General features: G+C 41.9%; 12 protein-coding genes across 18 annotated transcripts; 4 read left to right on the forward strand and 8 right to left on the reverse strand.

The window, feature by feature from the left end:
• Positions 1-2,135: 2,135 nt before the first annotated feature.
• On the reverse strand, positions 2,136-3,076 carry LOC308404496 (phospholipase A2-like; the record flags this gene model as incomplete). Its single annotated transcript, XM_080894568.1, has 4 exons — positions 2,136-2,260; positions 2,490-2,617; positions 2,720-2,876; positions 3,037-3,076. 4 exons carry the CDS (start codon positions 3,074-3,076, stop codon positions 2,136-2,138), a joined length of 450 nt encoding a protein of 149 aa, XP_080750694.1.
• Positions 3,077-8,672: 5,596 nt separating this feature from the next.
• pla2g1b (phospholipase A2, group IB (pancreas)) lies at positions 8,673-10,150 on the forward strand (the record flags this gene model as incomplete). Its single annotated transcript, XM_080894823.1, has 4 exons — positions 8,673-8,721; positions 8,873-9,014; positions 9,785-9,918; positions 10,032-10,150. The coding sequence occupies 4 exons, from the start codon at positions 8,673-8,675 to the stop codon at positions 10,148-10,150; spliced, it is 444 nt and encodes a 147-aa protein (XP_080750949.1).
• Positions 10,151-10,167: 17 nt separating this feature from the next.
• On the reverse strand, positions 10,168-11,740 carry LOC308404673 (C-type lectin domain family 10 member A-like). 2 transcript variants are annotated; one of them, XM_080894824.1, is made up of 7 exons: positions 11,623-11,740; positions 11,461-11,544; positions 11,260-11,346; positions 11,107-11,157; positions 10,883-11,022; positions 10,676-10,791; positions 10,168-10,554 (listed from the first exon to the last, which is right to left on the reverse strand). In XM_080894824.1, exons 1-7 carry the CDS (start codon positions 11,690-11,692, stop codon positions 10,401-10,403), a joined length of 702 nt encoding a protein of 233 aa, XP_080750950.1. In that variant the 5' UTR covers positions 11,693-11,740; the 3' UTR covers positions 10,168-10,400. The 2 variants fall into 2 exon arrangements, with proteins under 2 accessions (XP_080750950.1, XP_080750951.1); XM_080894825.1 differs by lacking the exon at positions 11,461-11,544 and having other exon boundaries at positions 11,623-11,719.
• A 1,487-nt stretch (positions 11,741-13,227) lies between these two features.
• cox6a1 (cytochrome c oxidase subunit 6A1) lies at positions 13,228-14,808 on the forward strand. The gene is made up of 3 exons (XM_080895148.1): positions 13,228-13,386; positions 14,274-14,416; positions 14,513-14,808. Exons 1-3 carry the CDS (start codon positions 13,242-13,244, stop codon positions 14,597-14,599), a joined length of 375 nt encoding a protein of 124 aa, XP_080751274.1. The 5' UTR covers positions 13,228-13,241; the 3' UTR covers positions 14,600-14,808.
• Positions 14,809-15,838: 1,030 nt separating this feature from the next.
• On the forward strand, positions 15,839-17,876 carry LOC308404932 (uncharacterized protein). The gene is made up of 7 exons (XM_080895240.1): positions 15,839-16,178; positions 16,323-16,497; positions 16,599-16,669; positions 16,944-17,117; positions 17,191-17,288; positions 17,370-17,441; positions 17,529-17,876. Exons 1-7 carry the CDS (start codon positions 16,163-16,165, stop codon positions 17,670-17,672), a joined length of 750 nt encoding a protein of 249 aa, XP_080751366.1. The 5' UTR covers positions 15,839-16,162; the 3' UTR covers positions 17,673-17,876.
• Positions 17,877-20,006: 2,130 nt separating this feature from the next.
• Positions 20,007-30,299, forward strand: hps4 (HPS4 biogenesis of lysosomal organelles complex 3 subunit 2). 3 transcript variants are annotated; one of them, XM_080895237.1, is made up of 14 exons: positions 20,026-20,921; positions 21,185-21,275; positions 21,438-21,581; positions 21,680-21,787; positions 22,237-22,353; positions 22,643-22,737; positions 22,842-22,914; positions 24,553-24,677; positions 24,783-25,446; positions 25,565-25,691; positions 26,017-26,128; positions 26,415-28,222; positions 29,082-29,226; positions 29,363-30,299. In XM_080895237.1, exons 1-12 carry the CDS (start codon positions 20,890-20,892, stop codon positions 26,584-26,586), a joined length of 1,860 nt encoding a protein of 619 aa, XP_080751363.1. In that variant the 5' UTR covers positions 20,026-20,889; the 3' UTR covers positions 26,587-28,222; positions 29,082-29,226; positions 29,363-30,299. The 3 variants fall into 3 exon arrangements, with proteins under 3 accessions (XP_080751365.1, XP_080751363.1, XP_080751364.1); XM_080895238.1 differs by lacking the exon at positions 20,026-20,921 and adding an exon at positions 20,927-21,014; XM_080895239.1 differs by lacking the exons at positions 29,082-29,226; positions 29,363-30,299 and adding an exon at positions 25,815-25,841 and having other exon boundaries at positions 20,007-20,921; positions 26,415-26,431.
• A 5,671-nt stretch (positions 30,300-35,970) lies between these two features.
• On the reverse strand, positions 35,971-43,227 carry mlec (malectin). 2 transcript variants are annotated; one of them, XM_080894229.1, is made up of 6 exons: positions 43,115-43,227; positions 41,726-41,946; positions 41,060-41,238; positions 40,574-40,750; positions 37,785-37,842; positions 35,971-37,665 (listed from the first exon to the last, which is right to left on the reverse strand). In XM_080894229.1, the coding sequence occupies exons 2-6, from the start codon at positions 41,925-41,927 to the stop codon at positions 37,421-37,423; spliced, it is 861 nt and encodes a 286-aa protein (XP_080750355.1). In that variant the 5' UTR covers positions 41,928-41,946; positions 43,115-43,227; the 3' UTR covers positions 35,971-37,420. The 2 variants fall into 2 exon arrangements, with proteins under 2 accessions (XP_080750355.1, XP_080750354.1); XM_080894228.1 differs by lacking the exon at positions 43,115-43,227 and adding an exon at positions 42,333-42,559.
• Positions 43,228-45,201: 1,974 nt separating this feature from the next.
• Positions 45,202-55,907, reverse strand: cabp1a (calcium binding protein 1a; the record flags this gene model as incomplete). Of its 2 annotated transcripts, XM_080893870.1 has the most annotated exons (8): positions 45,202-46,262; positions 46,358-46,430; positions 46,532-46,606; positions 46,685-46,794; positions 46,893-47,036; positions 48,408-48,438; positions 51,621-51,806; positions 52,779-52,919. In XM_080893870.1, 8 exons carry the CDS (start codon positions 52,917-52,919, stop codon positions 46,237-46,239), a joined length of 786 nt encoding a protein of 261 aa, XP_080749996.1. In that variant the 3' UTR covers positions 45,202-46,236. The 2 variants fall into 2 exon arrangements, with proteins under 2 accessions (XP_080749996.1, XP_080749995.1); XM_080893869.1 differs by lacking the exons at positions 51,621-51,806; positions 52,779-52,919 and adding an exon at positions 54,993-55,907.
• A 2,751-nt stretch (positions 55,908-58,658) lies between these two features.
• asphd2 (aspartate beta-hydroxylase domain containing 2) lies at positions 58,659-69,298 on the reverse strand. 2 transcript variants are annotated; one of them, XM_080894214.1, is made up of 4 exons: positions 64,285-69,298; positions 62,003-63,219; positions 61,434-61,547; positions 58,659-61,266 (listed from the first exon to the last, which is right to left on the reverse strand). In XM_080894214.1, the coding sequence occupies exons 2-4, from the start codon at positions 62,865-62,867 to the stop codon at positions 61,136-61,138; spliced, it is 1,110 nt and encodes a 369-aa protein (XP_080750340.1). In that variant the 5' UTR covers positions 62,868-63,219; positions 64,285-69,298; the 3' UTR covers positions 58,659-61,135. The 2 variants fall into 2 exon arrangements, with proteins under 2 accessions (XP_080750340.1, XP_080750339.1); XM_080894213.1 differs by having other exon boundaries at positions 64,281-69,298.
• Positions 69,299-91,453: 22,155 nt separating this feature from the next.
• Positions 91,454-98,072, reverse strand: LOC308404722 (kelch-like protein 10). The gene is made up of 5 exons (XM_080894884.1): positions 97,174-98,072; positions 95,758-96,244; positions 94,157-94,750; positions 92,097-92,246; positions 91,454-91,862 (listed from the first exon to the last, which is right to left on the reverse strand). The coding sequence occupies exons 1-5, from the start codon at positions 97,305-97,307 to the stop codon at positions 91,563-91,565; spliced, it is 1,665 nt and encodes a 554-aa protein (XP_080751010.1). The 5' UTR covers positions 97,308-98,072; the 3' UTR covers positions 91,454-91,562.
• Positions 98,073-121,593: 23,521 nt separating this feature from the next.
• On the reverse strand, positions 121,594-122,790 carry LOC308404164 (fatty acid synthase-like). Its single transcript, XM_080894068.1, has 3 exons — positions 122,602-122,790; positions 121,910-122,161; positions 121,594-121,782 (listed from the first exon to the last, which is right to left on the reverse strand). Exons 1-3 carry the CDS (start codon positions 122,773-122,775, stop codon positions 121,645-121,647), a joined length of 564 nt encoding a protein of 187 aa, XP_080750194.1. The 5' UTR covers positions 122,776-122,790; the 3' UTR covers positions 121,594-121,644.
• Positions 122,791-129,093: 6,303 nt separating this feature from the next.
• Positions 129,094-137,731, reverse strand: LOC308404238 (ribosomal biogenesis protein LAS1L-like). Its single transcript, XM_080894184.1, has one exon. The coding sequence runs from the start codon at positions 135,127-135,129 to the stop codon at positions 133,492-133,494; it is 1,638 nt and encodes a 545-aa protein (XP_080750310.1). The 5' UTR covers positions 135,130-137,731; the 3' UTR covers positions 129,094-133,491.
• Positions 137,732-141,581: the final 3,850 nt, after the last annotated feature.

Below are 141,581 nucleotides of genomic sequence, written 5' to 3' on the forward strand. Positions count from 1 at the left end.
CAAAGTCATGTTAATTAATGAGACACACAATGTGTAAGGATCAAAGAAGCTTCATTTCAAAGAACTCCTGTTGCTTTAAAAATACATTTTTGATATGCTGTCATGTTATGAACTATAGTTTTCTGGGGGTTTTTACCAGCTGACATTTAAAATTGCAGATTCCAGTCCTATTTTGTCACAATCAGCTGCGTAGCATGAGGATAGTTTTATTGTGGTGCCAAATGCAGAACACAGCAGACAGAAGTAAAAAATATGGCAAGCCTTTAATGCTGAATAGTTCAAAGATAAACATGATCCAAAAAACAGTGGAGCCAGGAAATGCAAATAACAAGGAAACAGTAGGAACAATAATACAGGAAACCCAGGGAATGCATCCAGGAAACAATGGGAAACACAGAGAAACCAAGACAAGGAAACGTCTTGATGCATCATCCAGGAAAGTAAATCTCCAAAAGTTGATTCTGTTCATCAGGACGTAGTGTTTTGTGGGAGAAACGTTTCGTCACTCATCCAAGTGAGACAAGGAAACACACAAGTGGAGGCTACGTCCACACTAACACATTAGTTTTCTCGTTTTCTCTCCGTTTTGGCCTCCACACTGAGGCGGCGTTTTCGCTGGTGGAAAACGCATACATTTGAAAACATTCAAATGCAGTGTGGACAGCGAAAATGCAGACTTTCTAAAAAGATGACGCATGTTAGTCATATGATGCAGTCATGTAACCAATTAAACTAAGATAGCAGAGGGCATTCTACAGCAGTTGTTTTGTTTGCTCTCAATTTTACAGCCCTATTAAAGATTAATATCAGTTTGTACATGCTCCAGATAGCTTTTCTTTAAATTCTTTAACTCTCACTCGCTTTTGCAACTTTGTACTTTTACGCAGCAACAACTCCACCTCATTGTTAGTCCATTTAAAAAAAAAACCCGGTGCTTTTTCTCAACATTTTGCTGTAACGTTTCAAAGAGCCGCAAAGTAAATAAACGGCAGACAGAAATGAGGCAGGTCGAATCTTCTTGCGTTTCACGCATGCGCAGTGCTGGAACGTAAGCATTTTCGGACTCTGTGAAAACGACTGAAAAAGACAGTGTGGACGCGTTTTCAGATGAAAACGCTGTTTTGAAATCTATCTGGGCTAGTGTGGACGTAGCCTAAGTCAATACAAAGCACAAGTGACGAAAACTAGGAAGTAACTAAACAGAGAAGACAGACTCTAACACACAAACCTGACACAGAAGGGGATAAAAGGAAGGCTAAGAAAACATAAAAGAGACCATAAAGAAACCAAAAAACAAAGACTTGTGATGCACATGATACACATCAGGAATAAACAATACTGGTCAAACTAAGAACCAAAGGGTATGTTCAATAATAAGAATAAAAAAAAGTCCAAAACAGAAAACCCAGGACCATCACACCTCACTGCATTTCTTTTTCCTGTTAGCTGTTGGTTTAGTTTGCTGTGACTCTTTTGGCCACTGTGCTGGCGAGAAAAAGCGCAGTCCCATCAGTCCTGCTGTTCCCGCATAACTTACTGATACTAAGACTTGAGACAGGGTGATTAAAATGATAGTCCAGCAGCTCTCTGTATTACTGCCCTCTGTCAAGGCAAAGACTTTAGATGACACCATTAATTTAGGTTCATTTGTTTCAAGTACACGAGTGCACACATTCATCCTGAGCTCAAGCTAGATGACCATCAAGAACCAGCTGTGCAGTTTTATGTTTTAGATGATGGCTGTCTTTATTAATGGCATTTGTACATTAATAAACAACAATTGGAGGTTGTATGAATGAATCAAAACCAATCAACTTTCCACAGTTTCCACAGTTTCCACAGTGACCACTTTTCTATACAAGGCTCCACAGATCTGAGCTCATTTTTGAAATAAAAGCCAATTGTATGTTGTACGGTTGCTTTGCTGAAACCAGACCCTGATGTCAGTCTAAAGACAGCAGAATAAATTTTGTAATGGGATCAAAAGTTGAAAATATTTCAGTTAAACTTGTGGATCAGTGTTCAAACTGACACCTTAAAAGAATGAGTCAGCTGTGTTATAAGTGCTTATGAATGGGAAATAGTGAGTATTGAAAAGTGACAAATCAATCTTTCTGCTGTGGTGGGTGATGTGATCAGTTGGCACAGTAAACTGAGTGATCCAGGTTCTTGTTTTCTGGGTTGTATGTATTCTGGGCAAAGCAGTGAGCCGCAGCACGATCACACTCGCACACAGCAGCTTGACACGTATCGTTGGCCGCTGCAGAGAAAGAGCTGTGTCAGCACATGAATACACAACTTCACAGTAATAGCTAAACATCTAACACATTTAAACATTACAAATGTGGCGTGGTCCCATACATACATGGACAGTTGGAAATTTGTGATTTAAATACATTTTTTAAAACCCAGAACATTAGAATTTAACTATTTCTTTTGCCCAAAATGTGTGTGTGTGTGTAAGCCTGTTTAGTAAGACTTGTTGTTACCTGAGCAGGTCACTCTTTGATTATTGCAGGTAAAATCGAAATCAATAATGTAAGGAAGGTCTTCAGCATCCCCGCATCCAGGAATCTTTCTGCTATTTGCATAGCATTTATCGTGAATTTGGCAGCACCTGCAAATGGATCGGGAGGAGAGAGCATGTTTGAGACAATGTCAAGTTCCCTTCTATTTCAAAAACTGAAAACAAGTCTGATGTGTAGTGTCTGATTCCTACGCATCCACTCCATCTCGGGGGGTCCCCTTCCCTCTGAAGCCACAATAGCAGCCGTAATTGTTGTATCTTAGAGGGTTAACACCGGGCTGGGCGCACTGGATCATCGACCCAAAATGCCACATTGCCTTAGGCAGCACTGCACCACTGACCGCACAAGCTGTTAGGACGTACTCAAAAAATCGATTAGGAGAATTTATCTATTTATATATATATAAAATCTCTTGTAAAGGAAAAACAACAACAACAACTTTTAAAGCGATACAGTCATTGTGTAAAACACGACTGATAATAACGTACATAAGCTTTTTCATGCTTACCCGTGAGAAGCAGCAGCAGAGGAGGAGTAATCAAATTCATGGTTGCAGTCACATGAACCTGAAATTTGGTACAGCCTGCTTTTATAAGTACAGGTGAGAGGGGGTGGAGACATCTGTCAAAGACTAACATCAAATCTGATGCTCTGTTAGGCCAGCACACTTTGTTTTTCTTGTATTTCATTGGTAGAACATAACAGCATTTACTCGGTTTCTGTACTGTGTAAATTTAAGGTAATAAACCTCACTTTAGTATTTTTATGACATGCTTCTTAAACTTTGTTTAGAAAAATCAATATCAAAGTTTCAGTTTATAAATTATGCTTTTATATATGAACCACCAAATGGTACAGTTCAATCACATGTGGAAAGCACAAAATAATGGAAAGGAATATTCAAAGACCTAATTCTGAAGCAACAGGTGAGAGGTGAACGATCAAAGGAGTTTATTTCATCCACTAGTTGTTTTTCAGCAGCAGTGAGTGGTGGGATGCATAAGTAGTCAAACCATGCACTACAGTGAACTTGAACTAATTTATGGGCAGTGGGCACAAAGGCTTGTTATAGTAGGACAAAATGCGATTGGACAGTTAAGATCATTCCCTCAGCAGACTGGTGAACTTGATGTGAACCTGATGAGTAAGAGCAGACCCCAGAATCAGATTTCAGGTTCAATTAGAAGATCGGGGGATTAAATGCTATGAAAAATAACTTGATGTTTGTTAAATTAAAAATGAAAATCTAAATGTTCTTCCAAATGTTCAGCATGAGTATATACAAAAAAGCCATGACATTTTGGGACTCTTACAGCACATCGTCCACCTTTTCTGCCAGAAAATAAAATCCATGCCACGAGACCAGCAAAACCCTTTAAAAACCAGTTGGAGTTGGTACTAACTGCCCCTTTCAGACGCACTCTGACACGTACAGATATGCTCCGTTCACTCTCAGAACAGCTCTGCCAAACACAGTTTAAACACCTGTCAGAATAAACCAAATCAAAGTGCAGTGCCATTGAAAAAAGAGGAACTGGCAAAAAATCCTGACAACCAAAAGAAAACTGTGTATAATGGCTTCACTAGTAAAGCACAGATTCAAGTTCCTTCTATAAGGAAAACATTCAGAAAACGTTTATAAGAGCAAAATTATGGAGAATACCAATGGATCATAAAAGGTCTACAAAAAGCCTCTAATTAATTAGAGAATTTATAAAATACAGAAGGTTACATCAAAGATATCTGGATCACGTGTGCAGCTGAACGCACCGAGAAGAAAAGAAGGTGGCACTTTGAGCATTAGTAAGATCTATTAGTAAGGTATTAGCAAATACTTAATTCATCATTTATACATCATTACTGCTTCTTAGTATGGCATTTCTAAGTACAGGTATGTTTATCCATCTGTTACGTTTAGGCCGTTCACGTTTACAGCTGTCACTGCAACCGCATCACTGCTAGCAATAATCATAGTCATAATAATATATGTGCAGTAATAAACTGCTAAGCAGGACTAATGCTATATAAATGATGGATTAAGCATTTGTTAAAACCTTACTTATATCTTTCTGATGCTTAGTAGTGTGACATAAGTGGCATTGCTAAAAAAAACAAAACGTCAGTGACCCTTTAACATACAATTGCAGTTTGTACACAAATGAAAATAGCTGAAGTTATAACACTGTACAGAAATAGAGATCGACACCAAGTCACAAGTGATACAGTTACAGGCCTGTTTCTCTGCTTTTACAACTCTTCAAAATACTGGACGAAGTTGTCATTAACAGATGAGAACAAATAAATTGATAAACACAAAACAGCTCCGGTTCTTGATCACAACAAAAACAAAAACGTTTGTGAACCTGGTTTTGGAAGGATAGATATATCATTATATCTATATTTATCAGATAAATAAAAAAAATTTCTTTCTCTCTTTTGTGGGGCGAGTGTAGACAAGTATTGGGGGGATGTGGGGTTAATGGTGATCAGGGTAAACTGGTTTTGAGCATGTGGGAGGGATTAATAAGTGTGTAGGTATTCCTTCCTACTCTATTTTGGACTTGGCAATTGAGTTGGTATTTCATGTCACGTTTATATTTTATGTGTGTATGTTGATTTGTTTGATTTACATGTCTGGAGTAAAAGGTTATCATCATCATCATCATCATCATCATCATCATCATCATCATCATCATCATCGTCATCGTCATCGTCATCGTCATCGTCATCAAGGAGGCAGTCACCATGTACAAATATGTCACCATCTGAAGGTCAGTGAATGACTCACAGCTCAGACATTCATTTGATATACTGTGAAGACTGTATATAATTAAAATATTAATTTAATTATATATGCATTACATAGAAATCTTAAGGTTATAGCACAAAAAATATAATGTGAGATGAGACCTTGGTGACCTCATATCTGGCTTCAGAGACGTATATACGGTTATTTATGGGGTTAAGCTTTCATCACCATCACCTGCCTTTATATTTTATGCACATTTTTATATAATGAAAGTTTGTTACAATATTTTTTACTTTTAACTGAAAATTTTTCTTCTACTTGCCTCTATTATATGGTTGGTCTTTTCTCCCTGGTCACTCTGTGTTTCCATGGATTTGAATTGTTGGAAGTTGAATTAAAAATAACTCGTCAGCCTCACAGCTGTGTAAATAGCCAGCACTTACCACAGTTCCCACAACTTTCCACGGCACATTTCTGACGTGGGGTGTTTTATATGTGTATCTCATAGTGTTGTCACAAAAGGAAGCAGAACATGATGATGAATGTGCTGGACCTTTACAGCACACTGAGTAGTTAAAAAAATAAAGTTACAGACAAAATTACAGTTAGAGCTTTAAAAACTGAGAGAGATCAGTATCAGTGCCAGTATCAGAGTCACATAGAAACCTCTCCTCTAGGACTGCTGACAAATCACAAAGAGGACATCTATGACAAAAACAAATGCTCTCACGTGGATCTCTGCGGGTCACATGAGTTTATTTTAATTAGACTCGATTTTTTTCCCTCTACTGTGCAGTTTACATTTGTCAAGCTGATATTTACTTAGGTATTGCCAAAAGCATTTGCTCGTTTGCTTTCACACGTATGTGCACTTGAGTGACATCCCACAGGGTTTAATATGATGTTGGCCCACCCTTTGCAGCTATAACAACTACAACTCTTCTGTGAAGGTTTCCACAAGGTTTAGGAGTGTGTTTAAAGGTCAGCAAATATGTCTGGAGTTTTGATCTCCTCCATACCTGCTTCATGCCCTGGAGGACGGGGCTGTGGCCCCCCCACACCCTCTAGCAGATCATTACATGAAGGAACCTTTTAAAAAAACAAGCGCGTCCATGCTCACAGGTGTACACACGGGTGATCACACCCACAAACTACACCCTTTTTGGCTCCTACCTCAAAGCACACTGTGTTCTGTTGATCTTATGTGCTGCACAATAATGTTTAATATTTAGTATTTACTGTCATATTCCCATATATCATTGTGATGCTGTTTATTCTATTACTCTTGTTCTCTTCTGCTTGTTTTCTTTTTTCTTTCTCAACAGGTGATCCAGGTGATTGATATATGCATTTTTTTATTTCTTTTTCTCTTTTTTTTTCTCTGCTCATTCTGTTGGTTTTTGTTTTTTGCCCTTCTCCCCCGTCCCTCTTCTCAGCTGTTTCTCTTTCCCTCTTTCTTTCTCCCCTTCTTTCCCCCAGTCAAGTCTGTCCCGTATTAAGCAAGTGAAAATAAAATAAACAATAAAAGGTGAATCAAATGGACCATTACGGCAAGGCTGGGATGGTCAATTTGGTAAAGTAAATCCGTTGGGCATCTTTCTTTGCCTTTAGACAACAATTCTGATGACAAAAGAGCCAAACGGGACAGGCCAAAAAAAAAAAAAAAAAAAAAAAAAAAAGGTCAGCAAATATTTGTGGAAACCTGACATAAGTAACATGCCAGAACCTCAATGCGCATTAAGATAATCCCCCAAAGCTTCTCTTAATCTGCTTGAATTATTTTCTATAAATTCATTCTTCTTGCACTGTGCTACTGCTGCACAGTAACTATTGTAAGTGACCACAGGGAGGCAGTATAACAGCCTCCCTGTGCTGAGGGAGCTGGAGACCCAGCCCTAACCCTAACTTTTTTGAAATTCCCCAAATGTCCAAGAAATAACATCCCTCTACTCTTTAAAGACCTCTGCATTTTTTAATCAACATCTTTGACATCTTGGAAATCTTGAAAACATTCTGGAGACATTACATGCTAAAATGTGACTGCTCTGTAGTGTAGCTCTTATTTGATTCAGTGAGCAATGACTGGTACTCCAGGCCTGGAGGCTTTAGCACACCTGCTGGTGACTGTGACAGGCAACACTGCTGAGCCTATTTAGGCTGTCTGTGTCCGTGCTGTGACCGTAACTGCTGTAAACAGCCTTGCTTCACAAAGACCCAAAGAGTGGATCAAAGAAGACACAAAAATGATCTCTGGGAGACTCACAAAAAGCAGCAGTCTTAAAAGCATCATTAATAAAGAGAACCACCAGCAGAGCCATGACAGTTAAGTTACACCAGGATACAACTGTTCAATAGGACCGTTGCTGTTAGGCTTTGCTCTGTTGCACCAGTAAAACAACTGTATTCACTCATAGAAACTTTGAGATATGTGGCCTTCTGTGTTTTCATGTTATGCTCTCTTATTTTGAACAAAACTGCTGCATGTATACTAAAGCTACATATACTTGAGTGTTTCTCTGAGCAGAAGCAATAAAAAGACAACAAGCATTTCCATTTCCTGTCTCCAACATGACTCCTAAAAAGACAGCATTTATCTTCTCATGGACTCCACTAGTAACCTATTATGTGCTCCATAACTCAGCACAAGTCGTCCAGTTGTGGAAATGATTCCTCGTGAATGTTCAGGAAAAAAATCATCTCTGTCATTCTTAGCCTAATTTCCAGGCAATGTATGATACTAGAAGTGATGTGGTAACAGTGACTGCTGTACACGGTGTAACAGCAACAGACGGATAATTATCACACACTAAGGAGGAGGAATGGTGAATTAAGCACTTACCAATACTGCACCAATACCTTACTAATATCCTACTAATGCTTAACAGCCTGACATTGTTATAAAGTTACCCAATTACCCTATTTGGGCTTCTTTTTTTAAAATTTTCCTGAATAACGTGGTCTATAATGTATTTCTACATTTTCTGCTTACTCTGTGCTCCCTTGGGTTTGGATTACCTGGAGTCAAATTAAAACTTGAACATGCACCTGTGTAAATAGCTAACATTTGGCACAGCTCTCATGACCTTCGGTTGCACCTTGCTTGTGTTTGGTGTGCATATAAGATCAAAGGAAATTAAACTTTACACAACAGAAAAAAAAATCAACCAAATATAAAAAGCATTAATGTGTTTGTGCTTGCTCTTATATGCATGTGATTGTGTATGCACCTGTTGCTTATTTACAATACATGTGGATCCATATACGTTGTATAAGGTATTAAATAAGGGACTGGATGAGTCCCAGCAGCTGGTCAAAGCAGGACCACCTCTCAGTTGGACGGTCAATATAAAGCAACAGCTTTACCCCAAAGACCATTGAGACACTTCTCCAGTAAAATGCATCTGAGTCATTCTCTGCTCATTGTGCTCTTCGGCCTCCCAGCTCGTAAGTTTAAAAGTATTTGTCATGACAGCTCTCTTTCAGTGAAACTGATATCAGAAAATCTCCCAAGAGGCTTGAGTTTTGATTTTGCCTGATGCAATGCCAGACAGTTCTGGGATGTGAACCTGCTACATGTCTCTGTTGGGTCTCGTAGTGCTGGGTTATCGAGCTCTGTGGCAGTTCAGGTCCATGATCCTGTGCACGGTACCCAATAGCTGGCCAGCGCTGGACTACGCTGATTACGGCTGCTACTGCGGGCTGGGAGGCTCTGGCACACCTGTTGATGAGCTTGACAGGTAAGATTGCTGGAGTCGTACTGCTCATGCTGTCTGCCACGTTCTGTCCCCCAGTGAGATATCCACCTCTGAGTCTCCCACAGTCACTGTGAGTTATACGGTGTATCGCACAAAGTATTTAAACAAACTTAGCAGGAATAGCAAATAGTTTATGTAATCCAAGTGGATGTATCAAAAAAAATGTCATTAAACCCAAGAGTGTTTTTCTGCAGTGTTAATATCACATGTGAGGAGATTTCCCACAAACTGCACAACTGCATGATTATTACTTAGCTGAACACAGGCTGGAAATCTTTATTCACTCTAATCTTGGTCATGGCAGACACGAGTTAAACTTGTCTTTTCTCAGCCACACAAACAGTAGAAACCACATGAGGACCACAAAACTACTTAATTCATTATTTGAACATTAACAGTCCCATGAGCCTTTGTGCTCACAGTAACTGTTTCCTCAGAAAAGCCATTCAGTTGTATGTGTAAATTAAATCTATTGCATTAATGGAATTTAGCTAGAATTTACAGTGTTCAGTGAAAAGCGTTTCTTGTGCAACTTTGCTTTATTATCTCTTTTTGTTTTATTAATTAAAAGCTCATTAGATAAAATTGATTAGTGAACTCAAGGCGTTAAAAATGTCTCCATGGACTGAGCCGCACTGTTACAGACATATTTTTTAATGTTTGCTTTTTGCTTGTTATAGACACAGATAGATATAGATAAAGAAAATTAGTAAATTTAAAAGGGTTGCTTTAATGGTCTGTGTTTGTTGTAGGTGCTGTCAGGTCCACGACCAGTGCTACAGTGATGCCATGCAGCACGATGACTGCTGGGCCATCCTGGACAACCCCTACACTGAAATATACAGCTATAACTGTGACAAGGCCAGCAAAACTATCACCTGCCTGGGTGAGTGTTAACAACAACAGCAGTGTACTATCGATCAACCTTGTCTACAGCTAGATTTTCTCTTACTGTGTACAGCAAACACTCAACCGTCTTCTCTGCCTTTCCCCTTGTAGATGACAACGATCCGTGTGAGAAATTTATCTGCGAGTGTGACAGGAATGCAGCCATGTGCTTCAGTGAGGCTGGTTACAGTGAGGAAAATGCTGACATCCCGAGTGACCGCTGCCAGTGAGCTGAAGAGGGCATCATCATTTGAAAAAATAAAACATCAGTAAATGAATAGAAGTGCTATTGTTTCCATAGCTATTTATTTATTGTCCAAGAAAAGACTTAAAGACATACATGCACGTTTCATCTATTTCTGTGACACATCAGCACCAGTAACATCTTTTCCATCATTCTGGACTCCTGCCTGCCATGCAGGGTCTGCCTTGCTGGCGAGGAAGGGGCGGGGTTGTCATCTCAGGGCGTTCCCCTGTTCCTCATGCCCTTTTCTCACAGATGTAGCGGTACGTGATGTTACAGTCGGCATCATTCCACAACCTGCGTTCACGTCTTTCAGGCGGATGAAGCTGCCCGCAGTCCTCTCCATTCTCTCTGTATTCCCAGTCGTCTGGCTGACCTTCATCCCAGAAACTGAACACAATCAGAAGAGGGAGGAGAAATAATGATGCCACACACAGTGATGACTTCCTTCTGCCTCGATTTGTTCCTCCCACTCATCTGTCTTTACTTTTTTTTGTTACATTTCTCTTACGTTGGGGTTGACCTGTAGTCAGTTCCGTCCACCCAGCTCCACTGTCCCTCGTGATGTCGTTCCACGAGTCCGATCCAATAGATATACTTGATTGGAACAATTCTGGAAATGTAGTCCTAGAAGTGATTAAAAAAAACCCTTTGTTTAAGACTATGTGTGCTTCTTAACTGGCATGTTCACAGCAAGCTGATGTGATAAGGAGCTCACCAATTCCTCCGCAGTGTTCAGAACCAGCAGGTGTCCTCCGTGTGCTTTGCACTGCTCCTCTGCTTTGCTCCAGGTTATACTGGTGATGGATACCAGGTAACAGCTACTCTGGTAAGACACCCAGCCTTCGCTGCATGTCCCTATTATGATAACGATTAGCATATGTTGACTGTAAAAAGAAATAAAATCTGATATAAATGATTTAAAAGCATGCGGTTTAATACCTCTAACTGGGGTGAGCTCCTCTAAGGCGTCACTGTGAACTGTCATCTCGCCTTAAATGTGGAAAACCACAAAACGACAGCGCAAGATTGTGAAGAGGACTAAAAGGTTTATGTGTGCACATATTCAAACCAGATATCATTTTGTTTTTTAACCTGAACTGAGAGCTGATGTTGTTCCTCCATGGTTCGTTTTCCCAAGATACTGTTTGAGATCTGTGATTTCCCTGCTTAACTGTGAAACTTTAAGATAAAGGAATGATAGAAAGAAAAAGGTTAGATTCCTTTACAGTTATATAATAATATATGAATGAACCAGCTTTACTTGACTGTGGTCACTGTGGACTATAGTCGTACATTTGATCCCAGTTACCAGCAGCAGAATCAACAACAGCAGCACCAGCAGGCCATAGAGCACAAAAATCACAATCCTCTTCATACCTACAAACAGTAACCAACCAAATCACTGGAAACTACTGGAAACTACTTGATTAAAATGAAGTGACGTGAAAATGTTACCTGTCTTTGTGGTGTTTTCATGGACAGAGCTTCTATCCAAAGATCCAACCTGGTGATACTGAAGCTCCATTGCTGAAAGAAATCAGCTGATGCAAATGTGTGCATAAGTACTTAAAGCGCAGTTACCAGGATTCAGTCTAGAGACATGATCAGACTACAAGAGGTTAACCAAATGGTTCTTGTTTGTTTTTAGGCCTCATATTATGTTAACTATTAATGGTTCAATAAATAGACGCTGGTCTTTTAATAGTCTAAAAGCAAACACTTTCAAAGGTGTACAGCTAAAATTTGAGTTATTGTAAATTTAAATTATGTAAATACTTGTTGTATTTATTGATATTTAGATGATTACATTTATAACCCCCTGTGTCATGCACTAGTCTAAGCCTGCAAAGCCATATCAAGAGCAAACAATCCCAACCAATAAAACTTATCACTCACCTTGATCAGCCAGAGTATCTGCGTATCTGGACTCTGACCATGCAACCCCACAAAATCCTCCCCTGTTTAAAGAGAAACACATTCCAGGCACAGGAGACGTTCATAATGTGTTATAGTTATTTAAGGTTCATGAATCATTCTCTTGGGGTGAAGTTGAGAGAATTTAGGGGCTGTAACAAAAAAAAATGAAAGTCAAAAAAAAAAAAAACTAGCTACAGTGGTGTTGGGGATCTAATCAAATTTGAGTGAATTATAAACACAGAAAAGTACAATCAGATTTTGATCCACCATGCAATACCATGTGGAAAGGATCCCAAACATTACTGGAGCAGCGTGACAGACTACTTAAAGAAATTAGAAGAAAGCTTGCTTAAGACAGTTCAGGCTGTGCTGAAGAATAGAGGTGACTTTCAGGATCATTAGAAATATTTTTTTCCCTCCATATAAACTGTATTGCATGCTACATAAATTGCTGCACATAGACTGCTGGGGGACTCCCATGATGCATTGAGTTTTTCCTTTCCTTTCACCTTTCTCACTCACTATGTATTAATAGACCTTTCTGCATTGAATCACACTTGTTATTAATCTCTGTCTCTCTTCCACAGCATGTCTTTTATCCTGTCTTCCTTCTCTCACCCCAACTGGTCGCAGCAGATGGCCGCCCCTCCCTGAGCCTGGTTCTGCCCGAGGTTTCTTCCTGTTAAAAGGGAGTTTTTCCTTCTCACTGTCGCCAAAGTGCTTGCTCATAGGGGGTCATTTGATTGTTGAATTTTTCTCTGTATGTATTATTGTAGCGCCTTGAGGCGACTGTTGTTGTGATTTGGCGCTATATAAATAAAATTGAATTGAATTGAATTGAATTTTGCATTCAATATACAATATACAGAAACTGAGGGGAGGCTGAACTAAATTATATATAACAATATTTTACAAAGTTACAAAATATGAGAAATACCTTTAATAAATACAAATAGCCCAATTATAAATATTCAGGATATTATAGGGATTAAATATATACGAATGATACATATAGAAAACCTCACATCACATGAAATCAGAGAAAACAGATCACGGTTACAGCTGTGTTGTATTAATGTGAAATGCAGGCTGCAGTTCTCCATCTCGCCGCTTGGTGACACAGCAGAGCTCACAGTTGTCTGGCCTTTACGTCACGCATGTGTACAAACCTCTTCCGGTCTATTCGTCAGCCAGAAAGGAAAATGGCGGCCTTTGGACGTTTCTCTCAAGTGTTGCTGAGGTCTTCTTTGACCCAAACCCGGCGTCAGCTCTCTGCCACTGCCGGACACGGCGAGCAGTCAGGTAATTATAACGCTCTATTTTACACAAGTGGTTGCATTTAATTTGTTTTGGCTTTAAGACGACCTGTTATGTTAGATCCAGTGACCTTGCTGAGCTAGCTAGCGTTAGCATTAGCAGTAGCAATGCATCCTTGAGAGGAGAGCACGTAGTCGCTGCCCCCCGAAACTTGTGATTTTCTTGCATTTGTTGTTGTCTGTGTCTCACAGCAGCGCAGTCTGTTAGTTAATATGATTTAAAAGTGGAGCAGTGTGACGGAACAGCATGTCTTACGAGCTAAAGTGCAACAAAAGATGAAAGGATAGTCACAAAGACACCTGATAATCGTTATGACCGACAGCTTGTAAAGGAAGTATTTATTTCAACACGAGAAAGGCAGACCAGTGTTAAGATAAAGAGAGGATAGGCATGCGTTTTGAGCAGGAAGGAAAAGGACAGCTTTGAACTGAATTGACTTGAGTTGAATAATTGTGGAGATGCAAGGAAGTTGAACTGTTCTTGTATAAATGCACAGTTAATTTTGCATTTCGCATTGACAGTCTTTTAAAAGAGAGACTTTAAACCGTGTCTAACTATTCACTAAGTGAGGTCATATCTTACAGAATCTTATCAGAAATCTTACAGCTGAAAGTAACAACATGCATCCAGTGGGGCCTTTTTATATGGTGTATTTTTGGACCAGATTTGAATGTAACTGTCTTTTAGTGAGTTAAACTGGTTGTATTTCTTGGATTTAGTTCTGGTCAAGGGCATGCTCTGTCGACTGTCTCAGGGGCGTTCATATGATCTAACAGTGTCAGATGTCAGCACATTGTTATCATTTTACTTCTCTTTCGCTCTTCTTTCTATTGTTACTTGTTAGTTAAATAATTCTGATTTCTTATCCCCAGGGAAGACCTGGAAGATCCTCACCTTCGTGGTTGCCCTTCCAGGTGTTGGAGTTTGCATGTTGAACACATTCTTGAAGGAGCAGCACCACAGCCATGAGCAACCAGAGTTTGTCCCCTACACCCATCTCCGCATTCGCAGCAAGGTCTGACTTCATGAGACTTGTAATTTTAAGTGCTGCCTTTAAAAAAACATTATTTTTGACTTAATTATGTTTTTCTTATGCTTCCTCTCCCATTAGCGTTTCCCCTGGGGTGATGGCAACAAAAGTCTCTTCCACAACCCACATGTGAATCCTCTTCCTGATGGCTATGAGGGACATGAGTAAAAAACAAACCTCCAGATGTCACAGATGGGATCAGTCCTTGTTAAGCAGTTGTTATTGGACCACACTCCTATTCACAGTTTACTCTTTTCTCTTTAATCGTTTTACCTCTGTGCTCTTAACACAGGGCACCTGAACCAATAGCTCCTTTGTTCTGGACCATTATACAAAATGTCTGACTTAACATAAATAAAGTAACTTCTATTACCTCACTTCATGTTTCTTGTATGTATCCATGCAGTTTGACCCATTTTATTTCCAGTTAGAAAATAAGTAGAATTACCCAGTTGGGCTGTTGTTTGTTTACCCTGTACATGTCCTTGGCAGTTCCAATGCCCTGCTTTGGGTTTGCTCTGGCACTGGAATACTGCACCTTGTCCTTTGGCCTGTAGGTGCTGTTACAGACTCTGAGGAGGAGCCGCACGTCACTCATCCTGGCTGGGGAAAAGCTGGCGGTATTTTGTGACAATAATGTTGCCAGTGCAAAAAGTGAAATAGAACAGCCCAGTCTCAGTATGTTCCTCTACATTCTTGCTCTCAAACAGTGACCAGTCGGTATCCATGAAACAGTCCTGTCACAGAGACGGCCTGTTCTGGCCAGATTTTAACCTTTTTTGTGAGAGGTTTGGATCCAATTTCTAATTACTAACAGCAGTTTTATTGAAAAAGCATACTCACAAAGCACAGGAGTTACAGTTTGTAAATAATTATCATTCTTCAATATAAAGCTACTCTCATCGGCTGCCTTAGTCACGACAGGTAGCAGAGCATGTTGATTTCATGGTCACGGTCACGTGAATCACTACACTATGCAGCCATCATTGTTTAATATCGTTTGGTTTTTCTTTTAGATCATACACAAAATCTTAATAGACCCTGTTCATAGCAGACACTGAGAAGTCCTAATAGAGGAGCTGGCAGTAACGAGTGTTCTTTCCCCAGTAAAAGCTTTGATGTCTTGCTGAGGGAGTGCCTGCAACTCCAGCGCTGAAGCAGCTCTTGTGTATTGTTCACACCTGTCTTCCTCTGTTACACATAAAAGAAAAAACCCTTTTCTTTGTCTCACTCAGTAAAATCTGGGTCAGGCTTGTGCCCGTTCAGTCTGTGGCTACCCCCCCAAACCCGACATGACTCCTACGTTTTCCACAGGTCACCAGTGTCTATAAACCAGCTCCGTAAGCTTGTCCCGACCCAACAACCATTAACGTTATCAGTGATGATGTGATGATTCGCGCACGTGACTCGCTCTTTGTTACAGACTCCACCTCTTTCACGTGAACGCGCTTTAAGCCGAATTAGAAAATCCAGGGTTAACAAAGCTCGCTGATAGACAGCTCAATGACACCGTTTACCTTTGCCCGCTTCTGGTTTTTTCGAGGCTAACTGATGATGGGACTCGTGCCGTAACTAACCGTGGCATCGATCAAGCTCGGCTTTACTCCGTCTCGCGACCGCGGGTTACGATTTGATTACTAAATCTAGCATTGAAACATCTCGGATAACTGCGCGTCCCCGCTCCTCCACAAAGGGAAGATCAGTCGCACGCAGAAACCCGGATCGAAATCCATGAACGCAGACGGAGGTGAGGAGACTTTGTGCAAGATCACACAAACTGTAACAAAACCCCCAAAAAACAATCAAAACCAACAACAATCATCACGTGGTTTTTGACTCTCATTCGTGCACATTTATAGTACATTTATATTTCTGTGTTATTTTAAAACAGATTTTCAGATAATGAGGAAACAGGAGAGGGCGCATTTTTTCAGCTCCAAAGAGCAGGAGCTCATTCTGAAGTTGTATGAAGAGGAGAGAGAGATACTAACAGCTAAATCCAACACCACCAGTGCCTCTAAACTCAGAGAGGAAGCCTGGCAGAGAATTGCTGATAAAATAAATGCGTAAGGACATTTATTCACTCGTGTGAGTGTGATTGACCTATATTCAAATTATTGAATATAGACCCTACTGACACATCATCTTTATTTTTCCTGCTTCACAGGGTCTCAGACAGTGGCTACAAAAGGACATGGCAGCAAGTAAAAGTCAAACACAAGAACATTGTGCAAACAGGTGCAAGCACTTTGTCTTAGTTTTGATCTCAGCGAGTCAGCAGTTGCTTCGTAAAAGAGGTTTTTCTTTGTGGTTTTCTGCAAATCATTAAGTCTAAATGAATGAGTTTATGATCTTTGAGCTTATGAACTCTCCGCATCATTAAAATGCTTTATGCACATACATGCACTAGCATGACGGAGCTGTATAACATTCAGTGTTTCTCTTCCTGCACTGGCTCAGAGTCGGTAAAGTCCAGGTGTGTTACGTACCTGTCAAATCTGTCCCTGTGCAGCAAAAAGGAAAAGGGTTGCAATGATGAGAAACGAGGGCGGCTCGGCGACCCCGTCTCTGAACTCGGGTGAGGACGACGTGCTGCATCACAAAGACAATGGGCTGAGGGTGGAGGTTCTCCCTGGAGGCGCCTGTATTGACCCAGCAGCTGTGTCTGACAGCTCTTTCATGAGCGGTAGGTGAAATTCACGAGCATCCCTGCAAAAGTTTCCACATTGGCTTATTTAAATGTTTCTTCGCTGCTGCAGTGTCGGGCCACCCTGTCCTGCTGCTGCCCATAACAAAGACTGAACCAGAGAGCCTCAGCAGCGACGAGACGGACATTAGTGACACTCAGTTTGAAGGGGTGAGTACTGCTGCGCGTGCATCTCCTGGAGCTTTTGCCTGTGAGTACTTGGCGTGAAGACTGGATTGCTCTTTTTAACAGGACGTTCACGGCAGCAGCTTGCAGGAGGGTGCTAACGCGGCCGGGGCTACAGCTGGTGGCAGAAGCGGAGAGGTGAGGTCCATTTGTCACAGCTGTCCTGTGCTAATGAGAAGAAACGAATGCAACAAGAGCGCATGTTTTGTGTAATCTGATTCACAGAAGCAGACAGAAAACCTCAGGTCTCTCTACTGCTCCTACCTCAAGAAGGAGATTGAGAACCGGGACCAAGAGATGGCTTACAGAGCACTTAAAATGAGGAAGCTGGAGAAAGAAATCTTATTACTTGACAAGCAGCTGATGTGATTGCAAGGAAAAAACAAAAGTACTTCTATCCTTTTATGTGGAAAAACAAGAATTTGTTGAAATGACATGTTGCCTTTTACCCCGGCACGCTCACAGAGGTGTGTTTAGGTTGTAGTTGGCTGCAGCTGTAGGCAGCATAATCTCTTACATGCTGGTCAGGGTTGTAATGATACATGTCACTACCCTTTTTTTTTTGCAATATTGCATCACACAACTTATGCAACGGTGCTGATGCTGCCGTACACCGATTCTCAGACCACGAGAGTGTTTAAAGCGCACTGATGGAAGGCAGCATGGCTGCTTGAGGGTTCACAGTAGCATGTAAGTGGAGCCTGTGAGAGCACCATGTTCACTGTACTCTACCACAGCAGGTTTAAATGAACGAATGCAACAACAGATGGCTTTAATGTCAGAAGAGACTTTTAGGGCCTTTTATATGTATTTGTGACAACTGGTCCAAATCTTATGCTTAAAATTTTAAATTGAAATTCTCAAGCTCCTTGGAAAACATCCTGAGGTCCAGGAAAGATGTGACAGAGAGTTCTTGCTGATCCACTTTTATTAACCTTTCTCTGAAGTCACATTAATGGATGCCGTTGCTAAGCAGATGCAGCTAATGCAGTCGGTGTTCCACCAGAACCCTCGTTCTGTTTTGATGATTTTATTCCGGCCAGTTGTGGTTATTTATAGAGATACTTCATTAAACCACACAGTGTCTCACACAAGGAGACATCTTCATGACATGACAGATTTGTAACAGTTCATCATTTTCTTGCGGTTGCCTAAACGAAGCTCAGCGCGGGAGATTATGTGATGACTTGCGTCATTTCTCAGTCATGTTGGTTTTTTAATACAGGACGCTCCAGCCTATCCTCTGCTAAAGGATAGGAAGCATCTGAGCATCTTTAGCGTCCAAGGAATTTCACCAGCTCTTATCATGGCTGCCATGCAGATACATCTGAGTCACTTTGCTCAGTTGGAAACCTTCTACAGCAAAGCTGACTCTTTGTTTTTAATCACCAGCACGCAGAAAATTGGTGCTAACTGTTCTGTCACTGCTGGAGGCCTCCTAATAAACAGGCCGCTGGGTCACGTGATTTTCAAACGCATAAACTTCGCAGTTTATAAGAATCGTTGTCTGCTCGTTGTCTATGAACAGCTCTAACTCTCTGACATTTATCTCCAAAGAGTGATGTAAAAATCATGAGGTTCAGAGTAGAAAAAAGTCAACTGTTAATCATTATGTTGATTAAATATTAATTTTGGTAAAAGTGTGTCTGCTTAGTGTAACTATTACTACTTCATATCATCGCTGTTGAGTCCGTTGTGTGCCGGAGAATGGGTTGTGAAGACTTTTCAAATTCAAATTCAAATTTTATTTGTCACGTACACAGTCATACACAGTACGGTATGTAGTGAAATGCTTGATATGTAGTGAAATGCTTATACAGAGACAGGTGTGTCCTTGGACTCCCACAGTGCACTGCGCGCCTGTTTGTGGGTCCAGAGTTCGCCGTTAGGCGTGGACATTGCCCAGCAGCTGCACGTCCTCAGGAGGCTTGGACACTAAATCAAAATGTCTGGGCTGGACTGAGAGTGAAAACAGCGCTTCCTCGCCAAAAATATTAAACTCGGGTCCCTCCTTTTGAACAGCTGCATGCTTAAACGTCTCACTCTGTCACCTGATAAGCAGCTGAGTCCAGTGTCATCGCGCTTTCCGCAGCCATGGGCTGGCTAGCGGTGCGCGTTCACGGCCCACGAATGGTAGCCATCATTAATCAAGAGCAGAGAAACGGATGTGCGATGGCTCTGCGGAGGAAAATGTGAAGTCAAAGCGGCTGTAAGATGTAGAGCGTTTCAAAATTTTCCGATCCAGTCCCAGTGGAAACACGCGTGATGCTGAGAGGGGCTCGTTACAAATGCGTTCTTATTGCGCAGTTTTAAATCCACGCTCGACCTTTAACACCGTGCGCGAGAGTGGAGCTGCTGGAGGTCACCTTTCCTGCCAAAAGCCTCTGGCACTGCCTTTCCCAGGATGAAGAGCATCTCACGTTTCCAGGCTTATGATCGGTTGTTGTCGAAGTCTTATGGAGCAATACACAGAAACGGTCCATGTAATGTGCCACCGGTTTAATTTAAAAATAAAATACAATAAAAACAGAACATTAGTTTTGTGTGGATGTGATTTCTTCGTCTTTTTTAAAAGTTCTACCTAAAGCATCCGTTTCCACATAAATCAAAGAGTAATTTAAACAGTTGTAAATGACTTCTTGGGCTATAATCTGTCAAAAACACCTCAAACATAACTCTCATGAATGATATCAAGTCATTCCGAGGCAGAAAGAACGGCCCTGTCACAAAGTAGAAGCTGCAATCAAGTTTTGGTAAAGGGACTATTTACTGAGACTAAAAAAATGTCTCTTTAAAGAGAGATCTGGCCAACATGGAAACAAATATCACATTTCTATAAAGATGTTTTAAGTGTCAAAAAAGAACTGGACAGACTGTAAATATGGAGTAGGAGCAACCAGGCTTGCAATGCTGATCATTACTTGATTTTAGCCCTTCATAAATCCTGTTCATTTCCAATAAAAATGGCTTAAAATAGACACATTTGACTGTGCAGGATTCATACATTCAAAGATGTTTAAGAAGCACGTTGTCTGAAAACGCCATGATGGTTTTACAAAACAAACAAACAAAATAAGAAGAAAGTGACACTTTTCACAACAATTTCACGTAAAAGCACCGACACTGGGATCATAATCAATGTGACACTAAGAGGCAATCCGCCAACCAGCAGTGAGTAATCCTCACACACTCTCGTCTTCACCTTTCTAGTAATGTGCAGCGTAATGGCGCACTAGTTTGTCCCTGTGAGCTCGCCGTCCTTTCACATGATTTCCACTGCGTGTGACTGCCCTGCATTCCTCAAGTGGCGATATTTTCTCTGTGTGGAAGTAATTAAAACTTACGGCGAGCGAAACGTAAACATGGCGTGAAAACACGCTCCGTGGCCGTGTTTTGAGTGATCTGCGGCAAACAGCGGACCGTCTGCGGCGTGACAGGCGATTACTAAGATCAGAATTCGCGGATAAAACATCAGTTCCACTTTTTGTGTTTTAGTAGTTGTGTGTGTGTGTCAGAGTGCATCTGCAGCCTGCTCGGGCGGATGGATACAAGATACTGAGGGGCTCCTGGGGGCTTCGCGTCGGTCATGGCTGAGCTTCTGCAGCCAGATTCAAGAATGTAAGATCCGCTGAGAGCCACCTTTACTACAGACACCAGCTACAGCATGCAGGATGGACCATAAACATACACGGCTTTGCTACTTAGCTGATAGTGAGCTACTACATTATTATAGCAAACCAAACACATATCTTTATGCACAAAGTTAATTAGATGCTTGCTTCCAGCACAGTATTACTACTGCGTGGTTGAAATGTGTCTTTTCTTGCTTCTTTATTTCTTAAATGACACATTTAGCCACTCGTGTGTGTTTACTTCTGCAGGTGTAACTATTTCTTCCTATATGATGGATCCAAGGTCAGAGGAGAGGCTGATCCTACAAGAGACGGAATCTGCTACTTCTACCCTGAAGAGGTCTGGCTGACACAAAGTGCTGCAAGCTGCACGTCTAGTGTGTGTGTGTGTGTTAGGGAGTGTGTCGAAGATGATAACAATCTCCCAGCACTTGTATTTGTGTGCGTATGTTCTTAGCTTGATTTCAGAGAAGTCTGTGAAAGCATCACATGTCTCTGTCAGACCCCACTAGACAAACAGGAGCTGCTGTGTGGGCAGCTCGCCGGCGTGGGCCGCTGCGTCTCCGAGCTCTCCTCCTCTCCAGCGCGCACGCTCAGGCTGCGGCGCAGCAAGTTCGCCATCCGCATGAAAGACGACTTCTTCTGGGTGAGTGGGGCTCTACTGGTGGTCCAGCAGCAACCTCTTGTGATATTTCAGGCTTCCCTAATGGTTATTCTGGGGATGTGTTTTCTTTTCTCCCCCAGGCGCTGGGCTGCTCGGTGGATGTCCCTACTGTCAGCGTGTCTGAGTTCCTGGACCAGCTGATAGACCTCTTCTGTTTCTACAACGGCCCTGTCCGCCAGAGCTATCAGGTGCAGCTGCACAAATACTTCTGCTTTGTTCTACGTAGGTTTAAGAAACATTTACATCAGCCGTCACAAAAAGATCAAGATGTCTGACAGCACAACCAGTGACAAGTTAAAGGGGCAAAAAAACCTTTATGTGTGTGGCTTTCAGCAACACTGTGGGGCTTTTTATTGAAATGGTTTTGGGTGGACTTAGTGTGAAGGGTCAGTGCAAACTTCATGTCTGGTCTCTTCTCTGAGGAGCCTCCCTGTGCTTCATCCGTAGCACTGACTATGACAACAAGGTGAATCACACGCTGTGGCAGGCGAGCAATCTCGGCCCATGTGAGACATTTCGGGCCGTGCCGTTAAACAGTGGTCTGCCACCTTTATCTTTGAATTTCCTTTAATTTGCCACCTGTCTGAATAAAATCCCCAAATGCTCATTGTCATCGAGTTTGACCTTTGCTTGGCAGCTCAACAGTCAGGAAACCCTGGCAGCCCAGTGGGCGAGGTACCTCTCTCACCTGCAGTCAGGATCCTCAGAGCTTAGTCACATCTTCAGCTGCTTGAAGACCATCGACTCGACTAACGTAAGTACTAAAGGTCACACGTGGGGTTCTGCTTTTAGCCTGCCGCCACTCAGAAGGCAGAATATATAACAACATCTTGTGGTGTTGAGTAAGACCTCAGCATGGCTCGACAAACCATCAGCGGTTCATTTCTGCTTATTTAGTGTGCCTGCAGGATACATGTAAACAATACAGTGGGCACACGCTGGAGATTTGCTCAGTAGATGATAATATAAAAGCAAAATCATTTTTTTTATTGTTTATTTCTGCATGAGCTGCAGGTAACATTTCATCGGATTCATTTCCTCAGGTTGACCCTCTTCTCCTGCTCAAAGCGGCCCTCATTCTTCAGGCCTGTCAGCGCTGCCCTCTAGTGTTAGCTGGATGTATTCTGTTCAGAGGAAGGTGAGCTCGCGTTTGAAGAGAACGGCCACGACTTCTTCTTTTAAATGTCAGCTTCTGAAATCAGAAATTTTTTTTAATGTATTTTTTTGTGATCTGCTTCAAAGAGTTGTCAGCACACAGATGTCTCCAGGGCTCACAATGAAGGTCATGATTCACGAGAGTGAAACATACACCAAGGTAGGACTTCAACATCTGTCCAGAGGTTTCCTCAACTTTTTTTTTCTTTTTTCTTCAGATCAGCAGTAGTAAAATCGTAGATATAATGAAAAGTTAACGTAAGTAAAGCAGCCTGAAAAGACGAGACGCACCAGCCCCCTCCCCCATTCACACGCATACACATAATTAGGGGATGGAAGCTCAAGGGTACTTCGCAGGTCCCTCCGCTGTGAGGACACCATGCTTGATTGATGCACTGTGCAGTTAGTGTTTTGTGACAAATTTCTTTATTTGAGCAAGCTGCAAAAGCCATACTTTAGAAGTCAGAGAATAACTTATTCTTCATCCAGGGTCACTCTCTTTGATGTGATAGGTCTATAAACGCATAATATTTCCACGTCTCCACTGACTCTATATATTTGTTTCTCTAAGACGCAGGCAATCTTTAATAATGTCTAAAATGTAACAAAAAATACAGCATAACTTTGGCCTGCTGTTAAAGTGCAGAACGTCACTCGTGGACGGGCTATAAACAATCAAGAAATTGTTTAAGTTTGAAACAGCAGCTTGTATGCATTGTAAAAATGAATGAATATTAAGTGTTGGCATATTTTCAGCCTGATGAAAACTTGGTGTATCTCAACATGGTGTGCAGTGTGTCCTATTAATCTATAACAGATTAATAGAATCTGAAAGCAATGTACTTAAGAAATAGGGGAGAAAAATCCAATAATAATGAAGGGAAACGGGGAGAAAGGTTTTATGGAGTGATGAATCCAAATCTCCAAATGTAAAAGTTTTGTTTCAAAGACACTCCGAGTGTCTGTGACCATCTATAAAACACAGCGGAGGCTCTGTCATGGTTTGGAACTGCATTCCCACCAGTCGTTTTTGAGATCTTGTCAAAATTAATGGAGTTATGAACCCAGTAGAGTTCCATCATTTTCATCCACTGTGCCAAAAAGTGTTTTATTGGAAGCAGCTTCATTTTTCAGCATGATGATGATCCCAAACACACAGCCAGTGCCCTAAACCTGGGTAAAAAAGACACAGTGGAACACCATCAGTCATGGACTGACCACTCCAGAGACTGGACATCAACATTATTGAAGCAGTGTTTTGACAGACAGACAGAACAGAAGGCAAAAAGAAGAGCTTGTCCGTGAAGAAGCCTGGTGAGCTATTCCTGAAGACTATTTAAAGAAAAGTATAAGAAAGCTCGTCTAAGACAGTTCAGGCTGTGTTGAAGAATAAAGAATAAAACCTATAAATGACAGAAAACAGAAAAACTGGAGTAAACCATGACAACTAATCTCAGCACACGCAGTGATTCATCCTGTATGCTGCTGCTGTGACCCCGGGGTAGCTCAGCTATAAGCAGCTAATGCAAAGACGCAGGCAGAATTGCAGTGTGGTGCCAGGTGTTCTCACAAGCTAGCAAACCTGTTAGATTCCCTGGGAGGATGTGGGCTGGTGGATAATTAAAGTGGGCTGATGATGCAGCTCTCACTCTCAGAGGTGCTCAGAGAGCCTTTATTGTCATTGTGCAGAAAGACACCGAAGTAAGGAGTGCTGCTGCTCCTGGTTGTTGCATTTAAGTGTTGCTGCTGTATAACAGGCAGCAAAAAATAATAATAATATTTTTGTTTTTTTGTGTAGGCTCAGCGGCCTAATGGAACAAGTGCATCAAGCTCATTTAGCGGTACTGTCAGCTCCACAACTGTGTTCCTGACCGCGCCTGAACTCCAGGACCTGCAGTCCGCTCCTGTCGACAAAGGTTTCAGGTGGTTTCTCCTTATTTATTTTACAGATGATATTCAGTGAAGCTTATTTAAACAAGCTGCTTGAATCCCTTTGTTACACAGTTCTGACATTCTAAAACCTTCCAGCTGTCCTACCACGCCACAAAGAGATGGTCCCTCAAAGAAGACCCGCCTGTCAAGGACTTTATCCGACACTCCTTCTCCTGAGTCACAGGTGTCATATCCAAGCTTATCCAAACCTCCTCAGAAGGCGTCCCTCAGCCCTCGTTTGTCAGACTCCGATGTGTTCAGCCCGGCTTCGTCCCACAGCGCTGCCAATTCCCTCAACCCATCTCCACAGTCGCTCAGGTTTCTCTCAAATGGAGAAAACACTGTTGAAGATGAGGCGGAAGAGAGCCGCTCCCGCGACAGCACAGGTGGTCGCAGCCAGATTCGCAGTGAAGGAGACGGCTCCGTGTTTGAAGAAGACTCCCATCTAAATGGAGGAGAAGGGGAGGGAGCTTTTGGGGGTGTGTTTGAGTTTCAAGCGGTCGAGTCTGGAAATGAGCAGCCGCACGATGATAAGGTGGTGGAGGAAGACAGCAGAGTCTCCCGTGGGAGTGTTTCAGGCCACAAGGCAGGGAAGAGCGATCCTCCTCCTCTTCTTCCTCCTCCTCATCGTCTCTCTGACGCCTCAGAGGAGAATGCGCTGATCCCCATGACGTTGTACATGCACAGAGTGAAGGGCTTGGTGCTGGCTCTGCTGGTGGAGCCTCACTTCATGAGTGACGCCGCTTCTATGGAGGAAGTGGTGAGGGCTGTGTTTTGTCTTTCCTCTGCAAACTGCAGCTCAATTTAAATTCAAGCAAATGAGTGCGTTGTTTTTGCCTTTGTCATGCTGATACGTGGCATTGTCGATCTGTCTCCAGTATCACAGCAGCCTGGCTTCACTCAATGGACTGGAGGCCCATCTGAGGACCATCTCTCCGGGTGCCCCGGGAGGTCCAGGGCCCTACACCTTTGCCCATTTCGACTGCATTCAGAGCACGCTCACAAGTAATAACTGCCCCTTAAATATCTAATCAGCTGTCTCCCTGCATTAAATATTCGGCACTCCCTGCGCTTGTCTTTTCAGCTTTTTTTCATATCTGATATTCCCAAACATTCTGTCTCTTCCAGTTTTCCAACTTTCACTTTTCTGCTGAAGTGAGTATAAGTCCCTGCATCTCTACCCAGGGCAGTGGGGCTAGGAGGGGGGAGGGTTGGTAGATTGTCTTTGCATGAGCTAACTGCTAATTTCAAGGACTGTGATCAGCATTCTTTTGAGCTGCAGGCATGCCTGTCCAGGTTAATGTGCCTCTGTTATTGTGTGTCTCTGCAGCCAACCTGTCTGGCCGGTCAGGGGGAGCCTGGGATCAACCCTTTGTCAGAGCCACATCACTTCTTCACTCGCATTTCTGTAACACTGAGACTCTGCAGGAGGCTATTATCAGGTCAGCATGGCAATGATGCAGTAGCTTTTGGTGTGAGAGGGTGGAGGGGGCAGGGGGATTTCTTCTTCTTCTTCTACTCAAGTAAAGGTTAGAAGGGAGGGGGGATTATTTGACAGTTTATCACGTTCATCCCTCTGAACCTAAACCTTCCCTTAACTAGCGTGGATCTCGCTCTGACAGCTGATGTTTACTGGTAAAAAACTCCCACACTGTTTGCCTTCTCTAGTGTGTTTGTTTGTTGCACAGCGGGCTTGAAATTTAAATCTGCGTGACATTATGTCGGCAGGAATGCCAGCACAGCTGTGTATGGCACCCGCAGCGTGGCCCAGGAGACTTACTTCCAGCAGAACGGAGGCTCGCTGAGGAACTCGGGCATCCCGAACCACCAGGACAGCGCTTTCTCGCTACCCAGCAAGGCCCGGCACAGACTGCTGAAACACGGGGTTAACCTGCTCTGACAGGGCAGCGTCGGGTCGCCCGTTCAGGAGGAAATGTATTTCACTGGGAGAAGAACTGCCCTGTAAGTAACATTAAAAAAATAAAATGGAAAAAAAAGCTCTGCTGTAGGAAATTTTACAACAGGATTACATCTTCTTTGCTGCCCTCCAGCTGTGGTTTACTTGTTCCCATGCTGTACATTACCGTACACTGTGGCACTGTGCTGTAAAACCCTAGTGGATCTCATATTCACAGCAGAACTGTTTTTTTAAATTTATATTGTAACTATAAATTTGCTATGACAGTGGATGCTTGTTGAAGCTTAGTTAAAGTAGGTTATGTTTACTTCCATGCTTGTATGAGTCTAATTTTATTTGTTACATTTAGACAAAAAAAATAAATAAAGTAACTGTCTGCAGCAGATGTTTCTGTTGCTTTCACTCATGCATTTAGACTGAAGCCAGAATCGTTATCCTCTCCCACATTTGAGAAGAAAAACGTGCTTGTTCGCTGCTCCTGTATTGGCTTATTTGTCTAGAAGTTCTAAAGCATTTTATAATCAACTCTATGTCAGCAATCAAAAAGTGTTATTTAAATATTTGGCTATTAGGACTGTGATTTGTCTTTATTGCTGCCATTTACACAAAATGTGTGTATTCGAAGGTTGTCTGAGAAGAGGTTTGCTGTGATGAACTTCTGTGTGTTTTAAAATAAAATGTGATCCGCTCTGAGTTGGCCTCTTATGAGTTACTTTTCTCATAACTTGTTGAAAACAGCTGGGGTTGCCTGACCTTCTTATGACTTCAGTGTGGAGCCTATTGTTTTCTGCCTCTTGCTTAATGCCTCCGTTCAAACGACCATGAACAGGTGTCTGAAATGCCAAACGCATGCCTGTAAGATGTTCATACTTTTGCTCTCTCAGAATATCCTCCCCTATACGTGTTCCGAGTAAGGTCGTTCTCGACCATCCAGCTATGGAGTAATTAGGGCAATTAGCTAAGTAGCTGAATGTGAATGGGCTTGCTCGGCGCTCTGGGGGCGCCTAATTATGCAGGCGCATTCAATAAAAGGCAGCGGGGGTCAAATGGGTGGGCAAGGCACAAAAGGAGGGGCAGGGACTGTGAGGAGGGCCAGGATTCAAATTCTAAGTGGTGTGTTGTCCCCCCCATTGTCAGTGGGGTATAATAGCGAGGGGTTCAAACTGGCCGCAAGGCTTTGGAGAGCTGGCATCAGAGAAGAAGTGGCCGCTCCTCGTCGCTGGAAAAGCACTGGGCGGAATTCGGGATTTCACCATGGCCTCTTCAAACTGCACGCGGATTACATCACTTTTCATTTTAATGATGCTGAGCTGCTGTGGAGTGTTCGGGCGCGCGGTGGGCACATCGGAGCGTTTGTCACGGGAGCCACACGAAGCGACTTTACGCACGGACCGGTGCGCGGAACTGGAAGCACCTTGGCTGGAGAACACGCAAGAAGCTCGCGTGGATAGCGGGACGCGTTTGGAGATCAGCATGCGGCACTTTTCCGCGAGAGCTTCACGTGGGTTGGTTTTTCCAGGAAAACCTCTGTTCGGCTTCGTCCGGCGCGTCTACCGCTGCTGTCAAGAAGGAGAAAACTGCAGGAGGCTGAAAGGGATTCAAGGTCGCATGAGAGGAGGTAAGAAAAAAAAAGAAAGAAAGAGAGAATACACCCAGGCAAAAGAAACTTTAACTTTTCACTTTAACTTCATGCTCGTCCTGTGGAGGTCAGATGTGCTGAGCGGGATTGATCCTGATGGGAGGGAGTATTTCTAAATAATCCCCCAAACAAACAAAAAACCCAACTAAAATCGAAGATCATCCCTGTGGTTAATCCTCCAAAACAGAGTTCAGTTCAATACATAAAACTAGCTGTGTGGTAACCACGGGAACGGACTCTTCACATCTGTAAGCATCAGCTGGCCTCCACACAGCTTCTTCTCATATTTCTTGAGCTTACCTGCTATATTAAGAATCTTAATAATTCCAGAGTTTAAAAAAAGTTGTGCTGCAAATTAATCAGGAGAGAAGAGAAACTTTGTTCAGTAAACCATTCTGAATGGGTCTAATGAGCGATGAACTAAGTGAATAAATTACAGGGATGAATTGGTACCTAATTTAGCAGAAAATTAAGCAAAAGAAACATGAATAACACGAAGCAGCCACACACAGAGTATGCATTCTGGCTTTTCCCTTTAAAAATATCATTTTTCAGCAGAGGTGAAGTGAAGACAGAAAGGCAGTTTGGGGGTGGATAATGACTTGAATAATGCAGCTGCAGGGAGGACTGTGTTATCTGCACACAAATGAGTCTTAGCTGGCTTAATGTTCCCTTCAAGAATTGTTGAGACATCCTGCTGACTCATTAACAAGGCATTAGGAGTGAAAACATCACCTCTGCGGCAGAGCCTGACATGAGTGAATGTGCTTCTCTGTGACATGAAATGCTGTACCGTGACTCTGGCAGACTGTTAATTGCCTCTTCTCCGCCTCACCAGATACGGGTGTGGAGTTTGTCCTCACCAGGGAGATCTTGTCATTAACGGTTACAAGAGCCGAGCTTCACCTTCAGCTTTCCAACCCGCAACATCTGGACATCCGCCCTGTGCTTCCATCCATGGCGAAGCACAAGCTTCCTACAAGGTACAGGCTCAAAACTCAAGAAATGTACTTTTGGTGTTTTTACACACACTCTTATTCAAGACCCAGTAATATCATTTGACTGATGGGCTCTGGGAATGGCTGGCCTGATTGTGACACTGTCTCTTGCCACCTTTAGGTACACTCTGGGGTCACGGGGTCACACCGTGGAATTGAGAGTGGACCTGCTGTTCCTTTTCCACAGCGCACAGGAGGTCATAGGTGGTCGAAGGCAGGGCCCCAGCTTGACAAACATCTGGCGGGTGGCGTTTTTGTCCGGTGGAGATCCGCCGGGTGAAAACCCCTTCGTAAAGGATCCGCAGGACAACATGTTGGGGAGTCGTCCTCTGGATCTGGTCTTGGTCCTGGGTTGCAGTCAGGGTGGAACTGAGGTGTCATGTAGAGCTGGTGGTGTTGACTTTACGCACACACCTTTCATGGCTCTTTATTTTGGATCAGGTTAACAGTTGGACCTGACTGTTTTTGCATGGCAGCATTCATCAGTCTATTGCCATTACCAGCTGAACACAAAAGGATGCACTTCAAATGTCAAAATGATTAATTTATAGGCTAAAGCTTATGTAAATTATCTATTTCTCTCTCTATATATGTAAATATGTACATTGTAAATATGACATACTGTAAGTTTGTGTAATTTTGTGGTTATGAGACTCGGTCCAGCAGCAAACCGCGTGGCCTCAGTCTGCTTTGTTCAGCAGCTGTCCTCCTTTAGCTACGCATGAATCTGCCTCGTGCTTCTATTTAAAGAAGTTTTCACAGTTGGTGGGAAAAGAAAGAAAAAAAACAACACCTGGACAAACAAAGGGCTTGCACATGTGCTGCGACCATGCTGAACTGAGCTGTGATTATTCTGTTCATTTGTGAGGACGTATGGTTAGACCCTCGGACCCTGTGACACTTTTCTATCCTACCTCAGAAACCGATGATTATCATCGTTCACTTTTTTTTGTGATTTTCATTTGTTTACTCAAAATTTGCTTTGCTTATGTGGTTGAACTGACCATAAAATAACTTATTGGCTACACAATAAATCAGCTATTAATAAAATTCTTTAGACGACAGTGTTGACTTTATTTCTGTGTTGCTGTCCCTAAATTTATGGCACCGAGGAACACAAGGCATAAGATGGCACGACGCTGCTGCCATTCAATAAGGATTTCAAAATAAAAATATATACTTATGAAGGACAAACAGAAAATAAGAGATGAGAGTCCCAGCTAAAAACACCCCAAAAAAAACCCCAGGTGGTCCTGAGGTGGTGCTTTGCCTGACTTGGAAGAGATTCTTTTTTGTTTCTGGATTCAAAATTGTTATTTTCTGGAACGATTCTTTACCATTGTGAGATACAATTTTGCATCTTATCGCCAAATATATACCAAACTGAAGGAATATGACACAAAATGAGATCCAGATGTTCCTGATGTGGTGTGGCATGTGTGTTTTCAGCCTCTGTGGAGGTATTCAGTTTCAGGCTTGTTCAGTTTTTAGCCTTTTTAGACTATTTGAGTATTTCTATTATTACACACACACACACACACACACACACACAATATCTCACCCTCTGACTCAGTTTGCCAGTGGGGGGTGAGGCACTCAAAGCTATTTGAGAGCTGCTACCCTTAATCTGAATAACAATAATCTGGCCAAAGGGTTCAGGCAGTGAGTAGCCACCATCATCTGAGAGACAATTATCCATTTGTGAAGTAATTTAAAAAAAAAAAAAATGAATAATGTATGTTATTGTGTTATTTATGCAAGGCGTCACATGACACGGGCACTTTTAAGGTTAAGAGGTTTAAGGTAGAGCCTTGCTTGTCCTGGATTTTTAGCTAACGCTGATATTTAGGCGGTATCAAATGATGTACTGGTTTTAAAGTAATAAGAATTATCTGATGACCTGATCTTTACTGCAGTTCAGTTAAAAAACAAATTCTTAAAAATATATTTGCACATATCAGACGACATATACCCTGATACAGACAAATGTGTGATAGATCAATAATAATTACCAAGCCAAGCCAATATGTTGGAAGCTATTCATGCATCAACAAAAGGTACAGTGGTCCCTCATTTCTTTATATGTTGTTAAGAAAATGGGAACTAGGTGCTGTGGATGACTGAACCATGCAGTCAAACTTGGATCTAAATCTTTTTTGAACTTTGTGTTCATAATTTCACCAATTTTGGAAAGATCGCCAATGCTGTGTCTCACAGATGGCTGTCTACACTCACTGTTGTACCTCTGTACATACTGGATTAATCACTCCATAAGATCTGTTGCTGTTCAGTCCAGCTCGTGTCATTTAGCATAGATCAGTGTTTTCTCCTCGTTTCTCTTCATTAAGCACGACTTCTTTCCACTTAGACCACTTCTGTCCAGATGCATCTCTCAGTATCAGATCTTTTATGGATTTTTCAGTAAAGACCTCATTAGATTCCATAAATTACTTTTGCAAACTGTTCATCTGGTGAAGATATATTTGTTTAGGCTTTTGCCATGCAGAGAAATACCAAGTTTTCAACTAACAGCTCTGTGGGAGTCTCCTTGTTGGAGTAAAAACACTAGTTTGTGTGTCAAACTGTTATCTTTACAATTTTTCATAAATATAGCTAAAGAAATAGGAACAGATGTGTTCCTGCAACAGGCTACAAGCAGTAAAATGATTAAATACTACTTTTTGTTTTGCCAAGTTCTCTATTATGTGTAGATATTACTGGTTTATCCCTTACGAGTCTTTTATGCTCAAGTGATTGGTAACGTAACAGAATAAGTTCCTCTGAAAGTGGGGGAGGAACAAGGACTGCAGGGAAAATGAGCAGATAACACTACTTAAATACAACTCTGGCTCCTCGGAACAAAAGAAAGAGAAATGAGGGGTGGCTCAAGACTTTTGTACGCTACACCAAGTCCAGCATACTTCACACTTTAATTCCAAAGTACTCGGCCTAAAAGAAATTCAATTAACCAGAGCACTATGTTCAAATATTAACTGACCTGGAATAATTGTAGGTGGTAACTCCTGGGTGGTGGAGGTGGAAGAACAGCAGCAACACATTCTGATAAAATAGCACATTTATTAAAAAGACAGCATTTATCAGCAGTTCCCATATATGCCATATCTGAGGCAGAAGATCAGGGGTCTCGTATACAGTTTCTCAGTCCACCTGCTGCTGCTTACATCCCTCAGAAGAGCAATTATTTACCAAACACGTGCGTATAAGGTACAACTTGCACACTCCATGTCTCACGCATACACATTCACGGCAGCAGACCCGGCTGTTCAAATTGAATGGGCTGCTGCCTGGGCAATGGGCAAGTTGGCTGATTTCTGCTGTTCAAATTTGTTTCCGTTTAAGTTGATCTCACGTTTCGTTTAAAAAAAAAAAAAAAAAAAAAAAAAAGGGCCAAAACAAAAACAAATTTACAATAATTACTGAGCAATTCAAACGACTCTTTTACAATGATTTTTAAAAAACAAAAAACAAAACAAAACAAAAACAAGATTGAGTATTCTGGCATGGCCTCAATAAACGCGATGACAAGACATGAAATGACGTGTTAGCTTGATTTAGCACGTTTCCCAGGTGAAAGAAAGGATGAGAGGTAATTATTTTGTACCATGTTAGGACTCTGATGAACAATTTGGATGGAATGACTGAAATTCTTTGGTTCTCTTGTGGGAAAAGAAAAAAAGCAGAGCAGATCTTCATTCCACTGCGGTAGTTAACTACGAGACCAACAACAAAAGGTCTGGAAAGAAGGATGTGAGGACACTGCTTGAAATAAGTTGTGGGTATATGTTTATTACACTTTTCCTGCAAAACTTTTGTGTTTTTTTAGTTGAGGTTAAGAACAGACTTGATATACATTTTAATTCTTCTAACATGTGTCCTGTTCTCCTAAAAAGAGTCCTTCCTGTGGAATGAAAATCTAGCCCTGAAAAGTTTTTTGTACAGAGAAGGAAGAAAAAAAAAATAAAAGGCTGTTTTGACATAAGCCAACAAAAGAGCCACCTCAAGGCGAATGATGGTAAAGCGCATTTGTATTTAACAATTCAAGGCAACAAAGACGCATGCGCGCGCACACACACACACACACACACACACGACATTTTAAAATACACGAGGCAGTGCAAAATGTCACACCAATAATATATCACGTTTTAAAAAGTCAAACTAAAACAAATCCTGAGGAAAAAAAAATTTCAAACAAATCCAAGCGTATTATAAAATATCTCCAGGTCAGCCCCGCTCTGATTTAAATTACACCTAACGCAATGGAAGATCCCATATATTCAGAGATAATCTCATTTGTTTAACAGACAGCTCATCTGGCTGCCTGTTAGAATTTTTATACTCTGTACCAATAACCATTTCTCCCCAGAAGAAAAGGCCACAAAGTCATCTTCATAAGAAACAAAACAAGATCAAAAACAAACCCTCACTTAAAACCCCAAATTAAAACCAAAAACATTGTCGTCACACGATAAAAAGTGTGATCTTGTACCTTATATACAAACGCGACTGTGTAGACTTGCAGAGGAGCAGAATATGGTGACTTTGGCGCTGGATTAAATGAACATCTTGCATCTTTTCAGAGGAAAGAAAGGCGCTTACACAGATTGGTGACAAATGAAATAAAGAAAAAACAAACAAACCCCAAAACAAAAATCAGTCACACACTTGACGACTGCAGCGAGGAGACCTTATTTTCTGCTGTGCTATGAGGCATTTTGATGGGATGGCTTGGGTCCACTTGGCCCCCTGAAGCTGGTGTTATATTTTCCCTGCAAGGGGTGAGAACAAGGCTCCAAGAGGACATTGTGTGCCCCCCCCTTTTTTTTTTTTTTAAACCATGCAAATTGTACACTATATTATAAATAGTACACTATTTATAATAAAGAACTATAAAAATTTCTTGATGGCTTCTTTGAGCGATGGACGCAAGCTTGCACATGACAAGGGTGGAGAGTCCACACCAAGCTGGGAGCAAGTTGTTGCCCCAAGTGGAGGTGGTTGAGTATCTCCAGGTCTTGTATGTGAGACAGAAGGAAGGAGCAGGTGTATGCTCCAGTGCTCTGTCATGGTGAGGAGAGCGCTGAACTTGAAAGCGAAGCTGTCGATTTACCTGTGGATCACTTATGGCCATGAACTCTAAATAGCAACCAAAAGAAAGACTGAGCAAATACAAGCGGTGGAAATGAGCTTCCTCTGAATGGTGTCTAGGTTCTGCCTTAAAGACTGGATGGCTATTCAGGTCAGCAGAGCTGCTGGATCTCTGCAAAAAAAATGAGCCAGTTCAGCTCAATCAGGCATCTGACTTGGACCTGATCTGCGCTCCTGGATGAGGTGTTTCGGTTACGTCCAACTGGGACTAGGCTGGAGTAGACCCCGGACACGCTGGAGAGATTGTGTCTCTCTGTCTTAGGAACACTTGAAGGTAAAGGAGGTGGCTGGGGAGAGAGAGATCTCTGCTTAAGGAGCTGTCCTGGGACCTGGATAAGTGGCAGAAAATGCAGACAGATGGAAGGACTACACATTCTCGATATCCGTGTCATCAAGCGAGCCTAAGTGCCACCATAAAGGCAAAGGTCAACGCAATCAAATGGTCATCTTTGTCCTACAAGAAGAAACAAACAAAAAAACAAACAAACCTTCAAACCCGATGGGAGTGACTTGAAGGAGGGTCCAAGTCTAGTCTCACTTCCAATTAAAAAAATAAAAAATAAACATGCTGAGACTCAGTCAAGGCATTTTGGCATCACCAGCAAAATTCTGAAGATACTAACAATTAACCACTTAGGAAACCCCACCAGGTTTGGCTGCCTTAACCCAACCAAAAATAAAGTGAAAATATGAGTAAACTTCACACTAAAACAACCCAAACATGCTAAAGCTCCCGCATAAGACACCAGTCAGTTTCCTTCGTGACACACTTATCTGGAAACTTCTGGAATCAGTGCCAAGGCACACTGAAACACTGTTGGTTTGTTCTTTCATTTCTCACCAGTCTGTATGAAATAAGAGTAAGATATTACAACATTCAAAAAAAAACAAAACAAAAAAAAAACAAAAAAAAAAAAACAACAAAAACAAAAAAAAAAAAACAAAAAAAAAAAACCCACACACAACACTACCATAAACTGGCTAAATATTTTCTGGCACCAAATTTTTAAACCACCATCAATCACAATGAGGAGGACTGAGGAGTAAGGAAGCATCCACGACGCCTGAATTATTAATCACTTTTCAAGTACTGCGTATGGCAACAGCAATACTAGTCAGAGAAGGGAGAGGAGGATTGGGTGGATGGGTGGTGAGTACTTAAGACGCATTAGTGAAACAGGCAAAGTTACAAAATCATCCTCAGAGTAGAGCTAAGCACTTAAGGTAAGTAACTAGATACATTAACAGGAGACTTCACAACAACGCCACCAAAACCAAGAAACAAAGCTTCTTTTCAGTCTGCGTGGAAAGCCAACAAGAACATTTTTGTCCAAAAGATCAAAGCGGACGCCGACAACATAGATATGTGAGGGGGGGGGGGGGGGGGGGGCTCATAGATTTCATTTTGCCCCAATTTGATCAACTCAAAAGACCGAAATATGACCCCACGGGAAATTCACAATGTAACTACTCAAAAATGTACAGGCAACACTGAAACGTTTGACGACAACAGAATGGAAAAAGCTAAGAGAAGAATTGAATAAAGGTTCACACATAACATCCGGTACACAGTTGATTATTATTATTTTTTTTTAAACTTATATTATTGTTGTGCTTTCTCACCTCTCAGAGGACAAACATCCGATATACAAAGAGTGACTTGGAGAATACATGGCAAGTGTATCGAGGGGGGGTGATTTGTAATCATTTAGAATCCTAATATCAAGAAGTCCTGACCTGTTGTGATAGTTTAACACTTCAGAGTCAACTACTCACATTTGTTTTAAAAACACATTTTGGACAGAGATATAAAATTCAAATTTAAAAAACAAAACAAAAAAAACAACAACAGGCCACCATGTTTGAAGTTTTCTGATAAAATAACAAAAATGACATTCTTTGGTGAAACAAAAAAGACACGCACTAGTGAATGAACAGAAAAAAAAAGGCAGATGTCACAGAAAATACAGCGATGTAACTGACTCAATGAAGCTTTTCACAGCATGAACTTTGCCTCTCACCAAATATGAATATGGCGTCTTTTACTGAAGGAAACTGCTTTTTTTTTTTTTAAAGATTAGATGTGCGACTTATAAAATAAATCCATCCTCAGGATGACCCCCCCCCAAAAAAAACAAACAAACAGACAAACAAAAAAACCGACCAAACAAACTCCAATAGGGTCTTGTAATTTGTTATCACAGATGAGCACATTTTTTGATGCCCCTGATTTAGTATTTGGTGGAACAATACCAAAGATGTTCATCACTGCACACAGACGCATTTCTGAAACCCGACCTACATTTACGTAAAGGCAAGGCGAATTAGACAGCAAGTGAGCCCACCGGTTTGCAAAGGACTTTCTGATATTTCAACATGGCAGGTAGAAGATGGCACGTCAACAAAAAAGGACCAACTAGAACAGAAAGATACGAATATTCCATCTCTGCACTTGTCTCTCAGATGACAACTGCATTTCCATTAACCGTGACCGTGTTTGATTTCTAGTTAGTTCTATTTAATCAAATTCTCAGCAGTACCATTTCCAATTTGAAAGTAGCATGTCTGGCCAGATGCTGAGCAGGAGTGCATTCTTTCTACGCCCCGTACAAAGCAATGCTTTTTAGTTTACAAAAACCGTCCCGGACCAAACACTCTTGAGCATCCTTTTAATGCCGAAATGTTTTTTTTTTTCTCCCCAGCCTTTGAAGGACTGGTGTGGAAATGGCTAACACTGTTCAAAAGGGTCAGCAGAGGTGGATGCAAACAAATTCACAGAGAAGCGCACAGCATACACTTCCTGCATCCCCCCCCCCCCCAATTCTTACAGCATCTGCGTCGTCTTGCAGTGGGTCTTCCAAAAGTTATTGTCTTCTTTGTGTACTTCCTTGTCCAGCCCTCTCCTGTGTGTATGTTTTACCTGTGCTGCTGTTACCACCCCTCCCCCCCTCATTCTCCTCCTCCCTTCCTTCACAGTCCCGTGTCCGTCTCGTTAGTAGATAGTTTTAGCTCACAGCCGGCAGAGGCAGAACAGTGTTGGGATGAACACCCCAAACGCAACGAGGATGGGAAACATTAGGCTGCTGTTGTCAGCTGCGTATGGGTTTGGTGTTCGGGGGCCTGACTGGACCCTGTGATGGGTACCTTTTGGGGGCTTTTTCTTCCCACCTTCCTCGCCTACTTCACCCTCATCATCGTCGTCGTCATCGTCCTCAGGCTTCTCTAAGCCAGGGTGAGGTTGAAGCTTTGGTACATCTTAAAAGATGTAGAACAAAAGTCAGGGAGAGCTCGCTGGTCCCAGAAAGTCAAAATGCTTTAGTCAACACACTTCACTGTAAAGTGCTGAACAAGTGTTTAACAATCTCAGGACTCACCTTCTAATGTCCCCTTCATCACGTAGAGAGCGCAGATCTTGGGGTTGTCATAATAACCCTGAAACAGCAGATTCAAATGTAAGCAAAACGTGTATCCACATATACTTTCAAAGCTCCCATTTAGTTGTTTGAGTTTCCATATTTGTTTCTCGACTTCCCATTCAGTTTGTGGTGTACATTTAATCCCATTTTGTGTCCAAATGGAGTTCAACTGATTCAGGGAAGGAAATCTTTTTAGACAGGAAAAATGCAAAGAGTGCCAGTGGTCCACAAAAAAAAAAAATGGAAGAAAGAGGTCACTGCAGAAACTTTCCCAAGTATGCCACTTTATACATTTAGCATACAGTTGCATGCCCTACAAACAGGCTACCTGCTGTCATTCAGAGCTTTAAAAGGAATCATAAAGCTGTATTTTTTTCCCCCTATGGCTGCAGCTCATTGATCAACATTTATTAGTATAAACTGAAAAGTGTAATAATTATGATGCATGTGTGCGAAAATAAATGGTGACTAGACAATTTCAATTTGGAGTCATTCAGTGAAACTAGTTAAACACATTTGAAATGAGAACACTACATAGAATATTTGTACAGTAACAGAACCCATGACTTAATTTTGGTCATGTTGCCACGTCACTCCAAAACCGCAAATAGCAGTCAATAAGAAGTCACACGCATGTGCGCATTTTATTATTTTATTGATTTATGTATTTTTATATGTGTGTGTAAGTAGTCCTACTTAATTAGGTCAAGTAAATTTGATTTTAATTCATTCATGCTCTTATATCTCAAAAGTCTAAAGTCGAACATGATGGATTATGTGAATGGGAAACAATACTGCTGCTACACTCACACTGGTATACTTAACAAAATAAGAATTATTAACTTCTGATAAGGAAATAAATAGCAGGTCACATCAATGAATTAAAATAAATCTCAAAAAGAAAAAACCAACAACAATAAAAACTTACTTGACCTAATTAAGTAGACAGACACACACACACACACACACACACACACACACACACACACTCCATTTTCAAAGGCACTTATTGGGAACCTCACTGATAACATCGACTCCACTATTAACAGGAGCATGAAAGAGATTCAAGATATAAAAATATGGTACAAGATGCACGATCTAAACTATTCTAAAGACAATTAGGTTGAAAAGCTTCAAGACACTATGGGGGATAAATGATACCAAGGAAGGCAACAAGGTTTGTGAGTCAGCTGAGACAAGGGCATGCCTCAAAACACAGGGTTCAAGCACTGATGAAATTATTATTATTATTTTTAATCATTACATTAGCATTACATTGTTTAAAGGAAAATAAGATGTTACAATGTTAACCAATCCAACCATTTTGACACCCCCAACTTTCGCAGACATTACCCACAAAACTCTGACCACCTGTGTCGATATGAAAATAGATGCAAGTAAACATCCAATAAATTCACAGGCAGCGTGGTTGTCCTCTACTCAGACAACACCCTGGCCTGAACTAAATAAACCACTTCTAGCAGTGAGAGTCCTGTTTTGTGCTGAATGTTGGAAAGGACAGCTTCAGATAATATCTTGATGTGATTCTCCTGATATTTACCAAAGCTCGTGTGTCAAGATGATCCAGAAATGAATAAACGCAAAATCACTGAAACGAATGTGAAACAGCACGCTACATCTGTGACATGAAAACAGACTGTTCAGAAAGAATGAAAACCACAGATGTGCCACACTCTTAGTAATCCTGTCCTTCCTCCGCTACTAATTTGAATTCACCACCTGCAAGCATCAAAGCAAGTGATGTACACCTAGGTTTAATTTTTAGCTTATTTATAACAATTCATAATCTAACAGGTAGTTGTAGTGATATCAGGGAGGAAAAAAAAACAAAACATCATTTAATTTATTTATTTGTTTTTTTTAAGAAGCATGGTAGGGTCTGGGCTTTAGGCTTTTTTCTTCAGGGGCTTTTGAGTTTAACAGGTTCTGTGACTCCACCCATAAACAGCATCTGCTGTGCCAGTTATTTTCTTCAGTTCCTTGACAATAATAGTAGGAACAGGGAAAAAAAAAAAAAAAAGCCACATCAAGTTCACTCTCCCCTAAGAGCCAATAAGATACTGGATGGTTATCAGTCAGTTTCACAGCCCACACACCAACTGGCTATCAAGAGACACTTTCACAAAGGGAGTTCATTATGCAAAGCTTTATGTGTGTCAGGGGTAATGGCACCCATGACACACAAGTAGTTATGCTCATATCTAGATCAAACTGCATTTGAGTTATATTAACATAAAGTGAGTACTACCTTTTCTCCCAACCTCTGACTATTACACATAGCTGCTTGTTGCCATCTTACAATGCTAAAACACTATTAAAGATTTAGAAAATAAGAATTAAACACTTAGTTCATCGCTGTTTTTGGACATGTTGGGTTTAAAAAAAGAAAAATAAAGAAAAGTGTTTTAAGCTCAACAATTGACAAATACTTCCAAATACAGCACTCTTATGTAAATGGCCTGCATTACACATTCATGCACTGGTGATGGCAAGCTACATTGTAGCCACAGCTGCCAGGGGGGCCCTTTGACCACCACCAGTTGGCAGACATGGGGTTGCCCAAGGATATCTAGCATGCAGCCAGGAGGCAGCCTGGGATCGAACCACTGACCTTCTGATTAGTGGCTGACCTGCTCTGCCACCAGAGCTACAGCCCCATCCCACACAGTATGTAAACTGTGTGTAAAAATAGCCAAGCTCAGATAATTCAACAAATTAGAACTCACCTTTACAAACTCCACAGTGAGCTTGCCATTGAAAGTGGACACCTCTCCCTGCACGCTCAGCTTGCCCCGTCTAATAGAGAAGGGCACGATCTCATCATGAGCAGTACTGTGTCCTACTCGATCAAATATATCCAGGTCCTTCACCACCACGTGGCCATTTAGACGAACATCAAACACCTGGAAAAACATTCCTGAATCAGTAATGATTAACACCTCATTCTTGTACTGTCACTCACAGACACGTTTAACAGGGAACATTAACAACTCATAAAGTACAAGAAAATGTGGATTAAAGGTGAGGTTATGATGTTCCTTTTACACAGTGGTCATGAGATGGGAAATATACTGGGCCATAACCAATTTAAATGCAACAAAAAATGTTTTTATATAAAAATGCTTCCTGTCCCTTTATTCATTATTCTCACTAAATTAACTTCTTATTAATTAGCAAATCATACCATGAACAGCCTTTTAAAACTGCCTTACCTTTTGCTGTGACTGAGCAAAGTAAACTTCTGCATACTTCATAACCAGTATATACTCTCCTTCTTCACGAATGGGGACGTCATACCCAAAGCTGTCTTCATTGTAGCGCTCTGTCTGGTACAAAATCTGGTCCTCCTGATTGGACCGTAGTATTGGCAGACGCATCCCATAATTAGAGGCTACAAACGGACAACATCATCAGGCTCGGTATGCAATCAGAAGACAAGATCTGCCTAACAGCAAGAGTACTAGAAATGTGCTGCTTTAGTTGACTTGCAGCATATTGCAAAACCCCACAGACCTTCTCTACATTTGATGACATAACAGCACCGTGCGTCAAAAAAGTAACCAACCATGCTGCGTTTTCACCAAGGTTCAATAAGTTTGCCTCAAAAATGGAACCAAAAACTGTTCTCCAGTCACGCTGATCACATCACTACCTGCTTCCTCTACATATTGAGTGGGGCGGGGCTGTAGCCCTCTATGCTGACTCCTCATAAGTTTGGAGCTACTTGCGGAAGCCAGAACACGCAGGGGTTTCTGCAGGAAATGCCAATTTTACCTCCGTGGAGCACCTACCTTCACGATGTCACTCTCACTAGAACATCAGAGGTGAAGCCTAGCGAAGACACGCACGCATCTTAACAGTTAATCACGTTCACTCACCTTTACCAAGTTTCCCTTCCAGTGGGTCCTTTTTGTAGTGAATACCGTGCACATCTACATGCGCGTCGCCCCCGGCATTTACAGCCCAGATAACCCGTTCAGAGAGGCTGGGCCCCCCACCATCTGCCCAGGACTGCTCGGACAGCAGCGACAGCACCGCTGCGACCAGCCCGGCGACGAGCTGCGCCGTGACCCGCTGCATTACCTCACACCGCCTGCTCCTGGACACACAGACAGATATTCAGCGTCGGTATTTCCCCGCATGCGGCATGTAACATTAACTGTACCACATTAGCCAGTGTCAGGAGCTAGCAAGCTCGTCTTGATGACATGAAACATGATATCTTTAAGTTAGCCAGTATGCTAACAGTACCGGCAGTGGCATTTTGCACATACACACGGAAAATGTCAGTCAATTATTGAACAATTATTGTAATTTCACGGTGACAAAGTCACGACATATCACCTCTGTATTCATTGGCCAAAGAATAAAAGACGACGAGAAATTAGCAGTGAATAACGTTGGTTATTTAGCTAGGCTAGCTTGCTAGCTAACCTACCTGTCTAACCAGAAATTCTTGGTGAATGAGAGCCCGGCAAATCTTACCTTCCCCTGCCACAAATATCTCCAACCTGGATTTTTCCAAAGTATAGGCGTGTCTCTGCTTGCCCTGTGAAGCTGAGTGCCTACAATCTACACTGTGCGATAACTTCACCTAGTGCAGATATTGTTAGTTGCTGCTGACTACAGCCTCCTACACTGACTTTCATTCAATGTGTGCATCCAAATGAACATTTGCTCTGCTGCTAGCTGCAGCTGCTGGCAGTTTGCGGAGGGCGGAGCAACGCTACCTAACTACACTTCAAATGACTGACAAGTACTTCGTCCAATCACTTTACTCCGCCGCTTAAAGGTTTCCCGGACCATCGAACACATTTTGTATAACACAAACCAATCACACAATTCTTTGTTTAAACACAAAAAACACAGCTATTAATTCACTTTTAGAAGAATATGACAGAAAATTACTTTTTGAGGGCTGGAACAATTATGCACACTTAATAGAAACAGGCAAGACTTGTCGTGCGTCTTTTTTCCACGTCAAGTGAGGGATTCCAGCTTGAAAGCCCCGAGTTTAGCCTTAAAGGCAACATAGCGCAGAAGAGTCTTTAGAAGAGTTTTAGGAAGTGACTATGAGGCATAAAAATATTTTAAAACTTCTAAACTCTAATGAAACTATCATTGTGGACTTCACAGCGTGTGAAGTGCTGTATTTTTCAATACTTGCTTAGGATTAAAGCTTTTTTTTGCCCGTCGGTTTAACCATCAGTCCCTTCAAAAAAGCCGCTCGAGGGAAGGCTGTTAAGAAATCTGACAGCTCTACTCACTCTGTAAAAACAAAGGGGAAAAATATTCAACGCTGTACTTCCAGTATTTTGTTTTTTCTTTTAAATACAATGAACTGAACTATCTAGTCATACAGCATGCAGCACGTGTTCTTTAAGAAGAAGTACCGCCCCCTGTTTTTCCGGTATGGTAGGGTCTCGGCCAATTGGGAAAGTCCAACGCAACGCGCATCCAGGAGAGCCCTCTGCGCGAACACGGGGCACCTGAGATTTGACCAGAAAGAGATGAATGAAGTTAGTTGCTATGGCAACGGCCAACCGCCACGGATGACAGGTGTTTTACGACTGCCCTTTTCCCTTTTTAACTTGCTAAATATCCTTTCTTCTTAAAATAAAGCCTAATAAAAAGAAATAGTTTAGTGCAGCTGTTTCTCTGTTTGAACCAGTACTGACTGTAGTGTTACGGCGGCACACGCCTACAGAGACCTAGTGTTTCCACGAAGCACATTGGCTTGTTGCTGCTTTACAGACATTTAGGGCTCGGCTACATCTTTTTCTTCAGAACAAATAACCCAGAGGCAGCACGTGATAGTGCAGCTATGTCGTGGGTGTTGCAGTGCCCGCCTCAGTGTTTGGTTGTTTGTGCATGAAAACTTCATCTTGCACTGAAAATGTAGGCAAAGCATTAAAACAGACGTGTTCTTTAACTTTGTTGGTTGCTGCACATATCAGAGTACTCTGAATATGGTCAGTTTCTGAATAGTCTTACCTGTGAATTTTAATAAAGAGATTATAAAAACAAATGTATGTATGTTTGTTTTATGGAAAATTATTAATTTGCATGTAATTGTCAAACATATTCTCAATAACGAAACTGATAAAAGTTCACACAGGAAGAAGGCACAGTTAACCTCACCCACCTTCACCCACCACTCCTTGCATCCTCACTGTTACACCAGAGCATACCTCCAGTTCTCCAGGCTCTGTTGCACCTGTCCCCTCCTCTCACTACAGATCACAATGTCGTCTGCAAACATCATAGTCATAAAGACTGCTGCCTGACCTCATCTATCAGCCTGTCCATCACCACTGCAAACAAGAAGGGGCTCCCTGATTGATCCCTGATGTAATCCCACCCCCTTCTTGAACCTTTCTGTCACACCTACCGCACACCTCACCATTGCCTCACTCTGCTACTCCTCACTTCCTCATGCAGTACCACAGTTCCTCTCTTAGTACCCTGTCATATGCTTTTTCTAGAACCGTAGATGACATTTGATGATTGTACAATAATATCAAAACATACCCAGCTAGCAGACTCACAGACATGCCCAGTACAGTATAACAGTCTTGAGCTACCTCTTTGGTTTTAAGCAAGCCTTATTGGAAACACCTTCCGTTTTTAGCATGAAAATGATCCCCAAAACACTGTCAATGCACTAAAAGCATGTCTAGATAGAAAAACACACAATGTTACATTATCAGTCATGGATTAGGCCTCCCCAGAGCCTGGACCTCAACGTTACAGAAACATCTTGAATGGAACAAAAGGCAGAAACATCCAAAGAAGAGCATTGAATGTCCTCCAAAAAGCTTGGAGAACTATTCCTGAAGACAACTTTAAGAAATTACAAGAAAACTTGGCAGAGGGAGTTCAGGCTGTGTTAAAGAACAACATTTGGTCTCACCAAATGTTGACTTTCAAGCTCTTCAGAACTGCACAAGCTCTGTTTTTGTCTTTTATACCGACTGCATTCCCACGCATGTTTGCACATATTTAAATAAACCGCTGCATCTGTTTGCCGCGTTCCTAGCAAAATATAAAGAAATCAGGGTTGGCTTGTGATTTTTGAATACTGCTATATGAATGACAAATATTATAAGGAGGGCGGAGATTTGTCCTTAGGACATGCAGTAACAGCAGTCTCACAATCATTCTTAAAATGAATGCATTATAGAAAAACAAACAAAAGGTCCACACTGAAATAATCTGTTGTCATGTTTTCATTTTGATCGAAATATCAAACTAAAGACAGCAACACATTTTCCTTGGCAACATCACCACAATAAAAGGGGCTCAAATGTAAACACCTTTTATTCTTCTACAGTTAACTTGGCGGCTATTTTGTTTACTTTGTTAGACAGGAATGCAAATGTGCATACTGAATGTAATAAATGTCTTTGGCATGCATAGAATTTTCTTTTGACAGCACTGACATGTGGAGCATTACCACAAATACAATCATTGAGACACCGACAGACAGTACATTTACAACGTTATCACATCCACTGTAAATACGCTTCATATACGTTATTTCTACTGTGTAATCCCAGACAGGGCAAGGTGTTTCTTAAAAGAGAAAAACAATCTTGACATTGGCAGGATAGTGTCAGTTTGGCTCCACGGATTTAAAAGCTGTGCATCTTGTTCTTCTATAAATATTTCATCTGCCCTTCATCCCAGACAAGTGAATAACATACATGAAAAGTATTTATATTCAGCAGCTCATTATCATCAGTCTACTGAACTGCATGTCACACAGTGGTGCATTTTATCAGACTTTAACTGGCACAGTGAAAAACCACAGATGGTCACACAGTTAGGATACACAGTTAGGACATTGCCACCACATGGTTTCCTCGGTGGAGCACCAATGTCACACAAAGGTCGTTCTGGTTACAGTTTCTAATATAACACATACTGGGTGAATATATAGTGGAATTTTCAACAGTACAGTGACCTTTAACATCTTTTCTACAAACATTCGGCCTCTCATTCTGACGCCGTTGTACATCAAAGGTGACATTTTGTGAGACGCGTAATTAGACCACGTAAAGACTAAGACACCAGCGATTTATCCACAGAGGAAGTTATTAGTGTTAATTAAAGTGCAAAAAAAAAACAACCCAAACATAAATTAGGTAATCATCAGCTAGGCTACAGCGAATTCTGCCTCAGTTGAACTGGAGACTTTTCAGGAAGAACACTTATTGACTGAAAGCGTGAGGTGACGCCTTCACTCTGTAACATTCAAAGTAGTTTTATTTTCCAGTGTTATTCAGAGTTGGATGGCTCAGAAGTTCTCAGTATGTCGTCTTGTTGTAGTTAGTCTAGTGTAGAGAAGGACGTAGCTTCACATTCAGGACCGATCATTTTAATGATCTCAGCGAGACATCATCCGTACAAACTCTGAAAGGAGAGAAGAAAGAGCACGAAACTGCAACTGCAGCTCAGCCACACTCTACGCTACACCTTAAACAGGTTGTCTGAAAAGGACGTTTTACCTTCAAAGTCGACAAGTCCGTCCCCATTCAAGTCCACATCCCTTAGGATGTCTTCTACTTCCTTCAGACCAACCTGAAAAACCAAAACCAAACAGGATGGTAGCAGTGAGTAAAGCACAACAAAAAACGTCTATTTCATTAACGATAACTCTCTCGCTCTGAGCTGAACCTTACTTGTTGTCCCAACAGTTTTCTCATTGCGTCTCTGAGCTCCGACGTGCTTATGGCACCATCTCCATTAGTGTCGAACTGAAAACAACAAGCCGAGGTTCAGTATTGAAAACAGAAAAGTAGCTAATAAAACCACTTGAATCCAGACAGTCTCACCTCCCTAAATGCGTCTTTTAGCTCCTTTATTCCAATCATGTCCGCAGTTTCGGCGAGGAGTTTTGGGCCCATCAGCTCTACGAAATCCTCAAAATCAACATGACCTCCCACTTAAAAAAAGAGAGGATTTAGTACAAATTTCAAACCTCAAAAGACACAGAGGATATAGTTATATGTGTGATGTGTATAGATGACTGCTTGTCCTTACAGTTCATGTTGATCTGTTGGCTTAGTTCTATCAGCTCCATTTCAGTTGGCATGTATCCCATGGTCCTCATGCAGTTTCCGAGATCTTTGCAGCTGATGAAACCGTCCTTGTCTTTGTCAAACTCTTTGAAAGCATCTCGGAGCTCTGTTATAAAAATAGTAACAGAAATCGTATTAGTAATTGAATTATATTGATCCCTAGATGGTATATATAAAAGATGGCTGTAAATGTACAAGTATAGAGCAAGTGGAAGGGCAAAATTGCCTTAATTATCCATTCTTACAAATGACCAGAACGGGGTGACTAATTTGATTGCACTTGATTTATGACCCCAGTAAACATGTTCCTTTTTTCAAAAATCCTAGTTTTGGGTCTCATTTATTACACCAGGATGTTCATTTAGTAAATTGTTGTCTCATTAGAAATTAGATAATAGCTAATAAATCAAAGTACGATGTGGCGTGTTCTTGTTTTTGCTCAAAAACACCAGTCGCTCCTCACATATGGTTCAAAAAAGCAAATAATAATAATAGTCAAAATATTGAACTCAGAGCATGAATACAGTTCCCCCTGCCATCCTCAGAATCAGGTTAAAGTTCTGCCAAAACGAAGAAGAAGCGAACATGATCCAGAACACGTCTCTCTACTTTTAGCTACAACTCATTTTCACTGACTGAGGCAAAGTATGAGACAAATCAAAATTTATAATCCTTTTTGGAAAACATGGATGCTGCATCCTCTGGACTGAAGAAGTCGGGGACCATCCAGCTTGTTATCAGCACCCAGTTTAAAAGCCTGCATCTCTGACGGTATGCAGGAGCCTATAGAATTTGCAACTTGCACACCTGGAAGCGCACTGTCAATGCTGAAAGGTATATATGAGTTTTAGATCAGCAAATGGTCCAGGCATCGTCTGAATGGGATGACCTCACATATTTAAAAAATATTGGAAACATTGCAAAAGGGAAAATATGACGAAGAAGAGCCAGGACTGTTTAGCAGCTAGAATCACATATCAGACAAGAATGGGACAACATTCCTTTCCCAAAGGTCCAGCAGCTGGTCTCCTCACTTCGCAGACATTTACAGTGTTGTTAAAAGTAGAGGGGATGCGACATAGTGGTAAACATGGCATTGTCCCAACTTTTTTGAGATGTGTTGCTGCTATTAAATTTAAAATGAGTTCATATTTTTTCTTAAAATTATCCATTTCCTCAGTTTAAACATTTGACATGTTTTCCATGTTCTGTTGTGAATATAATATTTGTTTATTAGATGTGCATTTTGTTTTTATTTACATTTTTGCACAGCGGACTGGGGTTGTAGCGTCTGTGCATTGATCTGTACTCTAGCCCTTTCATTTGCACGTTGTTTCCATTTACAAATCCTGGTAATTTTAGACTTATGTTATGAAGGATTTGAATAATTTGTTTCATCTTTTCACTCTCTGTTTTGTTTATCTTAATGGCCTCAGCAAAGAAAGAAAGTGACAGCATTAAGCAAAGGGAAACTTACCATCCATCTCTTCTGGCCTCAGCTCTCTGTCCTGTTGAGAAAAAACAGCACAAAATCAAAATTACAATCCGCGAAGAAAACATTCATCATCATCATCATCATCATCATCATATCAAATATTCTTCTGCATATGTGCTCTATGTAGACATACTGATGACAATGCTGTGACTTGAGTGACGCCTGACTCTAAATCAGCAGTATTTTCCATAACAGTCCGCAGACGCCAAGTAAACTTCAGCTAAAGTAAAGATGTAAGAGCAGATTGGAAACGATCTCATGTCGTGATGACCAAACTTCTGGCATAAATAGGCCAATTCCTATAAAGCATAGCTGGGAATAAAGACTCTGGAGATCATAGAAGAATGTGACTGTTTCTATTTTTTTCCTGCTTGCTTACAATGGCTTACAATGGCTTACAATAAGTGCAACCTTTAAAGGACAGAGAAAGAGGCAGACATGTCCCAGAGTCCTCAGGGGTTAACAGCAGGAGTCGTGTGAAGTCTAAACACAACACTGAGGGCTGACATTGGGCCCGAAGAGCTCTCAGATGGGAAAAAACTGACATAGAAAACAAAGAAGAAATATGAGCCCAGAGGACCAGCCAACCCAACATGAATGCACGTGCAGTCCACGAGCAAAGCCTGTGTCAATCAGTCACTGCTAATACATCAACCATTATCGGTTATCCAATATACTTATGCTACAGAAAAAGCTGAACGTCTTTGCAGCGCAACACATCAGAGCAAAACGTTTCAAAGACGCTTGTTTGTTTTATGCAAATCACCATCGCGATCAGTCACCACAGTGCAGACAGGAAAATACATGAGCTGTGGATTTTGTGTGTTCTTACAGGAATAGGTTGACATTTAAGGCAATAAAAACTTTTTGCCTTTCTTGCCAAGAGATAAATTACAATGACATCATTCTCATGTCTGTGTGATAAATATGTTGACTCAGGGGGGAAACAGCTAGCCTCAATCTGTCTGAAAGTAGCAAAATCCACCTATCACCCTCTAAAACTCACAAACTAACATATCACACCCTTTTCTTTACAGTGTGTTGAAGTGCACTTGCTGCTCTAGCAATAGTATAGCAAATAACCTCTCTAAAAGGGGACCTATTATGTTTATTCCAGCTCTATATGTTTGTTGGACTCAGCTGGAGTGGTTGTGAATAATTCAGTTAAAAAAAAAACCTTGTTTATCTCAGAAAAAGAGTTTTTACAGCAGTCTGAAGCCTGAGGTTTTAGCCACAAGGATTACTTCTACACACACCGTTCAACACCTTGTTAACACAGACATCTAATCAGCCAACCACAAGGTTGTTTGTACCAGAGGTTGATCTGGGTATTTTAGAAACAGCTGATCTGCTGGGATTTTCCCCACACAACTGTGTTTTATGTGGTTCGCTTTATAGATACTGGTCTGAAAAAGAGAAAATATGCAGTAAGCCGTAGTTCTCTGGATGAAAACACCTTATTGATTACACAGGCCAGAGGAGAATCCCCAGACTGCTTCAAGCTGATAGGAAGGCGACAAAAACTCAAATAAAAACTTGTTATAACCAAGCTATGCAGAAGAGCATCTCTGAATGCACATGTAGAAGACCACACTGGGGGCCACTCAGGTCAGCTTAGAACAGGAAACTGAGGGTACAGTTTACACAGACTCACCAAAATTGTGCAACAGAAGACTGGAAAAACCGTGCCTGACATGACGGGCCATGATTTCTGCTGTGAAATTTAGATAGTAAGATCAGAATTTGGCCTAAACAACATGGATGAAAGCATGGATCCATCCTATGTTGTATTAAAGGTTCAGGCTGGTGGTGTAATGGTGGAAGGAATTTGAATATATTAATGTATTTTCTTGGCTCACTTTTGGGTCCTTTGGGACCAAATGAGCATATAATCACCACAGCCTACCTGAGTATTGCACATTGTGCCCATTTTCTGATGGCTGCTTCCAGCAGGTAACACACCATACCAAAAAGCTCAAATCATGTCAAACTGGTTTATTGAACATGAACATGAGTTTACTGTAGTCAGATAGCCTCCTCAGACACCAGATAGCAATCCATAAGAGCACTATTAGGATGTGGAGAAACAGGAGACTCTCATCACGGATGTGCGACTGACAAATCTTCAGCAACTGTGTGATGTTCTCATCTTAATATGGATCAAAATCTCTGACTTCCCCACACCTTGATGAATCTGTGCCATAAAGAATTAAATCAGTTCTGACTCAAAAGTGAGTCCAACTTGAACTAGCAATGTCTACACTACATATACACATTATCCATCTATTTTCTTCTGCTCATCAAATTCAGAGTTGTAGGGGCTGAGGCTCATCCCAGCTGTCACAGGGCAAGAAGCAGGATACACCCTAACCCTGGACGGATTGGCAGACTGCTGCAAGAATAACACATAGAGATAAACAACCAATTACATCTACAGTCACTTTAGAATCAACAATTAACTGAACCTCATTCATGCTTTTGGACTGTGGGAGAAAGCTAGAGTACCTAGAGAAAACATACAAACTCCACACAGAAAGACCCCAAGCTGGATTCAAACCCACAACCCTCTTTTTATGAGGTAACAGCGCCAGCCACCATGCCACCTCTATACACTATACTGCAAAAATGGAAAAGCATAATAGGCCCCCCTTAAAACCACAACATGCCCCCCCCCCCCCTTTTAATACTTTTTTATATGGATCGAGTAAACAAGCTGCAGCACGTTAATTAATGGAAGCTTAAGCAGTGCTGGGAGGCGTATGCTGTTATCTTTGGACAGGAACAGGCTTGATGTTTGCCCTTCTTTTTAAATCTTGGCACTAAGCTAACTAATCCAGCTCCAGCTACACATTAACCTGACAAGCGGAGCAGTATGTCAGAATGCTGCTGTAATATTTTGTGCACTCACTGCACAAACATGCAGATTTTTGATGTTAAAGCGAGAACAAGAGAGACAGAGAAAAGGTGTGTCTGCATTGCTACAGCTGGTTGTCCACGTGTGACACATGTTTGGACTGTTGTTGGGTTACATGCATTGCATTTAATCTTTCTGACCTTCTTCTTCACCAGTGAATTCCAAGCTTATAGCTGAAAATGATGTACAATTAAGTTGCAGCTTCTTTAATAATTGCAGAAATGACAGCTTCTCTGACAGGAAGGAGTCATTAAAGAGAATTTTTGTCCAGACTTACGTACAGCCTGCCTGCACTTTGCCATGCCTTTACTCAGGAAGACACAGGATTGTCCCAGTATGTTGCTCACGAGAACGCAGTTTTGTGTCACCGAAACAATGGAGTCCTGATAAGACCCAAGATACCCAGACTGGCCCATCTCCTCACAGGACAGCACCACTCTGACTCTCCGCTCAGCATCCTGGAGCATCTTTCCAGAGGGGTGCAGAGACACAGCAGAATGGAACAAAGATACAAGTTGAGAGGGGAATCGTGAGCTCTTATGAGAAAGTCACTATAGACCTCCTGTATACTTTGAGGGATGACACAGCTGAGCTTTGCAGAGTAGAATAATACTATCTAAGAATTATATATCAGTGCCTGTGTGTGTGTGTGTGTGTGGTGGTGGTGGTGGGGTGCAAGTGTGTATACAATAGAAACAATGTGGAAAATATGAAGACACGACTGAAAGGTAAATACATCAATAAACCAGCATGCTGCCAACTTTCCACTCATCGTTCATAACAGTTTACTCGCCACATTTTACGGACTGGCACCTCACACCTATACAGTGTCACTGGAACAGTAAACACACACACAGAAGCAGAGAAAAGGCAAGTGAAAGCACCGGGGAAGAGGTTACACATATACTGATCACAGACAGACATCACAACATCATGTCTTCTACAGGAAAGCAGTTCTGGATGGTAACAAAGATCTGCAAGTTTCTGAAACCATCAACCTGACTTGAGTTTAACAAACTATACTCCAGAGCAAGGTTACAAAGCAGTGCAGTGCACGCACATCTGCAGAATTAAACATCAAACTCTGTTCTTTTTTCTTTCTTTTGTTTTTTCTGTGTGTGTGTGTGTGTGTGTGTGTGTGTGTGTGTGTGTGTGTGTGTGTGTGTGTGTGTGTGTGTGTGTGTGTGTGTGTGTGTGTGTGTGTGTGTGTGTGTGTGGAGGAGGGGGGCTAAAAATGAGTATTCATCTAATTAATAATTAGGTGCATGCTTCTTGCACTACCATGAGCATTTGCAATAAAATAAACAGAAACAACTGCAGAAAACTATGCACCACCTATGCAGCAGTACAGTCTGCTTCCAAGTTGCAAGTGCTACTGTAGCTAGTACAAGAGCTATGAAGGAAGCTGAGAAAGGCAGAGTGCAGCAGCACGGGCTTACCGTTCTCAGAGGCCAGTCTAAGCAGTTTCCCATACCAAAGGAAAGAAGAGGCACCGAAAAGGACCATGTGGGCCTTCTCTCCGTTAAGCTTGCACTCTGGGTTCTGAGAGGAGTGTAAACTCTGGTTTCAACAAGACCCATGAAGCCTGGGCTTCTAACCTGTTCCTACAGCCGAATGAGAAACTGTGAAGGATGCTGTTCTGGACTGTGGAGTGTAGCAAAAGCAAGACCAGCAATGATATGGAAAGAGTGAGAGAGAGTTGTGGGGGTAGGGGTAGAACATAAACGAGGGCGGGAAGTGGATGGACCAAAGAAGGAAACAGAATTATGCAAGGAAAAGAAGACATGTGAGCAATATTTCACCTGACTGTCACACTAACCAGACTACTATAAACAGCACGGACAGCTCCAAACAGATTAACAGACCTCCAAACACGAGAATAAATGAGAGAAATGGCGTAAACTTTCCTACAGCAAAACACAACAAAGCATTAACAAATGTAAAGTAAACCTTTACGTCATGGGTTGCATGCACTCTGGGAGGGTTTTGGAAAATCTGTAGCAGGCAAGTTTGGAGGAACATTCTGTGATGACCTATTTACAGCTTTGTTTTCCTCCTTGGATGAACTCTCACTCCAGAACAGTTTGTCAATGTCCAGCCTTCAGATTACATTTGAATTCATTTATGGCCTTTTTATATTTTATGAATTTTGATTTTTTTTTTTTTTTCTCTGCCTTCCACCCACTCACCCACCCACACACACACCCACACATCATCCTTTGCCCTCTGCAGGCTAGAGGAAGGTCATGCTGACCTACAGCAGCCACATGGAAGAGACACATATAGAAAGACTGTGAGTGGCAGGAATACTGTCAACATGTAGTCCAGCCATTGCAGTTAAATGTATATCTACATGTGTAAGTGCTCATTTTCATGTGTGTTTCTCTTCTGTGCTGCAATCAGTGCAATGTAAATCCTGCTTACTTTGTATGTACTACCAGAGGCACCATGCGTTGGTATTGCTCAAACCATGCGTTACAGCATCATTGCTTCTGTAGCTGTCTCATCAAAGCCCCCTTTCAGGTCATGCTAATGTTTTCATAGAACTGCTCACAGACTGACTCACGGGTTATTTGTAGAAATGGCTTTTGTACTACAAAGCAATAGAAAATGTTTCTCTGGAAGCCACAAAGGTTGATCTCCATGTTCCGGTGCTGAGCTTATTTTACGACTGAGATCGGCCTATTTTGGCAACGTATGTAAATCACTCCCTGATTCATAATCTGACTAAAACCCAAACACTATAAAAGCAGCAAATAAACTCTTGGCCTTTGTGGAAGAGAAAGAAGAGGAAAATGTCCTCAGTAAACATCATTACCAGCAGTTTAAGCAGCAAGCTGGAGCTTAGTTCGGATTTTTCAGTGTAAAATGAAACCTGGCTGCTTTTATACATACCCCCCCCCCCCCCCCCCCCCCCAACACACACACACACACACACACACACACACACACACACACACACACCAAAATGAGCACTGATAAAAATCCAAGCACATTAGGCTGAACTCCTTTCTTCTGTATAAATAGATTTGTCGCCCAAAATAGAAGCCCCCTCATCATCAGCAGGAACATCAATTTTATTTCCTTCAGTCACAAAACAGAAAACGCAGCAGTGTGCCTGACAGACTGATGCTGGAACATGAATGAGTTCCCTCCCCCCTATTTTTTCCTTTGAACAAATACACATTAACACATGTGAGATTTTCACCTCTCTGATGTTGGACCATACAGGACTGAGCAAACCTGTAGGAGGAAGAACTGTAAAATTATATAAGAAATGAGATGTTTAGATGAAGCTTTTTCTTGTACGTCCAGCAGTGTCAGTGTTTGCTGACAGCATCACAGGACACACACAGGACTCAAGGGAAGCCACATGTACACTTCACTGCTTCATATCTGTGTGCACCTCATGCATAAAAATATACTAACAACAAGGCGGCCTTCAGCAGAGAAGCCTCAGAAATCAATGCAGATATAGTCTTTTTTTAAAAAAAGGTTTCTAGTAGGGTTAAAAAAAAGAATAATCATTTTCATACAGGTTATGGAAATGGGGTGTCACTGTCACAGCGTGTAAAATGACATTTACCCAGCTGTTGTGTTCTAACTGAGACCACACTACTGCTTTAATTCTCCCGTATATTTCAGGGCCTTACCTGCCCAAAGAGTGAATTGAGGATGGTGCGTAAATTAATATCTGATGCAGAAGAAGCAGCGCTGGACCTCCGAGAGCGACGAGAAGACCTGCTGGACAGCGGGACCAGGGAGTAAGAGGACGGGGATGGACTGCTGACCTGACCGCCGCTGTTGGCCGCACTGGCCCCGTTGCGGTCCCTCGGCTCGCAGAGGGGAACCCTGTCGTCATTGCTGTCCGACAGAGAGGGCACCCTGGGGACCGCGCGGGAGTGCGTGTGACAGCGACGGGGATGTTCCGGTTCGTCCGGTCCCGCTGCTGCCGGACGCTCGTCTCGGTTGTGCTTCCTGCGGTGGTGGTGACGGTGTTTTGATGTCCTGGAGCGCTCCCTCACACTTCGGCCTGCATCTCCGTTCGGCTCCGGCGGAGCGGAAACTTGGCTGTGAGGAGCATGTGACTTGCACTTGCCCCGAGTGGCTGCATTATTACTACTGTCCTGGCTGCCGACGAGGGAGGGATGGCACAGGGGTCTCCGGGCACTGACGTCGCACTCGGCCGACCAGAAGGATTCCTCGGCTTTGCTGCTGCTGCTCAGAAGCGCGGCGGGACGCTGGTTGTGATGCTGATGGTGGTGCTGATGGTGGTGCTGACTTCTCTGGCTTTCTGCCGTGTGCTCTGGGAGGTGTGTCGGTCTCCTCGCGGCCGAAGACGATTTCAGTAAGGAGGTCGTGGAATCGGATTTTGGAAAGGGGGTGCTCATCGCGGCGAATCTGGTCCGGTCTCTGTGTGCGGGCTGCTCATCGACACCATTTGCCGTTTTGTCTCCATTGTCGACACATATTCTCCCGCAGAGCCCGCTCGCTTCAAGTTGAGCTACCACCTGATTGCTGTGCGGCAGCGGTGCCGGAGCGCGCACAGACAGTGGAATAGAGGCTGCAGAGCGCGTCACCTTCTCATTGATGTGAATGTCTGTTTGTGTGACATCGGCTGTGATGTAGGTGAGGATGGTAGTATCCTAAGACAACACGGTGCTCTAGTTTTCAGTGAGAAAATAACAGATACTAATCTGCTCCTTAAATTTGAATTCAAAGACTCTAAAAATAATAACGTGAACCACAACAGGTGGAGAATAAATATCACAGGAGCTTTAATTAATGACAGAACTACGCATTTGGATAATATTTACCTAAAACTGAGAAAGTGGCTATTCTGCACCATCAGGGGCGTGGCTAGAGCGGGTGTGGTTCAAATTTGTTTTTGGCCAGCATCCTCGAAAATTATGTAATGGTCAAGGTGGTGGGAGGGGGTGTCGGGATCTGGATCCACCTCGTCCTAAATATAAAACTTTAAACCCTATAAAAAGTTATGTTGCTAATGTTTTATTAATGTAAACTGCCCAAACAAACAATCAACAGAGGAAGAAGGAATAAAAAGAAAGCATTATTATGCACCGTAAGCTCTTATGTAAAACAAAAGACTATTCAAGTTTTGAAAATTGAACTCCCCCGCACATGTCTCACAGTGGTTTGCGCCGTTTTCTAACTGTTTTACTCTGAAAAGTTGAGTGTTAGACAAAGGAAGTGTGAGACCCTACACTTTCTGCCACATAGGCAGATAAACATATTTACACATTTCGATATGGATTTGGATTGTCTTCCTGTTGCGTCATTGTGACCACCAAAAGGAACTCATTGCAATAAAGTAGCATTTTTATAGCATTGTTCTAGAGTTACTGACCAATCACAGGAGTTTGGACTGCAAGCCAGATTTAACCTCACTGATACAATGTTATATACTATATAAACTTTAGGTACTTTGTTTATCTCATTATGGGAAAAGCATGGACTGTGGGAGGAAGCAGATTACCCACAGGAAACTCATGGAGGAAGAACATGCAAACTTCACAGAGAGAGGCCCCAGCCAGGTCTCAAACCAGGAACTTCAGTGCAGTGAGTGACAGTAGCTGGCAGGGGTTAGCACACTTTACTCACAGCAAGACGGGAAGGTTCCTGGTTTGAATTATAAGATTTTTTTGTATGTTTTTGCACTTACCTGCTTATTATTGAATTTTTCTTTGACTCAGTGACATCAGTGCAGTGCATATATCTTTTATCCACTGATAATCCTTGTTTGTATATATGTTGCTTACATTTCAATAACTATATAATCTTAAAGGTGGTCTAACCTTCCACCAACATCAACTATTACTGCACAGACTACTATGACAATGTTGTGCCTATGAAGGGTGCAGCTTAGACAACCACTGTGTTTCCTGTTCTGTGGCATTGGCATCAGGCCTTGAACAATCAGAGCTATAAAGCCCACGTATGGAAACACGAATGAAACTTTAGAGAGGTACTACAAATACAAACCACACTGATCTACCGTGTTGTGCAAAAGTCTTGAGCTATCACTCATTTCTTTATATTTTGCCAGGAGAAGGGGAAATAGATGTAGTATTTAATTGAAACGTGTGCAAATATACATATAAATACAGTATATAAGGCAAAAATAGGATTTGTACAATTCTAACAAGCTTGAAAGTCAGTATTTGGTATGACCGCCTTTATTTGTTAACTCAGCCTGAACTCTCTTCTTGTCATGTCTTTAGGTGGTCTTCAAGAAAATACATGGGAAATCGGAAGAAATTGTGTTTTTGTGACAGACTGCTAGTAATAAAGTGGCTGTTTGCTAAGCTGTCTGTTATCTACTTGAGTTATGTGCCTCTCTGGTCAGAAACAAGCACTGTACTGAAAATGAGTGAAAAAGCAGCCAATGTCCAAAGAAAAACTTTGAATGACCTTCAGAAAGCCTGGACCACTTTAAAAATTACACGAAAGTTTGACTGCTTAGAAACAAAATATAGACATGAGAGATGGCTCAAGACTTTTGGACAGCACTGTATAGGAGACACACAATTTTTTTTCATTTGAAATTTTTGCATTGTGGCACAGTGTTTCTGACTTGACATCATATACAAGTAACAAGTTTGAAAGGAAATAACTGCCATAAGCAGAAACCGGAGCAGTGACAACATTGTTGCACTGGTATGCCTCCTTGTGCCAAAAGTATAAAACTGCATCTAGATGACAACAGGGAACAAACTCTTGCTTTATGTTGTGCAAGTAAAAAACCATAAGACTTTATCCTTCACACAAGTTTTCTCTAGCAAATTGAAGCCTACCTCCGACTCACATCTGTAACTCCTGCGTGCAAGTGAGAATTCAGACACCAGCTGGTTAAATAAGATACTCGACCATTTATTAAATGTACAGAAATACTGTTCAAAATTCACACAAGAAGGTGTCAAACAACAAATCCTCAGTCCAAATGTAAACAAAACGGTTGCCCCATCATCATGTAGAAAGCTTTAGGAATGACAGTTTTCATTCTCTAAGATGGATTAACAGCGCTCATGATTCGAACCCAATCACTGACAGCTGAGCGTCAGCGTCATCCGATGCCGTCGACAGCTCGGAAATGATCACGCCTTTGTAAACATTAGAACTGATGGGTACCTTGAATTGCAGTGGACTAGTAAAGCTGCTGAAGACTCATTTTCACTAGCTTTTAGACTGTGCACATATATCCATCAAGTGCTGTTAAAGAGTTAAGACTGTGGCCTTGAGAATAGATACAGTGCTGCAAAATTACAGTGATTGAAAGAAAAGGGAAATATAAACCCATCACAGAACATCAGAGCTTTACTTTATAAACATTTTACAGAATATGCTAATTTAATCTATCAAAATGACGACATGGATGGCTCTTTGAAGTGGACAATGAAATGCAATCACTTTAGCTAGAAATCAGGACAACACAAAAGTCTGAAGCATCGAAGACAATTGTTTAAAAAAGAACAAACATCTGAGACCATTCCATTTTTTTTTTTTGCTTTTTGTGTTTTTTGTTTGTTTGTTTTTTACCTCAACCTTATTTACAGAAATACAAACCTCATATCAAATGCAACCAAATTACAAGAGTTTAGTAAATTTACCAAAAACACTTCATCTCCAGTGGTACGGCACAGGTCGACTCACACACTCGGATCTAAAAATGTGCTTGCCTAACCATGTCTTGTGAAAGCGGGGGGATGTTTCCAAAGGGGAGCACGACTGACTAGCACACCGGCAGGAGCTGGGACAGAGGCATTAGCTGCGTCTGTAAACAATCACGTCATGATCGGCATTGGACCTCAGTTAGCAAACCACACATGGATGTATCGGTTCGCCTTACTGCTGACAAGCAAAGACAACATTCCTCTGTAGCTGCTCTAACACTGTTACAGCTCTATCTGCGATCCATTTCTATTTCCGTATCTACGTAACGGCTGCCAGTTGGGTCGGAATACTACAGAAATCCAACACGGCACCCAGCTCCAAATTAGATTTCCAGAAGGATCCTGCACTGCTTATTAAATCATTTTGTACAAATGGCTGAATCTGTCTTGATGTGCGTATCACAACAGTTGGCACAGCACGCCAACAAACACCGGAGCCTTTTCTTCACCTTTACTCCATCACTAACCATGTGGTGGTTTCATATAAATTATTACAATCAATAACAATATGTTAACATTCAATAAAAAGGAAAAAGTGTGTTCTATATGTTACTATAAATGAAACCCTCTGACAGCTGAGCTGGGAATATGGCTGAATGATAAAAAGCTGAATTATCAAATCTCCCCCAGCAGAACTTCAAGCTTTTCTGAAACATACCCCCTTTATTAGATTCATCAGGTCGGATCCCCCTTTTGCCTTTCATCGTAGCACAGATTCAACAAGGTGCTCTCAGAGAATTTGGTCCATATTGACATGATAGCATCACACTGTTGCTGTAGATTTGGCACGTCCATGACTACTCTCTTGTTTCTCTACATCCCAGAGGTGTTCTTTTGGATTGAGCTCTGGTGAATGTGGAGGTCATTTGAGTACAGTGAACCTAGAGTTTCTAAAATCCTCACACTAGCCTTTCTGGCACACAACAAACATGACACTTTCAATTTATTAAATCACCTTTCTTTCCATTCTGAAGCTCAGTTTGAACACACAGAGGCTGCCTCGATTATGCCATGCGAGTGGCTAATATGATCTGGGTTCATGAGCAAATGAATAAGTGTACCTAATAAACTGGACAGTGAGTGTACACTACACTATATATAAAAAACTGGTATTGCCAAAATAAACACAGTCAAAGGTTTAAATAATGAGGCAAAGTTATGGAAAAGTAATCAGTTTAGGGCAGAGGTTCAGCATTCACACAGCTCTAAATGCTTTGCTCCCAAAGGTTTTTTGTACTATTTTGCTCGACTGACATCATCTCGACAAGGTTTTCCTTATTTGGTCACCTTAGGCACAGATAGAACTGTGGCTCTTAAAAATGGCTTGCTTCAAACAGACGGAGTGTGACTCGTAAAAGACAAATAAAGGATGTGTTCAACAATGACACTCTAGCAGTGTTACAGAAAAATATTATGAAGTTAAAAATGAGTTAACAGATGTTGGCTGTCACCAATTGCCTTTCTTAAGGCCTCGAAGGAAGCGAGGGGTCTTTAATTCATGCAGAATGACTTCACTTCTTTGGGACATAACAGGTCAGACTGACTTATGGACCGACGTGTGCTGTGAAAGACTTCCGCGACAGAGTGACGCGCTATTACCTGGCTCGCAAAGAGACTTTGCCCCACATTAGCATACTGCTGCTGAAATAAATGTGACGCAAGTAGAAGATAAAATCCCCAATTTTTTGCTGTTCGGTGACGTCATTCATCTGTACTCGAATAAACATTCAGTGATTCAAAATAAAGCAACACAACAGCAAGAAATGAGCCAAAAGGTCCCTGCTATGGTGTTATTACACATTAATAAAAATGGCTGCGTGCACCTACTAACCTCTATTTTAAAAAAAACTTTTAAATATGGCTGCATTTTACACAATTAGACAGAGAAAAGGTGTTTGATAAAAGAGGCCCAATGTTTGGTCATGTGCTAAGAGGAATTAAGAGCAAGCCTGCATGAGCTGGAGAATATGTACACAGTGAATGTGAGAGCTGGTCTGGAGGCAGGAAAAAAAAGAAGAAAAAAAAAGGGCTGCTTCTCATACTACACACACACCTCCCTAAATGCCATCTGTGTCTCACTTGGACACACGGCTTCTCACTCACACCTATTTCCCCTCCCTGTCCTCTAAACGGCCCGGTGTAAAAATGTAGTCCAAAGCCTGTCTCTCAGCGGCGGCCACGTTGGGGTGCCACAGGTCCACCATGAAAACCACCCTGGGGCCGTCCTCCTGGCTCCCTGCGTGCATAAAAACAAAATCGATGTTGTGAACTTAAATCTATAACAGACTCGCATTAAAAGGCTCTACATCTACCTTAGCTGCTGGATTGAATTAGGCCAATCCTCTTTTAGAATAAATAAAATGACACAGCCTAAGCCAAGATTGAATTTTAATGCCTTCTTACCCTCGTGGAAAGCCCTGTGAAGGAAGGAGTCGTCGAAAAGCAAACAGCTGCCCTCAGACCAGCACTGCGGCTCTCCACCAACCACAAGTTCACAGGAAGGGGGCACTCTGAGACCTGTCGAGAAAAAGACAAAAAAACAACAAAGTAATAAACGAGCCAATGTGTCGTTATAATAGTTCAAAAATAAATGCACTTAAAACATTTGTTTTGTTTGGATTCTACTGCGCAGGTGGCCTAATGCACAGGTCATAAAGGGCCCTGTGTCATTACAGCACGCTGCTCTAAACGCTCTCACTAAAATGACTGCATACGTAACGATAAACGTGACTGTTTAGAGCCATCTCACAGGGTACAGATGGAAAGGGAATCAAAGCTCAGCTGCATGAAAACATTTTCTAGCATAACACAACATTTTAGCCTTTTGCCTCCATGACTCAAGAGAATTCAGGTTTTCAAGAGCAGCTGATTCTCTGCGTTGTTCCTTATAAATACACTGAAATCATCTGCTGTTGCATTGGCTTAAAATTCACACTGAGACTCATTAGTTCCAGTTCAGTGAACTCTCTTACCCAGGTGGCATCGGAGCCTGACATTTGTCGGGCCGTAATGCTCGGTGATGAGCGCCCCGGGAGTCAGTACTGAGAAGCAGGCGTTCCCAAACACGTTGTTGGAGATGAAGGTGCGCAGCTGGCCCAGCACCCTCCAGGCTCGGGGACATCTCCTGACATTTAGAACCAGAGGGGTGCCTTGGTTGACCAGGTAGTAGGTCCACCACTGCCCGCGAGGAGTATTGTTGGCCTTCCACCCCGGCGGGAGGGAGGAGCCGCTGCGACCCGGAGGCTGGTGGTAGATGCTCTCGAACTCAGCCAGGAGTGCAGGGAAGCTCTGCTCAAGCAGCTCCACGTCATGTCTCTGCACTTCCCTGGAGAAGAAAGGTGCTGACGGCAGGTCGGGCAGGAAGAAGACCTCTGGCCGCTGGATGGTCGGTCGGCTGTTAAGGTACCGGCCTTGATCACGGACTCCTTTGTGCACCCTGCCCATCCCTGACCAGGTGTAGCGCTTGGCGTATTCCTGCAGGCTGTGATAGAGCCTCTGGTTCAGGCTCTCTCCAGCGCTGGTGCAGCGGAAGCACTCTGACGACTGACAGAAAGCAAAGCCGTTCTGCTCCTCCAGCATGGATCCGTGCTTTCCCTTCCCCCTGCTACGACAGTCTGAACTCATGAAGCCCCCCACCACACCTCCAATCCGTCCCGTGCCAGCTAGATACCTCCCACGCAGAGGGCTAGAGCCATGCTCCCGGCCCACCCGATAACAGTACCACATAAACAGCAGCAGCACACACATGGCTATGGCAAAAGCACAGATCTCACACTCCCTTATAGACTGCATCCCTCCAGCCACCATCTCCCTCACACTCTCTAGTGACCACTCCATTCTGGCTCGTTTCTGGGTTGCTGAATCGGTAGGAAACGCAAAACGATGATGGGGAAGGATCAGTGAATGTGTCTTTTCTTGATTGTGATTGAAAGGTGGCCGTAAACCACACACACACTCACACGCGGGGCCACGGGTCTAGTGTCAAGCAGCTCTTATCGCCCCTCCATGATGGAAACAGTCTGCTGATTCAATCTGACACGCTCGCTCTTCAGGCCCAACATTTCAGCACTTTGCAGCGAGTGAAGGTTTCTCGTTGCATGATGTCTGGCCGTGTGGTATTTCTGCTGCTGCCTCTCCTGCTCTTTCAGACAAATGCAGACAGACACCACGCCTTAGGGTTATCAGTTCTCTGGAAAACAAAGACAGAAGGGAGAGAAAAGGGGGGCCATGAGAAGACAGGAGGGTATAGAATTCACAGCAGGAGGACGGTGCCATCAGTGCGCCAAACTCTGTTTACGGTGTGACGTGGGACTCGTTACACTTTGCTTTGTATCTGTGTGAGACACACCTGCCTCTCTGACAAAAACTTACCATCCTGGATCCACCACATGTTAAACACAGCTGCTGGAAGTCACCCACACACTATTGACTTCAAAACAACTGCACCCCATGCACACACACACACACAGTGAACACAATTTTGAATTCAGCCTTACACACACACCCACCCACACACCCCTGTTCTCCTCTCTATAAAATCATGAGTCATGGGTACATCGCTGCATTTAATTCTAATTTCTCCCCTTTTCTATTTTTTTGCGCATGCACACACACGCACGCGCTCGGAAGAGTGAATTATATAAACGTAAACAGTTGCTGATACCCACCCACATTTATAATTTGGCATTCATAGGTTGCTCAGCAGGAGCTGCATAAATGGATCCTCGGGGGGAGCGGGTTCTAGTCTGTGGAATCGTATGCTGAGTATATAACAATAATAAAAAGGCTGGATTACATGAGTATGATTATATAATGATAATGGGACCGGCAGCCAGAATGCGAGGAGTGCAATGCGTCAACTGTGATCAGAACTCCAGTCTGCGCTCTCACCAAAAATGGTCGGGTAATCCTGCTCCAACAGATCCTCCCCTACATCCTGTCTGACACCATCAAGACGCCCCCACACCCCCCTACACACGCATACAGACAAACACTCGCTGCTTTTAGGACACACTGACCACCAAACCCTGCCGAGGAGAGCGATATAAAACGCTCATTCTTCCAAACACTCCACTGTTTGAATGTAATCCGAGCACTCACGGATGCTGCCACCGGGATCGAGCTGTCTACAAACTGATGCCCAAAATATTGATGAGCTGTAACGTTCCACAAGGCTCGGTAAACAAGCAGAACTAAGGTCACGTTTCCTCCCCTCTACCTGAGTGTCTGAGGCGGGTTTCAGATTCATACCTACTCAACATTCATGACTGTGGGCATGTCGAAGAGACCGGCGCACAGGTGTTTCTCCAGGCGAAGCTGCGCACCACTGCAGTGCACACGGCAGACGGATATCACTCGCCAACATCACAGGAAACAGCTCCAAAATGCACAAAAGAAGTCGTGACTGGAACCAACAACAGAAAATAAGAAAGAAACAGAAATGAGAAGCTGTTCTACCGACAGGAGGAATCTTTGTCTGGCTGTCTGTGGAGGACGGCAGCGGAGGACAGGCTTCAGATAATATTGATGTAAATACTAAAAGCTCCACCAGGGAAGCCACCCAACACAGAAAGGAAAGGAATACCCACCAATATTTCCGGTTATGACTTTCAAAGTAAAAGTCTAAAATTGTAAGCGGAGGAGGGCAGACTTTCAGTCGTAGATTCTGCTGTAAAACTGTCCCTAAACAAATAACAACAACAACAACAATAATTATTATTATTATGATAAGAGCTTCCTCATTAACCACACACTAACCTTTGTGCATAAAATTGTGTTAGCTATGTAAGATTTCAATAAATTAATTTAGGGTCTTGGCATTTTCCTCACAATGTTAAGAAAAGTAATAATTCCGAAGAAAGTAATAAATTACCGTGGCAGTAAAAGTAATATATGGGAACACCATTAACAAATGTCTTGAGATTCAATTTACTGTAGTCAGTTATTTTACTTTGAAAGAAAAACTGCCTTCCCTCTGATTTTGGTCTCTTGATTATTTTTACTTGATGGAGCTCTTCCGCATGTCTCATGGCTCGCCCATCGACTGCTGTTTAACATTTCTGGAGACATCATTTCCCAAAATGCATTGCAACTTGCCCTGATTTCACCCACAGCAGTCACAAAGCAATAGTTTGCTGGTTATAGTTTATGACAGTGCACATCAAACAACCTTTCCTGGAAGGATTCAACTCACAATCTTAAAAATTTGAGCATTTTTATTTTCTTTGAAGTCACTTTGTCGCTATGTAAATGTGTATATATGTACTCGCATTCAAGGGGTTCCAAAGTGTTTTCTTTAAACAGAACATCTGACAAACACTGACAAAAAGAAAAAAAAAATTAACAGTACAGTTAGGCCCATATATATATTTGGACACTGACACAAGTTTAGTTTAGTTTTTTTTTAACCTGTTTACTGAAACATATGTTTTTTATAAGAGACCAAAGGTATTTGGACAATTGGCTCAAAGGCTATTTCACGGGCAGGTTTGGGTAATTCCTTCATTATGTCATTGTCAGTTAAGCAGATAAAAGGCTTGGAGTTGGTTTAAGGTGTGGTGCTTACATTTGGAAGATTGTGCTGTGAACAAACAACATGCAGTCAAAGGTGCGCTCAATGCAGGTGAAACAAGCCATACTTAAGCTGCAAAAACAGAAAAAACCCATTCAAGAAATTGCTACAATATTAGGGGTGGCAAAATCTATAGTTTGGTCCATCCTGTGAAATACAGAAAAAAACGGATGAACTCAGCAACACAAAGAGACTGGGATGCATACTGTGTGCTCAAATGCAATCAAACTGATTGGGCAGTGTTTCATAATACAGATGGACAATGACGCAAAACATACAGCCAAAGCAGCCCAACAGTTTATTAAAGCAAAGAAGGTGAATATTCTTGAATGGCCAACCTGATCGTAACCCAACTGAGCATGCATTTCACTTGTTGAAGACTAAATTTCAGACAGAAAGGCCCACAAACAGAAACTGAAAGCTGCTGCGGTAAAGGCTTCAGGCTGTCATTGCCCGCAAAGTGCACCTAAGTTCTTTATTTTAAATTCATTATGGTAATCTACAGAACCAAAATTAGTAAAAAGTTGTCTCTGTCTAAATAACCATATTTGCATATTTAACAATATCCAGAGCACCTTTAAGCTAGAATCACTGCTATGGTTGTTTTGACTCAGCCAAACAGTTAATTTGTGGTTTACATCCATGTCTGTGCACTCATGATACAGTATACATATGCAGTCAGTTATGTCCAAAAACACACCTTTGATTACAGAATTGCATTCACGTCATGAATGAATCCGAGTGAACATTTGTCCTAGATTACGGTACCACTGTCGATTCTTTACCTTACGATATAATGCGCTCTGAGACAAGAACTGTTGATTGTTAAGTGGTGCTATATGAATAAAACTGAACAGATCTAAAGAAGGTGTTCCTGAAATTTAAGTTTATTAGAACAGGACATATAATAAATAAAACACCGAATAAAACATGAGCAAAGTACAATTAGAAGTGCTTATTCTGATGGAGACATTAGAACTGTAGACAGCAGCTAAGTCAATAAGGATCTGTGTACACACTCCTCCTGTGTCCAAAAATCCCCAGAAGTGGCATCGCTTGAATAGAATAGAATAGAAGAATAGAATAGCTTTTATTGTCACTGTTACAGGAACAATGAAAGGCTGTTTGGCATTTCTCCAAGTGTGTGAAGTACACAATAGCATAAGTATTTACACAATCACACACAAATTTACATTTACACAAGAAAGATATGTACAGGTTATACCTGCAAACATACGGATACACCCATACAAACATACATACATATGTGTATATATACATGTATGCATGCGTACATACATGCACACACATATTTCCACATACACGCTTACATATATATATACATATAAATACATGCCATCTATTGAGAGGTGCATTGAGAGGTGCAGTGTGATCAGTGATATTGCACATCAAGTGGGGGGGTGCTGTTGCAACTATACTAAATAAGGCTATAATAAATACAGTTTAAAGAGGTAAGGATGTTGGTTGCATTGAAGTATAAATAGAAATACGGTTTATAAATAAGGTGTAATGTCCATGAATGTTGTAAGTGCAGTTATCCTCCAATCAGGGTGGAGGTAGGGCATATTGAGTGCCATAGTTCAAAATCCTCAGTGCCACTATTTTCTCTGCTGTCTTCAAGATGCTCGCAGCTGTTTAATTTTAGGTAGGGGAGAAAAGTTTGACATATTTCACGACCATTAAATGTTAGAGAAATCTCTGAAAACCAGGTCACGGTTACTTCCCGAGCAAAAACCTCTGCTTGTGCAGGAAGACAAAACTGCTAAGTGACACCAGCTGAAGAGCAAGCATTGAACTGTGTGTGTGTACAGTGCACACTCTTGTTCTTGGTACCTCTCTTCATGTACCAGTGTGACAAAGTCCAGAATGGAGCCTTCAATGTCACCCCATCAAGTTCCACCTGAGCTTTACAGAAAATAAACTCAACTTTTCCTTCGTTTGAAGTTTTTCAGTTCATCCAAGAACCTCAGCAGTTTCTGTTAACATGTTGCTGTTATGCTCCTCCATCTCAACCACTGAGCCTGGTCAGGATGTCTTTAGAGGGAAAAGACAAAAAGGAACAAAAGGATTTTTTTGAAAGTTTTTTGTTGTTGTTGCTGTTGTTTACTTTAAAGCAAATAAATAAATAAATAAATAAAATGAAGAAAAATGCAAAGTTTAATACTGAGAAAACTGAGGTAGAAAATAACTGAAGAATAAATTGATGTAATCGATTTGTATACTTTACCATTAAAAGAAAGAAGTTTTTAGGTGCAAGAAAAGGCGTTGCCTGCCAGAGTCTCTCCATGGGAGATACTGAGATAAGTAAGTAAGTAAGTAAGTAAGTAAGTAAGTAAGTAAAACTTTATTTATATAGCACCTTTCAAGATAAAAATCACAAAGTGCTTCACAGAAGCTGAAACCTAAAAATAAAAATCAACTAAAAGCAAGTTTAAAAAGATGGGTTTTTAGCTGTTTTTTAAAAGTGACCACTGAGTCCACAGATCTCAGGCTCAAAGGGAGAGAGTTCCACAATCTGGGGGCCACAGTTCCAAAAGCTTTGTCGCCTTTTGTTTTCAGCCTCGTGTGCTGGACAGCAAGCAAGCCCTGGTCACATGACCTCAGGGACCTGCTGGGAATGTATGGATGCAAAAGTTCACTTATATATGTTGGTGCTTGTCCATGCAGGGCCCTGAAAGTCAAGGTTAAAACCTTAAACTGGATCCTGAATTTAACGGGGAGCCAGTGCAGCTGAATCAGCAGGGGTGTGACATGGGAAAACTTGGAGGACTTGGTCAGAAGCTTTGCAGCAGCATTCTGAACAACTTGCAGACGATCCAAAGAGGCTTTACATAAACAAGTAAACAAAGAATTACAGTAGTCCAGACGAGATGAAACAAATGCATGAATGACAATTTCTAATTCGGAGCGCGATACAATGGGACTCAGCTTAGCAATGTTTCTCAAATGATAAAAACAGGAGCGAACCAAAGATTTTACATGGGCATCCAAAGTCAGAGCTGAGTCAATACTAACACCAAGGCTCCTGATAGACGGTTTTGCAAATGTAGCAAACGAGAAAGAACACAAGCCAAAGCTCACTGATAAAATCAAGCTAGCGCTAAACAAAACCAAACAATCAACCAGAAATTCACAGGAACATTTTGCTTCCTGCCGGGACAATATTGTGTGGGAATAAGAACCTCAGGTGCCGTAACACCTTTTGTTCCTCCTTGAATTAAAACTCAATCACAGAAAATGCCGTACTCCGACCTAAAACTTACACTATTAATTCATCATTTTCATTCTGTGCCACTGTTCCTCATCAGGGCTGTGTGAAGCACAGCAAAGAATTCAGTCAAGGCCTTGAGCCATAAACAGACATCACGCACAGACATTGTTTTCATAACCAAACCGTTTTAGAGCTTATTCCTAAAATCTACATAAATGCCTTCTAGGTGACATATAACACATTCTAAGTAATCAATGGCTCCTCATAAAAATTATGCATTGGGATGTTTGTGTGCAGCATTTTGCATATCAGCATAAGCAAAGCATTCTTCATTGCATCAGCGTGTATGTGTGTGTGCGTGTGGATCACTCTTCATTGCACAAGCGTGTGCATGTGTATGTGTGTGCATCACTTCTCAGTGAATCAACATTCCCGTGTGTGTGTGTGTGTGTGTGTGTGTGTGTGTGTGTGGGTGTGTGTGTGTGTATGTGTTTCTCTTCATTCTGAGTCAGTGCATGTAGATGTGTGTGTTTGTGTGGGTGTTTGTGTTCATCACTTTCCTGTTCTGGTGTTCTGGGTAAACCACTGCCTGAAGCATGCCCTGGGGTCCTGCCCCCCTCCTTTTCAGTTTGTTTGCGACCATTGCTGCTGCTGCTGCTGCTCAAAATTCAGTCCGTCCTGGTTCTGACCCCAATTGGGGCAGTCCTTTCTCCAGTGTCGATGTTCACCGCAGGTGAAACCTGCATCTTCTTCTGTGTTTTTGTCCATTCTGAGGTGCCTTCTGACCTCAGTTACTCCTCTTGTCTCGGTCACGCCCTTTTTCGCCACCCGATCATCCGTGTTGGTCCATCACTGTCCTGCACAGTGTGAATGCAAAGTTATCAAGGTCAGCATTCTTTCGCTCGGCCTTACTTTTCATTCGGGCTTGGCGGGCGTCTCGTCACAGCTCTGTCAGCTGACGCAGTCTGGGAATTTTTCCCCCGTGTAGTGAAACGGGCCTTAGGTTTAGTGCTCTCCGTCTCGGCTGCCTGAGATCACATTCCTGCAGGTCTGTTGACATTCTCAGGTCGTTGTTGTGGGTCCAGCTGTTGCAGCATTTGGTCAGTGTCACGTATGGGGGAGAGCAGGAGTCCAGTCAGCCTCGGCTTTCAGGGCCGGCAAAGCAGCCTGTAATTAAATATGTATAGAAAAAACAAAAACAAAACAAAACAAAAACAAACAAAAAACAAAAACAAACGAACAGGAAAATGTTGTTGTGTTGGCTGTGTTATTCAGAGGGGAGGCAATGGGGCCAGGCCCTGTGTCAGCCTTCTCTCCCCCTTTTTTTTGTTTTTTGTCTCCCGATATAATCAACTCCTAACCCACCAAGTTGACAGGACAACACCGGTATATGTTAAAATTCTTAAGATCATGTTTAAAAGCCCAAAAAGGAACTTTCTTTCATTCAGTAATCACTTTTATTAATCAGTCAACAGAAAACATGTCACAATTTGAATCTTTTAACCACTAAATTTGTTGTGTCTTCCCTGGTTGGTTAGACCAGTGTTCCTTTTTTTTTTTTAGTTAAATTGTTGTCCTGCAACCCAGAGGGTTTCTTTGTCAGTAATGTATAGACTTCATCATTTAAGTATGTTAATTTTTCTTTAACCTTGCTGGAAAATCTTCACGTGTTCATGAGTGTAAGCTGTTTCTTCATTGCGTGTATGTGCATTTGTATAAAAGCAGGTTAGTTTTATCTTTTCTCAAACTAGGCGTTACCTTAAAAGGAGCCTTTCTCTCAGATTTCTCTGCTTGTGTGTGTTTTTGTTTCACCTTTTTGTTGTGATGCTCCGGACGCCTTCCCAACCTCCACAAGTCCGTTGGCCCCAATTTTATGTGTTAAAACTTCTCTTAATTTCTCCTCTAATTCTCTCCTCGCTGCTGTCTTTTTCACAGCTGCTGATTCGTGCTGGGTGTGGTTCCCATTACCTATAATTTTGCTTCGGCCGCTGTGCTTGTGGGGGCAGTTGGTCCAGGTCCACAGCTTCCTGTTTTAACACACTAAGAGATTTATTTTAATTTCATTTTCATCACTTTTAAACCGATAAGCAGGCAACACGCCTACCTTGACAGCGTAAACTGTACGCCAGTCTCCCAACACATTCCTCTCTCTACTCCTCTATAATTCTCCACTGCACACCTCTTACTATCTCTCCTTTTTATTTTTATTACACCACAGAGTAATACACCCAATTATGCCCGTCTATCTCTATGTGGCTCCAAATTCCCTCTTTATTTTAATTTCACACTCGTCAGGGGACAGGCACACAACAATTTCAACCACTGAAACGAGGAATTCAACCTTTTTATATTTCTTTACTAATCTAGACTCAACGTTTGTTCGCAAAATGTGTCTTGTTCTAGTCCGGAAATAAATGTGAACCCGTGATTACACGGCCGTTCCAGTGTTATTTCCGTAGCTATGCGGGGGCCCTCACCTCCCCAAGTCACCACCTCGGCACCCGGACAACGCCGGTCCTGGCCACGCGTCCACGGACAGGAGGGTCGCCACTCCTAGGGCAAAGTTCCACAGGTACACTAGGCATCAACCTTTGATCCTAAAATGTGTATTTGCTCTAATGTCCTCCTAATCAAACACATTAACCGTCACTGTCACTGTGTTCACGCTTCACACTCCACACAAAAACACACTCAGAGCGCGCCTCACTCACACTCTCACTCAGTGCGCGCTTCACCCACAAGACAGCACCCAGAGCGCGCCTCGCAGCTTCACACACACTCTCTCACCCAGAGCGCGCTTTGACACTCACACACAACACTTTTCCTCAGCGGGAATTTTACACAGAAACCTCTGAGCTCAACTATTAGATCTTCTTAAAGCACACTGCACCATAGACCAAAATACCCTTTTCTCTGCGATTATGACCGCCACCACGGGGCAAAGTCGCATCATAAAAGTGATGCTTGCATCCCCGAAGTTATACCTGACATCATAAACCAGGTGTTGCTCTGTACTTAAATTTTTACTTTGTATTATGGCCGCAGCCCTTTATACTCGACTGACGCCACAAACCACCATCAAAACCTCTCTCAAATGTACTAAAATTAGCACCAACCACTACTGCACTTCACGGCCGCACCACCGGAACACGCCGTATCATAAACCAAACCTACGGACGTGTTTCGCTCTCGCGTTGCCAGCGTCCAACTGCACCGTGAAGCCAGTATCTGCTTGTCCTTAAATCAACTTCTATTTCATAGCCGGCAAAAGCCAGGACGTCACTGACACCATAAACAAAATAAACAAACCTCGACTTCAATGTACTGAACTTATGGCCGCGTCTTCAGAATAAATTCTAACGTATTATTGCTACAGAAGCCAGTATTAGACAAAATTAAATGTGGAAGGTAAAGTGGCTGCAACTAGTCCAACGTAGTATGTTATTAGTATCTCGGTAGAGGCAGATTACTGCAATCTAGACCAACGTAGTATGTTATTAGTATCTCGGTAGAAGCAGATTACTGCAATCTAGACCAACGTAGTATGTTATTAGTATCTCGGTAGAAGCAGTTTATTTAACACACTGGAATTCAGCCTCAACTTATGTTGTTAGTATCTTGCGCCAAAAACCAGACACCGACAAATTTACTGTGAAAATACATGTGACTCAGCGAACAGATTAATTTGGAAAGCCCAATATGCACATTTGGTATTTATAATACAACAGGCTGTGCTTACCTTTCTGTTTTAGGCCGGCCTTCTGTTCACTTTGCCCCACGATCTCACCAAAGGCCAAATCTACACCTCCTCAGCACACCAAAGATCCGGGTCACACGGCACCAAGTTGTTGAAATCTCCCAATTCTTTGAATCTTTGGGCTGAAGGAGGGACAATACTCGGTGTATCAATGCTCAATCAACAATCATTTATTTCCATACAATTCAACAGTCAGAGCATTACAACGTCCGGACGGGAGAGATGCTACCAGAGGGTCAGGCACATGTCTCAAAATGGTGACGGGTTGCTCAGCTTTTTATAGTCTCTAGTGGCCCCCAGCTAGTCGTAAAAGCCAAAACATCACATTTTTTCTCTGTTACAGCGCCTAAGTTATGACCTCGGCAGTTGTTTCTCTGCTTTCTGTAAGGTGGGGGTGTGGAATGTGGTCTATCTATCTCCCCTGTCTTTAGACACAGAGTCTCCTGCTTACAACCTTCTCTTCATAATTCAACAATTAAGCATGTCAAGAAAACAGTGTAACACATTCCCAGCAGATCAAGGATACAGAGTGATGCACATTTATCTAATGAACTAATATGTGAATATGTTCTGTTAACTCAAAAGTATAATGAGAACTAAACTACATACAGATCACACACTCTATTTTAAAGGGTATAATATGATCTACAGCAGTATTCTAATTCAACTACTTTGATTACATATATAAGGTAACATATAATAACAGAATAATATCACAGGACCCAAGTTTTCCATAACACTAGGTACAAAAGTTTTAGGAGCACAAACAAGAACTTCAGTCTTCTCCTCATTTAGTTGAAGAAAGTTTCCAGCCATCCAACATCTAATGGAGTCTATGCACTTGTGCAAAATTTGTAGCTTGGAAACATCATGGGGCTTAAAGGAGATATATAACTGAATATCATCTGCATAGCAGTGATACGAAATGTCCTTAAAAGTGCTCAATAAGTGTTGAAGAGGAAGTAAATACAGTAAGAACAATAAAGGCCCCAAAACTGAACCTTGTGGCACACCATAGGCAAGAAAAGTAGAAGAGGAACTGTACTTAGAGGTAGCCACAGAAAAGGATCGTTCATGCAAATAGGATTCAAACCAGTCCAAAGCAGCCCCTGATATACCCACCCAGTCTCTCAGCCTATCTAGCAGAATATGATGGTCCACAGTATCAAAGGCGGAGGTCAGGTCCAACATCAACAGAACAGAGCATTCTCCTGCATCACATCTCATTAAAATGTCGTTGGAGACTCTAAGAAGTGTAGTTTCAGTAGAGTGAGCTCTACGAAAGCCAGATTGGAATTTATCCAGAATGCTGTATTCATCTAGAACAGCTATAAGCTGCTTAGCCACAACCTTTTCTAAAATCTTAGAAATGAACGGTAAGAAACTCACTGAAAAAAAATGCTACTAATTCTAATTTTAGTAGTAGTAGTAGATTGTTGTATACAGTTAATGACCCCGCCCCACTGCCACCCCATAAAATAAAACATAATATGTGTGAGAGATGTGAGATGAGCAAAGCAATGATACCAGAGACTGCTTATGTATAGATCCCTGAGTTATTTCCTTCATCCTTACATGTAGGCCTGCATAAATACAAAGGAAGGCAACTATATCATATCTTGAAAACTTAGCTAAACCAGGAAAAGTGCAAATATGTAAATATAGCAAAACAAATAAATAAATGTAAAACTAATAAAACTAAATATTTATCTCTAACATACTAGTTATAAATGGACACAGCATTTAAAAAGTACAGTGTTTCCTTGTGATGTAGTAGGTTAGAAATCAGTTGAAGTTTAATTATACGAGGACAGGACATTAGAGTATACTCAAAACACGAGCAGATGTATGCGTTACCTTCCAGCACTATCCATTATTCATCTGATCAGATAGTAAATTGATTGGTGTTCCTGGAGAAATTCGAGGTAGTGCAGAACCACACAGGCTTTATGGGAAGTTGCCGTGGGCCGACCTCTTTCAGCCGACCATCAAATTAGCCAGAGAAGGATTCCCTATTTCTCAACTCCAAGGTCAACACAACTCGGAGACTGTTAAAAATGACAGAACCCTGTTGCTTCGGTATGAAATACACCCACAATGTGAGTTCAAAAATATGAGGATCAAATGATGATTGTTTTCTCTCACTATGTTTGTCTTTTAAGACGTTTTATTCATATATAACTGGGAACCTGCTTAAAAGCCATGATTTTGTCAAATTTGAGAAGCTGGATAAAAACTTTGGAGATGATTGCAGAGCAGGGGGCAGATGTGTTTTACATCAGAACAATAAAAAAGGATTTAATCACTGACATACAGCAAGCAGGTATTGTCAGACAGGTTTCATCCTGCTCTCTTTTCTGACCATTTTCTATGTCTGCCAAGCACAATGATCTAACTACAAACAAACAAAGCAATTGGCTCTGTGAATATTTGCTATGATCCCTCACAGGCTACACTGTGAGTTGTCTGGATCAATTAAAAGTATTGATTATAAGATGCGTTGTGTTCAGTTTTGCTCAACAGATTCATTTGTTTCACTGTTTTTGCTCAGGAGGAAACCTCACACTGGAGGACTCGGCCTCGTGTAAAGTTACAGTGACTGATGCGTGGAATATGTCTTTGGGAGAATACCAGATGTACTTCCCTCTTCCCCCTGCAGGAGGAGCCCTCCTCACCTTCATCCTCAACATCATGAAAGGTTCCAATAGACACAGACTGTTGAGCTGCTGCTCTATGGAACGCCAGGACTGCCATAATGAATTAATTAAATACACCATTAAATAATTAATTAAATGTGTCAATAATTAATTAAAATTGGAATTAATTAATTAAATAAATAGTTATGACACATGTAATTAATTAATTATTGACACATTTAATTAATTATTGACACATTTAATTAATTATTGAATGATATATTTATTTATTTCATTTTGGCAGTCCTGGCGCCTGGCTCTCATCATGAAATAATTTTATCTGTCAGCCTCACCCATCAAACTCAGGGGGCGGGGTTAACGCTGATCGAGTCAAAACCATTGCTTTGGCCTGGTGGCCATTGTTTCTAGCACACAACAACCGGCATGTGGAAGCTAACAGAACTGAGCTTTGAAAAACCCTGTTTGTGTGTTACCAAATACCGTTTTAATATTTTTTTTAGCCGAGAATGTAGTGGTTTAATCTTCATGTGTCTGGTCGGTTTGTCAAGATACAGCCTCTTTGCAAAAGTGCTTCGATGATGTCGGAGATGTCTGCCCAGTCTCACGGCAAAGCGTGGGATAGACCCGCTCGCCTCGCAAGCAATCCCACCGACAAAGCGCAGGCCCCGGTACACAGCTGTAGTAACCCCCGCTGACTTCTTTTACTGAGGTTATATTTATCGGTGGTTTTTTTCCTGATGTTCTTATGTGTCCTACGTGTTTCAGTCGCCAATTCTGAATTATAACTAACATTAAAAACATGTTTAAGGAGGAGAGAGAGCAAATAAATCTGTTTAACATCTGATCTTTGGGTTTTTGTTCCGTAATCAGTGTGACCTGCGTATAAACGCATAAAAGAGATAACGTTGGTGTTTCCGTCATGTAGTAACTGCTGCCTTTAACTGTACAAAGGTTGTTCAACACTATGAAACACATACAGACTTCATGATGTTCGGCTAATATTTTTATTGTGAATATTAATCATGAGGGTAAACGGCCCTGTACACCACGCAGCGAGGTCAGCATATCCACGATATCCTCAGCTCCATGAGTTAACACAAAGTTTCCCAGCTGACTATCTAACTGCCAACTATTCCAGAGACGTGAAAATATACAGCATAAAGAAAAGTGTAAGAGACTCAGCAGCAGATTAGAATAACAGTTATACATTTAATAAATCACCAAATGAATCCAAGAAACGAGCAAACCTGTTCCGACAATTTGAGTTTGTATTCCCTCAGCTGCAGACTCGCTGCTGTTTAAATGTTTGAAAAGGAAGATTAGATATAAACAAACCTCAAACATAGACTCAGTCTGCTTTCACATTTGATATGAGGCCAGCACGTATAGTGGCTGTGTCCTGTTTTAAGATCATACATGTAAAATTGTCGTCTGACCTCCGTCGATCCAGCCGCTCAGAGTCCGTGGTTACCATGGTTACTGCATAAGCAGCTATAATGTTAACAGCTGGCACTGAGGAAACCTACCGGCAGCATGGGTGTTTATGTTTTTCATTGCAAAAGAACCGTCTGAATGGTTAACTGAAGTTAACTTGGATAAATTATAGTTAAGGAGTATCACAGATAACCCCTATGTGAGCTGTGTGACTGGTCACCACTACACTGAAATCAGCAGGCTATTACTGAAATACACGTGCTATATCATAAACTATGATATAAATAGGGAGGTCCTATTGACATGTTTAGTTTTAAAGGACACCTTCCTGCCTTTAGTCTCATTCATGAGCAGTATTAGTTTTCTTCTAACATCCAGAAGTCTGCACGATGTGTTTCATAGTTTGTAACAAGCCTTTGACAGGTAAACATAACATGACCGAAAAAGAAAAAAAAAAAAAAAAGAAGAGAGAGAGAGTGTTGACATAAGAAGAGAAAATGCTCTCAATTATGGAGACAGACAAATGGTTCATTTATGTTTGATGTGTGTTTATTCCTCCCTAAATATCGTCGGTGAAGTTTGCCATGCACGTCAGATTTTCCTGCGCATTTTTATACCTCTGCCAACAGAGAGAGAGAAAAAAAATCACATTCTAAAATAATTCTAAAAAATAATTAATTAAAATGTGAAATACATAAATAATTAATTAAATGTGTCAATAATTAATTAATTACATATATCATAACTATTTATTTAATTAATTAATTCCAATTTTAATTAATTATTGACACATTTAATTAATTATTTAATGGTGTATTTAATTAATTCATTATGGCAGTCCTGGCGTTCCATAAACTAGCAAACATCATCATAGCTACATGCGGCTGTCTTCTTGTTTGATGGCAGATGCTCCCTTCACCCTGGCTAAAAAGGCTAAAATGACCAAAGAAAAAGTGGAAAACAGTTAAACATGAGAGGTTTTTGGACAAAGTTTGTGTTTTTTCCATTGTTTAAGCACTGCTTCCAGCCAAGAGTGATACCATATATGCCCCATAGCTGCAGAAAAGGCTAACATTGTTATCTTTTTACAAAAAACAGCTGAACATGAGAGGTTTTTGGACCAATTTTGTGTTCTCCATTCTTTAAGCACCGGTTTGAGCACCGTTTGAGCACCGGCACCGTTTCAAAAGTACCGATTTGGCACCGGTATCGGATAAAACCTAAACGATACCCATCCCTAGCAGTTACTGTTACTGGCATGTCAGTATCAACAAAGCTAGATCTCACACACTGTTAGAGCCAAATAGAAATGTCAGTTTTTTTATCTGAATATTCTAAGTCACATTTAAATGCTTTTCAATAGTAGTTTTTTTTTTTCCTTCAGTTTGCATATTAAGATTTTTTTGCACAGTTCATCCTGTTATTGTTTTGCTGTTATAAAGTGTAGGTAATTCTGCTGATGTGCTCAGGGTTAAAGTTAATCAGAAAAGGAGTTTGAAAAGCAACAGTTTTCTTTTTATAGCTGTTTAATGTGTTTTATTGACAGGAATAGATAACCCGGACTTGAACTGAAAATGTTTTATTTTCAAACTGACAGTTTTGTGTACAATAAATTCCTTTCTTCAGTGTTTAATGTCTGCCTTGTTTTCATTATTGGATTACATTTAAGCTGCCTTTTGGAAATCACGAGTCAGAAACTTTATGTTCTGCAGAAGAGACAGAAGCTTATAGAAAACAATTGCTTTCAAAACACACGGGTCATGTGACTGTGACAAAATCTGAAGTTTTGGTGCACTTCACCCCAGTTCCAACACGTGGCGTACCTGCTGCTTCAAGGTACTGCCAGGCGCCAGAATTCACATTTTTATCAACCGGAGTGATTTGTAATAAAGATTTGTTTTAGATAGTACCGCTTTAATTTATTAAATGTGCATGTGTAAAAGAAAACAATACGCTCTCTCTGACCTGGATTTAAAGTGTAATCAAATAAATATTATATAGATAAATATTCTACTCGAATAATTACTGGCATAGAGATGTGAGAAGGCAAGATACTGCTGGGTGAGCTCATATATGCACTTGTATAAGCAGAGAGAGAGTGGCACACAGAGCTGCAAACTCTTAAAAATATCTCATTAAAAATATCTTCCTCACTACAACCGTATATTCACATACTGTGATCAAAAAATAAAGCAGACCGAGCTCAAAACCAACTGTAAACCTGCGTGGCTATTATAGTAAATGTAGTAATGTTACCCAGAGATATATTTGAGGGCTCACTTGTGACCCATCCCATGTCCATCCAAGAGAGGTGGGTTAGTGCAGCTCGGACAAGCCATTGTATCTCTGCCCAGAAAGCCAGTTAGCGGCTAGCTGACTAAGCTATCAGAGTTAGCTCCAACGACGGACACAAGTTATAGCAAGGACTGCATGGGACATAACACTTTAGACAGGCGAGGCTGCTTGTGACATTATCCACCAAATTTCCCCTTGTGGGACAATTAAAGGATTATTCTATTCTATCCACTCTGCCATAGCCTGGTTATAGACTCAGCACCCGAGTGCCTTCATTGCTATGTATGGGTGACTTCAACCATGTCAGCTTTGACTACACTGCTAACTTTCACACAGGGAGAGAATTGTAGACCTACTGTATGCTAATGTTAAGGATGCATACAGTTCCTCCTTCGTCCCCCGACTGGTACGCCATGTCCCAGTGGCCCCCAGAATTACAGGCCTGTGACTTACACGTCATGAAGACACTGGAAAAATTCATCCAGCTCCAGCCTATTGTCATGCCACAACAGGATCCCCTTCAGTTCCCCCACCAGCCCCGCCTCGGAGCTGAGGACGCCATCATGTACCTGCTCAATCATGTCTACGCCCATCTGGACCAGCTCTCTACCCTCTACACCACAGACTTCATCCACTGCACAGAGACCTGCCATCTTCAGAAGTTTTCTGATGACTCTGTGGTGGTTGGATACATGGGTGATGAGAGTGAGGCTGTGAGTAAGTCCTTTGTCACATGGTGCAAGCAGAATCCTTTGCAGCTCAATGTGACAAAGACCAAAGAATTGATTGTAGGGGTCCTCAGGAAGCACAAACTGGACTCCAACCTGCTGCTGACCTTCTACTGCTCGTCTATTGAGAGCCAGCTGACATACTGCATCACAGCATGTTATGACAGTTGCACTAAGGTGGATAGAGGAGTAGTCAAGGCAACACATATGATGACCTGTGGCCCTTTCCCCTCCCTGATGGACATCTATTCTTTCTGCTGCCTCAACAGAGCAACAAACATCATCAAGGACAGCTCCCACCCTGGTTTTGACCTGTTCAACCTGCTTCCCTCAAGAAAGTGCTACAGGTGCATCGGCACAAAGACTGACAGACTCAAAAATAGTTTCTTCCCAAAAAGCTATAACCACCCAGAACTCACACGTTCACTGACTTCTTCTCTTTGGCTCTAACGGAGGCGGTTGCATCTCTCTCCCTCTCCCTCATCTTATCTTTCCTGCTTGGTTTCTTATGTCCTTGTCTAGTTTTGTCTAACTTTAACCCTCAGAGAGTCTCTCAGTCATGTTCTATAAAACCTAAAGATGGGCTCTGAGTACCCAGACTGTTCTTATTGAACACAGATCATTGACGGACATTTAGATCTGCTGTAAAATTGGATGCAGCTCGATCGCACTAAACCCAAACAACCACCATTTCTCTCATCTAACTACCCAAGTTACTGCTAGAAGGACCTCAAGGCCGAGGGTGGCTGAAAACAACAAATTCTTCTCCCTTATAACGAGACTGTGTTATGGCTCTCTGCGCTACACCCTTCAAGGCGCAGAGAGCCTAAAAGGTTGGCTGTAGGACTGTTTACTTCTGCCCAACCGGGTGAAGGGACACTCTCTCAACGAACACAGGATACACATGCGCACACACACACGTATACAGACACAGACATACCCTCATCCCCCTCCTCCCTCCAAACACCTCAGATACTTGCCTCCAGCGCAGAGATGCTGCAGGACTGGATGCTGCTGTCTACACCGGGAAACTCTTACCCCATACCCACCACATGGTTTTTTTGTTTTCTGTTCTCATACTGATCTCCTACTAGAAGCTCAGTCTGAGATAAGTTCTCTTTTTCTCTCCTCCATGGATATTTAAAAAAAAAAATACTGTCCATATGTATATAGCGCAGCAGAAACTTATAATCATAAAACTGGATATTTATAATTGAGCTATTTGTACATATTACATCTATTTCTTATATTTTGTAAACTTTGTACTAAATTAAAAAAACAACATATGCAGTCTGTTACTGTTCTCATTGTCTTGGAGCAACTGTAACCTTATAATTTCCTTAGGATTTGATAAAGTATTCTCATTCATTAGAATCAGAATTTAGATTTGAACATTTTTATTTTTATGTACAAATATTATTTTAATATTATTATTGTGTGTGAGGGTGAAAAGCCCAAAGTTTTGGAAGAGGCATACAGGCACTGTGGAAAAAGTAAAAATGTGTGTGAGTTCTCTAAAACCGTTTTTGTGAACACTTTTCTAAGTACCGTATGTTTTAAAATGTGAAACATGATTTTATTGACATGATCATCAAAGAACATGATTTTTACAGGGAGTGCAGAATTATTAGGCAAATGAGTATTTTGTCCACATCATCCTCTTCATGCATGTTGTCTTACTCCAAGCTGTATAGGCTCGAAAGCTTACTACCAATTAAGCATATTAGGTGATGTGCATCTCTGTAATGAGAAGGGGTGTGGTCTAATGACATCAACACCCTATATCAGGTGTGCATAATTATTAGGCAACGTCCTTTCCTTTGGCAAAATGGGTCAAAAGAAGGACTTGACAGGCTCAGAAAAGTCAAAAATAGTGAGATATCTTGCAGAGGGATGCAGCAGTCTCAAAATTGCAAAGCTTCTGAAGCGTGATCATCGAACAATCAAGCGTTTCATTCAAAATAGTCAACAGGGTCGCAAGAAGCGTGTGGAAAAACCAAGGTGCAAAATAACTGCCCATGAACTGAGAAAAGTCAAGCGTGCAGCTGCCAAGATGCCACTTGCCACCAGTTTGGCCATATTTCAGAGCTGCAACATCACTGGAGTGCCCAAAAGCACAAGGTGTGCAATACTCAGAGACATGGCCAAGGTAAGAAAGGCTGAAAGACGACCACCACTGAACAAGACACACAAGCTGAAATGTCAAGACTGGGCCAAGAAATATCTCAAGACTGGTTTTTCTAAGGTTTTATGGACTGATGAAATGAGAGTGAGTCTTGATGGGCCAGATGGATGGGCCCGTGGCTGGATTGGTAAAGGGCAGAGAGCTCCAGTCCGACTCAGACGCCAGCAAGGTGGAGGTGGAGTACTGGTTTGGGCTGGTATCATCAAAGATGAGCTTGTGGGGCTTTTTCGGGTTGAGGATGGAGTCAAGCTCAACTCCCAGTCCTACTGCCAGTGTCTGGAAGACACCTTCTTCAAGCAGTGGTACAGGAAGAAGTCTGCATCCTTCAAGAAAAACATGATTTTCATGCAGGACAATGCTCCATCACACGCGTCCAAGTACTCCACAGCGTGGCTGGCAAGATATATATATATATATATATATATATATATATATATATATATATATATATATATATATATATATATATATATATATATATATATATATATATATATATATATATATATATATATATATATATATATATTTTTTTTTTTTTAATCTTATTCTTTCCCAGTTAAATTTACCCTTCATTCTAATTTGTGTTGTACAGTTATTTCATTTTTAACCTTAATTTATATTTTATTCCTTCCTAGTTAAATTTACCCTTTTTAATTTTTCATATTTATTTCCTGTCTTATTCATAGCCTTTTCCTTTTTTGTTTTCTTTAGGTCACGAGCAGTTGTCCAAGCATTTCACTACATATCGTACTGTGTATGACTGTGTACGTGACAAATAAAATTTGAATTTGAAAGGGTATAAAAGAAGAAAAACTAATGACATGGCCTCCTTGTTCACCTGATCTGAACCCCATTGAGAACCTGTGGTCCATCATCAAATGTGAGATTTACAAGGAGGGAAAACAGTACACCTCTCTGAACAGTGTCTGGGAGGCTGTGGTTGCTGCTGCACGCAATGTTGATGGTGAACAGATCAAAACACTGACAGAATCCATGGATGGCAGGCTTTTGAGTGTCCTTGCAAAGAAAGGTGGCTATATTGGTCGCTGATTTGTTGTTGTTTTGTTTTTGAATGTCAGAAATGTCTATTTGTGAATGTGGAGATGTTATATTGGTGTCACTGGTAAAAATAAATAATTGAAATGGGTATATATTTGTTTTTTGTTAAGTTGCCTAATAATTATGCACAGTAATAGTCACCTGCACACACAGATATCCCCCTAAAATAGCTAAAACTAAAAACAAACTAAAAACTACTTCCAAAAACATTCAGCTTTGATATTAATGAGTTTTTTGGGTTCATTGAGAACATGGTTGTTGTTCAATAATAAAATTATTCCTCAAAAATACAACTTGCCTAATAATTCTGCACTCCCTGTATAAAACTTTTATTCTTATGCTTTGAATAAACATGTCAGATTTTCATAAAACATTCATTTGTATGTTATAATGTTTTTCTACACCATGTGTAATTTTTATAGAACCTTTCTTTATTCTATGTATAATCATGTATCTTTGAAAAATAAAATATCTAATCTTATCTTTTGTACTTTGTGGTTATTGAATAAATATTAGCCACTGTGGTGGGGTGTGGTCTGCGGTGCGGCTGCAAGGTAGGCGGACGCATGTGGACGACAATCACACCTCGCTGGCTTAAAGTCTGAATTCAGTCCTGACTGTTTGTTCATGTTGGAGTTTGTGGCTGCAAGCTGGAAAGCTGCAGCCAGTGTGTGAACGACAAGCGTGAATAAAGTGCATGCTGAAAAGCATGGAAACATGGTCGGGTCTGCCGTAGATTAATTACAGCCACATATAAACTGATAAAAACAGATGGCTGAAAGAAATGTTTGATGGAAAAAGGAAAAAGAGTGTTGTGCTGCTAAACTTTGAGGTTCTAAGTCACCAATGTTTAAATAAGAAAATGCCAAGAGGAGACTAGCAGCCCTGAGTCTGCATGCAAAACATGAAAACTCCATAGCAGTGATACTTGTTCTTACATAAGTGCAAACATAGGTGGTATTGTTCAAGTGAAACAAGAACATATCATTTTACAGTACATTTTTGCCATCCTGTGATCTCATTTGCCACATTCTCCTAACATCTTAGAGCTATTTCCAAACAAGAATGTTTATGTTAGATTCTGTTTTAACATGTCACCAATTATAATTCTGACTTTGAAGTAAAGACACTTTTTGTTTTGGCTGTTTTTAATCAGTTCCAGTCGTGTTCAACCCCCATTTAGATTTACTTTCCCAAACTTTGTGGCACTAATGATTCTGTGTCCAGGTTTAAAACACCTGCTCTCTGAATTTGTACAGAAATTCTAGTGTAAGTCTGAGTTTTGGGCTGCTTTGGAGTATTAGTTGTTTTATATTACCCGAGTCCTGAGTAAAGTGTGGTATAAATGCAGGCATGGTCTCAGTGTTTTCTTCAGTGTTCTGGCTGATGTTGTTGAAGCCACAGTGAGCATTTTTGTCCGTTCACCAGTGTGGCGGTATTTGAAAAATATACATCACGGGTGAAATGAAGATGGTTAAACTGTTACATCGCAGCTTTAATTTGAATTAACGTGTTTGTCTGTCTGCAGGCTTCTCAGCCAGACGAGCTGACCATCGAGGAGCAGGAAATCTTGGAGGTCATCGATGATGGCGACATGGAGGACTGGGTCAAGGTACAAAAATAACACAAACACAGTTATGTAGCAGAAGCACTCTCATGTTTGAGGGTTGGTTGTTTTGTGTATTAGTTCACTCTCTGGCTCTTAGACTGTTTGACAAACATTTAGTTTCAGTTTTTATAAGACCTCGCACCGGTACGGACTATCTACTGGACGTTTTAGTGTTTCTCTGGGATCAGCTGGACTGATGTGGCTTCAGGAATTAGAATAATTCAACTAAAATGCGTGCGGTGCATTGGGGCAGGTCAGGTTGGCCTGGGTGGTAGAAGCTCTGCTGAACATAAAGACAAATCAAAAAATGTACAAATACACAGTTCTCTGCTTCTTTTTTTGGCCCCGCAGCTGTAAAGGGCTGATGGGAGATTCTCGTCACCCAGCCGGGCAGGCAGGTGGGCGGGCATGGCTGAGAGTCTGACAGGGGTCAAGTGGTGGAACGACACTTGACCCCCGACTTGAACGACACGTCTCCCTCATGCATGAGTAACACGAAGAACTTTGCCTACTTGGTGTTCAATGCTTTTGCTGTGTAATTATATTGTCTTCAACGTTCCAGCGAATAGGTTCAAGCTACAAACCTATCATTAATTGGTCCTTCGAGAGCCGGAGCCCTGGAGTCGACATTCACCGAGGGGAGAAGAGACACGCTGAAAGACTGAGGTCAGCCAGGAAGTTCCTGTAGTAAAGTCCCGAGACGTGAGAATTTGTCATCGGGCAGGTGGATTAGCTGTCTGTTTTCTCTCCTCGATGAATGACGATCGGCGGGATTCGAGGCTGATATTACATGCTAAGCAACACCAAGTAAGTTTAAGTCTTTGCCACTGTGTGCGGCAAAGCACGCAACCACTGTGTGAGTTTGTGTTGAAATTCTTTATCACTGTGTGCGATAAAGTGCATGATCATTGCGTTGTAAGTCTTTGCCACTGTGTGCGGCAAAGCACGCAGTCACTGTGTGAAAACTGCGTTGTAATGGATGATGGAGAAGCTGAATTGAATATGAAAGTGCAAGTCTATGCCACTGTGGGCAAAGCACGCAACCACTGTGTGAGGTTGCGTTGCGGTCTCTTCTGAGCTGATGAGCAAGCTACACATTATCAGATCGAGAGCTGGCTGAGAACTCCTCAAAGAGAGGGAAACAGAACTGTGATAACTGTGATAACTGGAGTGTGCAGCGTTTCCGTGAGCAGTTTTTCTGCATCTTGACTGATGTGTGTAGAGTGTTCATAGCATCAGCATCATGTTTTTGTTATTTGTTTTGTTGGGTTGAAAAATAAATAAACTTGTGATCATACTCATGGATCACCATGGCACATATCACCAGCCATATGATTTATTTATGCACATGAAAAAAGTGAGTGTGAATGTGTCTGACGTCACAGTGTTTTTGTGCGCTGTGTAAAAGTAATTGCCTCCAATTGTGAGAGCGGTGATTCTGCAGGTCACCAGCTATTGTAAAGAAAAAAAAGAGTGAAAAAGAGACAAAATTTACATTGTAGATGAAAAATAATCATAGGAAAAAGGTTTTGTGTTGATCAGCCAAGAACAACTACAATTTCATTTTCTGCTTTTAAGAAAGGAAACATGCAGGCCAAGTTTCTGGCTGACTTATTTACGGTGCCATGTGTTTCTCAAACTCACAAGCGAGCTCTCACTCCTCCCTGAAGACAAGGAATGCAGCTCCAAAGAGCAATAACATGGCAGATAAAGAGACAGCAGCAAAGTCCTGAGCAAAGAGTCCCAGCAAGCAGCAGCAGTGTGGACGAACAGCATCAGAGAAGAAGAGCAAACCCATCACCCTGCCTGATTGGATGAATGGCACTGTGTTTCCAACAAGCTGCAACTTCACTGTGCATGTGACAAGAACATTTGAGGAGAACTGAGGAGACTGTAGGAGTTTGACATTTGCCACTGTCGCGGTTCGAATTTTTGAGGAAGAGACATAGGACAGAAAGTCCATAGTGGGTCAACACAAATGATTTTATTAAAATACATATGTGGTGAAGATGGGCTCTGCAAAACATCAGGCTCAATCTCCCGCCTGACAATAGGTGGGTGTGATATTTATACTTATGATGACCAGTAACTCCAGTGAGGACATATTCTAAAAAAGGAACCGCTACTTCCTCTGTTCCTCCAGATGCTTCCTGTTATTCTACTCTCTGCACTTCAGAACAGAGCATGAGCATACCGTTTACAAGCAACACAAGTCTGTGTGCAGGCAGACTTATGTCTGTATTTTAACCTCAGTACATGACCTCACTCAACAAACAAAGACATTTTAGAAGTATACTTCCTGACTCCGTTTGAGTCATCTGTTACCAGGCAAACTCCAATGCAGCAGGCTGCTGAATGCACACAGGCAATATGTAGTAAATTATACTGTAAACATGTAGGCAACCTTTCAATAGCTGAACTTTGCTCCATTGATCGGCCAGACATCGCGCTGCCCGTAGCTTCAAACCATTAATTAACTTGACCAAGCTTCAACCCTTTAATTATGCAATATGTGTATAACATGATTACAGTTGCACCTGCAATGAAAGATTATTATGTGCTTATGCTAACACCTGAAATACAGACTTTAATATAACATCATCAGTTTCAATAAATGTGTCAATGAAATGACAATAATGATAAATCATAAATGATGCAACAGTAATAATAAGGATTATGAATAGTAACATAGATTATGAATGTAAAATAATATTTCATCTCTATACTCCTCCTCTTTGGCCTCGAAAAGGCCAACACTCCTCTTATTGTCTCACTCCTCGGGCCACGCAGCCACCTCCTCTTTGAGTGAAATGATGCTCTGCGATCCTTCTCTTCTTTCTTCAACTTCCCAGGTAGACTACTGGTTAGTCGTTGCACGGGTCAGAGGGTTTATTCTGCCTCTGTTTTGCCACCCGTGTTATTTGGAGATGAGCTTGTCTCCACCAAACTCTCATCTGCTACTGCACATTGAGACCAATGGAACTAGGTCCCGCCTGTCCCCTTCAACTGGACTGCTGTTGTGGTACGAGCCGTCACTTTTGGAGCTTGGCACGCTCCCTTCATCCCTCAGGTTCTCATGTTCCAACGCTGCTGAAGATTTAAGGCAGAGCACGTCGTACACCTTAGTTGTCTTCCTCAATGTCCACGATGAATCTCTCATTTTATTTAAAACGTTGCTGTGGGAAGACTCCTCTCAATCTCCTGCAAGCTCAGTAGCACAGCTGCCTGTACTATTTCTGCCGTTCCTCAAGATGATCACTGATCCTCCTCAAGCCTCTATCCTGGCCTCCGCTTCCATCCTGTAGGCGCCCTTCCTCACTCACTTCTCGTCATGGCACCTCACGACACCTACAAATTAAAATGACCCTCCTCTTGCACCTGGCTTCCGCCATGTGTCAACTCCCTACTGAGACCTGTACAAGAATGTTACACATTCTCTCTAAAACAATCTCCCGCCAACCTGTAACCCTGTGTAAAAACATTAGTCAGCAGTTACATGTTAAGCTCATTTAACTTCATCTGCTTCTCTCACCCCAACCGGTCGCAGCAGATGGCCGCCCCTCCCTGAGCCTGGTTCTGCCGGAGGTTTCTTCCTGTTAAAAGGGAGTTTTTCCTTCCCACTGTCGCCAAAGTGCTTGCTCATAGGGGGTCATATGATTGTTGGGTTTTTCTCTGTATCTATGAAGCGCCTTGAGGCGACTTTTGTTGTGATTTGGCGCTATATAAATAAAATTGAATTGAATTGAATTGAATTAACTCCCAGCTCCACCTGGAACCTGTATCCTGGAAAACAAATCTGTTAAATCAAACATCTTATTTACAACCAACTATAAATCATGAAAGCGATAAAGTATTCAGCATAACAGACAAGTATCATGTTCAGGATTTCTCAAATCATTAAATCACTATTAGTGCCACAATTTATTTTATCCACAATTTAATCAGTGACTTCCTTAAGCAATGTCACTCCACTTGTTTTATCACTATGAGCCCCCTATTAAACTGTTCCATAAAAACTGCATCTCTTATTTGTTTTCTCATGTCCCTTGTCTGTTTTGTACCGAATCCTCCACATGCACTCTTAACAAAAGCAAAACAAACATTAGCAACACATTGACCATCTCGGGTTAGGCGTCAGCCCTCCACATTCCAGAGGTGCTATAAAAAGATTTCCTGTAAAAAGAATCACACTGTTTTCAAGACCGGATGTGTCTCCCCCCATATTCACTCCCCTGTAGTATTCAACATTTTCCCAAGAACACAGTTTAATAGCATCACCAACTCATAACCTATAAACACAGTTTCTTCACACATAAGCCCAGAAATCCTGTAGTAGGAAAACATTATTAGAAAACATTAACTATTTGTCCAGTTATAAATCACATATTCAAAGCACATTAAGAACTGTAATGCTGTAGAGAAGAAAATGCAAATGTTAACGCTGCACAGGTGTATACACCCTTTCTCACAGTAATCTCTGTGAGCAACACAAACCCCTGAACAACACACCTGTTAGATTCACAAACACAGAAAGTGGCATTTAAAAGTTAAATCGTCATGCAACCTCAGATGTTGCTGTCATCCTTCTGCTCCTGTAAAAAGAAACACACATAAATTCATCCACCCTTTTGGCCTATCTAGGTGGAGGTTAACCTTGAGTCGTGGTCAAGTCTTGTCAGCTTTTACCAGTCAGTCAGTTTGTTTTTATTTCCAGTCTTTCATTCATTCATTCATCCATTCTTTGCTGATAGTGGAAACCATCGCCGCATTTAGATTTCCGCGCTCAGCAAAATGACGTCATTTCAAAAAGAAAAACTCATGACTCATAAAGTCACAAACATGCTGCCAGCTGCTGTTTGCAGTAAAGTCAAGCTGTGTGTCTAGTATATTTGTCATGTGACTCCAGACCTTTATTATAAACATGTAAGTGACTAAACTGGGAAGAAAGTCAGTGTATTTCACCTGTATCTGTGTCACAGATACTAAAAACTTTCTGGTTTCTCAGCAAAAGTAAAGGAATATATTAAATTTCAATTCTATTTAATTTATATAGCAACAAATCACAACAACAGTCACCCCAAGGTGCTTTATATCATAAGGCAAAAACCCAATAATAATACAGACAAAATCCCACCAATTAGATGACCCCCCCCCTTCCTTAGAGCAAGCACTTAGTGACAGTGGGGAGGAAGAACTCCCTTTTAACAGGAATAACACTCCAGGAGTTCCAGGCTCAGGGAGAGACAGCGATCTGCTGTGACTGGTTTGGGGTGAGGGGAGGAAGACGGGAAAAAAGACACACTGTGGAAAAGAGCCAAAGATTAATAATAAATAATGATTAAAAGCAGAGTGGAGCATAAGAAAATAAATCCAATAAAACCACATCATGGGAAGCCTCCGGCAGGCTAGACCTATTGTAGTGTAACTAAGGGAGGATTCAGTCACCTGATCCAGCCCAACTATATGCTTTATGAAAAAAAACCCCAAAAGGTTTAAGCCTTAACAGTAGAGTGTGTCTGACTCTGGTTGCACAGAAGAGGGCCCCGAAAGCTGAAGGCTCTGCCTCCCTTTCTACTTTTAAAAATCCCTCAGAACCAAAAGTATATTTGATGACTTTATGGTGTACATTTGTGAGTTATACCAGGGAGTCCATTAGCTCTAAATTTGAGGAGCACAGTATGCAGACTTGAACGCACTGAAGATGTAACACTATTAACAAGATAATCAACCTCTGTGGGAGTAGCGTTTAGGTAGCTCCCCTGCACTGTGTTGGCACATGGTTCATTGAAAGCATCAACTTTCCCTCACTGTGATGCACAACAGTTTAACAGTAAGACTTTATGCCTAAAACCAGGACTTTGAAACTTCATTTAACATTTTAGGTGAATTTCTTGTTTAAAAACAGTTGCTTCTGTAGTGTTATAACAACATTTTTGTAAGGACACTGTTTTCATTTCCCCTCCCTTTAGGACCCTGTCATCAAGATACCATTCAGCAATGTGTACCAGCATGTGTGCACATACCGGGACCTGTACTATAAAACATTTGAGCTTCCCGCCTGCCCACCTGGTGTAGACCCGATCGTCACCTACCCTGTGGCTTTGAGTTGCCACTGCGGTCGCTGTGCCATGGACACATCTGACTGCACCTTTGAGAGCCTGCAACCTGACTTCTGCATGAATGACATCCCTTTCTACTACTAAAAGAAGCTCAATCATATTTAAACACATTATACAGAGTATACGGAAGCTGCCCTGTTGTTTAGAATCAACCAGTAATTACAAAAAAAAAAAAAATGTTTCTGCTATCGAAATAAACACATGATGAATATTTCTCTCAAACAGTGTCTTAAAAAAAGATAAAAGGTAATTGACGCCTGACGTCTGAAAGTTGACGCCACAGCTGGAGTAACTTTAACTTTCCTCATATCTTAAGGCCAGCAGAGATTCAAAATGACATCTGTGTAAAATTTACATGGAAAAAAGTTCTTTCTGTAAAGTGATATATAACCTAATTCAACAGTTTATGAAGAATTTATGTCCCATTGCTAGTTTCAAGTCTTACTGATGTGACACGATGCATTCACTTCATAAACTGTGGATCCGATTACAGTCAGCCTTAGTAACTCTAATTTGTGACTCTAATTGGATTTCATCTACTTTAATTGGACATTAAAGTAGGCAAGAAAACTACATTGAAGATGGTTGAGCTGGCTAAACGCTGGTGGTAGAGATGAAGATGGCGGCTTGAATGGATCACCTATTAGTGAAGAAACGATTTGACTTTTACCAATGGGATCTTAATATCATAGCTGTTAACCTCCCTTGTGGCCATAAAATGTGGAAGCTGCAATGCCCATCATGTTGAAAAGAAAGTTAAAGTTCTCTGTTCAGCTAAAAGAGACTTTTTCACTGGGATGTCAGACCTCAGGATCTTAAGCAGAGAAACAGCCAGTTTTTTATTGATGAAAAATGTATTTCTTTATTTCTTTATGTGAAATAATTATCGAAGATAAGCAGTCAGATCGGGGTGTCGCTTCAGAACGCAACAACTGACAGCACCTTGGGTCATCCCTTTGTCGCTGACAATGTACCACCTGTTGGTCTTTTCATCATAGCACTCCAGATTGCAGAATAAGCCGCCATTGTGGAAACCTCCAACCACATACAGCTGGTCCTCCAGCACTGCAATGCCGAAGTTTTTACGAGGGTGTAACATGGGAGCAACGTTGCGCCAGCGTCTTGTTCTTGGGTCATATGCGATGACACTACGCAACTGAGTGATACCGTTAAAGCCACCAACCTGTGCAGACAAAGGACTTGTTACAGTCTGTAACGTAAAAATGTTCTGTTGTAAAAAAGTAAATAGGTCTCCAGATTCCAAAATATCTGATTCTAGGGTAATTATAGAAATCACATTCCAATAACCCAGTACATGGTACTTGGAAAATAATACAGACTCCCAAATACAGGTACAGTAAACATTCCATGTTTGAATTTCTGTCCGTAATAAGAGTATGTTTTAAGCTCTTCTTACTACAAAGATTTCGTTATTGTAGGCGACCACGGCTCCCCCAGTCCTCCCGGTTTCCATGGGTGTGATCAGTGTCCACTGGTTGGTGTCAGGGTTGTAGGACTCAGCACATGACAGAGGTTCATCTTCAGTAAGACCACCACAAATGTACACCTAGAAATTAAAATCAAGTTTAAGTCAAAATTACTAGTTAGTTTGTTTGCTTGCTTGTTTTAATCAATTTTAAATCATGCCTTTTATCTGTTTTTGTTTCTAATGTCTCTGTAAAGCACTTTGAATCACCTTGTTGTTGAATTGTGCTATACAAATAAATTTGCCTTGCCTTGCCTTGCCTTACTAGAATTAAATGTTTCAGCTTCCAGAAAAAACTTACAAACACTAAAAATGTCTGTGAAGGTTCTCAGTCATCCAGGTCATCGTATTCTAAGGAGCTTGGAAAGAAAAGCATCTGGACTTCTTTAAGTTGCTTGAAGACTTTTCACCTCTCATCCGAGAAGCTTCTTCAGATCTAAGAGTCAAATGGTGGAGAGTCCCAGATTTAAGCCCTGTGGGAGTTTCCCCCCAAGAGGGACAAAGGACCCCCTGATGATCCTCTACCTAATTACATGAGCCAAGGTGTGAAAGAGGGTGTGGGTCACAATCAGCCAGGGTTTCAGGTGAGCTCATTGTGAAACCTGGCCCCACCTTATCAAGCGAATTCCTGAGATCAGATGGCCCAGGATGTGAGTGGGCGTTAAGACGTCTGGGAAGGGAACTCAAAACTGGATTATAGATGGCAGACAGCTGGTGTCGTAAGCCACCGCCTCTGTTCAAAGATGGTCGCTCACAGTGGTCATAAATGGCTTCTTTCACTCCTCTTTCAAACAATCTGTCCTCCCTGTCCATAATGTGAACATTGGCATCCTCGAAAGAGTGACCTTTGTCCTTTAGATGCAGATGGACTGCTGAGTCTTGTCCGGTGGAGGTGGCTCTTCGATGTTGTGCCATGCGCTTGTGAAAAACTAAAAATGTTTTCATCAGATTTCTGTGTAGCTACTTTGCATAATAGTAGTAAAAATCTAAAAATGATGGTGTTATCCTAAAACATTTAGTTTTAGCAGAGGTTTGCTGCATTTATTTTCTGTATTTTGCAGACTTAAAAAATATGGATGCAGAAATTATAAAATTGCTATTTTTCACGATGTGAGGGTGAAGTAACCATAACCTTCTCCCTGAGCTGTTGGATTAATGGTAATAGAAATATTTAGCTTAAAAATAAAATATTATAAAACTGATACAATTCATAAACTATTCATATTTTCCACAGAAAGGTCCAGTGATGATTAAGCCCTCAAGCTGAAAAGTACATTTGCAAATCAGTGCCATGTTAAGCAAAACAAATAAAACAGGAATAAAGAAATTGCCAAACCATAATATTCTTTTTAAAAAAACATATGTTTACTGAGATTAAATTAACAAAGAGATCCCAACCGAACCAAAAAAAACCAAAACAATCCTTTGCAGGATTGTTATAAGTTTGCAAGAAAAAAAGTACCAACCAAGGAAAGAATGTCTTTCTCAATACTCATGACATAAATCTAAAAAAAAATAAATAAATATTCACTTTTTAAAAATTACTCCCATTGGCCAGCTTTATAAGACTATTAAAAAATGTTTTTTGCACAGAAACTCACAGAAAAGTAATATTTTACTGTGCTCTCATGTTCCAGTGCATAAATGCGTTGGTTGGCTGGCTCCAAAAGATAATAAATCCCCATATGTTGTAAATCCAACTACATAGCCTTAAAAATCATTTTTACAGCCAGACACAAAAGGCCAAAAAAAACCTAATCCATATGGATAGTGTCCTGGCTACAATTTGGGTTTGTGACTGCTTTGGGACGTGTACTGACAGTTTAAGGCATTGGCATCTTTTGGTGCATTTCTAATGGAATTATGTGACTGTACATTTTATTGACGCAGCTTGTTAACCAAGGTTGTTAGCATTACCAGTTAACTTTGTCCACCACTTTCTCCACAAAACCAACATGGCAGAGATCTTCCACTACCTCAATTCCACTTACCTTGCCGTGTAGTGTTGCAGCACCAGCTTCTGCCCTGCGCTTGTGCATCGATGCAATCATAGTCCACTGGTTGGTGTCAGGCTCATATCGTTCTGCAGTTTTCAGTTTCTTTTGGTTTTGGCACCCGCCCATAGCATATATGCAGCCATTCAGTGTGGCCACACTGAGAAAGCCCCGCTCTTCATGCATCGGCCCCACCTCTGTCCAGGTTTGGTTGGTGAGGCTGAACCTTCTCACATGACTTGAATAGCTTATGAAATCAAAACCTCCGATGCAATAGACACATCCATTGAGGTAAGCACAACCGTAGAATCCCAGAGAAGCATACCGTGTCCAGCTCAGCGGCACCCAGTGGTCAGCTCGGACATTGTACAACTCAATCTTGACACTTGGGAAATGACTCACCCATCCACCAACGGCCAATAAGACTTCAGACGGCAGGCGTGTTTGGGGCATAGGTCTCTCCACAATGGACTCATTTAGCATCTTCATGGCAGTGGTTACCATATCCATGCATGCCGGACTACTACTCACCACATCATTTCTGCTCACAGTGCCAACCAAGTACTCAGTGGGTATTAATAGTAGGCGGACCTGGATGAAAACAAGAATCATAAGGGGAAAAGGCAAGAAATACAACATTAGACTGTATATAAGAGTTGGATGTAGCCACCATGCCACCACCCATTAGTGAAGTATAGCACTATCCCTATAATCAAAATGTCATGGAATCACCCAGATAGCTATGGTAGCTCCTGGCATCGCCTCCAATCAGCTGTGGCATTGCCCTTAAAGACCCTAACATTACCTGTAAAGAGCCACAACATCACCTGCCAAACAGCAATGGCAAGTCATGGCATTACCTCCAAACAAGCAGTGGTGCCACAGTCAAGCTTCAATGCCATTATCTGAGCACTGAGTAACCTCCTGCTGTAGAAACAGGTCCCACAATGAGGGTGTGTCCTGTTGTAAATGCCTAAGGTCCAGTCAGTAAGTTCTGGCAGAACACGATGGGCATAGTCAACTTTTCTGTCAGAAAAGCTAAAGTGCAGTTCAGACACATTATCAATAATGCACTTCTGAAAGTACAAAACAACGGCCAGTTTTATCTGGACGCAAGTGTAAATAATACTTTTACAATTTATTAAGGACTAAATGATGAGCACCTTCTGATGCACACTCCCAAGTGAATTAGAAACAGCCCCCCCACCCCCCCCACCCCACCCCCCAATGTGATTAAGAATGAAGAAGAATGATTCCCCTACATTAACTCTATTACCAAGCCTTAAGTTTGAGTAATTCTGCCATTGCAATTTTAGCTTTTTACACGTCAGCCATAAAAGGCTGATGGGCGAGCAGGTGGGCGGCCTGGACACCCAACTCTGTAAACACAATAGTGTACAATCAAACTTCTTTTTTTTTTTTTTTGCATCAGGCATCAAGCTTATGTTTTATTTTTTATTCCTGATTCAAATTGCTACAGCGGAAGTTGCTTTCTATACTTTCAAACTGTACCATTCATTCAACAGCCCCTCACTGAGTAATAAACAAAATAAATGCACTTAGAGGTGCAATTAAATTGATATCCCATTTTCAGTTACCTGCTTGAGCAGTGCGGGCATGTCACACCCACGTTCCACAGGGGAATAGTTGATCCATCTGAGAATGGCCTCAAACACAGTGCTCTCCTGCTTCACATTGAGCTCATCATTCTCGATAAGATCTGATAGTTGCTGCACAGAGAGCTGAAGGAACTCCAAGGAGAGTGCACCAACCTCTTCAAAGTGATGGAGGATGTAGAGAAAGGCCTTTCCCCTGAGGTCAGGACAGTTGTGTAAGTGTGCCAGATTGTAGATACTGACGCAGTTATTTACACAAAGCTTCCTCTCCAGGAAGTCGCAGCAGGCTTGAATGACGCCAGTCACGATAAAGTGGTCTGCTTCCGCCAACAGCTCCAGTACATTGTCCTCCGTCACCACAACAGATTGGGTGTAGGCATATTCCAAAATGAGGCTCATTGCTTTTGGAGACACAGTGGGGAAGTTGTAGACCTTGTTTGATGGTAGTGGTTTGTAGCAGAAGAGATCCCTGTGCAGATTCAGATCAGCATTTTCACATTGTCTCTCTGTCATGGAACTTAAAAAGTACCTGATGTCGTGCAGCTCATAGTTAAATAGCATTTGTATAATTTTTCAGCTGCATGCTTACTTGAGCAAACTGTGATCAAAGAGATATGAAATTAAAGTAACAAAAATCTAAAATGACTTGATTTCAAATGGGCAATCTCCTATTTAAGGTCATCTATTCAGACGTGCAGAAAAACATTCAGCATTGCTGCTATGTTTAGACAGACAGAAAGATATAGAGTTGTCTAGGCATTGTAGCAAATATTCCTATACAGTAACAGGGTTAGGGCGACAGGGGACAGCAGGCATTAAATAGCTGCAAATATAATAACTGAATTTCACATTATCAAATTTACTGACTAGACAGAATTGGAAAGAGCAGACATGTCCCAATGCAACAGAAATGGCATATCATTGGCCACCTCTCAGTCTGGCCCCAAATTGATTACCTGCCTATTTAGACATACAATTTCAGCTAAACTGGTGAAGGCACAGCTAATATCACCACTGATGCGGTCCTTTTGGTGCAGGCCAGTTTGTGCACAAATTTATTAGAACTGCTGCTGCTGTTGTCGTGCTGATGAAATATAATGAGAAAGCCAGTTTATAGCGTCTGTAATCTTTCAAACTACCTCTTAAAGGCTCATTGTGGAGTCAAACACAAACCTACACTATATATGTATCCCAACAAACCTCCCAAAATAAATAACTAAATAAAAATACAGGACTGATTTTTTCCCCCCTAAAAATTGCTCCAGAACATTTCTAGTGGTCAAAAAGTACAGTGTAACATTGAAACCTCCCAATACCTGCTGCACTGTGTTACATGAAAACTTTGAAGTAGGATAAATGCAGAACCAAACCACAGCCAAACAACACAGGTCTGCTCACCTGAAGTATGCACTGCAGTTACAGAGGATGATCCTGTGAATTTTAAACTCAACATCTCCAGCTCGGATCACAGAGTCACAAACCTGTCCATCCAGAAAAAGCTCCCTAAAGACGGTACTACAGGCGCTGGTCATTATTCAGATGTTACTCAAGATGTTTAAACTTCTAAAAAATCTCCTGTTTAGTGTTTTCCTTTAGAGATCTGCCTACAGTTTGTGAGGTACTTTGTCTAAATTACTGATTACGTTAACTTATGCTGCCTGGAAAGTGTCACTACTCTGTTTATATTTGAAAATCATAGTACATCATTCCGTTAATTGACTGTGTGCACGTTAGCATATGCTACTTCCGGTGCGGAAACGCCTTTGGGGAGCTTTGTTTCCGGTGTCCTATTCGCGCCTGGTTTATGGTCCAAAACAAGTTAAGCAAATGAATGAATCAAGCGGCAATTTACATTTCTATAGATGTCTTGGGCATTTACCCAATATATCTGTAAATGATGTTCATCGACTTGTTGATATTTTTTCCCTGCACCTCAGGGCAAAAGAGAAAAGGGATTCAAATGTTATATTTCTCAGCTGTCCCTCGTTTATCGCGGGTGTTATGTTCTAAAAATAACCAGCGATAGGTGAAATCAAGTTGCCAATTTTATTTTTTGACGGTGCAAAACGTTTCGTGGACATCGTGGACATACAGTACTGCACTTCAGAGTCACACTGCCAGCGATCGATGCAGCGATTCTGTACTGTACAGGAGAGACGTCACGGAGGAGATCGTCTGCAGCGATCAGGACACAATGTGACATAAAAAAAAATAAGCATGCAAACTTGCACTAAAAAAATCTGCGAAACAGCGAGGTGAAAGGTGAACCGCGTTATTAGCGAGGGACCGCTGTAATTTTGAAGGTAAGTCACAACATACTCTTCGTAAATACTAATGTATAGAAACCGTTACCAGCAATCATTCATTTTTTGTGTGGCTTTTTTCAGGGTTTGTTAACATGCTGTGTAGGTGTGTACTTGACTAGCTGATCTCGACATAACGGGGAAACATCTGGTTTGACTATTCTTCACCTGTAGTTTGAATGCTGAACATTTGCCTGTTTAAATCATGAGACCAGTCACTACACAGAGATGTGCTTCTGAATGTGGACGATGTGTCTTCTGCTGCAGTAATGCAGTTCTGCTTGTGTTGAGTGATGTAAACAACTGATCGATCTAAACTCTTTAAATGTCAAAATTGATCATTAGATTTTTTATGACACAACAGTGGTGAGTGTTCCCACCTTCTGCTCTTTGTAACTTAACGCGATCTTTCCGTTTTCGAGTTTTGGACATGATTTTGGAGTATATCTTCGCAGTAGCGATTGACCGCAAAGTAAAGCTACCGGAAATGTACAACCCCACATCCGGTCTCAAACCAGGAATTTAGCATTTTCTCGTACACAGGGTCAATTTGGTTCCACATATTTGTGAGAGCAAACATTCTCTGTCATGAACTTAAACAAGAACCGATTGAGCTCAAGGATGAGTGACTCCCACTTGCGTGATATTTTATGCATCTCAACCACTTCCCTCAAAGCAGACCTAATTGCTTTACTAAACTCTAGATCTCAGTATCACCCCTCTCATTAGTCCAGGGATGCCCAAATTCTGTACTGGAGAGCTGCTATGCATGTTTTAGTTCTTTCTGGTTTAGCACAGTTGAATCAAATGAAGAGCAGGCCTCGAGTGACATCCCTGCATTACTCATGTGTTTCTGAACAGTAAAAAGCATAAAGCATGCTAATGCAATACACAAAAGGAAACGTATTTTGTTAAACTCTTAAGATTTGGTTTTAACTGTTGGTGTTATGCTCTTAATTCATAGTTGAGTGTGTTGTGTACATATTGTGTAAATTTACAAATGTGTTTATTTCTTGCAGCAAGTGAACTTCCAGTTGTGCAATCTTCCAGTATGTGAAAAACTTTGGCTTCCTGAAAGGTCTTGTAAAAGTCAAAGGGCGAAATTCACTTTAAAAAAACTTTATTGATAACAGAACACTTTTCATTACTTATAAGGCCTGTTTAAATGTTCATTAGGCAAAGATATTGCAAACTCATGGAAATGTAGGGTATTCTATACAGTTTGTTCAATGTTGTCTGACTCTCCAGATATAAATGAAAGGTGGAATTGTGTCTTTAGAGTTGTAAATGCTTGCCTGAGTGTCTTTTATTTAGGTACATTTCTATTTTTAAAAATAACGGGTAATTGTGACTATTAAAATTGTTCTTCATTATATTTTCATGTAACTTTGTTATGAAAAAAAAAGTCAAAAGGAACCATTGGCCCCCAGGCATCTTCACTTTATAAAATTTGGCCCTCTTTGCAAAAAGTTTGGACACCCCTAGCCTACATAATAAGAAGTACACACTTGGAGTTTTTTTTTTAAATTAAAAAAACTGTTCGATCGTGGCTCAAGAGTTGGGAGTTCGCCTTGTAATCGGAAGGTTGCCGGTTCGAGTCCCGGCTTGGACAGTCTCGGTCGTTGTGTCCTTGGGCAAGACACTTCACCCGTTGTCTACTGGTGGTGGTCAGAGGGCCAGGTGGCGCTAGTGTCCGGCAGCCTCGCCTCTGTCAGTGCGCCCCAGGGTGGCTGTGGCTACAATGTAGCTTGCCATCACCAGTGTGTGAATGTGTGTGTGAATGGGTGAATGACTGGATATGTAAAGCACTTTGGGGTCCTTAGGGACTAGTAAAGCGCTATATAAATACAGGCCATTTACCATTTACTAGGGCTGCCACGATTAGTCGACTAGTCACGATTACGTCGACTATCAAAATCGTCGAAGACTAATTTAATAGTCGACGTGTCGTTTGAAGCTTTGTACGGAGCCCCGCAGGGGACATGGGAGAAAAAAAAATTAAGACAGACTTTTGCGAGATCTCGCAAAAGTTGAATTCCAACAATGGCGGCAGCTACTTTGTTGTAATATTACTCTTTCTGGGTCACAAAATACACTTTTAAGATATTTTGAGGCGTGAATGTAGTTGTGTAAACGTCAGATACCTGCTCGGTTTACAAGACATCACATATTTGCAAAAGTGCTCCGACGTTTTTGGAGATCTGACACCCACTAGCTCGAAGCTAACGGGAGGTCGAGACCTACTACAGCCGGGAGGAACACCGCTTTCCCGGCACATCGTGCCTCGACCTCCCGGTCGGCTTCGAGCTGGCGGCCTCCGAAGAATGCGGCTAAAACTTTTGCGAGATCTCGCAAAAGTCTGTCTTAATTTTTTTTTTCTCCCATGTCCCCTGCGGGGCTCCGTAGCTTTGTAAGATCCCAAAAGACACATGAATAAGTAGTAGGATTTGAGAGTGTAATAACGGACTGAAACAGAAGATGGCAGCACTGCATGTACAAGGACGCCAGCTGCAGTGTTGCCAACTTAGCGACTTTGTCGCTATATTTAACGAGTTTTCAGACCCCCTTAGCGACTTTTTTTCTAAAAAGCGACTAGCGACAAATCTGGCGACTTTTTCTGGTATTATTGGAGACTTATTTATGACGACTTTTTGACGTGAAAACGCATATCGCTCTTACTCGCAACAGGCAGCGGTGCTACCTTGGGCACCTCACCCATGCCAAAGCGCTCACAGGCGGAGGATAGTCCTCCCCCAGCTGCTATCAGGGCAGGAGACCTGTGATATCATGAGACAACACCTGTGCGTCCAAACGGCAAATGAATCGCGCATGAGCGAAGCCGCTGCTCCCGCACTGACTGTAACGCAGTCAGTTCTTCTTTTATCGTTATGCTGTTTTGTGGATCACAAGGTTTAAAACTACTTATCTCTCACACTAGAGCAAGAGCACTAGCTCGATAGCTAGCTGGGGTTCAAGGCTCGCTAGAGCCGGTGAGAACACCGGACTCCCGGCAAATCGTTTTCAAACCCACCGCCGTCTTTCGCTACTCAGGTTAAACATGATATCTAAGTCACTTAGATAACTTAAAAATGTTATTGTTTGGGTTTTTTCATTTGTTCCTGAGTAAATCGGTTTGGCTGAGATTAAAGTTATAATTTATACAGTCATTGGTTTTTACACAGCTGAATAAACGTCAACCAGACAACTGATCATCAGAAGTGTGAGATGCTCGAGAATATACTCTGGTGTCCTGTTATATTTTAGATAGCAAGGAGCAGACGGCTGAGTTTATTAAACTTCACCGAAACAATCTGCAAATTTAATTAAAATTTAATAAACTATCATCTTGTCTTTATTTTTTAGTTAGCACATACACTTAAAGCTGTAAGCTAATGATAGTTATATTAGAGCAGATGCATGCTGGTGCAGTAAGCTCTATGTTGCATGATCTGATTAGTGGACTAATCGCAAAAATAATCGGTGACTAGTCGACTATCAAAATAAACGTTTGTGGCAGCCTTATTCGATACTGTCAATCATGAAATTCTAATAAAAAAATGGAAAGTATGGGTTTAGGGGAGTGATTTTGGGCTGATAAAAAGCTATGTAGTGAATATGCAACAATATGTACAAATAAATGAGTAGGAATCTAAATTGATGGATGTTGCTTGTGACATACCTCAAAGATCAGTATTAGGTCCAAAAGAATTCATGGATTCTTTATTGTCATTCACATCACATGTTTACATGAGGTGGAACGAAAATTACGTGCACGTGGTCCCGGAGCGAAAGAAACAGTAACGAAGAAACAGAATAAAAAGAAAACAGAATAACAAGTAATAAGTATTTCAAATAAATCTATGCAATATATCGGGTGTGACTGCTTTTATTTTCTATTTCTGGTACAATACTAGCCTGCAAGCAGGAAAGAAATGATAAGGCAGGGAGTACATGTAACATTATGAGAAAACAGTGCTGAGCATGCTTCTGACTACTAACAACAGGCCAAACCATGGTCTCACACTGCCACCTACTGGTACAAAAATGGAGCATCAGCTACAAATATCCCAGACTAGTTACCAGGTCTACAGTTAAAACTAGTTAATTTAGAGGATTTTCAAAAGAAAATATCACTTACATTTAAAGTAAAATAGCTGAAATATAAGTTAATTCACATAAGTGTGATTAGACGTTAGTGGCTATCACACACACACGTTCATACTGTTGCTCTTTGATTAGATAACTCTATGGCTGCTGTCAATATACAGGCGAAGCTTACGGGTTATGCAGCCAACTTTGTAAGTTGGAACATTAAGTCTATGAATCACCCTGTTAAGCACAAAAAGGTGCTTACACAACTGAAAAAATCTGATATGTCTTTTCCACAGGGGACTCACCTTTGTATAGCAGACCGATATAGATTGAAGACTGGTTGGGTTGGCCAAATAGTCCATTCCAACTTTAACTCTAAGACAGAGGGGTGGCCATCCTTATGGGTAAAAACGTCCCATTTCCTGTATCAACCATTTTATCTGATCCTATGGGTCCTTATTATGGGTCCGTATTACTGTGGTTGGCCAACATTATGGACTTTATGGACAACTTTATGAACTGATTTAAGCCAACATTTACGCCCCCAAATGGGATGATGAAACCTTAATTGTCTATTAATTCTCGTGAATTCTGGATATGACAACACACAATCTCATTTTAGCTGGAGGTACAAGCTGTGTGCTCTCTAACCTAGAAAGAAGCTCTAATAAGGATACTCATCCAGGGCATGCTCCGACTATATTCCTGTCCACAAAATGTTCTATTGGATAAATTCATTTGTCACTGATAAATGTCCTCTTCCACTTATTGAAACTTGCAATTATCAATCTATTGTTATTTCAGATCATACCCCCCTATTGATGAGATGGGGGTTGGATGCCTCACTGCCCTCCGCCTCTGGCAGTGGCCCTTTCTACTAAGGAGGCAAGAGTTCTGCATGTCCTGGTGACCCTCCACCTGTTTCACAGGTGGGTGCAGCCTGATCTATCTAGTGAAAGTCTAGACAGACCAGACCAGCTCAACCACACAGACACTTCCTACCTGATTTGAGGACAAAAGCAGAGTATGCAATATGTGGGACAAACACACACACACACACACACACACACACACACACACACACACACACACACACACACACACACACACACACACACACACACACACAGATCAGTTGAAAGGGACAGAAGAAATGGCAAAAGTGAGAATATCTCACACACACACAACAGAGGGGGAAGAGATAGAGAAATTGGCAAATGTGAGATCATGCTAAGCAGCTTGAACTGAAAGTGACTGGAAATGTTTACGTTTGATCAGCCACCCATCCATTCTCTGCTGTGTTTCTTTTTCAGTGTCACAGGGCAGCTCGAGCCTATCCCAGCTATCTTAGGGCGAGAAGCAGGGTGCACCCTCGACAGGTCACCAGTCTGTTACAGGGCTAACACATAGACGCAGAAAACCATTCGCACCTATCGCCAATTTACACTCTTCGATTACCTATTGCCACTAACTGCAGGTCGTTGGACTGTGGCAGGAAGCCGGAGTACAAGGAAAGAACCCACGCAAAAACAGGAAGAACATGCAAACTCCACACAGAGCGACGGTAGAGCTGAACTCAAGACCTTCTTCCTGTGTGGTAACGGTGCTAACCACTGTGCCGCCCGCGTGTGAGCAACCGTCTCCCAGAAATTTAAAAAAGTTCAGTTACTTTCATTTCAAGCTTCTTACACTACATTGACTTATGTTTTTACAGAATCTCAGAAGAGGAGAGCCACTGAGGGAACGCCTTCCGCCCTCGGACGCCTCCACCGTGACCTCCACTTCTGAGAGGAATTGCCCACAGATCAAGCATGGAGTGTGCCTGAATGGACATACAGAACTCCAAGATTCGGCCCAGTGTTGAGGGTTTTCCCAAAGGAGAGGGCCCGGCGGGCGGTGCCTCACAGCCCTCTGCCTCTGGGAGTGGCCCCTTTCTACTAAGGAGGCAAGAGGTGGCCAGAAGTCTGTCAGCGAGTTCTGCATGTCCTGGTGACCCTCCACCTGTTTCACAGGTGGGTGCAGCCTGATCTATCTAGTGAAAGTCTAGACAGACCAGACCAGCTCAACCACACAGACACTTCCTACCTGATTTGAGGACAAAAGCAGAGTATGCAATATGTGGGACAAACACACACACACACACACACACACACACACACACACACACACACACACACACACACACACACACACACACACACACACACTCACAGATCAGTTGAAAGGGACAGAAGAAATGGCAAAAGTGAGAATATCTCACACACACACAACAGAGGGGGAAGAGATAGAGAAATTGGCAAATGTGAGATCATGCTAAGCAGCTTGAACTGAAAGTGACTGGAAATGTTTACGTTTGATCAGCCACCCATCCATTCTCTGCTGTGTTTCTTTTCCAGTGTCACAGGGCAGCTCGAGCCTATCCCAGCTATCTTAGGGCGAGAAGCAGGGTGCACCCTCGACAGGTCACCAGTCTGTTACAGGGCTAACACATAGACGCAGAAAACCATTCGCACCTATCGCCAATTTACACTCTTCGATTACCTATTGCCACTAACTGCAGGTCGTTGGACTGTGGCAGGAAGCCGAAGTACAAGGAAAGAACCCACGCAAACACAGGAAGAACATGCAAACTCCACACAGAGCGACGGTAGAGCTGAACTCAAGACCTTCTTCCTGTGCGGTAACGGTGCTAACCACTGTGCCGCCCGCGTGTGAGCAACCGTCTCCCAGAAATTTAAAAAAGTTCAGTTACTTTCTTTCAAGCTGCTTACACTACATTGACTTTTGTTTTTACAGAATCTCAGAAGAGGAGAGCCACTGAGGGAACGCCTTCCGCCCTCCGACGCCTCCACCGTGACCTCCACTTCTGAGAGGAATTGCCCACAGATCAAGCATGGAGTGTGCCTGAATGGACATACAGAACTCCAAGGTTCGGCCCAGTGTTGAGGGTTTTCCCAAAGGCTTAAATGACAGAACAAAGACAGGCTACCATGATGTCACATGCCAGGCCACCATGATGTCACATGCCAGGCCACCATGATGTCACATGCCAGGCCATAAAAATCTATAAATAGGGGTGCCTCGACACACAGTTGTAGAATTCCCTTGCAGGTGATTTTAAGCTAGCGATTGAATTGTGTTTTCAGATGAAAGCGCTTATAACCTTCTCCCAAAGTAGAGTACTCTTCCTCCACCCAAACCTAAAATGTATATTTCTAAATACAGGGAAGCAATTGTATTAGAAAATAAATATAAAAATGAACACAGGACCATGGTGCCAAGAACAGTTAAGGCCCCATCTCATCGCGAAATGTGCCCACAGAGGCCAGAAGGCGAAAAACCTGAACACACATTCAGGAAAAAACCAGAACACACAGGCATGAAGAAAGTCATGGCTCAACCTGCTTGTGTGGATACACGCAAAGGGGACAAGCAGCTCCTTGAGAAATCTGGACTTGTCCCCTTTTATTTACAGAAAAACGATTACGGAATCGTTCCAGGCTACCTGCGTAGAAGAAAGGCAGAGAAAGAAAAGGCTAAGCAGGACAATGATGCCTGGTTAACAAAACAACAGGAAACAGTTAAACCACTGGCCGAACAGGAGAAACAAAACATTCTCCAGGGCCTAAAGAGGAGGTTTAATGAGCTAAACTTTGAATATCAATCCCTCCCTTTTACTATCTCCCCTTCACAGCACAAAAAATACAATTACAAAATGTTTCTTGAAGAGGCAATGAGTCAAGTTGAAAAAGACATTGCCCTTTTTGAGGAACATAAATACATTTACGTAGGCAGGGAAGATGCATCTGACGAACAACAGTTACAGCGGACTCCACTGCCACCCATTAGACCGAAAAAGACAAAGTTGACACCCGCTCCTCAAGTCACACAACCAACGAAAAAGGAAACTTTCTCGACCGACAACCTACCACCTTTTCGTAGGATGTGTGTTCCACCTATATCCAGAAGTGGAAAGCAACCTATTCCCACCCAACTAGGTATAATTCCACGACCTAGTCCTGTCCCTCTGCCACCTATTTGTAAAAAAGCTGAATCTACACCCCGACCACCTGTAAGACCTCCAATGAAACGAGGTGTAACACCCATCCTTCCACCCATTTCCACCAAAAAGCTGTAGTGCTGTACCGTTAGAGTAGTTTTTTAACTACCTAACCCCCAACCGGTCTTGACAGAAGCCGCACCATCTGAGCCTGGTTCTGTCGAAGGTTTCTTCTTTTTAAGACAAAGGAGTTTTTCCTTCCCACCGTCGCCCAGTGCTTGCTCAGATGGGATCATTTGATTGTTGGGGTTTTCTTAAACATAAATTGGCCTATTGAAAAAATGTAGTGTTTCTTACTACATTTTATTTTCAATAGACCAATTTATGTTCAAAAAAAAAAATTACAGCAGAAAAGAAAGCATGGGAGACATCTGATGCATTTCATTGCTTTTTAAAAAATAATTTATAATTTATCTGGAACAAATAAAAGAAAGTAAAACTAATCTTTTGTGGATTCTTTTCTTCAATAAGTAGTAGAATAGGCAGTTCTTTATACATAAAGCGTAGTGTTTTGTTAAAAAATAAAGTGGCACAGCGGCACTGTGGTAAAGGCCTGTGTTTTTACCATCAGCGTGACAGCACCGTGCCGCCTTTGCAGTTTTAAGGCCCAGGGAAACAAGCCTGCCAGCGCTCTGTAGCGGCTGTGACCGCTGCCGATAAGGAAAGGCTGCTCTTCATAGAGGACTCAAGCTCGGGGAAACCTTTTCTGGTCGACTCTGGCTCCCAGAAGAGCCTCTGGAACTCTTGTGTCGTCTTTACAATGGTATATTATTTAATCTAAAAAAAAACAAAATTAAAAAAAATTGGAGATTTCCCGTATCACATAACATGTGCAGGTACACTGGTACAGCACATGTGAGCGAAATTCTTATGTGTGTGCAACAGAGGTGTGCAAAATACAATAACATAAGAACAAGCAAAATATACGAATGGGTAAATCTGAGAATTATAAGAATAAATATATGTACAAATATAAGAGTGTATGTTAGGGCTGTTCGATATAACGATATATATCAAATGACGATATAAAAATGTCTATCGTTTCCTATTACGCTATCGTTTGTTTCGCGATGTCGTAAAATAAACTGTTTACAGCAGTATTTTTCATCGTTTTGACGGTCACCTTAGTGGCTATATTAATTTCTTAAAGTTCTCTCTTTCTCTTATATTTAATATAACCACACTATGGGCGGGCAAGTGCCTGTTTTTACGTGTTTTCGTTAGCAACAATGACGGTAAAACCATCGCGTGGTTCCGCTGTACGCTTGTTTGTTTTCCACGTAAACCTTTCACAATAAAGCTCAAGATCCTGTTGAGACTTTTCAAAACAAACTGAATCACATGAGAGAGTATGCAGAGTTTACAGATGAGAAGCAAACAAAGAGCCGTCAGACTCAAACTATATGTATACACCTGCCCGCCTTCGTAAACAACTAAATGCTATGTTGCCCTATCATTTTTTGATTGGTCCACATGGTATATTTTTTCACCAATAGGAAAGGCTGGGGGAGTTGGGAGGGGGACTGAGTGCTTTCTAGTGTTTTTCCTTATAAAAACCGTTTCTTCCCGCAGTAAATATAAACAACGATAGTATTCAGGAAGAAAACCTGCATATATTATACTGAACATAAAGTTGTTTGCAAAACTTGTGCATAATTTTTACAAATGTACAACTTCTATTCGCATTTCAAGTTATGAAAACAATTCCTTAAACATGTTTGTGGCTTTTACAGTAAAAATGACAAGTATTTTCTACTCGGATTTTGAATTTTTTTTGTCTGAATTTAGATCTATTGTGCAAATATAGTATAAATGAAAAATTAACTCAAATTTCAGATATTTGAGGTTGTGCCAAAAAAAAAAAAAAAAGAAGAAGATTTTTTTAAAGGTGAAATATAGAGGTAAAATCAAAAGTAGTCAAAAACGGCCAATTATACTCTGGACCCCAGAGGGTTACTAAATACATTTACATGTCTTGGTGACTGCAGCTGGAACCTTGGCAAAAAGTGTATGTGTGTGTGTGGAATGCTAGCTACCAGCATTCATAATATAATAGTTACAATAGCAACAGTAACCAGGGGGGTGGGGCTTAAATGACAGAACAAAGACAGGCTACCATGATGTCACATGCCAGGCCACCATGATGTCACATGCCAGGCCACCATGATGTCACATGCCAGGCCATAAAAATCTATAAATAGGGGTGCCTCGACACACAGTTGTAGAATTCCCTTGCAGGTGATTTTAAGCTAGCGATTGAATTGTGTTTTCAGATGAAAGCGCTTATAACCTTCTCCCAAAGTAGAGTACTCTTCCTCCACCCAAACCTAAAATGTATATTTCTAAATACAGGGAAGCAATTGTATTAGAAAATAAATATAAAAATGAACACAGGACCATGGTGCCAAGAACAGTTAAGGCCCCATCTCATCGCGAAATGTGCCCACAGAGGCCAGAAGGCGAAAAACCTGAACACACATTCAGGAAAAAACCAGAACACACAGGCATGAAGAAAGTCATGGCTCAACCTGCTTGTGTGGATACACGCAAAGGGGACAAGCAGCTCCTTGAGAAATCTGGACTTGTCCCCTTTTATTTACAGAAAAACGATTACGGAATCGTTCCAGGCTACCTGCGTAGAAGAAAGGCAGAGAAAGAAAAGGCTAAGCAGGACAATGATGCCTGGTTAACAAAACAACAGGAAACAGTTAAACCACTGGCCGAACAGGAGAAACAAAACATTCTCCAGGGCCTAAAGAGGAGGTTTAATGAGCTAAACTTTGAATATCAATCCCTCCCTTTTACTATCTCCCCTTCACAGCACAAAAAATACAATTACAAAATGTTTCTTGAAGAGGCAATGAGTCAAGTTGAAAAAGACATTGCCCTTTTTGAGGAACATAAATACATTTACGTAGGCAGGGAAGATGCATCTGACGAACAACAGTTACAGCGGACTCCACTGCCACCCATTAGACCGAAAAAGACAAAGTTGACACCCGCTCCTCAAGTCACACAACCAACGAAAAAGGAAACTTTCTCGACCGACAACCTACCACCTTTTCGTAGGATGTGTGTTCCACCTATATCCAGAAGTGGAAAGCAACCTATTCCCACCCAACTAGGTATAATTCCACGACCTAGTCCTGTCCCTCTGCCACCTATTTGTAAAAAAGCTGAATCTACACCCCGACCACCTGTAAGACCTCCAATGAAACGAGGTGTAACACCCATCCTTCCACCCATTTCCACCAAAAAGCTGTAGTGCTGTACCGTTAGAGTAGTTTTTTAACTACCTAACCCCCAACCGGTCTTGACAGAAGCCGCACCATCTGAGCCTGGTTCTGTCGAAGGTTTCTTCTTTTTAAGACAAAGGAGTTTTTCCTTCCCACCGTCGCCCAGTGCTTGCTCAGATGGGATCATTTGATTGTTGGGGTTTTCTTAAACATAAATTGGCCTATTGAAAAAATGTAGTGTTTCTTACTACATTTTATTTTCAATAGACCAATTTATGTTCAAAAAAAAAAATTACAGCAGAAAAGAAAGCATGGGAGACATCTGATGCATTTCATTGCTTTTTAAAAAATAATTTATAATTTATCTGGAACAAATAAAAGAAAGTAAAACTAATCTTTTGTGGATTCTTTTCTTCAATAAGTAGTAGAATAGGCAGTTCTTTATACATAAAGCGTAGTGTTTTGTTAAAAAATAAAGTGGCACAGCGGCACTGTGGTAAAGGCCTGTGTTTTTACCATCAGCGTGACAGCACCGTGCCGCCTTTGCAGTTTTAAGGCCCAGGGAAACAAGCCTGCCAGCGCTCTGTAGCGGCTGTGACCGCTGCCGATAAGGAAAGGCTGCTCTTCATAGAGGACTCAAGCTCGGGGAAACCTTTTCTGGTCGACTCTGGCTCCCAGAAGAGCCTCTGGAACTCTTGTGTCGTCTTTACAATGGTATATTATTTAATCTAAAAAAAAACAAAATTAAAAAAAATTGGAGATTTCCCGTATCACATAACATGTGCAGGTACACTGGTACAGCACATGTGAGCGAAATTCTTATGTGTGTGCAACAGAGGTGTGCAAAATACAATAACATAAGAACAAGCAAAATATACGAATGGGTAAATCTGAGAATTATAAGAATAAATATATGTACAAATATAAGAGTGTATGTTAGGGCTGTTCGATATAACGATATATATCAAATGACGATATAAAAATGTCTATCGTTTCCTATTACGCTATCGTTTGTTTCGCGATGTCGTAAAATAAACTGTTTACAGCAGTATTTTTCATCGTTTTGACGGTCACCTTAGTGGCTATATTAATTTCTTAAAGTTCTCTCTTTCTCTTATATTTAATATAACCACACTATGGGCGGGCAAGTGCCTGTTTTTACGTGTTTTCGTTAGCAACAATGACGGTAAAACCATCGCGTGGTTCCGCTGTACGCTTGTTTGTTTTCCACGTAAACCTTTCACAATAAAGCTCAAGATCCTGTTGAGACTTTTCAAAACAAACTGAATCACATGAGAGAGTATGCAGAGTTTACAGATGAGAAGCAAACAAAGAGCCGTCAGACTCAAACTATATGTATACACCTGCCCGCCTTCGTAAACAACTAAATGCTATGTTGCCCTATCATTTTTTGATTGGTCCACATGGTATATTTTTTCACCAATAGGAAAGGCTGGGGGAGTTGGGAGGGGGACTGAGTGCTTTCTAGTGTTTTTCCTTATAAAAACCGTTTCTTCCCGCAGTAAATATAAACAACGATAGTATTCAGGAAGAAAACCTGCATATATTATACTGAACATAAAGTTGTTTGCAAAACTTGTGCATAATTTTTACAAATGTACAACTTCTATTCGCATTTCAAGTTATGAAAACAATTCCTTAAACATGTTTGTGGCTTTTACAGTAAAAATGACAAGTATTTTCTACTCGGATTTTGAATTTTTTTTGTCTGAATTTAGATCTATTGTGCAAATATAGTATAAATGAAAAATTAACTCAAATTTCAGATATTTGAGGTTGTGCCAAAAAAAAAAAAAAAAGAAGAAGATTTTTTTAAAGGTGAAATATAGAGGTAAAATCAAAAGTAGTCAAAAACGGCCAATTATACTCTGGACCCCAGAGGGTTACTAAATACATTTACATGTCTTGGTGACTGCAGCTGGAACCTTGGCAAAAAGTGTATGTGTGTGTGTGGAATGCTAGCTACCAGCATTCATAATATAATAGTTACAATAGCAACAGTAACCAGGGGGGTGGGGCTTAAATGACAGAACAAAGACAGGCTACCATGATGTCACATGCCAGGCCACCATGATGTCACATGCCAGGCCACCATGATGTCACATGCCAGGCCATAAAAATCTATAAATAGGGGTGCCTCGACACACAGTTGTAGAATTCCCTTGCAGGTGATTTTAAGCTAGCGATTGAATTGTGTTTTCAGATGAAAGCGCTTATAACCTTCTCCCAAAGTAGAGTACTCTTCCTCCACCCAAACCTAAAATGTATATTTCTAAATACAGGGAAGCAATTGTATTAGAAAATAAATATAAAAATGAACACAGGACCATGGTGCCAAGAACAGTTAAGGCCCCATCTCATCGCGAAATGTGCCCACAGAGGCCAGAAGGCGAAAAACCTGAACACACATTCAGGAAAAAACCAGAACACACAGGCATGAAGAAAGTCATGGCTCAACCTGCTTGTGTGGATACACGCAAAGGGGACAAGCAGCTCCTTGAGAAATCTGGACTTGTCCCCTTTTATTTACAGAAAAACGATTACGGAATCGTTCCAGGCTACCTGCGTAGAAGAAAGGCAGAGAAAGAAAAGGCTAAGCAGGACAATGATGCCTGGTTAACAAAACAACAGGAAACAGTTAAACCACTGGCCGAACAGGAGAAACAAAACATTCTCCAGGGCCTAAAGAGGAGGTTTAATGAGCTAAACTTTGAATATCAATCCCTCCCTTTTACTATCTCCCCTTCACAGCACAAAAAATACAATTACAAAATGTTTCTTGAAGAGGCAATGAGTCAAGTTGAAAAAGACATTGCCCTTTTTGAGGAACATAAATACATTTACGTAGGCAGGGAAGATGCATCTGACGAACAACAGTTACAGCGGACTCCACTGCCACCCATTAGACCGAAAAAGACAAAGTTGACACCCGCTCCTCAAGTCACACAACCAACGAAAAAGGAAACTTTCTCGACCGACAACCTACCACCTTTTCGTAGGATGTGTGTTCCACCTATATCCAGAAGTGGAAAGCAACCTATTCCCACCCAACTAGGTATAATTCCACGACCTAGTCCTGTCCCTCTGCCACCTATTTGTAAAAAAGCTGAATCTACACCCCGACCACCTGTAAGACCTCCAATGAAACGAGGTGTAACACCCATCCTTCCACCCATTTCCACCAAAAAGCTGTAGTGCTGTACCGTTAGAGTAGTTTTTTAACTACCTAACCCCCAACCGGTCTTGACAGAAGCCGCACCATCTGAGCCTGGTTCTGTCGAAGGTTTCTTCTTTTTAAGACAAAGGAGTTTTTCCTTCCCACCGTCGCCCAGTGCTTGCTCAGATGGGATCATTTGATTGTTGGGGTTTTCTTAAACATAAATTGGCCTATTGAAAAAATGTAGTGTTTCTTACTACATTTTATTTTCAATAGACCAATTTATGTTCAAAAAAAAAAAATTACAGCAGAAAAGAAAGCATGGGAGACATCTGATGCATTTCATTGCTTTTTAAAAAATAATTTATAATTTATCTGGAACAAATAAAAGAAAAGTAAAACTAATCTTTTGTGGATTCTTTTCTTCAATAAGTAGTAGAATAGGCAGTTCTTTATACATAAAGCGTAGTGTTTTGTTAAAAAATAAAGTGGCACAGCGGCACTGTGGTAAAGGCCTGTGTTTTTACCATCAGCGTGACAGCACCGTGCCGCCTTTGCAGTTTTAAGGCCCAGGGAAACAAGCCTGCCAGCGCTCTGTAGCGGCTGTGACCGCTGCCGATAAGGAAAGGCTGCTCTTCATAGAGGACTCAAGCTCGGGGAAACCTTTTCTGGTCGACTCTGGCTCCCAGAAGAGCCTCTGGAACTCTTGTGTCGTCTTTACAATGGTATATTATTTAATCTAAAAAAAAACAAAATTAAAAAAAATTGGAGATTTCCCGTATCACATAACATGTGCAGGTACACTGGTACAGCACATGTGAGCGAAATTCTTATGTGTGTGCAACAGAGGTGTGCAAAATACAATAACATAAGAACAAGCAAAATATACGAATGGGTAAATCTGAGAATTATAAGAATAAATATATGTACAAATATAAGAGTGTATGTTAGGGCTGTTCGATATAACGATATATATCAAATGACGATATAAAAATGTCTATCGTTTCCTATTACGCTATCGTTTGTTTCGCGATGTCGTAAAATAAACTGTTTACAGCAGTATTTTTCATCGTTTTGACGGTCACCTTAGTGGCTATATTAATTTCTTAAAGTTCTCTCTTTCTCTTATATTTAATATAACCACACTATGGGCGGGCAAGTGCCTGTTTTTACGTGTTTTCGTTAGCAACAATGACGGTAAAACCATCGCGTGGTTCCGCTGTATGCTTGTTTGTTTTTCACGTAAACCTTTCACAATAAAGCTCAAGATCCTGTTGAGACTTTTCAAAACAAACTGAATCACATTAGAGAGTATGCAGAGTTTACAGATGAGAAGCAAACAAAGAGCCGTCAGACTCAAACTATATGTATACACCTGCCCGCCTTCGTAAACAACTAAATGCTATGTTGCCCTATCATTTTTTGATTGGTCCACATGGTATATTTTTTCACCAATAGGAAAGGCTGGGGGAGTTGGGAGGGGGACTGAGTGCTTTCTAGTGTTTTTCCTTATAAAAACCGTTTCTTCCCGCAGTAAATATAAACAACGATAGTATTCAGGAAGAAAACCTGCATATATTATACTGAACATAAAGTTGTTTGCAAAACTTGTGCATAATTTTTACAAATGTACAACTTCTATTCGCATTTCAAGTTATGAAAACAATTCCTTAAACATGTTTGTGGCTTTTACAGTAAAAATGACAAGTATTTTCTACTCGGATTTTGAATTTTTTTTGTCTGAATTTAGATCTATTGTGCAAATATAGTATAAATGAAAAATTAACTCAAATTTCAGATATTTGAGGTTGTGCCAAAAAAAAAAAAAAAAAGAAGAAGATTTTTTTAAAGGTGAAATATAGAGGTAAAATCAAAAGTAGTCAAAAACGGCCAATTATACTCTGGACCCCAGAGGGTTACTAAATACATTTACATGTCTTGGTGACTGCAGCTGGAACCTTGGCAAAAAGTGTATGTGTGTGTGTGGAATGCTAGCTACCAGCATTCATAATATAATAGTTACAATAGCAACAGTAACCAGGGGGGTGGGGCTTAAATGACAGAACAAAGACAGGCTACCATGATGTCACATGCCAGGCCACCATGATGTCACATGGCGGTGCCTCACAGCTCTCTGCCTCTGGGAGTGGCCCCTTTCTACTAAGGAGGCAAGAGGTGGCCAGGAGTCTGTCAGCAAGTTCTGCATGTCCTGGTGACCCTCCACCTGTTTCACAGGTGGGTGCAGCCTGATCTATCTAGTGAAAGTCTAGACAGACCAGACCAGCTCAACCACACAGACACTTCCTACCTGATTTGAGGACAAAAGCAGAGTATGCAATATGTGGGACACACACACACACACACACACACACACACACACACACACACACACACACACACACACACACACACACACACACACACACACACACACAGATCAGTTGAAAGGGACAGAAGAAATGGCAAAAGTGAGAATATCACACACACACAACAGAGGGGGAAGAGATAGAGAAATTGGCAAATGTGAGATCATGCTAAGCAGCTTGAACTGAAAGTGACTGGAAATGTTTACGTTTGATCAGCCACCCATCCATTCTCTGCTGTGTTTCTTTTCCAGTGTCACAGGGCAGCTCGAGCCTATCCCAGCTATCTTAGGGCGAGAAGCAGGGTGCACCCTCGACAGGTCACCAGTCTGTTACAGGGCTAACACATAGAAGCAGAAAACCATTCGCACCTATCGCCAATTTACACTCTTCGATTACCTATTGCCACTAACTGCAGGTCGTTGGACTGTGGCAGGAAGCCGGAGTACAAGGAAAGAACCCACGCAAACACAGGAAGAACATGCAAACTCCACACAGAGTGACGGTAGAGCTGAACTCAAGACCTTCTTCCTGTGCGGTAACGGTGCTAACCACTGTGCCGCCCGCGTGTGAGCAACCGTCTCCCAGAAATTTAAACAAGTTCAGTTACTTTCTTTCAAGCTGCTTACACTACATTGACTTTTGTTTTTACAGAATCTCAGAAGAGGAGAGCCACTGAGGGAACGCCTTCCGCCCTCCGACGCCTCCACCGTGACCTCCACTTCTGAGAGGAATTGCCCACAGATCAAGCATGGAGTGTGCCTGAATGGACATACAGAACTCCAAGGTTCGGCCCAGTGTTGAGGGTTTTCCCAAAGGAGAGGGCCCGGCGGGCGGTGCCTCACAGCCCTCTGCCTCTGGGAGTGGCCCCTTTCTACTAAGGAGGCAAGAGGTGGCCAGGAGTCTGTCAGCGAGTTCTGCATGTCCTGGTGACCCTCCACCTGTTTCACAGGTAGGTGCAGCCTGATCTATCTAGTGAAATCTAGACAGACCAGACCAGCTCAACCACACAGACACTTCCTACCTGATTTGAGGACAAAAGCAGAGTATGCAATATGTGGGACAAACACACACACACTCACAGATCAGTTGAAAGGGACAGAAGAAATGGCAAAAGTGAGAATATCTCACACACACACACAACAGAGGGGGAAGAGATAGAGAAATTGGCAAATGTGAGATCATGCTAAGCAGCTTGAACTGAAAGTGACTGGAAATGTTTACGTTTGATCAGCCACCCATCCATTCTCTGCTGTGTTTCTTTTCCAGTGTCACAGGGCAGCTCGAGCCTATCCCAGCTATCTTAGGGCGAGAAGCAGGGTGCACCCTCGACAGGTCACCAGTCTGTTACAGGGCTAACACATAGACGCAGAAAACCATTCGCACCTATCGCCAATTTACACTCTTCGATTACCTATTGCCACTAACTGCAGGTCGTTGGACTGTGGCAGGAAGCCGGACTACAAGGAAAGAACCCAGCTGATACAGTATCATAGGACAATCCAACCATTGTATGTCAAGAGACTATAGGCAGTAAAAGCTCCATCTGGAGGAGGAACGACGTGGTTCAGAGCGTTGCCTCCTGCAGCTGGTGACATGTTCAGATTTCAGCTCTGTCGGTTAGAAAGTCTGTTTTTGTTTTTCATCTGTGACCTGTGCAGTATGTTAACACTATTGGAAGTAAAAATAACTCTAATTTTGAAAACACAACTTTCTTTCTTTCTTTTTTTTTTAATAAAGCTCTGACTTGTATTATGAGTCTGTGGTCTGGGAGAGAGTCTGTAACTCTGTCTGCAAAATACAGGATATAATGACCAATGTTGGGCAATTAATTATATAGTTACTTCTTCAAAAAAGTAACCGAGTTATGCAAACAAAGTTTTTTGCAGCTGTTTACCTAAAAATGTAGCCAAGGCGTTTTTTAATTAAACAGTTCAAACTATTTACAGAACAATCAGCTGTTCTGCATCAAATCTGATGCCACACAAATTATTTGTGCCACTCCAAAAAATAATTTGTGTCCACTATGAGATGAAGGAGAACAACAGCCTGATACCTGCAGGACAACAGCAGATGTATCACTGCTGTAACACCTGTAACATTCAGCAGTCGCCTCATTGTTCTGACACACACAACAAAACTGCTGACTACACTACACACTCACTACATAAGATTTGCGCTAAACGTCGCAAATCTCTCACATCTCCAAGCACCGCCGTCACTCCTAAAACTTCCTCCCGTTTCTAACCCTTGCCATATAATTTTTGATTGGTCCACATGGTACATTTTTCCACCAATAGGAAAGGGTGGTGGGGTGTTGTTTTTGCTCACAGGCTTTCGAGCGTTTTCCTTATAAAACGGCGTTTTCACCGTTTCTTCCCGCAGTAAATATAAACAACGACAGTATTCAGGAAGAAAACCAAACATTGCAGATATTTTTATCATAACTCTGGTTGTACGCGGCCGATCAACACAATTTAAAAACTGGTATAAAGTCCACACTTTTCCCGTCAGTTGTTCCGTCGGTCCTGCTCACATCTCCAATGGTTGTACACGTTGTCATTAACGTGGCTTCACTCTACATCAGCCGCTTTGCTAAAACACCGGTGTCGGCGCATAAGGACGCGTCAGAGCCTGACAGCGACGTTGATTAGCTGCGTATATACGAATGTGAATCGCGTGATTGGCTGGACTACGGGATAAGGTGGCCTCGTTCTAATCCTATACGGGAGCAGCCAGTCACTGACTAACACTGCAAAACAGGATTGTTAAAGTTTTCATTTTAATTTCAATTCAGGTGAATTTTTTTTTTTTTTTTTTTTTTTTTTGTGCGCGCAACGCAGATTTTCTGTGCAGAGACCGTGCCAGCAGTGCGCAATTGTGTACGCGCGCAGCTTAGAGGGAACATTGCTTGCGAGTGTCGGGTCTTTTGTGTTTGTAGAAAATGTTTCATATCTCTGAGTTCAGCTCATGGAAAACAGGAGCAAAAGCAAAAGTGTTGCGTTTATATTTTTGTTCAGTGTAAATGATAAAACATCAGGTTTGACCCAGAATACAGTTTGGTCCACATGGTGGCGCTGTGAAAAGTGCGCGCTGTACTGGTGGCACCAGTGTCCCCAGCCCACAGACCAGTGCTGCCACTAATCGAGTTTCATTAGCAGCATCTAAATGCTGTTTAAAGGTGGACTTCATCTGTCACACAGGAGCAGTTTGGCTTCGCTTTGCTTAAATAATGACCTGGTGTATTTCTGTATACACACCTGCTAAGGATCAGGTGACTTTTATAATAAAAGGTTAATACGTGAAACCTTAAAAATAAAAAGAGCTGTTTTTAGCAGTATTTAGGCTGCAGTCTGTGTATTATGTCCATGATATTCTACATTACAGTAAAAACAGTAATTATATAAAGAACAGATGGATCAGGATCCTGTCTGTGTCTTTACTATGATCTCAGCTGATAATGAGGCTTGAAAGAGACATGTTTGAACTTTTGCATTGATCAGACAAATAAGCCTGCATGTTTGCATGAGCTTTACCTTTAACTGTAAAACATGAAGCCTTTATTATTAAAAAAACAAAACCCTTTTGGTGTCATACAGGTAAGAAAGCAGCGAAGCGTTTTTCTCTCTAACAGACCTTTCATCTGTTTTCTCTGCCGTTGCTCTGATGGGACCTGCAGGGTGTTTTTGGTGACGTGGAGGTTTGCACAGTTGCTGCCTGTGGTGTGTGTAGAAATGTTCATGTTCTAGTCCCACTGTGAAGCACATAGACGTGTCCTGACTTCCTGTCTGTCCCACACTCTGTTGTCTCTGTTTGTTGCTGCCAACAGTACAAGTCATCTTTGCAGATTTTACTGAATTAACAAAAACATTTTTACTGAAAGACTTATTCAGTAAACACGTTTGTTACACTGAGACTGAAAAAGAGATCCCTGTTTACGCTCATAGAAAACGAGCCTCTGTTTTACTTTATTGAAATCATTTCTAATCACAGACAGGATCAGCAGCGTGCAGCTGCAGTGAGGTGTTAGTAGAGGAGCTGTGTTTGTGAGCTGTAGTCTGGATCAGGTCTCTGTGGGAGACTCGGGTTACAGTACTTCTGAATATCACACAGCACATTTCTTCAGAATCGGTTGCTGTTTGCTAACATTTGACCTTTGCCCTTTTAGGCTGCCCTTCTGGCGCCCGTCGATGAGGACTTGGGATCTGACAAGAAGCAAACTGGGGGAAGCAGCAGAGTACCAGACTTCCCTCCTCCAGCAGGCCGGGAGATCTTGTTGCGCACCTGTGTGCCGCGACCAGCAGCGTACTCCAAGGCGCTGCCTCAGCGGCTCTTCTGTGTCCTGATGAGGGAGGAGTTTAGGTTGGCCGGAGCCTTTTCCACAGACACGTCCTTCTTTTAAGTCCTGTGAACAATTCACACCTGGGATAAAGATAAGTGAAGGACACAGGATGGAGACTTTCACATAAAACAATAAAGCTGAATTGAACTAAAGTGAATAATTTGAAAATGACTCAGTGTTTTATCAGCGACACGTTACCGCAGCCTTTTAAGATCACTGAACCTGTTACTTCAAAAAACAACATGTAATGTTGAAGGGGACAAAGAGTTAGTTCATGTTTGACACTGATGTTAATCAAAACTTCCAAGATCCAGGTTGAATAAAACAGCATTAGGTGTGTGATTTCACTCTGCTCCACACACCTGCGTGCTCCAATCAGAGACACCAGAGGAACAGGTGATGAATGTGATGGGGAAGCATACGCAGGTGTGACATACAGAGCCGTGGGAATTACAGGACATTATTACTGTTGATATATTCTCAGCGATCAGCTGTTAGTGAAGAGCATGAAAACCTTACTGCACGTCGGTCAGCTCAACTTAGCTCGCTGGATAATTTACTTGTCAGCTTGAAAACATTTAACTTTAACAAAATGTTCACCAACACGGGTCAGTGTAGGTCACTGAGTCATCCTGCACACTAGCCCTGCCCCGCCCACCTGTGTTTATACACCTCTGCAGCCCCTCCTCCTTCAGCCGGGACATTTGTTCTAGCCTTCATTCATAAACTCGGCTTTCTAACATGCAGCTAAAGTTCAGTCTGCATGCTCGACCCACATACTCCTGGTAGCTGAAGTGAAATACTGCTGTGCGTAAGGGTCGGGCGGGTGACCACGTCACCTGGTCATGGGGTAAATGCTGCGGCCGGGTTCAACTCTGACCTGAGGCCCTTTATTTCTCCCTCCCTGCTTTGCTGTCTGGTCTTCATTGTGCTATTAAATACAGACAAAAAAGTTTGTTCTCCTCCTTCCATCACCACCTTTGTTGCATGTAGAAAAGTGTCATATAGAACCAGTCGTTACTTTAATGGTCTGAACTAAACGGTCGGGTGGCGCCAACAGCGACTAAGAATTTTCTGGGCCAACAGGATTTGTGTTTCAGTCCCTGATAAACTGACCCATCCTCTAAAAAACAAAACCCAAAAACTATATTTACAAGATAAATGATCAGAAATAGTAACGACAACAAAAGCACAGGAATCATAGATCCAACGGGACAGGCTCGTTACAATGAAGGAAAACACTGAGCGACTGTTGAGGCCCTTATTAGTCCTACAAAACATAACAGAAATGTTACAATAAAACACAGAGGCCTTTATTGTCACGTCCATCGTACTGTGACTCCTCAGCACATTCATCTCCAATCAGCAGCTTCCTTCACTGACCCAATCACAGGTCTCAGGCCAGCTGTTGTACTCAGGTTTGGATTATTTGCTGAGGTTTTAGATCTCTGGACCAAAGCCTTTAAAAGGAAACAGTTTCTCAGAGGTTACATCAGTAAATATGATCTCACTGTTACAGTGATCATTCACATCTCTGATTAACCTCTGAAGAGACACATTTGGTCCTTAGCGACGCCTCTGTCACAGGCGTCTGTCAGAACAACAGCGTGTGTTTGACACAGTCCATCATGAAGAGAAGCAGTTTTTCTTCTGAATTAGTGAAATAACTGGTCTGTAAATTACAGTAACACGAGTGTCATTGTTAAAACACAGTTTATGAAACACTTAATTTGTTGTGAACTTATTGACAACGTAAACATTTGCTGGTTGCCACTGTAACTGATGACTGTGTGGTCACATGACTGAAAAGTAAACAAATATCACAAAATAAAGAAATGCCTCCAACTTGTGTTACGAGTAGTTAGTGTGCAGAAACACGGCTGCAGGGTCAGCCCTCCCTCCACAGTCGCTCATCAGGCTGGTCGCAGCGCGTTTGCCTGTCTACTGATGTCTGCATGAGCAGAAACACCAATTTGAGTGATGTTATGTAATTCAGGATTCAATCAATGTGTCAGTGTTTGTTACTTTGTTACATTAATTTTTTAACCACGTTATTTTGTTGTGGGATGAACTTCTGCAAACAACAACATATGGCAACAAAAAACAAAACTTGCAGTTGGAATCGATGGAGCTGTGAGATGATGGGATGTCGACTGGTTCACTAACCATTAACATTTGGGATATTAGGATAACAGTAGCGTGTAAACATAAGCAGTGCAAACACTTCCTATAACGACACATTTACAGTCTAGTTTGGGGAAAGCTGAGGAATTAGGGTGAAGAGACGGTGGATGTTTAACCCTCCCTTGGTTTGACAGCTCGCTCAGCCAGCGAGTTATGAATGATGTTCTTGATAGACTCCGCCCCCGCGCCTTCTAGGAAAGTGTGGTGATCTCCCTTGATGACGTGGACCGACACCTCGCCATCACAGACCTGAAGAAAGACGCAGTACACAGTTTGAACATTGGAAGGCTCAGACAGAGTTTATAGAAACACACACAAGCGCACACACGCACAGTGAAGATAAGTACTACAGACTGATGTAAATGTGCATCGGTACCTCGCTGAGCTTATAGTCAGCTCCCAGGTTTTGCTCATATTCGCTGCTGGTTTCGGCGCGCAGCAGCTTCACGCTGCCGTGGTATTTTGCAGTAGGTACATATGCATCAGCAGCCTTTAGCTTGTAGTAGAAGGCGGAGGCTGCAAAGTGCAGTGAGTCTCGGTCGATGTCCTTGTGAGCGGAGGTGATTAGGTCCACGGCCACACTGACGCGTGCATTCAGGTCTGACAGCGGGAGCAGAGTCTCCAAAAGCTGTAGGATGTAACCATGGAGACGACTGTAAGTTCATAGCAAACGTTACCGCGTGCTCGCGGAGATATTGTTGTTTTCAGAAAAGTAAGTGACACATAATTAATGAACATCACAGATCTTATGTATATGAAAATGCAAAATGAAGATGTTTTGATATTCAGGAGTTACAAATGTCAGCTTTCAGTGAGAAACTGTACGAAGGTTTGATTTAACCGCATGTTTTACTTTAGTCTCCATAACAGCTCCAAACATCACATCATTGTTGAGTCAAACCTGCACCACACACAGACTGTGCTGGAACAGCAGCTCCAGACTGTGTTACAGTCACCATCTTTACCTTACAGGCGCCGTGAGGCAAAAGCTCAGGTTGTGTGGCCTTTAACGCTGATGCCACATAAAGGAATACTTGTGTGTGAACCTGTGGGTCAGAGACAGTATACCTTGTTGTATTCAATGCCAGTGAACTGCTGGATGAAGGCACACAAGGCTTCAGTCTCAGCCTCAGACTCGTTGCCGGGTGTTAGCTTGGCTCTGTAGCTCTGCAAATCAAAAACACAGTTAAACCTGTTCACATGCAGATCATGTGACCAGAGCTCATCCTTCAAAACCAACATCACACACGCTATACAGCATATACATGAAATAAAGATGCGCGAGTGTTTCTCTGACCTGTGTGTACGCTGCCACATATGAATGTGAGCCATCAAAGAGAAACAGGAACTCCACAGGCTGATTCTGGGTCTGCAGCTGAGAGCACATTTCAAATGCTACACAGGCACCAGAAGAATATCCAGCGACTCTGTACGGGCCGTCCGGCTGCACCTGCCTGACGCAGCTCACGTAGTAGGCAGCCAGGGACTCAATGCTATCCAGAGGAGCAGCTGCAAAGGAAACACATGAGGGGAGTTAGTTTGGCTGCACAGTGACATAAACAGCTGATGCACAACATGTGAGTGACAAAGGTCTGAGAACAGAACCACAAACTTTTAAACTGTGAAACAAAGAAAACATGAAATCACATCAGGTCTTTGGTTTTCCTCAGGCCATTATGGAGGGAGCTGTATATGTACAAGTGTTTGTAGTTTCACCTTTGAACAGTCAGACTTTCAGCTTTAACACATTTTGCTGTTTAACAGTTACACACGTTTTGATACACATGATTGTGACACCTGGTGAGGACGCACACTCATCATTTGATGACAAGTAAGGACACGTAGTTTCCACGATGGTTCAAAGTGTTGATTTTGTGTTTTAAAGTTTTTCTCTGTGACTGTAAAGTCATTTTAATATGAGCCCCATTATGCTGACACCCACGCAGACGATGCACACAGCTCAGCAACACCAACAAGCCTGAAACTCAAATGACATGAAAAGTTATCCATGAGGCGCCAAAACACAACAACAGCTGCAGCAAAGGCTCTTTGTACTGTAAGATGAAGATCCTACAAAAGTAGAAGCCTCACAAACCACATGTAGACTGGTTGTGCAAACTCCCACAGACCCTGCAGTCGAGAGGATAACAAGCTGCTCCAGTGATCATGACCAGGACACAAACTGCTTCCTCCTGAATCAGAGGCCTGACTGACAGACACACCCTGGCATAGAGGAGGCTGAGGAGTGTGACAGTTGGAGCACACGCTCAGGTCTAGGTCTTTAAACAGGGGAACCACCACCCCAGTGTGCCAGTCCAGAGGCAGCATCCCAGAGCTTCACGCAGCGCCGTGTCAGCCAGGACGGCCCTGCAACACCCAGATCCTTCCCATCAGCCTCAGGTCTGTCCTAAATCCTAGCAGGAGCTACCACGACGCGTACCACAAAATGCATCGCACTGGTTCTTCCCAGTAGTTGGAACTGGTTGTCTGCTTGCCAATGAATCCTGCTTATTGGTTCCACTTGTGCTACAATCAGGACGAATTGTAGTGGGTTAGGGTTAGCTGGATATGTGCTGGATATGTGGTGGAGGGTAACTGCAGGAGAAGAAGCTAGTGGGGGAGTAGAGCAGGGGAGGATGTGGGTCCCCGGGGCCTGCTGGAGGGCAAGGGCCATGCCCGATGTGAGTAGCAGCAGGGCCAGTGCGCCCAGGAGCACATCTTTTTCGACCGTAAGGGAGACAGGAGGCCGACTCACTGCCTCGGCTAAATGGAGAGGGAATTTCAGAAGGGCCAGGGCACAAGCATGGACCTTTTTCAGCTGTAAGGGAGACAAGAGCAAGGTGTGACGTAGGTCCCCGGGGCCTGCTGGAGGTCCAGGTCCACGCTCGATTTGAGTAGCAGCAATGGCCAGTGCACCAGGAGCACATCTTTTTCGACTATAAAGGAGACAGGAGGCCGAACAGGTCTCTGACCCTTCAGCATAGACAGGTGGCTGAATGGGCCCCTTGGGCCCTCCAGCCGAGACAGACAGCTCAAACGGGTTCCTCTGACCCTTCAGCGGAGACAGACACCGAACCAGCATGTGTGGAGACCTCTGGCAGTGTGGACACTGGCTGGAGCTTAGTGGCACATTGGCTTGGCTCAGGCAGTGGTATGCAGTCCTCAGAGGGCTGAAAGTGTTCTCCAACACATCCAGCAGAGGACAGAGGACTCTACTAAAAAATCCGACTCTACTAACCTATCAGAGGCTGCTTAAGATCAGAATGCAATCATCTGCAGTTTTCTTCTTAATTAACAATAAACTTAGTGTATATGTACTCCTAAATTTGATGAAAGTGATAAATAATAGACAGCTCTCTCTCTCTCTATATTCTGACATTTAACTAATTCAAAAGATATTTCAATATTTATTTATCTAAAACAAAACAAGTTAGAATAGCCTTTATTGTCATTGTACAGAGTACAACGAAATTGGAGTGCCACTCCCTTGGTGCAAGTTTCAATAATAAATATAAATGTAAAATATAAAAAGTACAAAAAAACAATCGTAAGTACTCAAACAATAGTTTGTACAATATATACAGGATAGCAGCATTAATATAATGACAGTATGAATAGCAGCATAATATAATGACAGTGACGGTATGGAATAGGTTCAATTGTTTTTGTTCTTATTTACTACGGTGATAGCTCTGGGAAAGAAGCTATCCCTGAATCTGTTTGTCCTGGTTTTATGTGACCTGTACCGTCGGCCTGACGGTAATAGTTCAAACAGTTGGTTGCTGGGGTGAGAGTAGTCCTTGATGATATTGCCAGCTCTGCTGAGGTACCGAGAGTTTGCAGTGACCTCCATGCTGGGCAGAGAGCAGCCAGTGATCTTCTAGTTGCAAGTTCACTCTAAATTGATGTTTAACAGAAAAAAAAATGTTTTTATGTTTTTTCCCTAAAGTGTATGTAAATATCTGGTTTCAGCTGTGAATATACTGCTGTGTATTGAAATTCCTCTTGTTTTGCATAGAAATATACTGAACAACATACAAAGCATAATATATAAAATAAAATCTACCTGAGTTTTTTCTTTGAAAGAAGCCACTTATGTCAATTGTTGTGTTCATCAGTACATAACTGAAACCGATTACAGTGCTTTGTTTAGCCGTGGAGGGAAACAACTGAAAATATGAAATAAACACACATGTAAGCTAAGACTCTCTAAAAAAACATCATTGTTGTTGTTCGGATTTTCATTTCCCCATTTGTTGATTCACTCCAAGAGCAAGTAACGTAATATGGGTCAAGTGATCAGTTTGATATCAATCTTTTGTGATACACCGTCATATTTACATTATTTGTACAGTATGAATGATTTGCTTTGGTACCTGGTCAAACTTAAGCTCTCCTCTGTCTGCCTGTCTACGCTTCTCCTGCAGCAGTTTCTCCCCCCTCGCTCACATGCGTAAGTGCTATGCTCAGTCACCCAGTGCCTGAGCTCAGATCATACCAAAATTAGGGTGAATTTACGACTGTGCGCTATGTGCTTCGAATATTGTGTGTAGTTTTTTGTTTTATACAGTTGGCAGTCAGGCATCAGTAACAAAATCACCAGGCTCACAGTAGACAGATTCACAAGAAATTCATTTGGGCTTAGAAGGAATAAAACAAACAGAATCCTTAATTAAGCTTGCGTTAGATTGCAAAATGGTCCCAGATGAAACAGTCTTAACAACACGAAATGCACAGTTCTTTTGTAAAGGTTCTTTTTATTTGGAAGGAAAAATAAGCACAGACAGAGTCCCCAGAAGTGTCCAAAAAGTGATTTATTAAACACACACAGTTATACAGTGTGGGAAGCCGGTCTTCGATCTTCTCTGCTCGTTACAGAAAGCTTTATAGCCTAATATGACGTCAGAACATTTCCTAGAACTCAGCTTCTCAGAAACCTAACACTTTCTCAGGCTTTATGTTCCCAGATATGGATGAGGGAAAACATCTGGTCTAAACAATTGTGTGTCCGAGTGTGCAGTTTGTGAGATTGTCTGTCCAGGCCAACAAAAGGTCGCTGTCCTCATCTGACTTTACTTTGGGCCGCCTGGAGCCACAGAGATGCTGGTGGTTTTTGCATAATAGAATATTACAGAGGAATGTGTCTTATTCTGCGTGCTCTGGAATACAAGATTAAGCAGATTTACTAAATGATAAATGATACATGATAATGGTGATGATCAACTGATACTAAGTGATGCAGACTAATGAAATAATAATGAAATAATGGCAGTGAAATTACATGTTTTTCTTGACAACTCCTCCTCTTGGGCTCGCTTGCGAGCCCAACTTACACCAGGATTTGTCTCACTCCTCCGTCCAGCCTACAATCTCCCTCAAAGGCATCATGGACTCCGGCGCAGCTGAACCTGCTGAGCCTGAGCTCAGGGCTCTCTCCAGCATCTTTACTAAAAGCCGCCGGACCAGAGGGATGAGACAACATCCAATCATCAATATGACAAGAAAAACAACAAAAGAAAACATGGCAGACATAACAACACTCTTCCATTGCCCAAAGACAGACGTGAACCAGTCTCCCGGTCCAGTGTTCACACCTGATTGCTCATGCATGGTTTTAGATAACATTTTCAGACTCTCAAGCGCCCTAGTAACCGTACCGTCTGGTGCAGTATTGTTGGGTATGAACGTGCAACACATGTCCCCAAACATGGCACAGACACCACCTTTCTCAGCCAACAACATGTCCAGGGCCATTCGATTCTGGATTCCCATTAACGACGTCGGGCCTAATTGTTCCGCAAGGCCTTCTACCGCGTCCCTAGGGAGATTAGAGAGTCTCAACACATTATAATGGACATAGTTAATGCGATCGACATTTTTATTCGGAGTTATCCATAGAAACACACTTTCAAAGCCGGCCGCTATCTGATTAACTAACTTATACTCATCTGGAACTCCCCTGGGAACTCCTATTGAGTCAATCCAGGTTGGCGAGTCCCATCTTGGGTCATATTTGTGCATACTGTTGCGAAATCGATCAACTTCAGACCAGACAAAAAACAACGGAGGCTCCGGAAAAGTGCAATCAAACGATGAGTTTTATTATCACAGGAGAACAACCAGCCGTCAGCATACAGAATGGGTTGCTCTGACAAAAATACACTGGGTTCTGGTTTTATAGGATAACATATCACACCTACGTCAATACAGTTCAAAAATACAGGGTGACAGATGGACAAAAGTTCAATTCGTGCAAACAAGGGTACATCACATATACTTTTAATAACTATAAACTGACATATAACTTCTCCTTTCTTCATTACTTGCCTTTTAAGGTAATAACTTCAGGTCTTAGCATTTCTGAGAGCTAATAATTGGACCCTCGTCATTAATCACTAAGTAAAGTACTTTAGCAGCCAGTCTCAGACTGGAGTAGAAGACGCTTAGGCCTTCACTCAAACCTGACTATGTGTATTGTAAGCATGCATGCAATTAACCTGCTATGTTCTCATCTCCCCTCAACATGTATCATCTGGACACTCTCACCAGTGAAGCTTAAAACCTTCTAGACTGGAACATCAACTCTTAACCAAGCACATTTATGCATTGTGTATAAAATGAACTCAACCTATAAAATAGAAAGGTCAATGTGATGACAGACATATTCAATGCAATATAAACCCTGTAAGAAATATTACTGATAAGTGATACTGTGAAACATGTTATTAATACATTCTTCATAAGGCAAATTATATGGTAGTAATAAAAGAATCTCTGAATCCCAACATTCCCTCTTTTGACATTCCCACAGGAATGTCACCATACTTCATGTTGTATCACTCCCTGCCCCACTCTATGGGTTCCAGGTTCATCTGGTAGATGCCCTCAACCCAGCCAGGGTTCGTAACCCTCGCCACTATCTTTACCAACAATCCTCTGACACAAGGAATGATACAACAACCAGCGATGACCAATATTCCCAAAAATACAGCCAATGAGCACATCACTGATATAGCCACACCATTGTCCAAACACAGATGTCATCCAGGATGCCAGCGGGTTTTCAATACCTGGGCCCTGTGCTTCGTACGTCGCTTACTACATCCAAGATCAAATGAAACATCCAAGACCAAATCATCGCGCTAACTCTGAGCTCGCTATTCCGGTTCCCCGAACACACCTGTTGTTGACGATTAGTACAGCTGGATGAAGTAATGTGAGATCACTGGGTGGCCCAACAGGGGCTACGCATCGATAGTAGAAACATTGATCGGCAACCCTTTGATTGGTCGGCGAAAATGTCGAAGGAGCGCGCTCGGTATTTTTCGGCAGCAGAGCAAGAACTCTTGAGTGAGGGATTTCAGGAGTTTCAGAGTTTAATTAAAACGCAAGGGAACACTGCAAAGGCTGCAAAAGCAAGGAGAGAGGGCTGGCAGAAAGTTGCTGACAAATCAAACTCGTAAGTAATTCAATAATAACAATAATAATGGAGTGGATTTATATAGCGCTTTTCAAGGCACCCAAAGCGCTTTACAATGCCACTATTCATTCACTCTCACATTCACACACTGGTGGAGGCAGCTACGGTTGTAGCCACAGCTGCCCTGGGGCAGACTGACAGAAGCCAGGCTGCCATATTGCGCCATCGGCCCCTCTGGCCAACACCAGTAGGCGGTAGGGTAGATTTATCATATCACACCATATTATCCAATATTATATTACATTATATTATATTATAATATGTTATATTATATCCCCTTTCACATTAGAGCCACAACAGGACCCACTAGAACATGGGAACAAGTAAAAGTGAAATATAAGAATATTCTACAGAATGGTAATATTTATCACTTATATTGCTTGTCGTCTCTTGGAAAGAGACCCTGGAATACTCTGTTTGTTTGTTCATAACAGCAACCAAGAAAAGGGCAGAGCAAAAAAAAAGACAGGTGGTGGTCCTGCACCCCCTCGTCAACAAGTTGGTTAAGTGAATAATACCCTCACGGGAAAATCGATATCTCTCTATGAGCACACTGTCGCGCTGAGCTAAAGGATCCTGTCTGTCCCGCAATATACGCTGAATTCTGAGGACTCTCCTTATCAATCTTGCACCTTCCGCAATGGGTTGCTCGCGTAAACGGACAGGATATGACTGCGACAGACTTCCCAAATCCACCTTCGCTTTTATAGCCGTGGTCTCTCATCTTGATTACACGAAGTAATTTACAATTACTACTCTGAAATATGAATTACATCTGTAATAATCACATACATGTAATAGAATGTTAATAGTACATTTCCCTTTTTTAGGGAATGACCTGTATGTATCTGTGTGAAATCAATAAAAGGATCAAGTGCTGCATTATCTTTAGTTACATTGATGTTATTTATTTATGGTGAAACAGTGGTGGAATATCGCTGTTGCTTTCGTATGAATGACGCGGACATACCTGCGTGGCCGCGATCTAATCCTGTTTACATAAAGTAAACCTGCTCCCCAGCAGGTTTACGCTTACGGCTCTGTTGCTATGACAGCAAGTCCCGGATGGGCTTCGGGGAACCGAACGATCCAGGATCACGCGAAATCGTCAACAATCTCATCCAGCTAACTCACTTAGCGCGGTACGAAGAACAGGCCCCTGAGTGCTCATGCATGGTTTTAGACAAAGTTTTCAGGCCCTGCAGAGCTCGGGTTACTGAGCCACCTGGGGCAGTATTATTGGGGATATACGTGCAGCACATATCTCCAAACATCGAGCACACACCTCCCCTCTCTGCCAATAACATGTCAAGCGCCATCCTATTTTGAACTCCCATCAGAGAACTTGGACCCAATTGTTCTGCGAACCCCATCATGGCGTCCCTGGTTAGGTTAGAAAGTCTCAGCAGATTGTAATGAACATAGTTAATGCGGTCAACATTCTTATTAGGTGTTACCCAAAGGAATATACTCTCAAATCCTGCAGCTATCGGATTCACCAGCTTATATTCGTCTGGAACTCCCCTAGGCGAGTTCAGGCGAGGATCATAAGCATGTGTACCTTGGGTCCCTCTTTTGACCAAAACATGTCTCAGACGTCTGGCGGCTAGAGTACGTGTGTTGCGTTGTGGAATAGCCTTTACCTGATTCCCAATCAGCATGAGTGGAGCTCCTAATCGCACCATCGCACATGTCCCTACGCTTCCTATAGGAACATGAACCAACAGAGTATTTTCCCCACAATAATAATAGAGCCCACTTCCTGCCCAGGTTCCAATTACCGTGCTAGGGCCGCTTACATTGTTGGTGGTTCGTCCCTGAAGTGTGACGGCACACCAAGTTGGATCGATCTCTCCCACCTTGTACTTTTCATTATCAGTAGAGAACTTAAAACATGCATAGTTATCTTGTTTTGGCATAAATGGTCCCACTGTTGTCTGACACTTTCCATCTACTACTGGCTCCTGTACATTTAATGACGTCACACAAATCTAACATGAATGAGCTGGTAGACCCTTTAACATAGTTCAACTCTATGCCATTATTTCTGCTGAGACATTCATCACCTTTACCTGACCCCTCGCGCTTTTGTCTTTCTAGCGATCCTGTTTTAGGACCTACAGTCTCAGGAACTGCTGGGCTGGACTGGCCTCCGTGTTCAGACAAGGGGTCCGGAGTGCCTTGCAAAATACAGACAAAAGACAACAGAGCCATGGTTACTATTATCGCATATAATACACATGTAGTTGTAAGGAACATTTTAATACGTTTCTTCCCATTACGTGTCTCTGATTCGGTTGTTTGCATCATGTTATATAAACTTTGTATTCTAGACTTGTTATATAGATTTTAGATTCTGGACTGAAACTCCCCTCTTTGTGGAGCCTTTAACTTATCACTGCCCCTTTCTGATGGCGTGACGACCTTCTCCGCTGCTGCTCTTCTTTCTTCAGCCTTCCAGGTGGACTACTGAATGGCCTGTTGCACAGGTGAGAGGGTTTATTCTGCCTCTGTTTGTTGACACCTGTGTTGGTTGAAGCCTCTTCCTCAACCAAGCTCTCATGTGCTGGTGCACACTGCGACCAGTGATACCAGGTGTCGCCCTTCCCTTTCAGTTGGAATGCTGTAGTTGTCCTGGCAACGACCTCGTATGGACCAGTCCAGCGTGGCTCCTTCCACTTGCGTTTGAGCACCTTCAGCCACACCACCTTTGCCTCCGGGGTCGCCCTGTCCACAGCGTGTAATCCAGATGTGACCTGTTTGCGAAACTGGAGATTCTTGCCACCCCTGTGGTCGCTGTGTTACTGGAATGTTCTCCTGTAAAGGATAGAAAACAAAAAGCCTCTCTCTGGTACACCTCACTAATCTACTGTGTTCATCTAATGTTCCCTTAATTATTCAAAGTTGGTTCAAGATATCATGTTCTGGGCTCTATCCTTTATATTAACTTTACTTAATCTAAATGCTCTTTATGTGTGTAAAGAGTTTATCTTCTAACCAGGATTCAGTTCATTTTAATCCTTCAACTTAAACATGAAAATAACAATGTCTGCCTCAGTTTTACCATATCTAAATCATCAAACACCCCAAAAGTCCTAAAATGATCCTAAACCCATTTCAACTTAAACCTTAAATCCCCCCTTTATTTTGACACATTTCATGTGTCAAAATAATGTACAAAACTAAAAATGCTCAGTTTTCCCCACTCATGATCCAATCTATGTCATGAAAATGAACTTAAAACAGAACAGTCATCAGTCATGTGCTTAGCCTTAGTCCAGTCTTTACCTCAGTGTCCAGTTGGTCCAACCTTAGTTCAGTTCGTCCGTCCAGTCACCGTCCATTCATACGTATTCACACCAGGTATTTCCTCTTTCTTGCCGAGACAACAAGAAACTGTTCCTCTTTCACAGTTGCGAGTAAACATAACTAACCTCTCACCTATAAATGATTCTCTCTAACTAAGTGTGTGTGTGTATATGTCGTCCTCAAATGCTCTCTCATCTCACCCGTTGCACTTCTGACCTTCCACCAGACCAGAGGCTCATCAAATAGCCTCGTCTAACCTGCTCCTCAGAATAACTTAGACTCTGCTTTCATTAATGCAAACTTTCTGCAACTTAGTCTTTCTGAAAGACACACACTGTTTAAACCTCTGAATGCAATATCAATGCTGCAGATTATATTATTAATGCAATGGTGACGATGACGATTATTTAACAATAGCAGTAAAATAATTTCCCTGCTCCACACTCCCTCTCTCGACCTCTGGTACACCAGAGGTCGCAATACATTGTGTCCTCGCTCTGACCCTCTCTTGTGGTCCATCCGGCTTCGGGCCTCCAGGATCCTCACCCCCTGTGGTCGCCGAGATCTTCTGCAAAGGAAACAAAACACCTTTTCCTGCATCTCCCTAACTTATCATAGTTGGGACTCTTTAATCAAAAGCCTTATCCTAATTATGTTCTTGACTTATAGACTTGTATTTATATATATTCTTCAACGTTACTCATCATTTTACCACTCTCTTAAAACGCTGACACTAACTTCATTTTAAAACCTCACATTTCCTATGTTATAACCTGTTTTTGATATAGCCTTTTTATTTCATTTTGCTCCTTTTAATGTAACAATACCTTATAATTCTAGTTTATCAGACTTAATCAAAACCTATGCTTTCCTTCCTTTGGTCCTTCTTTAAATCAGAACATTTTGTCTTCTGAAAGTTTTATTTCTGCTTCTGCCAACATGTTTAGTTAACGAGCTCGACTGGACAGAAACAATCACAACTGCTGAACCTGCACTGTGCTCATGGTTAAAATTCCACAACATTTTGTCTTCTGAATATTGTATTTTTGCTTCAAAACTGCTTCTAGCACAACAAGAGTCAGCGGAGGCTGGAATGACAACAACAACAACAATCTTGTGCTTAACATAAAACAAAAAATAACACAAGTAACAAAAATAACACAAGTAACTTAAAAAAGCTTCAGTCCACATTTCAGTTTGTTGAGCTCGCTGTTGCTCCAGAGGAGGCCCTCAGCTGGCCGGGCTGGAGCCGAGGCCCCGGGGATGCTGCTACGTGTCGCGCTGCTCTCCAGCTCCACTGGCTGGTCAAACACAGTCATTATCGAATAATTGTCCACCATGAGGCACGACGGGTCGTCCGACTGTCCAGGAACTTTACCAAGGGGATAGTTCTTCCATGTGACATTATCAGTGCACACCTGCCACGGAGAACCTCTGAGGGCAAGTGCTCTTTCAGCCTGCACGTCTGCCCATTTGCGCTCCTCACTTCTCTCCGAGTCCATCGGTGAGGAGTGTTGCATCTGGTCCAGCAGCATACTCACAGTATATATGGGCTGCTGCTGCTGCAGAGGTGTGCTGGCCTCTGAGCGCTCTGTCTGTGTGTAGATGGAGCAGAGCTGGAACAGCTTCTCTCTGGTTTCCTGAGGGGGGGGATGCTCCATGTCATCCAGGACTAGCTGGATCAGGTGAGGTGTGCTGATGCAGGGGGCATCCAGACATGCAGAGAGAAGCTGCTGCCACCTCAGCTTGATGCGGTCAATGAAAATCCTGTCCTTCATTCTGGCTTTCTTCTGCAACCTTGTCTCAAAATGATATTCAAATTTGTTGTTGTTGCAGAGGAAGACTTCTGAAATCCATGCAGAAATATAGAAACACCTGTGACCGTTGGGCTCTTTGCTGAGCAGCTTCAGTTCCACAAAGAGCTTCTCCAGGAAGAGGTGAATGAAAGACGAAGAGTTAAGCATCTTTAGCAGGGGCAGCCAAAAGCGCAGGAAGGTTTGTGGGACTCTGGGCTCAGTGGGACTGGCACTGTCAGATGTTGCACAGCCTAATGCTTCCAGCTGCTCCATGGTAGGAACAAGAAAACCGTCTTCCAGCAGCACATCAATCAACAGCTCCCTGGACCCCAGTGCAAACTGCTTGATCTCACCCAGCAACGAACTCATGTCTGCTAAGGGGGCCTGCCACAAGCTCTTCCCCTTGTCTTCAGGAGACCCATCATCAAAAGCTTGGTACTGGTCCTTCTCAAAAGAGATCAGCAGCTCCCGAGCGTTTCTGCAGGCATCCACTTCTTTCTGCCTGGCAACGAGCTGCTCATCGGGGCCTCCTCCCAGCTGTCTGGACCAAAACTCCTGCTGGAGCCACTCCAGGACCACCTTACATCCCTTTCGGCACCATTTCAAAGAAGGAAGAGTCCCATGCATGATTTCGTGCCTCAGATCCACCACCCACTCGGGGATGTTCAAGTTTCCAGCCAGTTGCCTCAGCGGCGGGGCCTTTCTCCCCTGCTGGCGCTCCGTGATAAGATTAAAAAATCTTACCAGGGCCGTCCCGTACATCAGGGTCAAGTCATCTCCGGTAAGCTGTCCGGACCGGTCCCGCACCTGGCAGCGCACGAGGTCTGCTGTGCAGTCCACGGCCACGGGAAAACTATCAGCGCACCTGGCCCTCCAAGCCGATATCCTCTCTAACGCAAACCTCTGCAGAGAGGAGTCCATCGAGTAAAGGTAGTCCCGAACCTGATCCCACTCCGCTTTGTTAAGCCAGGCTACCACATGGCGTGTTTTCTCAGAGCCCTTTTTATTCATTGTGCGCTCTCCGGACCTCACGCTCAATCTCTCACTCACCGGGAAAAGCCGCTCGCCTCACGCAGAGACCACTCGCAGATTTATATGACAGAGGACCGCGTTCAGAGCTTCGAGTTTTACAGTTGCTTGTCGCACAGCAACCAGGAAATGATGCTAACGTTTTCTTCGGCTTCGTTTGTGGCTGACGTTCAGAGCGCTTATTTACATGATGCTGGTCATAAACGAGCTTTCTTTGGCTATGGTCAATGGCGTGTCCAGCGGGGTGGCCTGGGGGGGCACAGGCCACCCCCCCAACCAGACTGGCCACCCCAGGTGCCACCCCAAAGGCAAAACAATAAAATTCAATCAAATATCAAATGTCCGATTATGTTTTCACGGTGACGCTCAGATATCCGAGTGTAAGTGAATGCAGCATCGGCTTCTGCGCTATGTGCATCACGTTAGCAAAGGTAGGAGAGCCAAGCACGAAAGACGTCACTGCAGGAAACAATTTTTCGGTGAAAGAAAATGAGGACAGAATAAATGTCCCGGTAAGTAATATTAAGTTTGTTGAGTTTAGTAAACTTCGGCGAAATTAGAATACCAAGGAAAAAATAACACTTAAAGAATTATTGCAGCCGTGGAATATTTCAGACAGTATGCTACAGAGGGGAGCTAACATAAGAGTTATGAGTTATAAGATGTAATCTAAGTCGTAACATTGCTGTATGGAGCTGCAGATTTGGTTGCAGGTTAACATAGCTGGACTGGCCATCGGGCTTATTTGACTTATTTTTTATTTATTTTTGTAAGGGCATGAACAATGAGAGGTGGTGGATTGGCCAGATGCAGGTCGATGTGTAGAAATAACTCCGTTGTTTGGTGGTGGCTATGGCGGGGCTTCCACAGAGGCAGCAGGTGGATGAGGGAAGGGGAGGCAGGAGGAGAGCCCCGAGGCAGCCGCCAGTCCGAGTGTCAGGTGAACTGAACTTCAGGTAAGAAGTTATGACCTGCAGTCTATCTGGGTCAGATATGAACTAAGTTTAGGTGGAGTTTATTTTCGTTGTGCTGACTTTTTACTGTCAGTTGCAATAACTCATACTGCGTTCTAGCCAGCTTGGAGTTTTTATACAGCTGTTCGGTTGCTATGATGTTACTGATAGTGAACTTTATTTTATTCATAAGGTTAGTTAGTAGAGTTGCCAACGGCTCCTTAAAAAAATGGAATGGTCCCTCAATCAGAGAAAATATTACACGTTTCGTATTGAGCTGAGAAGAGACGCAGTTTGTCCCGAACTTCAGCTAGAATGGAAAAAGACACAAAGCTGGATTTATTCTGTCTTTACGCTGCACAGCTGCCTCTTCTCTCATCCTCCCTCTCCTGTTGCTACTTCAATCATGAAACTGATCGATGATCAGCTGATCGGCTTTTCTCTCTTGTTTGTTTATCGCCCACTTTGCGCCAGAAAGACGAAACCAGCAGATGTCGCGCTAAACAACAGCAGCACGTTTAAGCTTGATCGGCTGTTGTTAGAATTTATTTAATATTAATTTCTAGTATCAGCTGATGTTTGCTGGAGCCACAGCTGTAAAGCTGCTGGTCATGATGTCGGTTTGGATATCTGGTGAGAGGGAAACGTGAAGACCACCCACCAGGATCCTTTTTTATGTAGCTGACAGCTGGTAACTGTGCAGGGGCGGGTCTAGCAAAGTTTTGCCAGGGGGCCAGGTAGGGCATTAACAGGGAAAGGGGGCACAAAGAAATACTTTTCTTTCCTATTCTCATTTAAAATATCTAGCTTTTATTAAATAATTATCTAAATCTTACAACCAAAGTTTTTATCTGACGTAAAATGTATAGAAATCATACATATACCAAAAAGACTGTACATCACTGTCACAACAGGGTTTGTTTTCATTCAAAGGCTTTATGGCTTTAATACCTGGTGGGTCGGTCTGTAGTCAAAATGCCCGATTTTCTGTCCCAGTCCAGCCCTGCAGGTTATACTGGCAGTGTCACCATGCCAGCTGAATGTATTTCATCATCAGCCAGTGTTGTTCTTTATCAATATTACCAAAGTTTACCATAAGGCAGCATAGAAAGTATTTACTTGCTTTCAGGTTTTATTCAAATATTAGTCTTTTCAGTTGTTTCTCCACTTTTTTCCTGTTTCAAAATCAAACACCAGTTTGTGAGAAGATTATCTTCTTTTTTTAACAGGCAGAGAAAGTTTTGCATTGGAATGGCTAATTTGTCAATTGTTTGCTACAAATGTTCGTATTTTAATATTCAAAAATGTTTTTGCCCAAAACATATGTGCAGTATATGTCAGTAAAAATACTATGCAAATATTGCTGTCCTTGAATGCTGAGTAAACACTGACAAAGCACTGATTGTATCTCTTGTACTTTATCAACGCAGTATCTAAAAACTTTGCACCGTAGTGGTTAAAATCTCATTCTAATAAGAGTTAAAAGTGCATTTGGTTATTAGGTTTATAGGATTATTGAATTATGGTTAAGGGTTGGTAGAATTTTTTTTTAAAACATTATCTGCCAATTAAATCTGCCACCCTTCTCCAAATCTGTGCCCCTACCTGGCCCCCCCAACAAAAATTTTCTAGACACGCCACTGTACCTGTGTAGTTGGTGCACTGTCCCACAACATCACTCATGCTCAAGATTTACACAGGGCCAGATACCTACATTCAAGCTACCTTCTCGTAACAGCACAGTGATACAGAATTTTAGGATTTGTTTTAATAATGCACAAAAGTATTACAACTTAACTCTTAAAAATGTTAATCAAGAAACTGGGTTTTATGACGTGCAGCATGTCATAGCACGTAAAGCACGTGCAGTGCTTTAATTTGCTTCTCTTGCTATCTATGCATTTTTTCTCAGTAGCCGATTTCTGATACCTTCACAGGTGTTGAATAAACAAATGTTTGACCCTCACACAGAGCGGCTGTGCACGTCAAATAATGAGAAGTGCCACAACTTCCAATGTGTTAATAATGGACTGGATTTATATAGCGCTTTTCAAGGCACCCAAAGCGCTTTACAATGCCACTATTCAGTCACTGGTGAAGGCAACTACGGTTGTAGCCACAGCTGCCCTGGGGCAGACTGACAGAAGCGAGGCTGCCATATCGCGCCATCACCAGTAGGCGGTAGGGTAAAGTGTCTTGCCCAAGGACACAACGACCAGGACAGAGAGCCCAGGGATCGAACCGGCAACCTTCCGGTTACAGATGTGCTTCCCAACTCCCTGAGCCACAGTTGCCCTCAACTTCACTTGCAGCACAGGTGGTGGACTTTAAAGAAGGGTAACAAGATTGAATACACGGTTGTGCAACAATGCTGATGAAGTGAAGAAGCTTCTCGGATGAGAGGTGAAACGTCTTCAAGCAACTTAAAGAAGTCCAGACGCTTTTCTTTACAAGCTCCTTTGACTACGATGACCTGAATGACTGAGAACCTTCACAGACAACAATGCTGATTCTGTAGTTTATTGTATGACACCGTTATGTTTCCTTTACATGAACTGTGGGCAGTAGTAGCACTGATGTTGGTCGCTATGGTATTTGTAACTGTGGGTGTTCCTGTAGGGCTACGCGTGAGAATTCACAAATGTGCTGTTGCAACTTCCTCAAAAGCTGCAGTTGCTGCAGCCTCTGAGAAATGCTCACAGATTGATAGGTATGTTATGGAGCCTCGCAAGGCACATTGAAGAAAAAAAATTTGAACATGTATTTTGCGAGATGAAGATAGTGCTCAGTGGAAGGGGAAACACTCGTGGCTAGGTGTACTTTGATCTGGTGGTCTTTGTTGCATTCATTAACAACCAGCTGCAGTACTCTGTACAGCTTTACAGATACTGATGGAAGCATGATAAATGCAAAGAAAAAAACTCTCAAGATCTTGCGAAACATTTGTGGGATCTTGCAAAAGTAAGTTTTGACAGAATTTGTTCTGTTTAGTGTGGTGCACAATAGCAATTTTCTAAGATCACACTTTAGCAATAAATTGACTTTGTGAAGTCCTTTATCATTCTTATTGTCATGGGCATATCCTATTATCTTTTTTCTATACATTAGATTTTATTTGTTGTCCCGTATACCAATTTGTCATTCTTTGTGAAATGCAGATGCATAAAACAGTTCTATGCAAAACATGCATGCTACTTTCATGCTGCACATTCTACAACAAACACTTATTTTGTCGTGAATAAAACTTATAACTAAAAAATTAAAAAACAACCCTCTTAAGGTAAGGAAATCACAAAAAGTTTAATCTATGCCTTTGGACATACATATTGTCAGTGGAAGAAACTCATCCATCCTCCTGACCCGCTTCTTGAAGATGGGAATCACCACCTCGGTCCGCCAATCCAGAGGTACCCCTAATCTCCATGCAACATTGTAGAAACTTGTCAACCAGGACAGCCCTATAACATCCAGAGCCTTCAGTTACTCAGGGCAAACCTTTTCCACCCCAAGGAGTTGTAGTTTATTACAATAAAAACAGTCAAAACAGCACTGGTCAGAAGGCAACAAGAATTAAAATATTACAATATAAAAATAAATGCTAAAAATAAAATTCTAGAAAGAATTCATGATGCACGAGAATGTGTGAGAATACAGATGGGGACCTCTGCCAGGCGCTCCAAGTGCACCCTCACGTTTAGGCACCCCAGATCTGTCCAACATCCTTTCCTACGACCTGATCCAACGCACCACCAGGTGTTCATCAGTTGACAGCTCAGCATCTCTCTTCACCCAACTCTCCAGAACATACAGCCACAGATCTGATGATATGATTACAAATTCAATGACTGTTCTCGCCTCTATGCAGATGCTCCATGTTTATCTCTGTAAGAAAGTTGTGGAGGAGAATCTGTTCCTGTGTGGTGTGTGATCGTAAGCTCTGGATTTTCCTGTCGAACTTACCTTTACAATGGAGATTCACCCTATAGCTGTCAGTGATCATGGTCCTGTATCTTTAACACTAATGCACAAGAATAATACTACGCCAAGAAAAAACTGGAGATTTAATATATCACTACTTAAAGATGAAGACTTTATTAAATATTTTAAAAAAGAGTGGACTTCATATTTGGACTATAATGACACTCCCGAAACATCAGCTTCTGTTCTATGGGAAGCAGGGAAAGCTGTGATGAGAGGTAAAATAATTTCTTTCTCATCACATAAAAAGAAAAAAGAAAACAAAAATATTCAGGAAAAAAACATCAAATCACTAGAAGAAGCCTACGCGTCCCACCAAGATCAGGAAACATTGAACAAAATACGCAAAACAAAACTAGAATTAAATGAGATAATTGATAAAAAAAAAAAAAAAATTCTTAGTACAAAGACTACACCTACAAAATTATGAACATGGTAATAAATCCGGTCAATTTCTAGCAAACCAGCTAAAAATAAATAAAGAAAAAACAACTATATGTGCTGTTCAAGATTCATCTGGGAACACAATATATGAACCGATACAAATAAACAGCATTTTCAGGGATTTCTATAAAATGTTGTATTCACCACAAATAAACCCATCTAAAAAAGAAATTGATCAGTTTTTGGACAACATAGCTCTTCCAAAATTATTGGACACTCAAGCAATGGCACTGGATTCACCACTGACACCAGGTGAACTCCAGGAAGTCCTGATAAGTATGCCCAATAATAAGGCTCCAGGTCCAGACGGCTTTCCTGCAGAATTCTACAAAGAATTCTGGTCGATTCTAGCACCAGTTTTCTACAGAACGTTGTTGGAAATTAAAGAAAAGGGCAGACTTCCATCAAATATGAATTCTGCAAACATTAATCTCCTGCTAAAACCAGGCAAAGACCCTGTATATCCCTCAAGCTATCGTCCAATATCCCTTATAAACTTAGACCTTAAAATAATCTGCAAAGCTCTCTCAAAGAGACTGGAGAAAATAACCCCCCTCTTAATTCATCCTGACCAAACTGGTTTCATAAAAGGTAGGCACTCATCAACAAATACACGTAGATTACTTAATTTGATAGACTACTCATACAGTAAAAACCTAGAAACTACAATATTCTCTTTAGACGCAGAAAAAGCATTTGACAGAGTTAACTGGAAATTTCTATTTGCAACTTTACACAAATTTGGTTTTGGATCCTCTTTCATAAACTGGTTAAAATATTATATAATTCCCCAACAGCTTGTGTTAGAACAAATGACCAGACATCCTCCAGCTTCTGTCTCTTGAGGGGCACCAGGCAGGGATGCCCACTCTCCCCTTCACTGTTTGCAATTTTTATTGAACCACTAGCAGCAGCAATTAGACAGAATTCAGTAATTAAGGGCATAAAATGCAAGAACATAAAATCAGCCTTTATGCGGATGATGTGTTACTCTTTCTCCAAAATTCACAAACCAATATCTCTGGGGTGATTGAATTGATAAACTCTTTTGCAAGAATA

The sequence above is a fragment of the Rhamphochromis sp. 'chilingali' genome (assembly GCF_963969265.1).
Source record: "Rhamphochromis sp. 'chilingali' genome assembly, chromosome: 10".
NCBI lineage: Eukaryota > Metazoa > Chordata > Actinopteri > Cichliformes > Cichlidae > Rhamphochromis > Rhamphochromis sp. 'chilingali'.

What these genes read in the sequence shown, in the direction of transcription:
- LOC308404164 (XM_080894068.1), bottom strand. Translation starts at nt 122,775, where the DNA reads ATGTTGGTTTTGAAGGATGAGCTCTGGTCACATGATCTGCATGTGAAC. An exon ending in CTGGCATTGAATACAACAAG is followed by an intron (nt 122,162 to 122,601) that starts GTATACTGTCTC and finishes TACATCCTACAG; the next exon opens with CTTTTGGAGACTCTGCTCCC. An exon ending in CTGACTATAAGCTCAGCGAG is followed by an intron (nt 121,783 to 121,909) that starts GTACCGATGCAC and finishes GTCTTTCTTCAG; the next exon opens with GTCTGTGATGGCGAGGTGTC.
- LOC308404722 (XM_080894884.1), bottom strand. Translation starts at nt 97,307, where the DNA reads ATGACCAGCGCCTGTAGTACCGTCTTTAGGGAGCTTTTTCTGGATGGA. An exon ending in TGCCCGCACTGCTCAAGCAG is followed by an intron (nt 94,751 to 95,757) that starts GTAACTGAAAAT and finishes GTTTTCATCCAG; the next exon opens with GTCCGCCTACTATTAATACC. An exon ending in CTGCAACACTACACGGCAAG is followed by an intron (nt 92,247 to 94,156) that starts GTAAGTGGAATT and finishes TTTAATTTCTAG; the next exon opens with GTGTACATTTGTGGTGGTCT.
- hps4 (XM_080895237.1), top strand. Translation starts at nt 20,890, where the DNA reads ATGGCTGAGCTTCTGCAGCCAGATTCAAGAAT. An exon ending in CTGCAGCCAGATTCAAGAAT is followed by an intron (nt 20,922 to 21,184) that starts GTAAGATCCGCT and finishes TTACTTCTGCAG; the next exon opens with GTGTAACTATTTCTTCCTAT. An exon ending in AGAGTGAAACATACACCAAG is followed by an intron (nt 22,915 to 24,552) that starts GTAGGACTTCAA and finishes TTTTTTGTGTAG; the next exon opens with GCTCAGCGGCCTAATGGAAC.
- LOC308404673 (XM_080894824.1), bottom strand. Translation starts at nt 11,692, where the DNA reads ATGGAGCTTCAGTATCACCAGGTTGGATCTTTGGATAGAAGCTCTGTC. An exon ending in GGAGCTCACCCCAGTTAGAG is followed by an intron (nt 11,023 to 11,106) that starts GTATTAAACCGC and finishes TTATCATAATAG; the next exon opens with GGACATGCAGCGAAGGCTGG. An exon ending in TGAACACTGCGGAGGAATTG is followed by an intron (nt 10,792 to 10,882) that starts GTGAGCTCCTTA and finishes AATCACTTCTAG; the next exon opens with GACTACATTTCCAGAATTGT.
- asphd2 (XM_080894214.1), bottom strand. Translation starts at nt 62,867, where the DNA reads ATGGAGTGGTCACTAGAGAGTGTGAGGGAGATGGTGGCTGGAGGGATG. An exon ending in CAGGCTCCGATGCCACCTGG is followed by an intron (nt 61,548 to 62,002) that starts GTAAGAGAGTTC and finishes TTTTCTCGACAG; the next exon opens with GTCTCAGAGTGCCCCCTTCC. An exon ending in TCACAGGGCTTTCCACGAGG is followed by an intron (nt 61,267 to 61,433) that starts GTAAGAAGGCAT and finishes TTATGCACGCAG; the next exon opens with GGAGCCAGGAGGACGGCCCC.
- LOC308404932 (XM_080895240.1), top strand. An exon ending in ATTGCTGATAAAATAAATGC is followed by an intron (nt 16,498 to 16,598) that starts GTAAGGACATTT and finishes CCTGCTTCACAG; the next exon opens with GGTCTCAGACAGTGGCTACA. An exon ending in CTGGTGGCAGAAGCGGAGAG is followed by an intron (nt 17,442 to 17,528) that starts GTGAGGTCCATT and finishes TCTGATTCACAG; the next exon opens with AAGCAGACAGAAAACCTCAG.
- cox6a1 (XM_080895148.1), top strand. Translation starts at nt 13,242, where the DNA reads ATGTGTACAAACCTCTTCCGGTCTATTCGTCAGCCAGAAAGGAAAATG. An exon ending in CGGACACGGCGAGCAGTCAG is followed by an intron (nt 13,387 to 14,273) that starts GTAATTATAACG and finishes TCTTATCCCCAG; the next exon opens with GGAAGACCTGGAAGATCCTC. An exon ending in ATCTCCGCATTCGCAGCAAG is followed by an intron (nt 14,417 to 14,512) that starts GTCTGACTTCAT and finishes CTCTCCCATTAG; the next exon opens with CGTTTCCCCTGGGGTGATGG.
- LOC308404238 (XM_080894184.1), bottom strand. Translation starts at nt 135,129, where the DNA reads ATGAATAAAAAGGGCTCTGAGAAAACACGCCATGTGGTAGCCTGGCTT.
- mlec (XM_080894229.1), bottom strand. Translation starts at nt 41,927, where the DNA reads ATGCAGCGGGTCACGGCGCAGCTCGTCGCCGGGCTGGTCGCAGCGGTG. An exon ending in TTGCTCAGTCACAGCAAAAG is followed by an intron (nt 40,751 to 41,059) that starts GTAAGGCAGTTT and finishes ATGTTTTTCCAG; the next exon opens with GTGTTTGATGTTCGTCTAAA. An exon ending in GATGAAGGGGACATTAGAAG is followed by an intron (nt 37,666 to 37,784) that starts GTGAGTCCTGAG and finishes ACATCTTTTAAG; the next exon opens with ATGTACCAAAGCTTCAACCT.